At 34.8% G+C, this 144,179-nt stretch overlaps 13 protein-coding genes, 1 long non-coding RNA gene, 1 other non-coding gene and 1 pseudogene across 19 annotated transcripts; 5 read left to right on the top strand and 11 right to left on the bottom strand.

Moving 5' to 3' along the window:
- The first annotated feature begins 5,370 nt into the window (after positions 1–5,370).
- Positions 5,371–5,476, top strand: LOC116144089. Its single transcript, XR_004130208.1, has one exon. It is a non-coding gene; the product is annotated as a small nucleolar RNA R71 (small nucleolar RNA).
- An 18,234-nt stretch (positions 5,477–23,710) lies between these two features.
- LOC116144060 (diacylglycerol kinase 5-like) lies at positions 23,711–37,674 on the bottom strand. Its single transcript, XM_031429517.1, is given in 13 exon segments — positions 23,711–24,165; positions 24,323–24,439; positions 24,535–24,622; positions 32,668–32,742; positions 33,198–33,268; positions 33,706–33,788; positions 33,941–33,989; positions 34,099–34,222; positions 34,440–34,525; positions 34,661–34,787; positions 34,894–35,018; positions 35,099–35,410; positions 37,456–37,674. Coding segments are annotated over 13 exon segments (1,800 nt in total). The 3' UTR covers positions 23,711–23,841.
- Positions 37,675–38,417: 743 nt separating this feature from the next.
- LOC116144028 lies at positions 38,418–39,395 on the bottom strand. Its single transcript, XR_004130203.1, has 3 exons — positions 39,138–39,395; positions 38,978–39,061; positions 38,418–38,698 (listed from the first exon to the last, which is right to left on the bottom strand). It is a non-coding gene; the product is annotated as an uncharacterized LOC116144028 (long non-coding RNA).
- A 1-nt stretch (position 39,396) lies between these two features.
- LOC116144059 (receptor kinase-like protein Xa21) lies at positions 39,397–40,270 on the bottom strand (the record flags this gene model as incomplete). Its single annotated transcript, XM_031429515.1, has 2 exons — positions 39,625–40,270; positions 39,397–39,494 (listed from the first exon to the last, which is right to left on the bottom strand). Coding segments are annotated over exons 1-2 (744 nt in total), but the record flags the coding sequence as incomplete, so codon positions are not given.
- A 186-nt stretch (positions 40,271–40,456) lies between these two features.
- On the bottom strand, positions 40,457–44,333 carry LOC116144058 (LRR receptor-like serine/threonine-protein kinase EFR). Its single transcript, XM_031429514.1, has 6 exons — positions 44,236–44,333; positions 43,067–43,551; positions 42,353–42,427; positions 41,993–42,064; positions 41,803–41,871; positions 40,457–41,487 (listed from the first exon to the last, which is right to left on the bottom strand). The coding sequence occupies exons 1-6, from the start codon at positions 44,331–44,333 to the stop codon at positions 40,457–40,459; spliced, it is 1,830 nt and encodes a 609-aa protein (XP_031285374.1).
- A 5,376-nt stretch (positions 44,334–49,709) lies between these two features.
- On the bottom strand, positions 49,710–64,315 carry LOC116144057 (annotated as a pseudogene).
- A 625-nt stretch (positions 64,316–64,940) lies between these two features.
- LOC116144055 (LRR receptor-like serine/threonine-protein kinase EFR) lies at positions 64,941–66,152 on the top strand. Its single transcript, XM_031429513.1, has 3 exons — positions 64,941–65,568; positions 65,666–66,029; positions 66,128–66,152. Exons 1-3 carry the CDS (start codon positions 64,941–64,943, stop codon positions 66,150–66,152), a joined length of 1,017 nt encoding a protein of 338 aa, XP_031285373.1.
- On the top strand, positions 65,649–68,746 carry LOC116144086 (receptor kinase-like protein Xa21). Of its 2 annotated transcripts, XM_031429541.1 has the most exons (4): positions 65,649–66,029; positions 66,128–66,433; positions 67,547–68,107; positions 68,239–68,746. In XM_031429541.1, exons 2-4 carry the CDS (start codon positions 66,235–66,237, stop codon positions 68,610–68,612), a joined length of 1,134 nt encoding a protein of 377 aa, XP_031285401.1. In that variant the 5' UTR covers positions 65,649–66,029; positions 66,128–66,234; the 3' UTR covers positions 68,613–68,746. The 2 variants fall into 2 exon arrangements, with proteins under 2 accessions (XP_031285401.1, XP_031285400.1); XM_031429540.1 differs by lacking the exon at positions 68,239–68,746 and having other exon boundaries at positions 66,128–67,648.
- A 453-nt stretch (positions 68,747–69,199) lies between these two features.
- LOC116144049 (trichohyalin-like) lies at positions 69,200–73,356 on the bottom strand. The gene is made up of 7 exons (XM_031429506.1): positions 71,911–73,356; positions 71,686–71,804; positions 70,728–71,486; positions 70,088–70,646; positions 69,865–70,003; positions 69,693–69,786; positions 69,200–69,536 (listed from the first exon to the last, which is right to left on the bottom strand). The coding sequence occupies exons 1-7, from the start codon at positions 73,057–73,059 to the stop codon at positions 69,419–69,421; spliced, it is 2,937 nt and encodes a 978-aa protein (XP_031285366.1). The 5' UTR covers positions 73,060–73,356; the 3' UTR covers positions 69,200–69,418.
- Positions 73,357–75,819: 2,463 nt separating this feature from the next.
- On the top strand, positions 75,820–78,798 carry LOC116144043. Of its 2 annotated transcripts, XM_031429500.1 has the most exons (3): positions 75,820–75,983; positions 76,103–76,240; positions 78,500–78,798. In XM_031429500.1, the coding sequence occupies exons 1-3, from the start codon at positions 75,893–75,895 to the stop codon at positions 78,514–78,516; spliced, it is 246 nt and encodes an 81-aa protein (XP_031285360.1). In that variant the 5' UTR covers positions 75,820–75,892; the 3' UTR covers positions 78,517–78,798. The 2 variants fall into 2 exon arrangements, 1 of the variants encoding a protein (XP_031285360.1); XR_004130207.1 differs by lacking the exons at positions 75,820–75,983; positions 76,103–76,240 and adding an exon at positions 76,340–76,478.
- Positions 78,799–78,923: 125 nt separating this feature from the next.
- On the bottom strand, positions 78,924–83,497 carry LOC116144042 (LRR receptor-like serine/threonine-protein kinase GSO1). Its single transcript, XM_031429499.1, has 2 exons — positions 79,622–83,497; positions 78,924–79,525 (listed from the first exon to the last, which is right to left on the bottom strand). The coding sequence occupies exons 1-2, from the start codon at positions 83,022–83,024 to the stop codon at positions 79,170–79,172; spliced, it is 3,759 nt and encodes a 1,252-aa protein (XP_031285359.1). The 5' UTR covers positions 83,025–83,497; the 3' UTR covers positions 78,924–79,169.
- A 256-nt stretch (positions 83,498–83,753) lies between these two features.
- LOC116144019 (LRR receptor-like serine/threonine-protein kinase GSO1) lies at positions 83,754–88,214 on the bottom strand. The gene is made up of 2 exons (XM_031429467.1): positions 84,419–88,214; positions 83,754–84,322 (listed from the first exon to the last, which is right to left on the bottom strand). Exons 1-2 carry the CDS (start codon positions 87,819–87,821, stop codon positions 83,967–83,969), a joined length of 3,759 nt encoding a protein of 1,252 aa, XP_031285327.1. The 5' UTR covers positions 87,822–88,214; the 3' UTR covers positions 83,754–83,966.
- Positions 88,215–94,533: 6,319 nt separating this feature from the next.
- LOC116144054 (peroxidase 7-like) lies at positions 94,534–95,956 on the top strand. The gene is given in 3 exon segments (XM_031429512.1): positions 94,534–94,842; positions 95,094–95,442; positions 95,541–95,956. Coding segments are annotated over 3 exon segments (1,074 nt in total).
- Positions 95,957–96,500: 544 nt separating this feature from the next.
- On the bottom strand, positions 96,501–109,044 carry LOC116144083 (phenylalanine--tRNA ligase beta subunit, cytoplasmic). 2 transcript variants are annotated; one of them, XM_031429537.1, is made up of 21 exons: positions 108,905–109,044; positions 108,572–108,657; positions 108,357–108,412; positions 108,102–108,205; positions 107,723–107,852; positions 107,530–107,645; positions 106,724–106,790; positions 105,967–106,008; positions 105,718–105,759; positions 105,218–105,294; positions 104,720–104,846; positions 104,456–104,623; positions 103,591–103,719; positions 102,317–102,418; positions 102,085–102,216; positions 101,376–101,450; positions 100,926–101,033; positions 97,549–97,641; positions 97,386–97,469; positions 97,012–97,093; positions 96,501–96,792 (listed from the first exon to the last, which is right to left on the bottom strand). In XM_031429537.1, exons 2-20 carry the CDS (start codon positions 108,627–108,629, stop codon positions 97,025–97,027), a joined length of 1,779 nt encoding a protein of 592 aa, XP_031285397.1. In that variant the 5' UTR covers positions 108,630–108,657; positions 108,905–109,044; the 3' UTR covers positions 96,501–96,792; positions 97,012–97,024. The 2 variants fall into 2 exon arrangements, with proteins under 2 accessions (XP_031285397.1, XP_031285396.1); XM_031429536.1 differs by having other exon boundaries at positions 96,503–96,851.
- A 14,086-nt stretch (positions 109,045–123,130) lies between these two features.
- Positions 123,131–131,155, bottom strand: LOC116144088 (DDB1- and CUL4-associated factor 4). Of its 2 annotated transcripts, XM_031429542.1 has the most exons (13): positions 131,011–131,155; positions 130,788–130,915; positions 129,272–129,412; positions 128,806–128,936; positions 127,664–127,897; positions 126,986–127,164; positions 126,468–126,568; positions 125,902–126,057; positions 125,288–125,343; positions 125,159–125,216; positions 124,190–124,310; positions 123,997–124,107; positions 123,131–123,653 (listed from the first exon to the last, which is right to left on the bottom strand). In XM_031429542.1, exons 1-13 carry the CDS (start codon positions 131,018–131,020, stop codon positions 123,535–123,537), a joined length of 1,545 nt encoding a protein of 514 aa, XP_031285402.1. In that variant the 5' UTR covers positions 131,021–131,155; the 3' UTR covers positions 123,131–123,534. The 2 variants fall into 2 exon arrangements, with proteins under 2 accessions (XP_031285402.1, XP_031285403.1); XM_031429543.1 differs by lacking the exon at positions 129,272–129,412.
- Positions 131,156–135,678: 4,523 nt separating this feature from the next.
- Positions 135,679–136,397, bottom strand: LOC116144053 (transcription factor MYB86-like). Its single transcript, XM_031429511.1, has 2 exons — positions 136,268–136,397; positions 135,679–136,031 (listed from the first exon to the last, which is right to left on the bottom strand). Exons 1-2 carry the CDS (start codon positions 136,395–136,397, stop codon positions 135,679–135,681), a joined length of 483 nt encoding a protein of 160 aa, XP_031285371.1.
- Positions 136,398–144,179: the final 7,782 nt, after the last annotated feature.

Below are 144,179 nucleotides of genomic sequence, written 5' to 3'. Positions count from 1 at the left end.
AAAAGCCACATCTCTTAAAAGATGTTTTTAGTTTAATGAATGGTTTATGTGTTTTGTTAAAAGGTTTTTCATTTGAAAACATGTTATAGCCCAAACCTTCTTTGTTAAATGTAATGACTGCTTTCTACTCGTATTCTCATAAAATATGCATAGTAAAATACATGTAAAATAGCATAAAAATTGGGCCCAAAATTTTCTTTTATTAAATATATACATTCTTTGTACAAAACTCATGTCATATACAAAACTATGAACAATAAGGTGGACAGTGTAGCCATTTCCCCTTGCTTGCCGACATCCATCCGACTGTGTCCTCACCTAGATCCTGCAAAAACATAGGAAACAACGGGGTGAGCACAAAATAATGCTCAGTAAGTAAACCCTCTACTCATCTATCCCCGTAACTCTTTCTCCTCAATTCTTTCCTTACAATTCTCATTACTCTCTTTGCTTTCTCTTTCGGTTTCTCTCCCTTTGTTTCTCTTTCTTTTCTATTAACTCTCTCTCTAGCAAGTCACGGCCCCATTTGACCGGAGGCACGGCTGGGACTCACTCCCACTCTCTGTGACTTTTACCCATTCTAGCCGATCGGACTCGGTTATGCATGAATTCGGAACCCTTGGCCATGTGAGTGCATAATCTCTCTCTCGGGTAAACTCGGGTATAGCCCTCATCCGCATGCACTCTCACGGGCTATACCACTTCTCTCTCTGTTACTCATGCCGCTCTCTCAATGCGGCGTACATGCAGGAATACTCTACCCATACTCACAGGTTCCCCATCGCATAACCTACTCTATTCTCTTGTCTAGCACTACTTTCTCTTTATTCTCTAGTACTCATTCTCTCTTTCTCTCTACTCTTAGAGTAGTTTAAACTCAATTTCTCTACTCTCTTTTTCTAATGCATGATTAATGCACATATGAAATGCAATTATGCTATGTAGCAAAAATTAAGGCTTTCTACTCTTACTCATGCTTCTCTTGAGCATTTCATCATACAAGTCATGTGCATATTGGTGTGCTGTCGTAGGCACCCAGAATTAAAACCTTCCGAACCTAACTACTGAACTGTAAATAGGGTAAGCAAGGGTCGATCCCACGAAGAGTGTCTACCCGAATTTTCTTTGATGTGAAAAACGCTGGGGGGTTTGTGTAAAAACAGAAAACAATTTCAGTAAAAGCAAAAACAATTTAATTCGAATTCAATCAAAAGGACGAACTTGGTCTCTGTCAACATCCACCATCGGAATCTTATAACTGATCATTGATGCAAAGAAAATCAATTCACATATTGAATATTCACCGTTGAAAATAATTTCCTATCTCTCCTTAATTGTAATTAATCAGGAAACAAGGCGATCCTAATTATCTTACCCCTAAACAACCCTAGACAAAGCGCTCAAGATTTAATCTTGTGGCAGCCTAATATTAGAGAGATCGACGAAGCTAAACACACAAAACACAAGCAGTTGTATTTAATTTAGTTGAATGTTCTTCGTAAGGTTACTAATTCCTGACGCAGCAAATTACTTACCCCATGTGCTTCACAAGTTGGAGGGATCAAACAATACGGATTTGATATCAAACTTAGCAGTAGATTTCAACAAATAATACACTAGTTAGGCCTCCTAGTAATTAAATGCATCATCATAAAAATATGCCCAGAATACACATTCAATACTCAAACATGAATTTAACACTAAAAACGAAAGATCTCACAGTTTTTGATTCCGAGGTTTCCGTTTCCTTCGACCAAGTTACAAGTTTTAGCCGCTCATGGCCATCAACCAAAACTCAAAAAGAAAGAAAATCCGAGAAGAGAAGAGAGACGTGGTCCCTCCAAACCTAATCTGATCTCCCTTTTAAATACAATTTAAGTGTTTGAATCCCACTCAATCTCCTAAAGAAATATTCTCCTATCCTAAAATAACATTAATCCTAATTTAATTCTAATTGGAACTAAAATAAATAGAGTCCTAATAAAATAGAAAGTGTTGTTTCCAGCTGTAATTTTCGTGCAGCATGTATGTCTTCAAAACGTGCAATAATAGACTGACTTGCATACACAGATCAGAACGCTCCAGGACGTCGGCAATGCAGGTGCGTCACACTTCAAGCTCGATTACAACCTTTATTCAGCCAGTATCTCTAAAACTCAAACATAAGTTGTAGATCTCTTTCTTAGCGTTCCACAGCATTTTGAATCATCTCAATCGGATCGGATGAGAAATTATGCCCAGAATACGAAGCAGTGGCGAAACTGTCCGAATTCCCCTAATTAATTCCGTTTTTCAATTAACACCTCCATTTGCTTCCTAAACCAAATAAAGTAATAATGAGTACATTGGAACAAATACAATAAAACTAACATTAAGGGGGTTAAATATGACATTTTGCATTCCATCAAATTCCCCCACACTTAGCTTTGCACGTCCTCGGGCAAACTAATTCAAACAACCCTACACCAAGTCATATCAGGAACACCATCATCTCAAGTCATCTCAAGAACATCAGCATGATGCATAAGCAACAATATAATCCATGCATATTCATACCTAACTTAGAGCAGCAAAATAAAATAAACAGAGTTAATGACATTCATCTCTCTTTATCATCTCCACAATTACTCTTAATCACGTCTTGCAAACAGGAACTCATCAAACCAATTCATGTACAACTCCCCTCTCACTTTTCTTTTACTGTTTCTCTTTACTACTACAAACTGGTAGCAAACTAAGGATACATTTTTTTTCTCTTTTTTTTTTTTTTTTTTTTTGAAAAAGAATGAGTGCATTTTATGCTCCTCTCATTTCTATGGTTGTGTTATGAGTAGTGCGTTTTTACCTCCATCTCGACTCACCACATACCTTTCTTTTCTTTTCCTATTTGCTTAAACCCAAATTTAGGACATGCTTAAGAGACACAATTTTTTTTTTCTTTAAGGTTGTTATACACTCCTCAATCATGCTTCGTTACCAAGTCTTCACACACTCTCAAGACATATTATTTCAAAACTGCAAGATTCAATATGATTAACCCTATTTTATGAAAGATTGCTAACTCCTAAGTCAAGGAATATGCTCACACAAAGTCAAGTTACTATTTCATGCTCACTAGACGTTCAAACACATGACTTAAAGCATAAACCTTCCTAAAAACAAATGCGGATTTCGTTTAAGGTGTACGTACGTTGTTATACCCAGGTTGCCAAGTACTGCTAGAGTTTTTAAGGCGGGTTCTGGTTCCCAGCCGATATACCCTTAAACTAGCATTTTTTTTTTTTTAACACAAAAAACAGACCTAAACAAAACCTAAATCCCCTCCCCCCAACTTAAAACTGTACATTTTCCCCAATGGAAGTAATGCAGAAGGGCAAAATACCCAAATTAAAATGCAGAAAAAAAAACAAACTCCCCTTGGGTTGCCTCCCAAGTAGCGCCTTTGTTTATTGTCGTTGGCTCGACTCAAAGCTTTTTTTCTTGCGATGCACTAAGTAACATTCTACCATCTCCCAGAACACGTTCTTGAGGTAACTAGGGAGAGGCTTCAAATCTGGAACGGGGGCCTGCAAAAAGGTAAAGGCCTCTCGTTAGAAATTGGTAATGCAATACAAGGAAAGTTACCTGACTGCTACTGTAACTTTGGAATCATTCCATGCTGCAAACCGTTTCCTGCAATCAGTACTAAAAGCTACTCCTCATTCTCTTTCCTCAGATGCTACTAATGGAAACTCCCAATCCATCTTTTCCATTGAGTTCAAAACTCCCTGTGCTAAAATCAACCAAATCAATAGAATAAACATGATCATCATCATCATCATCAGTATTTCATGGCATCATAAATATTAAATTTGACAAGTTCACCATCAAACTCCATGGTAAGTATGCCACTATAAACATCTATCTTAGTCTTGGATGTTTTTTAAGAAAGGTCTTCCTAACAAAATAGGAGCAGTTTGATCACCATTTTCCATATCAAGTACATAAAATCAGTAGGGAAAATTAAGCCATTAACTTGTACCAAAACATCCTCAACTACATCCTTAGATAGGCATTAGATCCATCAGCTAATTGAATTACACACCAGTTTTATTCAAAGGTCCAAGTTTCAAAGAAGATAATTGAATATGCATGACATTAATAGAAGCTCCTAAGTCTATCATGGCCTTCTCAAACCTAGTGTTACCTATCGTACAAGGATAGTAAACATACTTGGATCCTTGCACTTCGCTGGAATTTTTCTCTAAATCACTGCAGAAACATTCCTCCCCACTCTCACCTTTTCACACCCCCTTAAGTTTCTGTTTCCTCTTAAGTGTGCACAATTCTTTCAAGAATTTAGCATAACGAGGTACTTGTTTAATAGCATCAAAAGTGGAATATTACCTCGCATCTACGAAAAGTCTCATACATATCTCTGTTTTGCTCATCTCTTCTAGATTCTGCTAAAGCTTGAGGAAAAGGTGGTATCGATTTAAGTCGGACAGAGCGGAAACTACGCTTGGAACACCATCGTCATTGGGAATGTTGCTGTCTACAACTACATCTTTCTCCTTTTCTTCCTTCGACGATGCAGGGGCTGCCTTCATTGGAATCTCAACCTCTTTACCACTTCTCAAGACGATCGCACTTACTTTTCTTTGATTTCCACCGTTTGAGAGGTAATTTCCCCGAACTTTGTGCCTCCAGCCTATTGATCGCGGTTGCCATTTGACATCATTTGATTCTCCAAACTTTGAACACTGCTCTCTCGTCTCCTGTTGAAATTTCAAGTATTAGTTTGCAAGAGACTTAACAATATCTTCTAAAGACATACCAGAATTAGAATGTTGCTCGGTTTTTGTCTAGGAGGGTTGGCTGCTTGTACTGCTGGTAATTTAGGTTGTTTTGAGGTAGGGTGATTCATTTGTTGATTCCCATAGCAAGATTAGGGTGATCCCCCTCCATCCAGGGTATATGTGCTCGAATAAGGATCATATTTCCTTTGCGGTTGTCCAGGAAACCACCTGCCTGCATTCACTTGCTCACAGGCTCCTCTTGAAGAGTTGGGCACATGTCAGTTGGATGCCCTACTACCGAACAAATCCCGCAAGCCTTCACTGTTTGCATGTTACCTATAGCCATTTGACGAACAAGAGAAGTTAGACTAGAGATTTGTTGTTCTAGGAAGAAATATTTACCTCATTATCACCCTAGATGAAGGTCAAGCCTACTGCCAAACTGTTGAGAATTGGCCGCCATATTTGCAATCAGTTCCTCGCGCGCCTCAGGGGTCTTATCCACCAAAGCTCCTCCACTTGCAGCATCAATCATGCTCCTATCAGTGATGTGAGGCCCTCGTAGAAGTACTGGATCAGTAACTGCTCACTAATCTGATGATGGGGGCAGCTTGCACACATTTCTTAAAACGCTCCCAGTATTCATGTAAGGACTCTCCGTTGTGCTGCCTTATACCACAAATTTCTTTCCGAATGTTTGCTGCCCTCGAAGCTGGGAAGTATTTCTCCAAAAAAATCTCTTCATCTCGTTCCATGTGGTTATAGTTCCGGAGGGTAGATAATAAGCCAATCCTTAGCCGCATCCTTCAAAAACGGAAGGCTCTTAATTTGATTTGCTCCTCGGTCACCCCCGTAGGTTTTCATACTCTGCAACCACATGAAGCTCCTTTAGATGCTTGTGAGGGTCTTCACCTGCAAGACCATGAAAAGTGGGCAGAGATGTATTATCCAGTTTCAATTCAAAAGTAGTAGCACATCTAAAACAGAAAGTTATGCATAAAGTGCTTGATTCAAATCAGGGGCAGCAAGCTTTCAAAGTTTGATTTCCAGCCCGACGTCCTCCTCTTCTATATCAGTTGCTAGTCAAATGGGAATCAAAGCCAAATTGCTTTCCTCAGAATTTCTCCGAACTTCCTTCCTTAACCTACGCAAAGTGCTTTCAATTTCTGATCGAATTTAATTCAAAGGTTAGGACCTGGTCATACAACAAAAAACCTAATAAAAGAATTAGAATGAATGACAAATTGAAAACTAACTAGAAAATTAAAAAAAAAAAAAAATTAAGTTAAATTGGCCAGAAACACTAAAACGGCAAAAACTGTATCAAAACATTCGAATTGGCCTCAAGAGGGTGGGGCTAGAAAAATTTCTAGTTTTGCTCAAACGTCGTTTTCTTCGAAACAAACTCGCAGCTCTCCTAATTCAACCAAAATTCCTGCCATGAACAGTACTACCAAAATATATTTTTTTTTTCTGGAAAATAAAAAAAATAACAAGCAAAATAAAAATCACAACAAACACAAAAAAAATCGACTAGAATCACTCCCCGGCAACGCGCCAAAATCTGGTGTGCTGTCGTAGGCACCCAGAATTAAACCTTCTGAACCTAACTACTGAACTGTAATATGGGTAAGCAAGGTCGACCCCACGAGAGAGTGTCTACCCGAATTTTCTTTGATGTGAAAAACGCTGGGGTGTTTGTGTAAAAACAGAAAACATTTCAGTAAAAGCAAAAACAATTTAATTCGAATTCAATCAAAAGGACGAACTTGCTCTGTCAACATCCACCATCGAAATCTTATAACTGATCATTGATGCAAAGAAAATCAATTCACATATTGAATATTCACCGTTGAAAATAATTTCCTATCTCTCCTTAATTGTAATTAATCAGGAACAACGCTCCTATAATCTTACCCCTAAACAACCCTAGACAAGCGCTCAAGATTTAATCTAGTGCAGCTTAAAATTAGAGAGATCGACGAAGCTAACACACAAACACAAGCAGTTGTATTTAATTTAGTTGAATGTTCTTCGTAAGGTTACTAATTCCTGACCAGCACAATTACTTCCCCAGTTGCTTCACAAGTTGGAGGATCAAACAATTACGGATTTGATATCAAACTTAGCATAGATTTCAACAAATAATACACTAGTGGCCTCCTATTAATTAAATGCATCATCTAAAATATGCACAGAATAACATTCAATACTCAACATGAATTTAACACTAAAACAAAAACAGAAAGATCTCACAGTTTATTTGATTCCGAGGTTTCCGTTTCCTTCGACCAAGTTACAAAAGTTTTAGCCGCTCATGGCCATCAACCAAAAACTCAAAAAGAAAGAAAAATTCCAGAGAAGAAGAAGAGGCGTGGTCCCTCCAAACCTAACTGATCTCCCTTTTAAAATACCATTTAGTTGTTTGAATCCCACTCAATCTCCTAAAAGAAATATTCTCCTATCCTAAAATACATTAATCCTAATTTAATTCTAATTGGAACTAAATAAAAAGAGTCCTATAAATAGGAAAGTGGTGTTTCCCAGCTGTAATTTTCGTGCAGCATGTATGTCTTCAAAACGTGCAATAATAGCTGACTTGCATAACAAGTCAGAACGCTCCAGGACGTCGGCAATGCAGGTGCGTCAACTTCAAGCTCGATTACAACCTTTATTCAGCCAGTATCTCTAAAAACTCAAAACATAAATTGTAGATCTCTTTTCTAGCGTTCCACAGCATTTTGAATCATCTCAATCGGAGCTCGGATGAGAGAATTATGCCAATAACGAAAGCAGTGGCGAAACTGTCCGAATTCCCCTAATTAATTCCGTTTTTCAATTACACCTCCATTTGCTTCCTAAACCAAATAAAGTAATAATGAGTACAATTAGAAACAAATACATAAAAAGACTAAACATTAAGGGGGTTAAATATGACATTTTGCATTCCTCATATAAACTCTACTTAACTATACTTTTGTCTTTTTTCTTATAATCACCAAAATGGGAAGAGGCTCCTTATACTCTCTAATCCTTCAAAGAAAACACTTCTATAGTTTGCTCAAACTTTCCACTCAATCAAACTCAACCCAACATCAATCACTCAACCTTCTCATATTTAAGTACTACAACAACAAGTAATAAATACATCTCATCTCATCTCATCTCTCTCAACAACATATTACACATACATAAATCTCCACTCAAGGAGTTCTTAATCTCAACTTGGTGATTTACTTACCTTGAGAGAAAATAGCTTCTCTAACACACCTCCTTTCCTTTGGTAGCTTGATCTTTCTCTACAACCTTAAATAACAACCACAACATAAGACTTTAACTAAAACATAATAAAACTCTCATCTAAAGCAAGAATCCTTACCTTAGGATGCTTTAGATTAAAACTTCACTAAAAACTACTCAAAAAGCCCTTAGAAATCCTTGGAAGATTGAAGGAACTTTGAGAGGAAAAGAGAATGGAAGAGGTGGTGGAAATGGATGAAATGAAGGGGTTCTCTACATTTACCCCTTTTTAACTCAACTTATACACAAGCATTCCCATTTTGCCCTTACTCTTTCTTGGAAATTCCATCCATATCCTTTGATTCCTTACAATCACACCCCCATACCAACATATTCTCCCTGAAATTTTCTTACATTTTACTCCCCACTTTTCCTGCTAACTAGGGGTAGAATGGTCAAATTGCCCTTAGGGGAAAAAATATCTAAAACTTAACAAATTTTTCAGCCAACCCATCGCCGTGGCGAAGACAATTCCATCGCCACGGTGAAACACTCCAGCAGCTCCGTGGGCTGCAGAACCTCTTCGCCGCGGCAAAGCTTCTTCTTCACCCCGGCAAAGCCTATAACACAAAGTTTCGCCAAGTCTCAAAATTTTCAGGGCAATCACTCAAGCAACCCAATACATCCATCCAATCAAGGGCCAACCAAACAAAAATAAAAACATATAAGCTTAATTGAAGTTGAAACAATAAACATTTAAGTAGTACAGCAACTCTTAACTGCGTACCTCAAATGGGGCGTTACATTAGAAAAGGGCCTGTAACACAACAACAAATTGGAAATCAAATGATATAGATTTAAATATCTGAAAGAATATAAGAAAAGGCTAAATAACTTAGACCAATACAAAGTGAAACAGAGCAAGAGAAAGAACTATCTCCTTAGAAAAGGAAACAAAAATTAGCCTTAATTTGAAACCCTTCTGCCTCTTGACGTTGTCCAATTTGCAAATTTGACTTTGATTTTTTAAGAGTCTTGGTACCACTTTTTTGATGTTGATCCTCTCCTGCAGGGATTCTCTTGTACACTCCATAGCCAAACTTAAGATAGATGAAACATGTTCCTACTTGCTAGAAAAATGTTCATCATCCCTTCTTAGCAAATTTGTGTCTACAACTTTCATCACTATACTATTTAATGATTCCCCAACCCAGATTCTTGTGCTCATTTCTTCAATAAATATTTCATCCGCTGGCTTCTTCCTCATAGACGTTTCCATAAGCATAAATTTCATAACTGTACAAATCTCCTTTTCTAGATATTCTTCCTTCCCTTCCATATTCTGATAGTGATATATAAATCATTAAGTTTTTTTTCCTGGCTAGGAGAACAGAAAAAGAGTCAATAACAAAGAAAATTAATGAAAAATAAAATATTGAATTAGAAACAATTACCTGGAGCCATATAACCAATGGTGGCAAGGGTTTGTGTTTGTGTCATTGAGTCTTCTCCACCTAAAAGCTTCACGATGCCAAAATCAGCCAAATGTGTGATCATATTTTCGTCTAGCAAGACATTGTTGGGCTTTAAGTCACAATGAATGATTAGGGTTGAATAACCAAAATGGAGATATTCCAAAGTTGATGCAACATCGATCATTATGTTCGACCTTTGTGAAATGTCCATAACACTATTCTCATAATAAAAGCATTTCCCAAGGCTCCCATTGGGCATATACTCTAGTATCAAAGATTTAAAATCATAGTTTGAACAATTGCTGATGATTTTTGTTGAGATAAAGAGAGTTTTGAGGAATTATATGATTGTATATTTCTGTGTGTCTTAATTATACAAAGGAGACCTCTATATATAGTGGAGAAGGCCAAAGTTAATAAAAAAATGCACTATACAGAAAGACTCTAACCTAGCATAATTACAAGAAAGTATAGCTTAATTACAGGAATAATCATATATTCTAGGAATATTATAAGATACTAATATATATACTAACAATATTCTAGGGATATTATAAGATACTAATATATATAGTAACATTCCCTCTCAAACTCTTGCTGGCGAAGTCAATTAGAGTTTGGAAACAAGATCACCAAGTCGAACAGGTGGATGGGATTTCGTAAAAATATCAGCAAGATTATCTTCAGAAGAAACTAAATGTAATTGGAGGACACCTTGCTGAAGATGATAGCGGATGAAGTGACAATCAATCTCAATATGTTTAGTACGTTCATGAAACACATCATTATGCGCAATCTGGATGGCACTATGATTATCACAGTGAAGAGGAGAACTTATTGATTGAGGAACACCCATATCTTTCAAAAGCCAGCGTAACCACAAAAGTTCAGATGTTGTATCAGCAAGAGCGTAACACTCAGCCTCAGTGCTAGAACGGGCAACAACAGACTGTTTCTTACTATGCCATGAAATCAAAGAAGTACCAAGTAAGAAACAATAACCAGTGGTGGAGCGATGATCAGTAGGATCACCAGCCTAATTTGCATTAGAATAGGCCTATAGCTCCAGAAAGGAGTGGGATGAGAAGTGCAGACCATGAAACAGAGTACCCTTGATGTAGCGTAGAATTCGAAGAATCGTGGCAAAATGGGTAGATCGAGATGCACTCATAAACCGACTGACCAAATGAACAACATATGAAATGTCAGGCCTAGTGACTGTAAGATAAATGAGACAGCCAACTAACTGTCGATAAAGAGTTGCATATGTAAGTGAAGAACCGTCAGTGGCCAGAAGCTTAGTATTATACTCAAGTGGACTAATGGCTATTTTGTTGTCTGTCAACACAGCTTTGGAAAGTAAATCAGAGGCATATTTTGCTTGAATGAGATAATATCCATCCTGATTTGAAGTGACTTCAAGGCCAAGGAAGTAGTTAAGATGTCCCAAATCCTACATCTCAAAATTCTGACTAAGAAAAGTTTGAAGATCTCGAATACCAGCAATATCATCACCAGTAATAATCATATCGTCTATATAGAGAAGAAGAAGGATAGTACCTGCCCTAGTAGTGCGAAGAAAGAGTGCAGAATTATATGGGCTAGAAAGAAAGCCTTATTGAGAAACCACTGACTGAAATTTCTCAAACCAAGCTCGAGGAGCCTGTTTGAGCCCATAAATTGTGCGACGAAGACGACAAACTTTATGTGGAGGATGCTTATAGCCTGGTGGAGGCTGCATGTAAACTTCTTCAATAAGATCACCATTAAGGAAGACGTTTCTAACATCCATTTGAAAAAGTTCCCAACACCAGACAGCAGCAACTGCAAGTAAAGATCTGGCAGAGGAAAGTCTAGCAACAGGAGCAAAAGTCTCCTCATAGTCAATCCCATACTCCTGGGTGAACCCCTTAGCAAGAATTCGAGCCTTGTAGCATTCAACTGATCCATTTGCTCGAGTCTTGATTTTATAAATCCACTTGCATCCTACTACAGCTTTACCATGAGGCAAGTCCACCAGATCCCAAGTATGTGTTTTGACAAGATCATTCAATTCATCAGACATGGCTTGCTGCCAAAGAGGGTCAATACGAGCCTCATGATAATTGTGAGGTTTGTGGAGGGTGGCAAGGATAGAGAAACAATGATAATCACGAAGATGAGTAGGAGGAACACTTACCCAACTGGAACAACGAGGTCTAGGGAGTGGAGAAGACTAAGGAATGGGTGTTGTGGCAGGTGGTCCATCAAACGCATCAATTAGATCGAGTGTAGTAGTGGAAAAACTGTCTGAGGAGCTCAGAATCTTTGCAGAAGAGTAAGAAAATAAAGCAATAGAGGGATCAATGAATATGACTGAGTGGTTAGAGGAGGAAGGGGAGAACGTGGGTATGCTAGTAAATTGTTTGTGTTCCCAAAACTCCACATGACAAGAGACTTGAAGACGTTTAGAGATAGGATCATAACAACGGTAACCTTTTTTAGTTAAGTCATAACCAAGAAAACAGCATAACCGAGAACGGGGTTCAAGTTTGGTCCATTCATAAGGAGGAAGAGTAACAAAACAGGCACAACCAAAGACACAAAGTATGGAATAGTTAGGAACCATACCATAGAGAAGCTCATAAGGAGATTTGTTGTGAACTATAGGTGAGGGTACTCGATTAATTGTGTACACAGCAGTAAGAGCAGCTTCACCCCAAAACTTTTCAGGTAAAGAAGCAGAAAGTAAAAGAGCTCTTACAGTATCAAGGATATGACGATGTTTTCATTCAGCACAACCATTTTGTTAAGAGGTATAGTGACAAGAACGATGTAACAGTGTGCCTTGTTGATTCGGGAGCTCAATGAGAGTTTTGTCATTGTATTCCATGGCATTATTTGAACAAAAAACTTTAATGGTACAAGAAAATTGAGTTTGTACTATTTTGTGAAAAGTTTGGTAAACACGAACAAGCTCAGATCAATGTTGTAACAAGTATAGCCATCTATAACGAGAATAGTCATCAACAAAGATAACAAAATAACGAGATCCCCCCTCAGTAGGAGTGGGGGTAGGACCTTAAATATCATAGTGAATCAAATCAAAAGGTGCAATCGAAAAAGATCACTTATATTAAAAGATAAATGAGTTTGTTTGCCAAGTTGACAGGAAACACAATCAAAAGACTCAAAAACCATAGAACCTAGGTGACCTTGGGAGGCCAAAAGATGAACACGAGGTATAGAGGCATGACCCAACCGAGAATGCCATAATTGGGAAGAGACGGTAGGAGCAACAATGGAGCGAGACAAATTGGATGGAAGCTACAAAGAAGTGAGCTCGAACAGACGTCCAATCTTATGGCCTGTCCCAATAAGTTGACCCATCTGTGGATCCTGCACATCAACACCAGCATTATAAAAGGTAAGCTGAAGACCTAATTCACAAAGTTGACCAACTAAAAGGAGATTTAAGGATAACTTGGGAACAAGATAGGTGTTGTCAACAGATAAGGTAGGGGAAGAAATAGACCTAATTTGACTAATAGATAAATGAGAACCATCAGCAGTATATATGATAGGATTGGGTGACAAAGTAGATTTTTTGTGAAAAAATGGTGGAATCAAAGGTCATGTGATTACAACATGTAGAATAAAAAAAACAAGGAGATGTACCTAAGGTGACAGACAAAGCACTAGAAAACTGAGATAAAACCTGATGAATTAATGCCTCAATGTCAGTGGCAGTGACAGTAGTGGCACTAAAGAAGGCTCAGCAGCAGACTCAAGAGCAGAAGGGGTAGTTAGAGCCACGACACCAGCTTGCAACAGGATGGCCCGAGACTGATTTTTGTTTTGCAATTTTCAACATTCTGTAACAAAGTGACCTGGACATTTGCAGTATTTGCAGAAGACAGACTTTGAGGACTGAGAACGGAAATGGCCTGAAGCTGGAGAAGATCCAAAGGTAGTATGAGGGATGGCAGCAACAACTAAATCTGGAGTTTGCATCTTAATGGTTGAATGACGATTTTCTTCAGAAATAAGTTCAATAACTGCAGTCTTAAGAGTGGGAAGAGGTGTGTGATGCAAAAGAGAGGCCCGAGTAGATTGAAAATCCTTATGAAGTGCCATCATAAAATGCATAAACTTACGACGATCACGGTAGGTTGCAGACAATGCAACGTCATCAGAACATTTGAGGTGAGAATCTATAGTAGACAACTGTTCCCAAAGATCATCAACTTGAGAATACAAATCAGCAATGGACTGACCTAATTCCTGACGCATCTGATAAAGCTTGGTCACAAGCTGGAACTGTAACAAAGCATAATAAGTGCAGTTGTATTATTTAGCAAGAAAATCCCAAGTAGCTTGAGCATTACCAAGCTTACGAAGCAGGCTATGGATGGATGGAACAAAAGTATTAATAAACCAAGACAATATTTTATAATGAATACTATTCCAATCTTCAAGCTGACATGCAAACTTATCAAGACTCTCACCATCTTGTTGCTTAGGGGCAATAATATCACCATAAACATAACTCCACAATTTTCGTCCTCTAAGAAATACTTCCATATTTTGAGCCCACATATTATAATTTGAGCCATCTAAAATGTTATCAACAGGATGAACAACGGTATCAAGATTAGGAGAGCAGTGAGACATACCATTTTTTTTTTTTTTTTTTTGGTCAACGGTCAATGAGTCAAGGGGTGGACCTGGGCTGGACTTTGAACCGAATGAGCTGATTCATAGAAGAAAGAAAAATGAGCTGGGAAGGCTTACCTGGATTGGGCTTGAAGTTGGCTGTAATAGGCTTGATATTTCCATTGGAGATATGTGGCACGTGGTCAGACATGCAGAATATTCAAGAGGTGCATGGGGGCGCGTACGGAAGCGTGTCGGGAAAATCTTGACACAGAAACATCGATAAAATTCTCAAGACTCTGTTTATGATCAGATTTGATTAAAAAAAAAAAGGGAGCAAAAATCGAATGTAAAACCACGAAAATCCCACTGTTAGTGTAGGGAAAGCCAAGGTTGGTGCGGAAGGAAACATCAATGAAACGGCTTGCACGGATAGGAAGATCAGAGTAGTGGCTCTGATACCATGTTGAAATAAAGAGAGTTTTGAGTAATCATATGATTGTACATTTCTATCTCAACTATACAAAGGAGACCTTTATATATAGTGGAGAAGGCCAAAGTTAATAAGGAAATACACTATATGGAAAGATTCTAACCTACATAATTACAGGAAAATACAGCATAATTATAGGAATATTCATATAGTCTAGGGATATTATAAGATATTAATATATATACTAACAACATTCTAGGGATATTATAAGATACTAATATATATACTAACAATTTTGACAAGATTTCGATGACAAATATTGCTCTTTACTTCAAATTCAATCTCAAAACTTGAAAGAGCTCCTTCAAAATGCAGGTGGAATACCTTTACTGCAAGCTCCATCCCGTCGTCTAATCTTCCTATGTAAACTGAGCCATAACTTCCTCTGTCAATCAGGTTGGTTTCACTGAATCCATTTGTTGCTCTTGAAAGTTCATGGTAAGAAATTCTTCTCCATGTTGTCAACATTAGGCAGTGGCCTTGTTTTCTTTCTCCGGCATTTGATAAACACAAATATAAGAACAAAGACAACTAATGTAAATGTAATGCTTAATGGAAAAACAATCGATATGACAACCTTATCTACCCTTGACTTTCCATATGTGCTAGTTTTGCATAGCAGAACCTATAGTTTTTGAGAACTACATAATGCTAGGTTCCCCATAAATGATTCAGCAGAAATTTTTTCCGAAAGATCCTCCTCTAGGAATTTCACCACTTGGTTGAATGATAATTTTAGATATTTGAGGTACTAGAGTGACTCTAATGACTTGGGAATCAATCCAGAAAGATTGCCACTAGACAAATCCAAATATTCCAAACTTCTTAATTGACCAAATGTTTTGGGAATTGACCTTGGAATCTATTGTATGCTAAAAAGAGATTTTGTAGATTTTCTAGGCTACCAATAACGATTGGAATATTTCCTGAAAAAAGATTCCTTGACAAATCTATATATATCACAACCTTAAGATTTCCAATGTCTAATGAAAGATATCCATTTAGAGAATTTGACGAAAAATCAATGAGCAAGATATCTTGAAGGTTCTACAAAGTTGAGGGTACATATTGAAGAAGTTAACCTATTGAAAGCTTAAGACATTTTCTGAGTGTAGTGAGATTCCCTAAGCATCCAGACATGGATCCATTTTTCGTGTTACCATCCAATCACAACTCAACCAATTTATTCAAATAACAAAGATCATTTGGGATAAGTCCTTCTAGTTTATTATCTCAAATATACAAACCTTGGAGTTTCTCTAGTCCACAAAGTGTAATTGGAATTGATCTAGTCAATTCATTACCTTCTAAGTGTATTTCTATCAAGTTGATTAATGCAATCTTTCAAGTGAACATATTCCAAGGAAATAGAAAGATTACCTATGGCACTTGGAAGGATGCTATTTTCTAGATTCGCGGCTAAGTCTAGATGTCTTAAATTCTTGCAATTTGTAAAAATGGGAAGAAACCTCGGAGTAGAATATGTTAAGTATTTATTGTAAAACTAGCTTAGGGTTTGCAAACAAAACAGAAAAATAGAGAGAAATGTGTTTGATTTTCGTTTACTTAATGATTCAATTCATCAAGCTATAGTAAAGAAAAACTTTACTCTTTTATACAAAGACAAGGACGAAGAGTAAAGTAGTCAAGTAAAGTGCATTGTACAACTGACTTTACTAAAATAAAAAACGACACCGTCTTGCAGATTTACAATTTCCTCCTGCTACTTGAATTTTTTGCATTTTCGTCCTTTGACCAACATCCCCTCTGAAACTGGACATTCTCCTTCTGCTGCTCCAGTAATCCTTCTTCCACCAGCATTTCAAATTCATTGGCTCTTTTACCAATATCCCCTCTGAAACTAAAGTCTCTGTGTAATACCTCTGTGCTCATATAACCCCTTTAGGTAACACATACTCAACTTCTTCAATTTCAGCTACTCAGCTACTCAGGATAAGCAGCTCAATTTCAGTTCTACATATTCATTGTTAGTTTTGAGATAAGCAGCTTTTCAGTAGAATCAAAAAAACAACAAGAAGAACATAAACCAGCTCAAAGCAACTCTGCAATTTCAGTTTCACCAGTTTCAACTTCAACTGATCAACTCTACGGCAGCACATTTTCAGTGGAACTCAGCATATTAAGCTGGCCAAATCATAACAACCAATGCAAAAATAACTCTGCAATTTTAGTTTCACCAATTTCAATTTTCAACTGATCAACTCTGCATCAGCGCATATTTAGTAAAACTCAGCACATTTTCAGTTCTACTTTTGCAGTTTCAACTAACCAACTTCAAATAATCAAACACCAAGAACATAACAACCAGCTCAAAACAACATCTCAACGTAACAACTCTTATCTCAATCATATAGTGACAGTCTGCATTACTCAGCACAACTAACTAAAAATTCAACCACAAACCTCTAGTTTAACAACTCTACACTATAAATTCATGAGCACAATTCTACAACTTCTTCAACCCTTCACAGTTCTGTAAACTGTCTCAAAATCATCTCAAAAATCACAGATCAATACTGTAACACATACATCTGCCACTACTACAAAACACCCATCTGTCACAACTGCCACAACTCTACAATTTGCCACAACTTCCTCAACACTTCATTAGTAAAAAAAATTCACACATCTGTCACCTTCTATACTACAAAAATAGTAGCACAGAAATCAATAAATAGCAGTTAAGAATCAGTACAGAGTGCATATTTCAACCATTTTTCAACAGCAGATTTCAACCATTTTTCAACAGTAGATTTCAACCATTTTCCAGGTGCATTCTGATCTTTTTCTGCATTACAAAAACAGGTAAGAATCAGTACGTATTACAAGGAACTGCAACCATATTTATTTTCTGCCTCAGCTCAATAAATTGAACAACAGATAATGCCTTTGTCAACACATCTGCAATCTGCAATTTCGATTATACATATTGAACTGTCAGATTCTTGCCAAGAACTTGCTCCCTAATGTCGTGAGCATCTATTTCTATATGCTTTGTTCTTGCATGAAAGACTGGATTTGAAGCTAAGGCTCCAGCACTTGTATTGTCACACCAAATTACAGGTTTCGAGGGCAAGTGAAGGCTGAGTTCAGTAAATGTACTTTGAAGCCATGCAACCTCTATAGCAGTTTGTGCTACTGCCCTGTATTCAGCTTCAGTGGATGATAACGCAACAAATTTTTGTTTCCTAGAGCTCCACTGAATTAGATTAGGTCCAAGGTAGACACAATATCCACTAGTAGATCTCATATCTTCAACATTACTACCCTAATCCGCATCAGCATAGCACTCAATGTTTAGAGAACTTGCTGGTTTAAACTGCAGCCCATAGTGTATTGTCCCTTTAACATATCGCAGAACTCGATTGCACGCTTGCCATTGTAACTCAGTTGGGGCTTGTAAAAACTGACTTAGACGATTAACTGTGAAGCTAATATCTAGTCTAGTCAGTGTTAGGTACTGCAAGGCTCCTATTGTGCTGCGATATAATGTAGGGCTCTCAAACAAATCACTATTATCAGTACTCAGTCTAGTACCAACAGCCATTGGTGTAGAGCATGGGTAAGCATCCATCATTCTGGTTTTGACAAGCAAATCTGAGGCATATTTGGACTGCCTGAGATGTAAACCAGCTGCTGTCCTAACTGCTTCTAGGCCTAAAAAGTATATGAGTGATTCTAGAGTTTTCAAGGAAAACTGCTCATTTAAATCTTCAAACAACTGAGTTATATAGTTTGCATCAGAACCAGTGATTAAAATATCATCTACATAAACAAGAACATAGATTAGTCCTGATAATTTTTTAAGAACAAATAAACTCGAATCTGAAACTGAGTTTTGAAAGCCTTTGGCTTAGAGAGCAGCCTTGAGTTTATCAAACCATGCCCTAGGGGCCTGTTTAAGGCCATATAAAGCCTTGTTTAATTTGCACACATATGAAGGGTGAGTAGCTTATTCGAATCCACTTGGTTGCTGCATAAACACTAGCTCACTTAGTGTACCATTAAGAAACGCATTGTTGACATCAATTTGTTGAACATCCCATGCATTGGTTACCGCTAGAGTGAGAACTATTCTGATGGTGGATGGTTTTATAACTGGACTAAATGTCTCAAAATAGTCCAAACTAGAAGTTTGTTGAAACCCCTTAGCTACTAGTCTGGCTTTGTACTTCTGCAAAGTACCATCAGCATTCAATTTTGTTCTGAAAACCCATTTATTAGCCACAATATTCATGTCTGCAGTAGGAGAAACAAGGGTCCAGGTGTTGTTCCTAATTAGAGCATCAAATTCTGCCTGCATAGCCTCTTTCCAAACTCCAGTTTTTAATGCTTCAGCAACTGACACAGGTTCTAATTCTATAATGGGCTGACTAGCTGTAAGATAAACAGCATGATCCAAAGACTCACAGGTTGAATTAACATGACCAACAACAGCTTTGGCCCTTGTAATCATAGGGTGAGAATTAATTTTGATAGGAAGTTGATCATTAGGGAACTGTGAAGCAGTAAGGTCAACCTCAAGCTGACAATTTGGTAAAGTACCTAATGATGGATGGTAGGTAATAGAGATGGAGAAGAACAAGATAGAATAGACTAAGATTGAACAGTCTGCAAATTTGTATTAGAACTGCCAGAGTGTGCCTTTAGAGGTAGACTGGAATTAGAAATCTTACAACTAGATGCAGGATCACAGGCTGGTATTGGAGTATCTAGGTCAACTTCAATATGACATGTTGGCAAATTGTAGGAGGAAGAAATAACAGGTAGTTAAGACACTGGATTAAGACTGTTTGAGTTAGATGGGAAAAATTCTGATTGAATGGTATGTAATGGAAAACTAGATTGTTCTGCAACTTTAGAGATACTAGGTAAGGATGAATCAAGCAAGTGTGAAGAGGATGTACCTGCTGCTAAAGAGTAAGTGCCAACTACTGGATTGTTAGGAACAGTCTGAGAGCCAGTTACCACTTGGGGATCAGAGGCTACTGAAGATGGACTATGCTGGAAAATTGTATATGGCAGGGGATATATATTATTGGAACAAGTATTAGGGGAATTGGCTGAAGGATCAATATTAGGTTGAACAGAAAGCTTATTAAACTCTTGAGAATATGGAAACTCATTTTCATTAAACTTAACACTAGGAGTAATAAAGATCTTCCCATCAGCCCTTAGACATTTATAACCTTTGTGAAGTAAACTATACCCGACAAATGCACATTTTGAGGAATGAAAATCAAACTTGTGACTATGAAAATTTCGAAGAAAAGGGAAACAAGCACAGCCAAAAACTTTAAGACTATCATACACAGGATATTTTTTAAAAAGCAGATAATAGGTAGTGTTATTATTTAAGATAGTAGTGGGCTGTCGGTTGATGAGAAAAGCTGCTGTTTCAAAGGCCAGCCACCAATAGTTTAAGGGCATAGATGCATGAGCTAATAAGGTAAGTCCTGTTTCAATAATGTGCCTATGTTTCATCTCACTACGGCCATTTTGCTGGTGGACATAGGCACATGAGTACCTAGGTTGAATACCATTTTCAATCAGATAAAGAAGTAAGGCTTTGTACTCACCTCCTTGATCTGACTGAAGACACTTCAGCTTAGTTCCAAACTGCCTCCCAGTAAGGTGATGAAACTTGATAAAGGTAGATTTAACTTCAGCTTTAGTCCTAAAAGGAAACAGCCAGGTGAACCAACTAAAATCGTCTAGAAACTATACATAATACTTAAATCTTTCTACTGAAGTGACTGGGGCAAGACCCCACACATCACTGTGAACAAGAGCTAAGGGTTCTGTGGCATGAGATTGGGACAAGGGAAAACTGTTTTGATGTAACTTTCCTAGCTGACACGCATCACAGAAACTAGACACTTTGGTAGGCAGAATCTGATTTTCAGTGAGAGAGATAGATTTGGGAAGTGTAGACAAGACTTTATGTAATTTAGTAGAGTTGGGATGACCCAATCTTTTATGCCAAATCATGTGTTGGTATGAGTGTTTGTCAACAGTCAAGCAATTTGGTGTGGACAATTGTTCATTAACAGGACATTTAACCTTGTTTTCAACCACTGAGGCAATAGACTTAAATAGTAATTCATCATCATGTATTTCATTAGTATGAACAGTAGAACAAGCATTATCAGGGTGATTAACACAATTGTCAACCCTTGATGCAGGAGACTCAAATGTGAACTCATCAGCATGTATTTCATTAGTATTAACAGTAGAACAAGCATAAGATTCAACAGAATTACATTTTGACTCATTTTTGGAACAAGAAACACTACACTGTGTTGTAAAAATAGCATCTTTATTATAGCTAACATTCGAAACTACATCAGAATTTTTATTGACATTTTCAACTAACTCTAGATGTTGATTGGACAATTGAGGATTGGTCACAAGTTTATTGAAAGGCTGAGAGGAGTCTTTGATGGAAGGGCTCATAAAATGTGCAGTGGCTGCCAAGTTTTGGGACAGATAGGCTGTATTTGCTGTATTCAGACCAGGTTGATGATAAGAGACACATGGTTTTGACAGATCAGTTGTGTTTGATGGAATTTCCAGCTGATAAAGTCCTTCTTTAAGACCCCCTTGTTGTAACATGGCCTTGGTTGACTTGTCCTTGACAACACAAGAGTTAGCATCAAACTCAACAACAACATTATTATCCCTAGTAAACCTAGAAATACTCAGTAGATTTTTTTGTGATTTTAGGAACACAAAATATGTTTTTAAGATAAAGACACTTAGAATGAAGACTACTAGGAATAAAAGAATACCCAGTATGGGAAATGTGAAGGTACTCACCATTGCCAACCTGAAGTTTATCCTCACCTTCATAGTTCTTGGTTAGCTGAGATAGGTTGGAAGTGACATGATCAGTTGCCCGGGAGTCCATATACCATGCTGGATCAACTGGAGTAGTGGCAAAAGCCTGTGGATTGTTGTATAGTGATGTGCAACTATGGTCTGAAAAAGCATTACTTCCAGGATACACCATTGAGTTACTACCAGTATGAACCAGATTTGCTTGACTATTGGCTCCCATCTGGTGACTAGGAACTCCAAAAGTTACTGGAGTACTAAAATTACTCTTAGAAGTTCCAGTGTACTATGACTAATGTGGGATAAAATGTTGTTGCTGTGACTAATTGAACTGTGATTGCTATGGATTATAGTGTGGTTGCTGTGTTTGAAAAATACTATCAGGATATTGCTGGGAGGTACCAATAGGAGGGTACTGTATTGGTTCAGTAGGATAAGTGTTGAAATGTTGTTGTGGTACTAGATTAGTAAACATGTGACTGGGAAAACTTCCATTGCCAGCTTGAAAAGTGCCATTATAAGTTGAGTTATATCTATGATAACACTGTATGGCTGAGTGTCCAACTTTATTGCAAACTTGACAAATAATTCTCCCTCTACTTATACCTCTACCTTTGCCTCTTCCATATGTGTTAAAAAACAGAGGATCTAGGGTTAAAGGGCATAGTGTTGTAAGGTAAATGAGAGTTAGCAATAGGGCCAGGAGAAAAAGGTTGAGTTGTGGTGTTGTAGGTAGAGAATGAAGTCTGAACAGATGGAACAGGGGGCTGAACAGGTGAGTTTACATAGGAGGGTAAGGTGACATAGTTTTGTGAGGTGTGTGGGTTCCCAAGAGACATTAGAGAGGGTATGGTACTGCTCAGATTGTCTGCAGTTTTGACAGGAGGATTGACTGGTATACTAGTACCAGACACATTATAGCAACCATGATTCGTTATGGAGGCTATATTTGCTGAAGTGTTGTAAAGATCTGTGGAATTAAACTTCTCAAAACAGATTTCATATTTCTACAACAGAAACTGTGCCTCTTGAAGAGTTACAGTATCCACTTTCGATTCAAGTCTAGAGATGAGTGTCATTACTGTTGGAACATATTTAGGCCCTAGACCATCTAACACATACTGTAATAAGTCTCCATCAGAGATAATCAATCCACTTGCAGCTAAACTTTCTGCAGTTTCTTTTATTTTCTTCACATAGTCACTAATACTCAATCCTCCTTTATGAGTTGTTTTAAGCAATTTTTTCAAATGTAAAGCTCTAGCTTTTGAGTCTGTAACAAACTCACTTTCTAAGGCTAACCAAATTTCAATGGAAAACCTACACTTAGACACAACACAGAACATGCTTTCACTAATTGAAGCTAGTAACCAACTCACTAAGCATTTATCAGTCTTTTTCTACAGTATATAAGCTGGATTTAAACTTTCTCCAACAGTATTACAACTCAGTTCAACTTCAGAATCATTAATTAGAATAGGTGAAGGACAAGGCACTCTACCTAATAGATGATCTTTTAGCTCATGTGAGCCAACAACAAAGAGAATCTGAGAGCTCCAAAACCAATAATTGTTCCTCGTCAGCTTGGGATTAATTACTTGCAAGCTCGAGGCAAGAACCGAGGTAGTCCGATTTTGCATTTCAGACATCATCTTCCTGGTGCTGTTAAGCGACTGAGAGATAGCAGGATCTGAGGCCATTGACGTTAGTCAGTGCTCTGATACCATGTAAAACTAGCTTAGGGTTTGCAAACAAAAAAGAAAAATAGAGAGAAATGTGTTTGATTTTTGTTTACTTAATGATTCAATTCATCAAGCTACAGTAAAGAACAACTTTACTCTTTTGTACAAAGACAAGGACGAAGAGTAAAGTAGTTAAGTAAAGTACATTGTACAACTGACTTTACTGAAATAAAAAACAACACCTTCTTGCAGAATTACAATTTCCTCCTGCTACTTGAATTTTTTGCATTTTCGTCCTTTGACCAACATTTACCACATAAGGCTAGCCACTCAAGATATTTTAAATTACCAATTGCACTAGGAATGAAGCCTGAGAATGAGTTCCATCCCATCTCTAGTTCAGAGAGCTTAGAAGACTTTGTAATGAAATTGAGAAATGTCCCACTGAAATTATTATGCCCCAAGTAAAGTTCCTTAAGATTTGGAAGCTATGCACTAGGTGGAAGTAGTTTTATTGTAGAGATGTTGAAGATAGCATAAGTTATTCTGCTTTAAGGAATCATACTTCACATTTTTGAATCCTGAGTATCAGTATCATCAATGCAACATAGACATTCAACTCTGTTCAGAATGACAGAAAATAAATCTTAGTCCTTTCTGCATATTTTGTTAGTGAACATTCAACTGAGATGAGCTATATCAACCTCGTCTGGAATTTTAAATGTGTCAGCAGCACCAAACTTCCTCTGTTCTTCCCTATCTTCATCATATTTATCTTCAACACTATCGGTTTCTTCATCTAGGAAACTGGTAAGTGAGAGGTCATTTATGCTTCTGGACCGGCAACTTGGGATGGCAAGCATGCTCACGTGGCCTAGGTGAGAAATTTCCACAACTACAGTGTCATCATCCTCTAGGAGAGGTTGTTTTCATGGCTCACCATCTATTCTCATGAATGTATGGTCAGTAACACCCTTTTGAAAGTCAAGAAAGATTCTGTTTGCCTACATACAACAATGAAAAATAAAAATTAAAGCCAAGATAGAAACAAGCTAATTAAAATTTCTGCACATCACATATTGTGTAGCATAGAACTAGTAAAAATTCAAGGAAAAGTTTAAGCATTATGAGTTGAAAACAAAAATATGATTTATCTCCTACCTGAGCAAGACGAGTCCCATGTCCATTTGGAGCAAGCAAAACAAGTCCATGCCAAGCATCTCTAAAACCGACAATCTCAATAAGGCCATCATCTACATATGGAGGAGTCAAGCCGCTCTAGAAATCAAAATTGTAGAGAGTTAGTAACTAATTGGTGAAAATGTGTTTTCACTTCATAACCCGAAGAAGTTATATTAAAAGTCAAAACTAACCTCCCGTATTTTCTTCCTTAATAATTTTCCCTAAGGATCAAGTCCACTAGAAAAACTGGGCAAGTTTAGGCAAACAATAGACCTAATGCTGTATGTCAGAAGACAAAGTGTTGGTGAACTGGGGAGTGAAAATTGACACAAATGAGAAATCATATGTAAATGTACTAGATTGAGGTCAATGCAGTTTTAGTTACAAGAAACAACATAAGACATTCAACACTTTAATGCTTTCCTCCTGTTCTTTATTGTTATTGTTCTTGCTTATGCCAGATGTGCAAAGAAAAGGAGAACTAATCTAATTTCATTATCAAAACAAGGACTGCATATAACATGCTTTTGCTTACTGTTACAACCACTGTCAATGAGACTTTTACACAATCCCCACCAACCACATTACATATTATAATGCAGAAAGCTAATTGTGTTAGTAAAATGCAAAAAAACTGAAGTGTTAGAAAAATGCAGAAAGTTGATTGTGTTAGTAAAATGCAAAAAAGCTGAAGTGTTAGAAAAAATGCAGAAAGTTGAATGGGATAGTAAAATGCAGAAAAGCTGAAGTGTTAGAAAAAGGCAGAAAGTTGAATGGGATAGTAGAATGAATATTTTAGTGGTATTTTTTTTTAGAGACCAATGCAGCGGCTGGATGTGTTAGTTGACTGATATTGCAGAAAATGCAGCTGTAACAGAAGGCAGAAAATGAGCGTGTGCATGTGCTAGGAAAAGAAAATGGCTGAGAAAACAATGCTGAAGCTGAATGAAGTAGAAACACTGCAGAAACTGAATGCAGTAGCAGACCAAGAAAAAAAAAAAAAAAAGGAAAACAGAATGGAATTGAAGTTGTGTTTAAGAGGGAATATTAGATGAAGTGGAGAAACGTTGTCCTGAATGTTTGAAGAGAAGTCCTGTTCGAGAGGGAATATTAGATAAAGTGTAGAAGAATTGTCCTGTATGTTTTGGAACGAGGTGAATTTGTAATAGTGTAAAGAAAGGGGGTTTACTGAATAGTCCAAGGAAAAATCAAACGCAGCGTTTTGTTTAATTCTGTATGTTCAAAACGCTGCGTTTCTTCATTGTTTTTTCACCAACTATAAAAGAGTTGGTCTTCGTCTTCTTCAAGAGAGAAATACAGTCACACATTTTCAACAGTTTTTTTTTTCAGTTTTTTGTTCAGTTACAGATTTATCAACAACGTCTTTCATACCCGAACCTATGTGTTAATGAGTTTTTTTTAGTGACATATATGCTAAAATTATTAATAACTTTTTTTTAAATGACATATATGTTATTGCTAAAAACTTGAGAGGAATGACAAATAGTTGTACACATATTAATTATGTTCTTTTAGCAAATTTTTGTCACAAAATATTACATTTAACTTGACTCAAATATTTTGTTATTAATACCTTGATTTTAATATATATATATATATGTATATATATATAATGATAAATAATTCTTTTGTGACAAATTAGTTTGTAATTATAGCATGTATTACTAAATATAGTAACTAAAGTTTTTGATGACAAATATGGTTTGCCATGTAAACAATTTATCTCGGCGCTTAAATTTTGACTCAAACATTTTGTTATTAATACCTCCATTTCAGCATATATTATAACAATTTATTTTTATAGCAATAAATAAATTCTTTTGTGACCAAATAATTTGTAGTTATAGCATGTATAACCAAATATAGTGACTAAAATGTTTTATGACAAAATATGTTTGTCACAATAAACAATTTACCTAGGTGCCAAAATTTGGCGCCAAAAATTTGTGATAAAATATTATGATAAAATTGTTTTTCTTCAATATATTTCTTATGGATTTCTTTATTGTGATAAAATATTATGACAATATTTGTTTTAGTCACTATATATTCATTTTGTCATACTTAATGTGATATTTTTTTATTTTGTCATAATACCTATATTACTTGTGATAAAATAGTTTTTGATAAAATTAATTTTGTCACAATATAATATATTTCTTGTAGTAATTAGAGACACAAAGCCTCAAAATAAGCTGAGTTTCTTGAGTCAAATTATAACACACAAGTTGACAAATTAAGCCTAAACTACTACACTCAAAACAGCACCATGCACGTCACTTTGGTTGCATCAAACCAACTTCAAACTTTTAGTTCCAGCAAAATATACTTCCAGCACAGCATCAACCTTCAACACTCCTCCTTGATGCTTTGGCTAGAAACACCAAGTTCTAGTCTTAGGGCTTCAAACTTGGATTTGCACAAAGCCTTTGTCATAATGTCAGCAACTTGCTCTTCTTCTCTACAGTGCATTAAGCTCACTTCACCACATTGTTCAGCTTCCCTTACTGCATGATATTTAATCTTGATGTGCTTAGTTCTGCCGTGGAGCACAGGGTTCTTTGCCATGGCCACTGCTGACTGGTTATCACACAAGATTATTGTAGGACCACCCTGCACTTGGTGCAAATCATCCAGCATCTTCCTAAGCCATATTGCCTGGTTCACTATTGCTGTAGTAGAGACATATTCAGCTTCAGTAGTAGACTGTGCCATAGTCTCCTGCTTCCTTGACAGCCAGCAAATTGCACCCTGATTCAAATAAAAAACATAACCAAAGGTGCTTATAGCATCATCCAAGGATCCACCCCAATCACAATCAATATACCCCAACAATTTCAGACTTTCAGCTTTCCTAAAACAGATGCCTAACATGATGGTTCTTTTTACATACCTCAGCACACGTTTAGCAACCTTGAAATGCAGTTCACTTGGGTTGTTCATGAACCTTGAAAGGTAACTTGCGATGAACATAAGATCAGGTCTGGTGGCTGTGTAATATAGCAAACTTCCCACCAAGCTCCTGTATTTCCCTTCATCCACCCTTTCTACACCATCAGTTTTGCTCAGTTTCAGGTTGGGAACCAGTGGGGTATCCACTGGTTTACAATTCTCTATTCCAAACTTCATGAGAATCTCGGTTGCATATCTCTGTTGGCACACAAAAATCTCACCTGCAGTCTGCCTTATCTCCATGGCTAGGAAATATTTGATCAATCCTAAGTTAGTCATTTCAAAATAAGTTTGCATGACTGACTTAAACTGGTCCAACTATTCAGGATTGCTTCCAGTCACCAATAAGTCATCAACATAAAGAGAGACCATAGCCAAACCCCTTCCAGTTTTACTTATGTAGAGAGTGTGTTCATTTGGACTTCTAGTGTAACCAAGGCTACACAAATGGTCATTTATTCGGATGTACCAGGCTCTAGGGGCCTGCTTCAAGCCATACAAGGCTTTCCTTAGCAAATACACATGATCCTCTTTGCCATCAACCTTGTAGCCTTCCAGTTGCTCCACAAAAATCTCCTTTGAAATCCACCCATTTAGGAATGCTGATTTGACATCTAGCTGGAAAATTTTCCAGTTAAACTGAGCTGCAAGTGCTAACAACAGCCTTATTGTGTCTTGTCTAGCTACCAAGGCAAAGGTTTCTGAAAAGTCAATACCTAGTTGTTGTGAAAAGCCCTTGACTACCAGCCTTGCCTTGTGCTTGTAAATTGAGCCATCAGGATTGATTTTCAGTTTGAAAATCCATTTCACCTGAATTACTTTCCTTTTTTCAGGTCTTGGTACCAATTTCCAGGTTTGGTTTTTATCAATCATGCTGAGCTCCTCCTACATCGCAGCCTTCCATAATTCAGACTTGGCAACTTCAAGATAACATCTTGGTTCCACCACTGCCACATTGCACCTTTCGTATACATCAGCCAGTGATCTTGTCCCTCTAACAACATGTTCTTCTTCCTCATCTAAATTAGTCTCTCGGATCAGGTCCTCATTCATCTCTTCCTGTCTTGATTCGGCCTGCACATCAACTCTCTTTTCTTCCCAGTTCTAGACTACACCTTCATCAACCTTTATATCTCTTATGATTACAATCTTCCTAGATTCAGGGATATAAACTCTATAGGCTTTAGAGTTGCTACTGTAGCCTATAAGTATCCCAATTTCAGCCTTATCATCCAATTTGGATCTTTTGCTTGCTGGGATCATTACATAGGCTATACTTCCAAATATTTTCAAGCTCCCTACAGCTGGTTTGACTCCACTCCATGCGTCAATTGGTGTTTGATGTTTGACTGCCAGGCAGCCTATTCAAAAGGAAGACTGTTGTATTAACAGCTTCAGCCCAGAACACTTTAGGAAGGTTTTTTTCAGTCATCATGCACCTAGCCATTTCCATAATGGTTCGGTTTCTTCTCTCACAAACACCATTCTGCTGAGAGGTGTATGGAGCTGTGAACTGATGTTAAATTCCAGCTTCACTGCAAATTGTGCCGAATTCATTTGAGGTGTATTCTGTCCCATTGTCACTCCTTATGGTTTTGATCAAAGTTCTAGCTTCATTCTCCACCAATAACTTGTATTTCTTGAACACAACANCTATTCCAAACTTCATGAGAATCTCGGTTGCATATCTCTGTTGGCACACAAAAATCTCACCTGCAGTCTGCCTTATCTCCATGGCTAGGAAATATTTGATCAATCCTAAGTTAGTCATTTCAAAATCAGTTTGCATGACTGACTTAAACTGGTCCAACTCTTCAGGATTGCTTCCAGTCACCAATAAGTCATCAACATAAAGAGAGACCATAGCCAAACCCCTTCCAGTTTTACTTATGTAGAGAGTGTGTTCATTTGGACTTCTAGTGTAACCAAGGCTTCACAAATGGTCATTTATTCGGATGTACCAGGCTCTAGGGGCCTGCTTCAAGCCATACAAGGCTTTCCTTAGCAAATACACATGATCCTCTTTGCCATCAACCTTGTAGCCTTCCAGTTGCTCCACAAAAATCTCCTTTGAAATCCACCCATTTAGGAATGCTGATTTGACATCTAGCTGGAAAATTTTCCAGTTAAACTGAGCTGCAAGTGCTAACAACAGCCTTATTGTGTCTTGTCTAGCTACCAAGGCAAAGGTTTCTGAAAAGTCAATACCTAGTTGTTGTGAAAAGCCCTTGACTACCAGCCTTGCCTTGTGCTTGTAAATTGAGCCATCAGGATTGATTTTCAGTTTGAAAATCCATTTCACCTGAATTACTTTCCTTTTTTCAGGTCTTGGTACCAATTTCCAGGTTTGGTTTTTATCAATCATGCTGAGCTCCTCCTACATCGCAGCCTTCCATAATTCAGACTTGGCAACTTCAAGATAACATCTTGGTTCCACCACTGCCACATTGCACCTTTCGTATACATCAGCCAGTGATCTTGTCCCTCTAACAACATGTTCTTCTTCCTCATCTAAATTAGTCTCTCGGATCAGGTCCTCATTCATCTCTTCCTGTCTTGATTCGGCCTGCACATCAACTCTCTTTTCTTCCCAGTTCTAGACTACACCTTCATCAACCTTTATATCTCTTATGATTACAATCTTCCTAGATTCAGGGATATAAACTCTATAGGCTTTAGAGTTGCTACTGTAGCCTATAAGTATCCCAATTTCAGCCTTATCATCCAATTTGGATCTTTTGCTTGCTGGGATCATTACATAGGCTATACTTCCAAATATTTTCAAGCTCCCTACAGCTGGTTTGACTCCACTCCATGCGTCAATTGGTGTTTGATGTTTGACTGCCAGGCAGCCTATTCAGAAGGAAGACTGTTGTATTAACAGCTTCAGCCCAGAACACTTTAGGAAGGTTTTTTTCAGTCATCATGCACCTAGCCATTTCCATAATGGTTCGGTTTCTTCTCTCACAAACACCATTCTGCTGAGAGGTGTATGGAGCTGTGAACTGATGTTAAATTCCAGCTTCACTGCAAATTGTGCCGAATTCATTTGAGGTGTATTCTGTCCCATTGTCACTCCTTATGGTTTTGATCAAAGTTCTAGCTTCATTCTCCACCAATAACTTGTATTTCTTGAACACAACAGCCACCTCATTTTTAGCTTCAGAAAATACACCCAAGCCACCCTTGAGTAATCATCAATAAAGAGTGCAAAGTACCTGCTGCCATTTAAGGATTCAGTCTTCATAGGACCACACACATCAGTGTGGATCAATTGCAGCTTGTGACTTGCTCTCCAGGCTTGATCCGAAGGGAATGATGGCCTGCTAAGTTTGCCAAGTTGGCAGGCTGTGCATAAGGTTTTTTTCTCCTCTATTTCAGGTAGCTCCAACACCATGTCTCTTGCCTTAAGTTTTGTGATTCCCAAGTAATGAAAGTGGCCAAACCTTTTATGCCACAAATCAGACTCATCAACCCTGCTGGTTAGTGCTAAGCTTACTAGTTTTTTCCACTCTACCGGGAAGCTTTTTCCCAGCACCCTAACACTCATTAATTCATTTCCCTCACAATCCATTATTACGCAAGCATGGTTTTGAAAATGTAAAGTGTAATTCTTCTCTAACATTTGACCTACACTTAACAAATTTTGTGCAATTTCAGGGACAAATAAAACACTTGAAATGATGTTGGTACCTGTTTGAGTTTGGACAGCCACATCTCCAATCCCTTTTGCCTCCACATAGTCACCATTTCTAACCTTGACCTTGGAGCTGTAGGTTCTGTCCATCCTAACAAAATTCTCCAATTTTGCTGCCATGTGGTTAGTACAACCACTGTCTATTAGCCAAACATCACCGCTGGTCTGCATAGAGTAGCATGAAGCTACAAATAATTACTCAGGTTCTCTGCCCTGCTGTTGGTCCTCTGCACTTTGTGCTTGCTGTGATGGTTGTGCACCTTTGTTCTTGCACACTTTTTCAATGTGCCCGAACTATTTGCACCCCCTGCATCGGATCCCAGGTCTAAACCAACACCTACTGTCTGGATGTCCCTTCTTTTTGCAGTGGGAACATGGTGGATAATTCCTTCCTCCACTCGGTTTTCCCCATTGTCCACTAGTTCTCTCTTTTCCTCTCTTATCTCCAACATACTTCCTATTGCTTCCCTGCACATTCAATCCCTTTTGAGCAGCCATCATTGCACCTTCATTGGAGTCCTCTTGTCTCATCAGCCTTCTCTGTTCTTGAGCCTGCAGGGCATGGACCAATTCGGTGAGGCTGATTTGGGAAAGGTCCTTTGAATCTTCTAAGGAAGATATCTTGGACTCAAACCTTTCGGATAGGCTGACTAACACTTTCTCAACTATCATCTTGTCACTCATCTCAACTCCTAACAATCTAATTTTGTTCACCACACTCACAAGCTCTTCTACATACTCTTTTACTTTCTCTACCTCTGCATTCTTAGCATTCTGAACTCTCTCCGCAGGTTCATAACTTGCATATTTTGGGTTGTATCACTTTCCATGAACTCCTCCCTCAGTCTATCCCAAACTTCCTTTGCAGTTTCACACGCCATTATCCTTGTAAATACAAGGTCTGATACTGCAGAGTGTATATGGGAGAGGGCTCTTGGAGCTTTTGACATCTCTTCCTCATACATCCTCATTTGATTTAGGGTGGGGTTTGGACCAAGCTGCGGTGGCTATTTTTCTTCTTCCACTCTCATTCTAACAGCCCAAATATGATATTGATCCCCATTGAACACTGGAGGTGAGAGAGAAGCCGACTGAGTTGCCATGGAAACCAGGTTGCAGTTGCTATTCTTCGGAAGGTTGAAGTTTGATGATGATTCAAGATGTTTTTTTTTGAGTGAATTTGTTAGATGATAGTTTGTTAATCCAACTCTGATACCATGTTGTTGTTCTTGCTTATGCCGGATGTGCAAAGAAAAGGAGAACTAATCTAATTTCATTATCAAAACACGGACTGCATATAACATGCTTTTGCTTACTGTTGCAGCCACTGTCAATAAGACTTTTACACAATCCCAGCTAATCCACACAAATCCACCAACTACATTACATATTAGAGACACAAAGCCTCAAAATAAGTTGAGTTTCTTAAGTCAAATTATAACATACAGGTTGACAAATTAAGCCTAAACTACTGCACTCAAAACAGCACCATGCACGTCACTTTGGTTGCATCAAACCAGCTTCAAACTTTCAGTTCCAGCAAAATATACTTCCAGCACAGCATCAACCTTCAACATTTATCACTCTACTCGGCATATCCAATCTGACTCAGTTGGATCAGTAAAAACTGAAATATCGGAACATATAACCTCACCTGCGAGGTATGTCATGGCCCTCCCATACGCCTTGCTTTTTCATGATTTTAACTTTTGCTAGCTGTGCTATGTTCCTGTATTGAAATCAAGCCACTCTTAGAAACATTGAAAACCAAACAGAAGTCCAGTAACTTGAATAATAAATAAAACCATTAGCCTCCAGAAGTTTAAGCAAATGAAAAACATATGAAAAGAAACCAGAAAAACCAAAAATATATATTTTATCTTCAATTGATAGTGTAGTGTGACAAATATATACAGAAAACAGAATGTCACCAGAAACACTTTGCCAGAAACTGAGCCAACAAATTTCAATGTGCTCAGAAGTTAAAAGCTGCTCAGCGTTATAATGTTATATGGTATCACCAATTTTATCTATTCCAAATAATCATGATCAACATACTTAAGCCGAGAGGGCATCGATCACCATATCAAGCTGCCATCAGGCATGTTCTTCTCAATAGACTCGACTACTAAACACTTAATATATCTTATAAGAAGTAATGAACTCATTAATTGATTGACTCACCGTGATTGTGAAGAAGGCTGCGAAAGAGAAGCAAAAGATCCTTGAGTACCAGCAAGCTTCAAATAAGTGCTCTGCTCCACAGAAAAGAAAGGTCAGCAGTTGGAAAAATTATCACAAGGTTTTAATTAAAGAGACAAGTGAAGCACAGCTCATAAAAATCTGAAATTCTGACTTTGTATGAAATGATTCAGAACACAAGTATAACATTAAAATTCAAATTAGTGTAGTGATCCATAAGTTAATTTGAAAGCAAGTAAAGCTATACTACTCAATTTTAATTAACAGGGAGCAGAGCCAAACTCAAAGAGAAAATACAATAAAAATGAACAAAAGAGAGATCCTTGTTATAGAAAGATGTGATAACATGTATTCGCACAACTTAACAACTTAACTTACTCTTCAGATGGACCTATGAAAGAAATATTTTGAACTAACATAGTAGTGTAATTTAAGATCAAGCAACTTTTTACTATTCTTTCTGAAGTCTAAATAGTAAAGATGTTGATACCTGATTAACTAACTGGTTTTGGAATTTTTCTGGGTGTAATTTCTTCTCAGAATGAAATGCATATGACACTTGAGCATCCATTCCTGTATAAGAAAAACTTATAGGTCGACAAACTGAGCAGCTACACCTATGTAATAAGAACTGGTTGCCACCAAACACAATTAAACTTTCCTTTCAAACATCATCAATGGATCACCTTCATATGATTATAGAAATTAAATTTCGTATTTCTTACCCATGCTGAAGTAGTTCCAAAATCCCCCACGAAATGTGTGGCAACCCTCCTGAGAACATTCAACAAAACATTTAACAGTAAGCCAGCAATGTCAGATTCGCATAAACCATGTAAAAACACACAAAATAATAATAGTAAAAAGAAAAGAAAAGACTTACCACATTCTGAGTATCTTTTTCGGAGACGCGATCAAATGCATGCAAAGAATGGGGTAATTCAAGAGGTGCAATGGGATCACAAGGTCCTTGTTTAGGAATCCTCGTTCTCATTAGAATATGCCAGCTAAAATTTGATTGAAAAAAATATATGATTGGTAAACGGAAAATAAAGTAAAATTCGGACAGAGAAAAATATAGATTTCCCAATTTAACCACAAAGAGGGAAAATATAACTATATATGAATACAGAGAAATGTCTAGTCCCACTGGATTGCTTAGTGGTGATGCCATGAATAAGTATCTTTAGTGGTATATAGTATAAGCCATCATGGATGCATTGCCTGTCGATTTTCATTTCTTTTGCATTCTTTACTTGTCCCATGAATGACAGCACAGACTGACGGTCTGTGCTTGGATTTTTCTTTCCCTGAGAATTATCCAAATATATGGTATAAGAATCGTGCTAAACTGGTAATAAGATATTAATATCAAGACAGAAATCCGTTATAAGATTGGCATTCTCTAAGTTCAGCTACAAGAGACAGGTAAACATATAACCTACCCAACCAAATGCGAACGGGAGGTTGTTTCCTGTTCCTAATGGCACTGTAGCAATTGGAGGTGGATGAGATAGTTTAAGATCAGAAACAACTCCAAGAAGCCAGCCAGCTGTGCCATCTCCCCCGGCATCAAAGATATCGAGGTCAAATCCAGGACATATGGAAAGGAAAATATGTAAGAATCATTATTGATATCCGTAGGCAGAATATTATATATTTCTGGACAAGCGTACTCGCAATTATTCTCAATTTCTTCAGAATTTCAGCAGCCAAAACGTCTCCAGCATGCCTTAACTTTTCTAAATTGGCATAACGTTCATGTAGCACTTTATCAGGGGCCTTTTCTCCCAAATCAAAAACCTGAAATTTGCTAACTCTACCATCAGTTCCACTGAAAACAAACATAATCGTAATCACACATGTACAAATCCTTCAATTACCTGGTTTTCATTAAGAAGAGAACGATAACTGACAAGAAGTTCCCCACCCAATTGACCACCACGTCTGGAGTTAAGGAACACTATCACCGGACAAGCAGGTATGTGGGAAGCATTTGTGGCCTCAGATCCAGCCACAAGAATGTAATTTGGAACATAATAATAGAAACAAATTTGTAAGTTCACAATATGATGCAAATAGTGAATCCCCATTTTGTTCGGTGATACACACATTTTTCTAATGCAGTTTAGAACTCGAAGCAGAGCCTTAAACATTTTAGGGAAGCTAAGAGTCATCACGATGTACAAACGTTTCTGAAAAGAATCAAAATCAAAAGGGGTAAAAAGCCAAAGATATAAAAGCCCACCATGAAAATTCTTCCTCTGTTTTCTCGAATTAACTCAAATTCATCAAAGGGAGTAAAACTGGAATCATATTCCTTGTACTAGGCCTATAACAGAGGAAAAAAATAATAGAAAAAATAAATATTCACAAACCCAGAAAGAATATGTCAAATGCCAATTCAATTCTCAAAAACAGTAAGAATTTAATAAAATTCCATATTCGCATTTATTTAGATCATAACTATTTGTCACATTCTCCAAGCACAAACCTAGAGTAATCCTCATTATTCACCGAAAAAAAAAAAGAAGAAGAAGAAGAAAGCACTAATTCGATAGCCTCATACTCATCTAATCTCACCTTTTTGATAGAAGATGAGATTAGATGTGGACGGCTCTACATTAAGTTATTTTTTTGATGGTCAAATGGAAATTGTTTTTATTTGATCATTTGGTTTCTTTAATTAAAGGAGTAGTCATCTTGTTTGTGATTATCGGAATAGAATATTTTAACAAGTTTTGTACAATTTGGACTGTCACATTAGGGGAAGTGGAAACTAAACTAGGTTATGTGGGGGTAGGTTTTTGTTAAATAATGTTTTTGTTTAAATTAAAATTTGAAGAGTTTATTTGTTGGGATGTAACTGCAGTCTACTGCTTATGTTGATGAACATTTATGCCACTGATATTTCTAGTCCCATTCTGAATACTCGTATACTTGGCTGTGGGGTTGAGGACATTTTGGTGATTTTTGGGAAGTTCCTGTTGCATGTCCATGGAAGCAGGGGATACTTGCAGTTGCAGAAGCTTGTACTAATGGAATGCCCATTGGATTGGAAGTAGAGAAGGAGGAGGTGAGATTACATAAATACCCACGGATATTACTTTAGATACGGTAAAAATAGAGGGCAGTTTTGTAGTTGGGGCATGATGTATTATCCGTATTTGCAGGTAGTTTGGTGTGAAACACGTGGGTATTCGCAGGACATTGTGAAATGGTGATGTTGGTGCGTATCAATGTCATTTCAAACAAAGTTAAGACTTTTTCCCACGCAAATAATACTTTAATGACATTTTCCAATCCAAAACTTTTAAAATACTATTTTATTATCCAAATTTATATTTCAACAACAAACATAAAGCAAACTCGATTCAGCCTATTGGGATTTTTAAAGAGAGAAGGTTGATGAGTTTTTTGGTAGTAAAATATTAGATTTTGATGATTGAAATTGATCAGAATTTGATTTCAAAAGGACAGATATATAAACCCCAATCACTTAATTGCCAGTAATTGGCATGATCTACGAAAGTAGAGTTTGAAGGGTTTTGATGAATGATGATCGGGGACGAGAATGATAGTGGTGTGGGTCACAATGATGCTAGAATCAGAAACGGAATATAAATTTGGATAATAAAGTGGTATTTTAAAAGTCTGTGGGTGGAAAAGTATTATTAAACCACTATTTGGGTGGGAAAAAGTCATTTACTCTTTTAAACAAGTAACATTTAAAAGAGTAATAATGTTTTGCTTACAATAAGTCATACAATCAGACAAAAATTAGACAAATTTTATGTAAAATCATACTCTATCTTTTGTTTTTTCTTTGATTATATGACTTAGTTATAAGCATAAATTTACTCTTAAAAAAGGTAAGGAAATGCTATTGCTACGTCAACCCAACTGTTAATAATGTACCTTTGAAATAAAATAAAATATATAATATGGGAAACATTGAGTTAAAGAGGTTAGATGTATAATTGAGGTTTTGTAATTCGGTAGCTATATTAAAATGCCATAAGATGCTTTATCTGTGATGGATACCAAATATTAGGTCATCAATGAATAATGGTGTAGCTGTAACATTTTATTTCTGATGGTTATTATCAACTGCGAAGGGTTGTCTCTAAAGTCTTATTTGATTAAGTTTGAAGTCATTTTCAATGAACAAGTTTAAAGAAAAAGAATGTATTCCTGTCTGTGTAGAATGATGCATTTTTTCTGTATTCATGTGGACAACTTCTGGACATTTGTCATCGCGCGTCGTTTTCCTTGCCATGGCAGCAAACTTCTGGACAACTTCAATCTTCAATCGTGCCGTGGCGAAACCTTTTCCTTGTCGTTGTGAAGCCATCTTTGGAATTTTTCCAGAATTCTTCAGCCTTTGCTTCTTCTTGCTTGCCTTTTCTTCTTCACCAATATATTCATCAATTACCAAAAAGTGTTCATATTGCAACATGATCTTCTCATGTAAAGTTGTATTCAACAAAGAAAGAGTTTGTATTTTCTAATCATTATTGAAAAATCTCAAAACCCTGTAAAATATAATAGTGGGCAATTTTTGTAGTCTGATATTGGATAGTTAACAAAGGATTTTAACCTTTTGTGAGCTACGTAAGGAGAGACTTGTATTTTTATATTATCTCTTCTTTCTATATTGTCCGTGTATTATCTCTTCTTTGTACATTAAGTAGTATAACAGTAATATTCATCCAAAAAAAAAAAAAAAAAAACGGCACAATAAATAAAATATTTAAATAATTAAAAGAAATGATTGATCTCTTCAAGTCTTTTTATATTATTTAATGCACTAACTTAATATTTACATAATTAAAAGAGATGATTATCACTAAAACACGACTTTCTACCACTTCCTCTGGCGTCTTCGTCGATTATGTTACAAATCTCTTACCTTTATCACCTTAAGGAATTCTCTCACCTTAAGAAGACAAAATGAAAGGACAAAAAATTGTGCTGGTCGTTGTTCTCTACAGCTACACCTTTGGTCACAATTCCAAGAGAATCTGAACTTGAATACAAGGCTAATAGATTCTACTGCTTGTTGAAGTGAGCATAATATTCATCGCAACGTAAGATAAAACTTTTATCCACATATCCTATATTCCATGACATAGATAGAGTACCCCTGAAAAGCATTGGTATAATTATGGAATTAAAAAAAAAATGAAAACTATGCATGTCTTGGAAAACCTTGGGCCAATAGGTTTGATCATTCCAGAAGGGAAAAGAGAACTACAACTCTTGAACATTACTTCTTTTAAAATAAATAAATAAAAAACTTAATATAATAGATATGTTCATCTCCATAAATATAATACTGGAATCTTCAAAAACCCGTAAAGTTTATCTTCACTACACAAAGGTCCAACAGGTTTCAAAGGTTATCAAAATCAAATTTAAATCACTGAAACTCCGGTCCTTCTATCCATGGGTTGTTGGCTAGTAACCTAATCCACTTGTCCCTGCAAATTAAAGGCAGTTATTGTCAGCCACTTTTTCGCTAAACAAAAAACAGAAGCTTATGGCTCAGTTACAAGTTTACTAATTCATTTGATAGGACTGTTCTACTTCAATTCCAGGTAAACTGCCACTAGTCATTATAATATTACTTGCAACTGGTTCGATCAATGAAATATTAATAATTAATTCATCTTCATAAATATGATATGGGAAATTCAAACCCCTGAAGTTTATCTTCAGTATATTAAGGTCTAACAAAACTATAAGATAATTACAGGTACCTTTATTAAGTTTACCCATATTCTGCTGAAGCTGAGCCCTTCAATCAATGGGTTGTTGTCTAGCAAGCACATTTTTGTTCCTCTCTGCAAAATTGAAAGCAATCCATATGTAATTAAAAGGAAAAGGAAATTAACTCAAATTTGATATATAGCATTCTACCTCTTGTGGTTGCCATACTGGTAAGATAATTGACTCTAATTTTCAAGAGTTTAGATACCACTTCTCTAATGTTGATCCTCTCCCCAGGTGATTCTCTTGTACACTCCATTGCCAAACTCAAGATTGATGATAAACATTCCTCCTTTCTAGAGAAACTTTCATCATCCCTACTTACCAAATTGCTATCCACAACTTTCATCACTGCACTACATAATGATTCACCAACCCAACTCCTTAAGCTCATTTCCTCACTAAATATTTCATCTGTTGATTTCTTTCTTGTAAATGTTTCCATTAGCATAATACCAAAGCTGTAAACATCTCCCTTTCGCGATACTTTTCCTTCTCTTCCATACTCTGTTTATCATGATCGCATGTCGGATCATTGTTAGATAAATTAATGTGTCTTTTTACAAGAAAAATAATAATGAATAACGAAGTAAATTTAGCAAGAAAAACAAATATAGAGTCTGAAAAAACTAATTACCTGGTGCCATATAACCAATGGTAGCAAGGGTTTGTGTTTGCATCATAGAGTCTTCTTCACGTAAGAGCTTTGAAATTCCAAAATCGCTCAAATGTGCAACCATATTTTCATCTAGCAAGATGTTGTTGGGCTTTAAGTCACAATGTACAATGGGGGCTGAATGACCGAAATGGAGATATTCCAAAGCAGATGCAACATCTATCATTATGTTCAACCGATGTGAAACATCCAAAATGCAGTTGTCAGAATACAAACATTTCGCCAAGCTCCCATTGGGCATGTACTCGAGTATCAAAGATTTAAAATCATCATTTGAGCAACTACTAATGATTTTAACAAGATTTCGATGTCGAGTACTAGCCAGAACTTCACATTCTGCTTCAAAACTGATGAGTGCGCCTTCAAAATGTAGGTGGAATACCTTTACTGCAAGCTCCATCCCATCATCTAATCTTCCTCTGTAAACTGAACCATAGCTTCCTCTGCCAAGTAGGTTGTTCTCACTAAATCCATCTGTAGCTCTAACTAGTTCTTGGTAGGAAATTCTTCTCCATGCATGTTGTGGATACTCTTCAACATTAGTAGGTGGCTTTCTGCTCTTCTTTCGGCCTTTGGTCAACACAAATGTAAGAACCAGGATAACCATTGTGACTGCAATGCTTAGTGGCAAAACAATCAATAGCAGAACCTTTTTTGTCCTTGATTTTCGATGAGTGCTTGTTTGGCATTGTGGAAGTTGCAATTGTGGAGATCCACACAATGCAAGATTCCCCTTAAATGATTCAACCGAGAAGTTTCTAAAAGTTCCACCAGTAGGAATTTCACCACTTAGTTAGTTGAAAGACAAATTTAGATATATGAGGTATGAGAGTTTCTCTAAAGACTTAGGAATAACTCCAAAGAGATTGTTATTAGACAGATCCAAGAACTCCAAGCTTGTCATGTCACCAATTGATTTAGGAATCAAGCCCTCAAATCTATTATATCCTAAGGAGAGATTCTGTAGATTTTTTAGGCTTCCAATATCAGTTGGAATATTGCCTGACAAATGATTCCTTGACAAATCTATAGCTACTACAACTTCTAGACTTTGAATTTCTAATGGGAGAGATCCATTTAGAAAATTTGATGACAGATTAAAGTACAAGATGTCCTTAAGCTGCCACAAAGTTGAGGGTATGACAAAAGTTAACCTATTGGAGGCCAATGATAGTTTTCTTAGTGTAGTGAGATTGCCTAAGCATGCAGGTATAGATCCATAAATGTTGTTACCATCTAGCTGCAACTTATCTAATTTAATCAAAAGACAAAGATGATCTGGTATGGATCCTTCCAATTTGTCATCTCTAAGATTCAAACCTTGGAGTGTTTGTAGTCCACCTAGTGTAGCTGGAATAGGTCCAGTCAATTCATTGCTTTGTAATTGGATTTCTATCAGGTGGTTTAAGTTTTCTATCTCTTTCGGAATGTTGCCACTAATATTGCAATCATTCATGTAAACATTTTCCAAGGAAATAGAAAGATTTCCTATGGAACTTGGAAGGATGCTATTGAATGGAATTGATGATAACTCTAAGAGTTTTAAATTCTTGCAATTTGCCAAAGAAGAAAAAATGCCCAAATTTGGAGTGGGTGATGTGAAGTAATTGTCCGCTAAGACAAGCCACTCAAGGTTTCTTAAATTACCAATTGTACTAGGAATGAAGCCTGTGAATGAATTACTTGAAATATCTAGCATTGAAAGCTTGGAAGCATTGATGATGAAGCTTGGAAATGGCCCACTAAAATCATTAGATCCCACTGTAAAACCCCTAAGATTTGAAAGTTTAGTATTAGTTGGAAGAATTCCTGAGAGTTTATTTCCTGCAATTCCAATTATTTTGATTGTTGAGATGTTGAAGATGGTAGTTGGAATAGGTCCAACTAGATTGTTCTATGAGAGTCCCAACTCCTCTAGATTATGAAGACCACCGATTTCATGTGGCATCTCACCTGAAAATATGAGAGCTCATCAACTGTATAATGAGATTACTAGAAAAAGAAGATGCATCATAATAAGACTAACTTTTCTTCGTTTAATCATAAAACAACTTTAATTGTGAGACTTGAAAAAAGTTTTAAAAGTAATGGTCAAATCATATCAAACAGCTACAGTAATCAAGGTTGAATAAATCATACCTTGTAGTTGATTGTAGCCAAAATGCATCTTAAGCTGAGTCAAATTTCCGATTTCTTTTGGTATGGCTCCTTTAAAATAATTGAAAGATGTCATTTCATTTAACAAAACATGATATATACATGAAGTTGCAATTTTGTGCAACAAAGATTTAAAATTTTATATGTAGCCTCACGCTTGCATATATCATACCTTGGATTTTATTTTGGTATAGAGAAAACATCTGAAGCCGAGTCCAGTTTAGAATATTTTTTGGTATGACTCCTGTGAAATAACAAAACAAAAAGGATATACTTTTTAACTCTATTAGATTTGTAGTAAATTGTGAAGTTCGTGTTAATTACTAGTAAAATGATCACGAGAATATCTATAGTACCACAAGGGTAACATATCACCCATACCACCAACCAATATATTGCTGCACAAAGATTTTTAAATTGATAACTTCCAATCACTTTAATGATAAAGATTCAGGAGAAAAAAAAATTCATAGGTGGTTTTAAAGTTAATTAACGATTAAGAACAGAGTGGTTGTATGCTAACAAGATGTACCAGTGATCAGATGATTAGATACAAGTGAAAAACTCCTCAGTTGTGCAAGATTTCCCAACTCCTGTGGAATGTTTCCTACAAAATCACAATGGTAAGATTGGAGCAAATAAAGGTTAAAAATATGAATTTTGAGATACAAGCTAATGCTGACAAAATCTATATCTGGGAAGATCGGAACACTGATGATGAAGAATATTCTACTTAATTACTCACATATTTTTATTTCATTATTCTATTAAATTCCTATATTGTTAGTTTCATATTAAAAATATTTGAAACGGATTTAGTAGCCGTATATATTGCAGTTATATTTTATAAAGAAGAATTTTTAGAAAGAAGTATCTATATGTACCTTGGAGACTATTGAGGCCAAGAAATAACGACTTAAGTTGTGTCAAATTTCCGATTTCTTTTGGTATGGCTCCTGTTAAATGATTGTTTGCCAAGGATAAATGTTGCAAATGTCTGCATTTTGATAAAGTGGATGGTATTTCACCAACAAACGTGTTATCATATAAATAAAGCACTTCGAAATTAGGAAGATATTCAAAAATGGTTGGAGAGAGTCCACCAGATAATCCATTATGACTTAAGTCAGTAGATATCAACGAAGGCATGGTGAAAATGATGGAAGGGAAGGAACCTGAGAGTTGGTTACCATATATACTAAGTGTTTGCAGTGAAGATATGTTGAAGATGGAGGTGGAATGGAACCTGAAAGCTCATTATAATCAAGCATAAGTTCTTGCAATGAAGACAAACTGCCTAAGGATTGAGGGATAGTCCCTGAAAATGTTATTTCATTCAAACTCAAGATTCGAAGTTTGGTTAAGGACCCAAACCATGATGGGATCTCTAAATTGATGAAGTTATTGAAACTGAAATCAAAGTATTCGAGTCGACGTAACTGAGCCAACTCATCAGGGAGAGTGCCATGAAAGCTATTGTTTCTGATGGAGAGAAATGAAAGGAAAGGTAGATTTCCTAGTTGAGGAGGAATGGTGCCAGTAAGATTCAAGTAAGAAATATCCAAAGCTCTGACTCTATGGTGACGGGCACCACAAGTGATGCCACTCCATTCACAAATAGAGGTGCTTGCGGACCAATTACTGTCCAAAAAATTGGTAGGATCATGGGTTATATGAGCTTTAAGTGCAAGAAGAGCTTGTTGGTCTGTGAAAATGTTGGTTCGTTTTGCACTGACATAGGAAAATGTCGAAAATTGAACAGTGGAGCAATGAATAAAATGCACAGAGAACGATATTTCTCCATGAGAGGCCAAGATAATTGGTATATAGCCGTAGGACAAGCACTCACAAGTTGATATATAGAGCTGGGTGGACAGCCTTACCTATGCTCATGGTGCTAGAAATATCTAAAATTTAGAAATTTTTCCATTAGATTGGACAGCGTCATCGCATTTAATATGGATGGTTCCCATAAGAGACAAGTGCGGGCAGGCCCGGCTCAAGGGGTAGGCAGGTGATGCCCCCTGCTAGGCCCCCAAAAATAGGGACCAAATTTTTATAATTTTTTTATATATTCAAAATAAAAATGTGTATGATTTTTTATCCAAGCAAGGAGAAAAAAAAAGCCAAAAGACTCAAATTTATTATAAATTTTTTACATATATCCCACCCAAAGTTTGATAAAATAGTAAGTTTGTACGTCTAGTTTCAATATTCAATTTACACCCTTAAATAACAAATTAAATTTCTTTAACAATAAAAGACTAAAATAGTTATTTACATGTCTCAATTACTTAACCTCAATTCCATCCCAAATTTTGACATTCATATAAATTATCTCCACTCCTCTTTCGCCACCAGCCGTTTGGAGTTGATTCCCATCAATTTTCTTATAAAATTGACTGGAATCATCACTTTATCATTTTCTCAAGTGTTTTTCCAGCCTTGATAGCTCTCGATTTGACCGATTTTTTACGAATCTCATAACCCAACTCATCGTGCACAACAGCCATTTTCGATCTTTTCAGCATGTACCCGACGTTTGTTGCCTCCAACACCACCATCTTCCTCCCCTCAACCCTTTCACCAAAATCCCTATCATACCCTCATATGTTTACTCCGTCAAATCGCCGGCCACCGAAACCTTTTGGGTTGCGACTTCTCTAGTCTTTTCTGCCAATCCGACATTAGAAATTACTTATTTCATCACCCATCATTTCTCCAATCTGCTCTCTAAACCCCCCCCAACCTAACCCAGTTGCCTTCGATCGGCGTCCACCTCTCCTAGTGATTTTGCATCTCAAAGCAAGAAAATAAATTTGAAATATTTTTTTTAATATATGCTTATATTATTAGAAGGCCCCAAAGTTTCTTGTCTGGTCATAAATTTCTTGAGACGGCCCTGAGAGGGGTACAGTGACCCCATTCAATTATTTATTTATTTTTCATAAATCCTCTAATTATTTGTCTTACTTTTATCCATCAGATAAGTGAAGATATATAATCAGTGGCGTGCAAGAGACTTATAAGTGGTGGTTGAACTGAAGACCATCGGTAGTGCATACTTGCATATCTTACACAAAATCTTAATTTAATTTAAAATCACGAAACTCAGCCCTACCGTTTCTAATCATATACACGTGTCACCATATGCATAAACAACTACCCTAATGTTTACTTATTCAGTGCTCGTGCAATGTATTAAAATGTCATAAAATAAAATTTTACCATAAGAGAAAAAAATCGGATTTTTAATTTGGGATTTGACCGAAAAGGACAGAACATGTGGAAGTAATATTGTGAAGATAAATTTATCTTACAAAGAAGTTTACAAAGTAGCTCAAAGTGAAAAAAAAACAAAGAAAACGAAAAGAGAAAGAGAGAGATGAGAAAATGATGAGATGAAGGTGAGATAATGTATGCTGTAGGCTCTTGAAGATGAATCCTATTGGAAATTATGATTGGTGGGAGGAAGGTTGGATTAGATTAAAAGTTGTTAAAGTTTAGTGTGAAAGTTTGAAAAATGTTACGGACACTGACGTTTCATGAATTTTTACATCGAACGACGTGTCTATTGAATCAAACGAGTCATATATCATCTTAATAAATATTCCGCGAATGAACGGTTGTCATCAAATATGACAAGGGTCCATTGTTATTGGATGTCACCCACCTAGAATGGACGTTTGTTCATAGTTTAAACTAAAAAGATTGGTTTAAATTGTTTGACATCCGTCCTTTTATGAGGACAACTCCATAGTTATGGACGATCGTCTTCATAAGAGAACAGGCGTCCACCTTTTAATATAACAAATTTTAAATTTTAAATTTATTGAATGCATTATTGTGAATCCTAATTGAGTTAGAATATGACACTTGTCCAATTACTTTGAATATAGACAAAAATTTAATGAAGTTTGTTCAATTACTTTGAATATTGACAAAAATTGAATGAAGATAGCGACATTTATTTTTGGATTGAGACAAAATTGAATGTAAATTTTTTAAATTAAACAATGGATAGGCTCAACTCAAAGGGATGTCTATGAATGTAAATTTTTTTTAAATTTTTTGGACGAGCGTCCATCTTTTTTGGACGTCATCCTAGTAAATAGACATCGTCCATATAAGATGGATGGCGTCCATTATTTTTCTTTTAAATTTTTTGGACGGATGTCCATCTAGTAATAGACGACCGTCCAATAAATGAAAAGAAGTCTATTAAATATGGGCGGGCGTCTATAAATTTGAGGTCATTCATTAACGAAAGACTCAGCATGGTCGCGTCTGACTGGTTTCATGTCCTTCGATACAAAAATTTGGTATGAAATTTCGATGTCCGTAACATTACTCGTGAAAGTTTAGGTAATATTGTGTGGATTTTGTGGGAGGAAGGTTCCATAGATTACGAAGTTGTTAAAGTCCCCCTCACTTCTATAACATAATGTTATTTGATCTTTTCAGTAAATGTCACATCAAACTTGTTAGAAATTGGTGGAACAAAAAAACAAAAATAAAACAATAACTTGCATAAAATTCACACTAACTACGACATTATATGGTTCGACATAAATCATCAATTCAGATAAGTATGATATTTACGTAGTTCGACATAAATCACCTACATTCACAGATGAGAGTTTCGCTATAATTTAAGAACATTCTCACATTTCTCTCTTCTCTTATTAGTTGTAACTTTGAATTGATTCTACCAATATATTTATAGGTAGAATAAGACATTTTTTTTTTTTTTTTTATACTAGGATTCATACTTTAAATCCTATAGAATCCTCTAATTTAATTCATTCTTCATTTTAACTCAAAATAAAGTTATAAATCAATTCTTACAATTCTAGTAAAAGAAAAAACAATATTCTCTATTATAAATTCCTAATTGAAATTTGCCTAAACTGAAATTCATTTTTCTTCTTATTTGCCTCTTCTTCTTCAACAAGATTTTCTCCCATAACCAAAAAGTGTTCACATTTCAATAAAACTCTTATTTATTTAATTTTAATCAATAATCAGTTAAACACTTCAAATTCTAGGCCAACCCTGACAAAACCAAAGTCTATCACTATCGCTTTGGCTACAATGTTGTGAAAGCACCATTTTTTTTTTTTTTATATAAAATCAAAGCTAGTAACATTTACTACAAATTATAACATATAGCTACAAAAATTAGCTATAAAAAGGAAAACTGTAGCAAATACATTTTACACTACATAAGTCAATATTTATAGCTATTGAAATAATTTTAATGATAAGATTTCCTCTCTCGAACTAAAATTCATCTCTTGCTTTAATTTAGTGTTTTAAATTGATTTCCTCCCTCGAAGCTATTAGTAATAAATGGGGCCATTAGAGGAGAATAATTGATTAAAAGGAATATTGCTTAGAAAAGGGCCTGTAACACACAACAACCTGGAAATCAAATGATATAGATTTATATCTGAAAGAATATAAGAAAAGGCTAAATACTTAGGCCAATACAGTGAAACAGAGCAAGAGAAAGAACTATCTCCTTAGAAAAGGAAATGGAAATTAGCCTTAATTTGAAACCCTTCTGCCTCTTGACGTTGTCCCTTTGCAAATTTGACTCTGATTTTTCAAGAGTCTTGGTCCACTTCTTTGTGTTGAGATTCTCTTGTACACTCCATAGCCAAACTCAAGATAGATGAAACACTTCCTCCTTGCTAGAAAAATGTTCATCACCCATTCTTATCAAATTTGTGTATACAACTTTCATCACTGTACTATTAATGATTCCCCAACCCAATCCTTTAGCTCATTTCTTTAGTAAATATTTCATCTGTTGCTTCTTCCCGTAAATGTTTCCATAAGCATAAATCCCATAACTGTACAAATCTCTTTTCTAGATATTCTTCCTTCCCTTCCATATTCTATATGGATATATATCATTAAGTTTTTTTTTGGCTAAGAGAACAGAAAAGAATCAGTAACAAAGAAAATTAATGAAAAATAAATATTGAATTAGAAACAATCACCAGAGCCATATAACCAATGGTGGCAAGGGTTTGTGTTTGTGTCATTGAGTCTTCTTCACCTAAAAGCTTCGCGATGCCAAAATCGCAATGTGGATCATATTATCATCTAGCAAGACATTGTTGCTTTAAGTCACAATGAACGATTGGGGTTGAATAACCAAAATGGAGATTTCCAAGTTGATGCAACTCATCATTATGTTCGACCTTTGTGAAATGTCATAACATATTTTCATAATAAAACTTTTCCTAATGCTCCTGTTGGGCATATACCTAGATCAAAGATTTAAAATCATAGTTTGAACAATTGCTGATGATTTTGACAAGATTTTGATGACAAATATTGCTTATTTTCACATTCAGCTTCAAAACCGAAAGAGCTCCTTCAAAATGCAGGTGGAAACCTTTACTGCAAGCTCCATCCCGTCATCTAATCTTCCTATGTAAACTGAGCCATAACTCTCTCCCAAGCAGGTTGGTTTCACTGAATCCATTTGTTGCTCTTGAAAGTTCATGGTAAGAAATTCTTCTCCATGTTGCTCACATTAGGCGGTGCCTCGTTTCTTTCTCCGGCATTTGATAACAAATATATAACAAAGACAACTAATGAATGTAGTGCTAGTGGCAAAACAATCGATATGACAACCTTATCTACACTTGACTTTCCAATGTGCTAGTTTTGCATAGCGACCTATAGTTTTTGAACTATAATGCTAGGTTCCCCTAAATGATTCAGCTAAAAATTTCCAAAAGATCCTCCTCTAGGAATTGCACCACTTGGTTGAATGATAATTTTAGTATTGAGGAACAATAGTGACTCTATGACTTGGATCAATCCAGAAAGATTGGTACTAGACAAATCCAAATATTCCAAGCTTCTTAACTCACCAAATGTTTTAGGAATTGAGCCTTAAATCTATTGTATGCTAAAGAGAGATTTTGTAGATTTTCTAAGCTACCCATACGATTGGAATATTTCTTGAAAAAAGATTCCTTGACAATTTATATAATCGCAACCTTAAGATTGCCACTGTCTAATGAAAGATATCCCTTTAGAGAATTGACGACAAATCAATGAACAAAGATATCCTGAAGGTCCACAAGTTGAAGGATATAAAGAAGTTAACCTATTGAAACGTAAAGACATTTTTCTCAGTGTAGTGAGATTCCCTAAGCATCCAGGTATGGATCCATTTATCTTGTTACCATCCAATCGCAACTCAACCAATAGTCAAATACAAAGATCATTTGGGGTAAGTCCAGTTTATTATCTCAAAGATAAAAACCCTGGAGATTCTCTAGTCCACCAAGTGCATGTAATTGGAATTGATCCAGTCAATTCATTACCTTCTAAGTGTATTTCTATCAAGTTGATTATGCAATCTTTCAAGTGAACATATTCCAAGGAATAGAACATTACCTATGGCACTTGAGGATGCTATTTTCTGGATTCCCGGCTAGTCTGATGTCTTAAATTCTTGCAATTTGTAAAAATGGGAAAAAAACCTCGGAGTAGAATATGTTTAGTATTTTTCACATAAGGCTAGCCACTCAAGTATTTTAAATTACCAATTGCACTAGGAAGAAGCCTGAGAATGAGTTCCTTCCCATCTCTAGTTCAAGAGCTTGAGAAGATTGTAATGAAACTGAATGTCCCACAGAAATTATCATGCCCCAAGTAAATTCCTCAAGATTTGGAAGCTGTGCATAGATGGAAGTATTTTTATGTAGAGATTTGAGATAGCATAAGTTATTCTGCTTTAAGGAATCATACTTCAATTCTTGAATCCTGAGTATCGGTATCATCAATGCAACACAGACATTCAACTCTGTCAGAATGACAGAAAATATCTTAGTCCTTCTGCATATTTTGTTAGTGAACATTCAACTGAAATGAGCTATATCGACCCCATCCGGAATTTTAAATGTGTCGCAGCACCAAACTTCCTCTGTTCTTCCCCATCTTCGTCATATTCATCTTCAACACTATCGGTTTCTTCATCTGGAAACTGGCAGGTGAAGGTCATTTATGCTTTTGGACCGGCAACCTGGGACTGGCGCAAGCATGCTCACTTGGCCTAGGTGAGAAATTTCCACAACTACAGTGTCATCATCCACTGGGAGAGGTTGTTTCCATGGCTCACCATCGATTCTCATGAATGTATGGTCAGCAGCACCCTTTTGAAATCCAAACAGATTCTGTTTGCCTGCATACAACATGAAAAACAAAATTAAGCCAAGATAAACAAGCTAGTTAAAATTTCTACACATCACATATTGTGTAGCATAGAACTAGTAACAATTTAAGGAATTTTAAGCATTATGAACAAAAATATGATTTACTCCTACCTGACAAGACGAGTCCCATGTCCATTTGGAGCAAGCAAAACAAGTCCATGCCAAGCATCTCTAAAACCGACGATCTCAATAAGCCATCATCTACATAGGGAGGAGTAAAGCCGCTCTAGAAATCAAAATTGTAGAGAGTTAGTAACTAATTGGTGAAATGTGTTTTCACTTCATAACCCGAAGAAGTTATATTAAAAGTCAGAACTAACCTCTCGTATTTTCTTCCTTGATGTTTTCCCCAAGGATCAAGTCCACCAGAAAAACTGGGCAGTTTACGCAAACAATAGACCTATGCTGTATGTCAGACAAGTGTTGGTGAACTGGGGAGTGAAAATTGACAGAAATGGAAATCATAGTAAATGTACTAGATTGAGGTCAATGCAGTTTTAGTGACAAGAAACAACATAAGACATTCAACACTTTAATGCTTTCCTGTTCTTTATCGCTCTACTCAGCATATCCAATCTGACTCAGTTGGATCAGTAAAAACTGAAATATCGGAACATATACCCTCACCTGCGAGTATGTCGAGTTCCTCCCATACGCCTTGCTTTTTCATGATTTTAACTTTTGCTAGCTGTGCTATGTTCCTGTATTGAAATCAAGCCACTCTTAAACATTGAAAACCAAACAGAAGTCCAGTACCTTGATAATAATAAAACCATTAGCCCAAGAAGTTTAGGCAAATGAAAACTATGAAAGAACCAGAAAAACCAAAAATATATATTTTATCTTCACGGATAATGTGTGTGACAAATATATACGAAAACAGAATGTCACCAAACACTTTGCCAGAAACTGAACCAAAATTTCAATGTGCTCAGAAGTTAAAACTCCTCAGTGTTATAATGTTATACGGTATCACCATTTTATCTATTCCAAATAATCGTGATCAACATACTTAAGCCGAGAGGGCATCGATCACCGTATCAAGCTGCCATCCATGTTCTTCTCAATAGACTCGACTACTAAACAATTATATTCTTATAGAAGTAATGAACTCATTAATTGTTGACTCACCGTGACTGAGAGAAGGCTGCGAAAGAGAAGAAAAAGATCCTTGAGTACCAAAGCTTCAAATAATACTCTGCTCCACAGAAAAGAAAGGTCGCAGTTGGAAAAATTATCGCAAGGTTTTAATTAAAGAGAAACAAGTGAAGCACAGCTCATAAAAATCTGAAATTCTGACTTTGTATGAAATGATTCAGAACACAAGTATAACATTAAAATTCAAATTAGTGTAGTGATCCTAGTTAATTTGAAAGCAAGTAAGCTATACTACTCAATTTTAATTAACAGGGAGCAGAGCCAAACTCAAAGAAAAAATACAATAAAAATGAACAAAGAGAGATCCTTGTTATAGAAAGATGTGATAACATGTATTCGCCAACTTAACATTTAACTTACCCTTCAGATGGACCTATGAAAGAAATATTTTGGCATGATAGAAATGTGATAAGTTGATTTTCAATCTTTGGACAACATAGTAGTGTAATTTAAGATCAAGAAACTTTTTCTATTACTTTCTGAAGCTAAATAGTAAAGATATTGATACCTGATTAACTAACTGGTTTTGATTTTTTCTGGGTGTAATTTCCTCTCAGAATGAAATGCATATGACACTTGAGCATCCATTCCTTTATGAAAAACTTATAGGTCAACAAACTGAGCAGCTACACTTATATAATAGAACTGGTTGCCACCAAACACAATTAAACTTTCCTTTCAAACATCATTAATGGATCACCTTCATATGATTATAGAAATTAAATTTCTGTATTTCTTACCCATGCTGAAGTTTTCAAAATCCCCACGAAATGTGTGGCAACCCTCCTGAGAACATTCAACAAAACTTTAACGGTAAGCCGCAATGTCAGATTCGCATAACCATGTAAAAACACAAACAATAAATAATAGTAAAAAGAAAAGAAAGACTTACCACATTCAGAGTATCTTTTTCAGAGACGCGATCAAATGCATGCAAAGAATGTGGTAATCAGAGGTGCAATGGGATCACAACGTCCTTGTTTAGGATCCTCATTCTCATTAGAATATGCCAGCTGAAATTTGATTAAAAAATATATATGATTGGTAACCAGAAAATAAAGTAAAATTCGGACAGAAAAATATAGATTTCCCATTTAACCACAAAGAGGGAAATATAACTATATATGAATACGAGAAATGTCTAGTGCCCTAGATTGCTTAGTGTGATGCATGAATAAGTAATTTTAGTGGTATATAGTATAAGCCATCATGATGCATTGCCTGTCGATTTTCATTTCTTTTGCATTCTTACTTGTTCCATGAATGACAGCACAGACTGACGGTCTGTGCTTGGATTTTTCTTTCCCTTGTTGGTTTTTTGAGCATGATGTGGTCTTCGGGAAGAAAAGGGTGATAAAACAAGAAGGGAAAAGAGCTGTAAATTGCATTATATTGAACTGAAAAATTACAGCAGACATATATACATGACAACACTATTGCACCTAACCATAAAACTATTTTAGTCCAAAATGGCATCCTAACCACACAAACATAGCAACTCTGATTACATCACATTATTTGATACAAAGTTGACAACCTAAATACATGCTGTGAACTCACCAAATACTTCACTTCAGCATGCCTACAGAACAGCTACGTGAACTCTCCAGACCAGATTTTCAAACTTCAGCCTTTTCTTTGCCGCCAGATCAGCTCCAGTTTAATCCAAAATATGCTTCAAGCAAAATATCATTCTTTGAACACTCCTCCTTGATATTTTTGCTTGAGACACCAAGTTTAAGCTTCATGTCTTCAAACTTGGACCTACATAGGGACTTAGTAAATATGTCAGCCAATTGCATTCCCCTCTGCATGTGTCAATCTGATTTCCCGGATGCTCAGCCTCCTCACTGCATGAAACTTGATTTTTGTGGCTTAGTTCGACCATGCATGCTGGATTTTTAGCCATAGACCAGCCGATTGATTATCACAGAAAATTTCAGTAGCTCCAACCGTTTTACCTCCTATCAGCTAGCAAATTTCCAACCAAATAGCTTGATTTACTGCAGCTGCAGCTGATATATATTCAGCCTCTGCATGGATTGTGCCACTACTTCTTGCTTCTTGGAAGACCAACAAAATGCACCTAATTCATTAGAATACACCTGATGTGCTTCGCATATCATCACAGAACCTCCCCAATCACTGTCTGCATATCTATCAGTCTGAAATTTCAGTTCCCTGAACCAGATTCCATGATCTGCGTTCCTCTAATGAATCTCAGCACCCTCTTGGCGCTCTAAGATGCTCCTCACTTGGTTTGCTCATGAATCTTGATAGGAGACTAATTGAAAACATCAGCTCAGGCCTTGTTGCAGTCAAGTACAATAAGCTCCCAATCATTCTCCTATAATCTGTCTCATCTACCGGGGCTGCTCCATCATCTTTGCATAGCCTTTGATTTTGCACAAAGGTGTGGCAACTGACTTGCATTCATCCATTCCAAATTTCTTAAGCATCTCATTTCATATCTCCTTTGACAAATGAAATGCCATCTTGAGATTGATGGATTTCCATTCCAAGGAAGTAAGTCATCATTCCAAATCAGTCATCCAAACTCTTTGTGCATTGCTTTCTTGAACTCTTCAACCTGAATTCCATTGTTTCCAGTCACCAACAAATCATCCACATACAAGGAAACCATAATCACATCTTCATTTCCTTTTTACATATAAAGTATGCTCATTGGGGCTTCTTGCATAACCAAGACTGACTAGTAGTCATTGATTCTGCTGTACCAAGCTCTTGGAGCTTGTTTAGGCATACAAGGCCTTTTTCAGTAAGTACACCTGATCTTCTTTCCCTTGACTTCATATCCATCGGGTTGTTCAACAAGATCTCCTCATCAACCAACCATTCAAGAAAGCTGACTAACATCCATTTGATACACTTTCCACTTGAATTGGGCTGCCAAAGCTAGAACCAATCTGATTGTATCATGTCTTGCAACCGGGGCAAATGTATCTTGAATCCACACCATGTTGTTGTGCAAACCCTTCACAACTAACCTGGCTTGTGCTTCAAAACTGAACCATCAGGATTCATTTTTTTCTGAAGATCCACTTTACTTGGATCACTTTCCTCCCGGTAGGCCTTTCCACAAGTTCCCATGTTCCTTCTTTTCTATCTGGACAACCTCCTCCTGCATAGCAAGTCTCCATTCCTTAACTTAGTTGCCTCAGTGTAAGATGTTGGTTCAGAAAGTCAACATTGCATCTGCCATAATCTCAGCAAGAGTCTGGTTCCCCTGCCTGAAATTTCTTCTTCTGTTTCAGAATCTGCCCCATCAGTTTGTTCAGCGTTTGTTCTCTTTCCTGTGGCTGTAAATCTACTTGAATTTTCTTCTTTCCCAATTCCACACTGACCTCTCATCAACCTTTACATCCCTTGAAACAACAACCTTTCTTGACTCTGGAATGAAGATCCTGTAAGCCTTGGATTGGAGGCTGTAACCTACCAGATTTCCAACCGTTGCTTTGTCATCCAGTTTTGACCTTTTGATGGCTGGTATGAGTACATAGCATATCCTCCCAAATACTCTTAGATGATCCACTTGAGGCTTAACTCCATACCATGCTTCAAATGGAGTTTGATCCTTTAAAGCTTTGGTTGGTAGCCTATTCAGCAAATACACACTTGTATTGACTGATTCAGCCCTAATTCCTTTGGCATCTCCTTTTCATCAGCAAACACCTGGACATCTCCATTACTGTCCTATTCTTTCTCTCACTCACTCCATTTTGTTGGGAGTGTAGGACAACTAACGATGCCATATTCCACTCCCCTGCAAGTTGATTCAAACTCATTAGAGGTGTATCACCTCCATTGTCACTTCTCACGCCTTCTCTTAACTCCAACTTGGTTTTCAACTTCAGCTTTGAACCTTCTAAACCAGCAGCCACTTCCCTTTTTGCTTTAGGAAGTACACCCAAGTCATTCTTGAATGATCATCATGAACAAGACAAGAATCTGATCCATCAGGGATGAGTCTGCATTGGTCCACCACATCAGTGTGCACCAATTGGAGCTTTCCAGTCTCTCCAGGCCTGATTTAGAAAGGCTGGTCTGCTAAGTTCCCTATTGGCATACTCTACATAGGCTCTCTTTCTCTTCTATTTCGGTAAGGTTTGTACCATGCCTTTAAGCTTCATTAGCTTAAGTCCAGCATAATGGTAATGACCATATCTTTTATGCCATAGGTTTGTATCATCTAAGTTTACTGACATAGCATGAAACTCTGGTTTTTTAAGTTCAACCGGAAGCTTTTCCCAGCCATTTTCACATGCATCAACTCCTTTCTCTCATCATCTAATATAATGCAGGTTTTTATTTTCAAAATGCAGAATGTAATTTCTTTCAAGCATTTGTCCTACACTAAGCAGATTCTGGTTGATTTCAGGAACAAAATAATCATTATAAATGATCTTGTACCTGTCATGGTTTGCCAGCCACATCTCCCTGCCTTTAACTTTCACAAGTTCTCCATTTCCCACCTTTACACTTGACTGGTATGCTGACCAACTGCACACAAATTCTCTAGATCAGGCGTCATGTGGTTTGTACATCCACTATCAATCAACCAAGTTCCAGCATTGAACTGAACAGCATACAGGATGCCACAAAGAGCTGCTCAGATTCAGAATTCTGCTGTAATCTTCAGCAGTCTGTGCTTGCTGTGCAGGTTGCTTGTTGTTTGTTTTGCAGACCTTTTCAATGTGGCCAAGCTGCTTCATGCCCTGCATTGAACATTTGGTCTGAACCAGCACTTGTACTCACAGTCTTTCTTCTTTTGCAGTGGAACATGGTGCAAAAACCCTGAAACCTGCTGGTTTGTTCCACTGCTTGTTTGCTCTCTCCTTTCCCTTTCTCTCCTCCAAACTTCTTGTTTTCTCCTTGAGTTGGCTTGCTCTTCTGCTGGACAAACAATGCAGCTTCACTACTGTCTTCTTGCCTCAATTTTCTTCTTTGCTCTTGGGCTTGAAGAGCATGAACAAGTTCGGTTAAAGTGATTTGAGACAAGTCTTTGGAATCCTCCAAAGAAGAATCTTTGCTTCAAACCTTTCGGGTAGGCTCACTAACACCTTTCAACAATTCTTTTATCACTTATCTCTTCCCCTAACAACCTTATCTTGTTAACCACATTCATTAATCTATCTACATACTCTTTAACAACTTCAGCCTCTTGCATTTTCAATGTCTCAAACTCTCTCCTTAGGTTCAAGACTTGCATGTTTCTGGTTTGGGTGCTTCCTCCAAATTCTTCCTTAAGCTTGTCCCAAGCTTCCTTTGCTGTCTCACAAGCCATTATCCTTGTAAAAACTTGATCGGTGACTGCAGCATGTAAATGGACAGGCTCTTGGAGCTTTTGCAGTCTCCTCTTCATGGAGTCTATCTTGGTTCAGGGTTGGGTTTGGTCCCAACTGTGGTGGCTGTTTCTCTCATCTACATACTGCCATAAACTCTGACCTCTCAAGTAGGCCTTCATCTTAACAGCCCACATATGGTACTGTTCCCCATTGAAGTTGGAGGCAAGAGTGAGGCTGAACTGGTTGCCATGAAGTCTGTCTTCGGTGAGGTAAGGGCTGACAGAGAGTGTCAAGGATGGAGGTTTTGCAGGCCCCTTAAGATCAAGATGGACCTCTGATACCACTGTTGGTTTTTTGAGCATGAATGTGGTCTTACGGGAGAGAAAGGGTGATAAAACAAGAAGGAAAAGAGCTGTAATTTGCATTAATTGAACTGAAAAATTACAGCAGACATATATACATGACAGACACTATTGCACCTAACCATAAAACATATTTTAGTCCAAATGGCATCCTAACCACACAAACATAGCAACTCTGATTACATCACATTAATTTGATACAAAGTTGACAACCTAAATACATGCTGAACTCACCAAAATACTTCACTTCAGCATGCCTACAGAACAGCTACGTGAACTGCTCCAGACCAGATTTTCAAACTTCAGCCTTTTCTTTTGCCGCCAGATCAGCTCCAGTTTAATCCAAAATAATGCTTCAAGCAAAATATCACTCTTTGAACATCCCTGAGAATTATCCAAATACATGGTATAAGAATTGTGCTAAACTGGTAATAAGATATTAATATCAAGACAGAATCCATTATAAGATTGGCTCTCCAAGTTCAGCTACAAGAGACAGGTAAACATATAACCTACCCACCACCAAATGCGAACGGGAGGTTGTTTCCAGTTCCTAATGGCCCTGTAGCAATTGGAGGTGGATGAGATAGTTTAAGATCAGAAACAACTCCAAGAAGCCAGCCAGCTGTGCCATCTCCCCCGGCAACTGATTTGTGAGCACACATTAAAGACATCAAGATATCAAGTCAAATCAGACATATGGAAGGAAAATATGTAAGAATCATTATTGATATCCGTAGCAGAATATTTATATTTCTGGACAAGCGTACTCACAATTATTCTCAATTTCTTCAGAATTTCAGCAGCCAAAACGTCTCCAGCATGCCTTAACTTTTCTAAATTGGCATAAAGTTCATGCAGCACTTTATCAGGGGCCTTTTCTCCCAAATCAAAACCTGAAATTTGATAACTCGACCATCAATTCCACTGAAAACAAACATAATCGTAATCACACATGTACAAATCCTTCAATTACCTGGTTTTCATTAAGAAAGAACAATAATTGACAAGAAGTTCCCCACCCAATTGACCACCACTCTGGAGTTAATGAACACTATCACTGGACAAGCAGGTATGTGGGAAGCATTTGTGGCCTCAGATCCAGCCACAAGAATGTAATTTGGAATATATAATCCTCTAAAACACTCTCAGATATGGAATCAGCATTGCTTCGTCTGAACTACATATTATATCAAAATAAGACATCAAATTCAAAATCTAGTAAATAGAAACAAATTTGTAAGTTCACAATATGATACAAATAGTGAATCCCCATTTTGTTCGGTGACACACACATTTTTCTAATGCAGTTTAGAACTCTAAGCAGAGCCTTAAACATTTTAGAGAAGCTAAGAGTCATCACGATGCACAAACGTTCTGAAAAGAATCAAAATCAAAAGGGTAAAAAGCCAGATATAAAAGCCCATCATGAAAATTCTTCCTCTGTTGTCTCGAATTAACTCAAATTCATCAAAGGAAGTAAAACTGAAAGCTTTACAAGCCCCTATATTTTAAGCTACTTTATTCCTTATACTAGGCTTATAACAGAAGAAAAAAATAATAGAAAAATAAATATTCACAAACCCAGAAAGAATATGTCAATTCGATATCCTCATACTCATCTAATCTCACCTTTTTGATAGAAATGACGAATGGGTCGCAAGAATTTCCCAGATCCAGAAAAATTGTTAGTCATTTTTTTTCGTATTCCCTGTTTGTTCTCCATTGTTAAACCCTAATGAAGGAGCCTAACCAAATGTAAATATATCGATGCAATAACCTAGCCGAGTTGATATGGCTGCATGCTTCTGAAGAAAGAATAGAGACAGACTGCGAGTTGAAGCAATTCTCCAGAGCTCACTTTCTTAGAATAATCGTTAAGAACACCGCGGTTTTGATCAAATAAAAAGAAACCGAAGAGACCCACAAAGAAACGTGAATGGGAAAGCATGAAATGAGAATCTTCTCTTATTGTTGTTTATTAGAAACACGTTTTGCTTCTTCTTTTTTTAGTATTTTGACCAACCCAAGATTGAGAATCAAGTCACTCAACTGGTTTTTGGTTTTGTTTTTGTATTGTGGTCTTTTGTTTCTGTATGGAATCGGGTTAGGTAATTTGATCAGATTTTGGAGGCAAAAGAGTGGACGTTATTCGGTGTGGACGAGATCACGGGGAGAAAGTTGATTAGTTGTTTGGTCAATGAAACTAGGGGGCGGCTTTTTCTTGGTTGAGATTAAAATTTGAGAGTTTATTTTTTGGGCTGTAACTGCAGATCTACTGCTTATGTTGATGAACATTTATGCCACTGCTATTTCTAGTCTCATTCTGAATACTCATATACTTGGCTGTGGGGTTGAGGACAATTTGGTGATTTTTGGGATGTTCCTGTTGCATGTCCATGGAAGTAGGGGATACTTGCAGAAGCTTGTATTGATGAAATGCCCATTGGATTGGAAGTGGAGAAGGAGGAGGTGAGATTACAGAAATACCCATAGATATTACGTTACATACGGTAAATTAGAGGGCAGTTTGGTAGTTGGCGCATGATGTATTATCCGTATTTGCAGGTAGTTTGGTGTGAAGCACGCGGGTGATTTTGTTAGGGTGGTATGCATTAGTACCAAATCTATGGTGCATGTAAGATAGGACAGGACACAGAGTGGGAGCAATCAAATTGTGGATTTATTATTAAAAAAACAAATGGGACATAGTGAAATGGTGATGTTGGCGCATATCACTGTCATTTTAAACAAAGTTAATGATTTTTTTCCACCCAAATAATGGTTTAATGATAATTCTATATACAAAGATTTTTAAAATACCACTTTATTATCTAAATTTATATTCTGATAACGAACATAAAGCAAATACAGTCCAGTCTGTTGGGATTTTTTAAGAGGGTAGGTCGATGAGTCTTTTAGTGGTAGAATGTTAGATTTTGGTGATTGGAATTAATTAAAATTTGACTTGAGAGGGATGATTACGCAAACCTTAATCGCTTGATTGTCAGTGATCGGCAGGATCTATGAGAATAGGGTTTTAGGGGTTTTGATGAATGATAATCGGAAAAGAGAATGATGGTGGTGTGGGGTCACAACGATACCGGAATCAGAAACGGAATATAAATTTGGGTAATAAAATGGTATTTTAAAAGCCTGTGGGTGAGAAAGTATTATTAAGCCATTATTTGGGTAGGAAAAAGTCATTTACTCTTTTAAACAAGTAACATTTAAAAGAGTAATAACGTTTTGCTTACAATGAGTCATACAATCAAGTAACATTTAAAAGAGTAATAATGTTTTGCTTACAATGAGTCATACAATCAGGCAAAAGTTGCACAAAATTTATGTAAAATCATTACTCTATCTTTTATTTTTTATCTAATTATATGACTCAATTACAAACATAACATTACTCTTAAAAGAGGTAAGGAAATGTTATTGCTTCGTCAACCCAATTGTTAATAATGTACCTTTGAAATAAAATAAAATATATAATATGGGAAACATTGAGTTAAAGAGGTTAGATGTATAATTGAGGTTTTGTAATTCGGCAGCTTTATTAAAATGCCATAAGATGCTTTACCTGTTGGATACCAAATATTAGGTCATCAATGAATAATGGTGTAACTGTAACATTTTATTATGCCACTACATTGCTTCAACTACATATATTATCTCTTCCATCACAATAACATAGTAGTTGATGATATCTTTAGAATAACAATTTAAGTATCGTCATCTAGTGATGAGAATTCAAGCCCATCATATTCTTTAAACATACAAGAGAGTTCATTGAAGATTCAAGGACCCCAAGATAGACAACATTCGGCCCAAACACTCAAGGAAACGCACAAACTTATCCAAGAGATGTTAAGAGTCCAAGACATAGCACAAGCCATTTTTTGTAGCCCAAGTCATGGAGATCAAGTAAGAAGAAGCTTCATTGGTCCAAGCCCAAGTTGTAGATGCTATTTGGTTCAAATGTTGAAGTATAATCAAGAAAATTATAATTGGGGACATAGATCCTTAATTTAAGGAAAAGTTATCTATAGCATTAAATAGGTATGGCTAGCACTTTTGATATTGTATGGTAGGGAATTATCTCTTAATATTTTTTGTGTAATATTTTGTCGTAATATTCATGTAATGTTTGTTAGAGTAATTCCCATGTTTTCTAAAGCCTATTTAAAGGCCACTCTATCATAACATGAAGTAGACATTGAATATTGCATGAATAGTATTTTGCTTTGGAGAATTGTTTTCTCTTGAGTTCCTTTACCCAAGTTCGACCAAACTTGGTGGTGGATTAATCCTTCAACCTAGTGGAGTTCCTTTAGGTTTGATTGATCCATTGGTTAACTATCTTGTAAGTTAATCTCACTTGATTACCATTCATCTCACTTTTCGGGTTGGTTTATTTTGTTGTGTTCCAAGTTTGTGTTGTGCATTTCAAAGTGGAATGAGTTTGTGTTGATTGAGGCTTGATAAAAGGGGTTGTTCTAAGGTGTTATAATGGTTGTGTGTGCTTGTAGAGTGTTAGCCGAATAGTGTTAGGGTGTTTCAAGTGAAGTCTAGCTTAGGTTGAGTTGAAATTGGTTGAAATAGGGTGATATATGAATTGAGGTTGCAAGAATTCATATCACCTAGGGGTGTGTAAAAGAATGGTGGGCCTAGGGTTCCAGTTCCAGTTCCTACCCAGAGCTGACCCTCACAAGGGGAAATTATTGGGGGTTTATCTGTAATTTTTTTAGAGTTTATTTGTTATTTTTTTAAATGGGATAATTGAAATTAACCCGAGTATCCAAAACCGGAACTAGAATCGATTTGTCAGGTTTCGATTTCTTTAAGTTATTAATTCCTTATTGAGTTTGGGCTTAGGAATAGGAATCCTTGTAAAACTAGGTTTAGTCTCTTAAATCTAGTATTTAAACACATTTTTTCTCTTGCAATGAGTGATAGGAAACTTCATTATAAAATGAGAGAGGTGAGACAGTATTGAAATATTATTGACTCTGTTGGATATAGTCAACATTGGGTGAACCAGGAAAAATTGCGCATATTACTTTTTCTCTTTACTGTTTGTGTTTGTTTGTTTACTTTATTTTGTTGTCGTGTTACTCTTTATTTCGTTCAATTGGGACATCAATTCTTGAATATGACTCGCTTTGTTATTGTCACAAAAACAAAGACTTGATGTTTGAATAGTTCTGGGATTTGCATTAAGTTTTTGGTTAGGTAATGGGTTGTCTCTGAAGTTTTATTTGATTAAGTTTGAAGTCATTTTCAATGAACAAGTTTAAAGAAAAAGAATGTATTCCTGTCTGTGTAGAATGATGCAATTTTTCTGTATTCATGTGGACACCTAATCCTGTTGAAGTAATAGCATTGCAATATTAGGGTTGCACTATTTATATAAAAAATTAGTTTCATTTTGAAGATTGTTTCCCTTTGAAGGTTGTATTCATGTCAAGGGGACACCTATTGAAGTAATAGCATTTCAAGTTTGCTACTGCAATTTGCAAACTGCAGGCAAACTCCCCAACTCTTATTTATTTATTATCTTTCACGAGTAAACGATTTTTTCCCTCTCAAATAATGGCTTAGTGACACTTTTAATTAGCAGTATGTGTTATTATATTCTAATACCTTTTTTTTTTTCTCTTTTTTCACATAAGCAGTATGTGTTATTATATTCTATTAGTTGAGGGTATATTTCAACATTCAAAATATAGAACGTTGTTCATGCATACTTACCAAAAATAAAAAATAAAAGTTGTTCATGCATCCATGAAAATATGCAAATCCAAAATTAAAATTACTGCATATAGACAGCGTCAGTGGTATTAAAGTTAAACATTGCATCCATATCTTATGCAGTCAATATCCTGCATAGTTTATGAACTTATGTACATTGGTTTAATTGGTGAAAGATGGAAGAATTGTTAGTTTAGTACAGAGCTAGCGTTTTAATGTGGTGTATACTGATACTATAATCACGGAATATGTTTGGGTGTTCCGTGGAGGGATGGTGGTCTAAGCTACTTTATGTAGAGCTAAAGCGTTGTGGAGACTGGAGAGTTAGTGATAGCCTGAGGATCTTTGATGAAATTGTGCTGTCGTTAAAAGAGAAAAAAGAGGTCTGGCTTTTGAGCTTGCAGTTTGCAGTTTAGATGTACTGTATTTGTTATAGTGTATTTTTTATTTCAGATTTTATTTTGCGGATTAATTTTTTTTCAATTTTTTATGTTGGATGATGTTATCATACTGACATCACTAGTTTGACCTGCCAGGCAGACTGGTTCAACCGGTCAACCCGAGACTCGGTCACTTACTCGAGTTTCACCTTGGGCTGGTTATTAAAACATTGATTATTATTCACAAATTTCATGTAAATTAAAGAAAAAGGTTGAAGATGTTGGATATGGTTTATATTTCTCTTAACCTTGAGAATTATTGGCTTACACCGACTCATATGATAAGCTCAATTAGTAATTGGGTATTAATTTGCTAATATTTGCACTTGGGTCGGGTTAGATTGGGTAAGCCTAAATGAGATTAGGTTTTCTATTATATGCATTTTGTGATAGTAAGAAACCTAGTGTGAAGAAAAATAGAGAGCAAGAGTAAACTATATTGTATTTATTGCAGCTTTTTGGTACTCAATAAAAATACTGTATTTGAATGTTGGATGTAATTCTTTTATTGGAACGAACCAAGGTAAATCATGTCTTCTTTACTTTTCTGCTTTTATTATTGTGTGTTTTTCGGATGTCGTTCCAACGAAAGATAAGTGAAGGAATAGTTCCTGGTAAGGAATTATTTCCTAACGATAGTAGCTCCAATTCAGAAAGATTGCCCAGCTGTTTCGAAATTTCTCCTACAAAATCAATATAATTAAACAGATGTATTGTTCATAAATTTCTAAAAAGAAAATTTGTAAAAACCACCAATAAAAATGGTCGCATATATATCATGCCTTGGAATTTATTGTAGCAAACATATAATCTCTTAAGCTGAGTCAAGTTTCCAATTTCTTTGGGAATATCTCCTTTGAAATATTTGAATGAGAAGAGTTTTGTCCAACGTTAGGAAACGCGGGGGAGCGACTGTTGGCATTGGGTGAGGGACGCCAACCTGTACTGTTGTTACTAGTGTGTGTTGATGGACACCAATTATTGTTGGTGTTACCAGAGTTGAAAGACGGGCGCCAACTTGTAGTGTTATGATTTGCAGGATTTCCTGAGGCTGGAAAATGAGAGGGTTCAGATTTTGCACCTTGAAGAGGTGCTTCAAAATTTAGAAGCTTTTCGTGGAGCTCATCAAACATGATCATGGTATCGCGGGCTTGAATTGCACGTATAAGCTCTTTATAGTCATCCCCAAGACCATCAAGAATTTTGTCTGTGAGGTCATCTTCATCCATTGGTGCCCCAAGAATAGCAAGTTCATCAGCCCGACACTTCACCAATTGAAGAAACTCTATAACAGTTTGCCAGGATCAACCAAGCTTCTTCTGATGTTTTGGCTCTAGCAATGAACGGGACAATTGTGGGAGAAAGAGATCCAACTAAAGCATTAAGGATTAGTTGGTCTTGGCTAATCCAGGTATTGTGAGCAGGATTTGGTACATGTTAAGAAATATAGGGTTATTTTGTTTTATTGTTTATTAAGGGTAGAATAATCTTTTCAGTTTCCTTTGTTTAGTCTATATATAGTCTTTTTGTATTTAGGTTAAATCATTCTTTTGTATTCGATTACATTGTGTAGTATCAATGAAACCCAACCTCTCTTTTTTTTTCTTTGGATTGTTTAACAGTAAAGTGGTGTTGTTTTGAGTGATAGTGGAGGGTGGACAAGGTTTGGACCCATCTATATATCCTGAGAGGTCATAGCCGGCAAAGAGAGTGTGGAATTGAAGCCGGCAAATAGATGTAATTGGTTGTGGTGAGTTTTTTAATCATCTCGTAGTTTATTAATTATAAGGCTGATTTTCGGATACTTGTACATGTGACTAAGACCACACTAAAACAAAACAACATTCTAATTTCATGGAGAAACTCCATTCTCTTTGCGTTTTCTTGGCTCTCTTAGTTCATTGTTTGACACTTTCCTTTGTTGAGGCAGGAGTCACTAAAATTTCCACAGACAAACAAGCTCTTCTTGCCCTGAAAGCTCGTATAAGCCATGATCCGAGCAAGTTATTGGGCATTAATTGGTCCACAAGTAGCTCTGTTTGTGAATGGATTGGCATCAGGTGTGGTTTCCGTCACCATAGAGTCACAGCTTTGAATATTTCTCACTTGGGTCTTACAGGCACCCTTCCTTCTCAACTCGGAAATCTATCTTTTCTTGCTACGATAGACATAAAAAACAACAGCTTTTATGGCTCTCTTCCTGAAGAGTTGACTCAGTTACGTCGACTGAAATACCTTAGTTTCAGTTATAATAGATTATCCGGTGAACTCCCTGCAAGCATTTTTGATAATCTTCCCAATTTGCAGTCGGTTAATCTACATGAAAACATGTTCCAGGGCAAAATCCCATCCACTTTATCAAAATGCCAAATTTTGCAGTATTTATACTTGTCATTCAATTATTTCACTAGAGCGATTCCAAAAGAAATTGGAAACTTGACTCAGCTTAAGTGGGTATATCTTGGCAGCAATAAACTCCAAGGTATTATGCAACCTTGTTTATTACTGTTATTACAAATTTACTTTTCACAAATTTTCTGAACAAAGCGATTGCTTTTATATAAATATTGATTTTGTAGGAGAAATTCCGAAAGAGCTTGGCAATCTTGCAGAAGTGGAGATATTATCATTCTCAAATAATTCCTTGATAGGAACTATTCCTTCGCTTCTCTTCAACCTATCTTCTTTAATTTACACGGACTTCTCGAATAATAGCTTGATCGGTAGCCTTCCAGACAACATGTGTCAATATCTTCCTAATCTTGAAGGTCTTTACGTGTCTCATAATCAGCTCACTGGTCCAATTCCAAACAGTTTGGGGCAATGTACAATGCTTCGTTTTGTTTCGTTGGAGATGAAACAAATTCAGAGAACATATTCCAAGAGAAATTGGGAACTTGACATTAATCAATTATCTATTTCTTGGCTCGAACAAATTGAAAGGTACATGACCAACCTCTCTCAAAATTTTATGTTATTAATTATGAAAGAATTATCTATTTGTTGTCATTAGTTCGCTAATTGGGTGCTCATATTTTTAGGTGGGATACCATACGAAATTGGTAATCTTCGTAATCTAGAGATTTTGCAACTTGAATTTAACAGCCTAGTTGGCCCTGTCCCTGCAACTGTCTTCAACATCTCAACAATGACAATACTTTCAGTTATGGAAAATGAACTCACGGGAAGTCTTCCATCAACTACAGAGCTTCCAAATCTTGAGATGCTTTACTTGGCGGATAATAATTTCAGCGGGCCATTTCCCAGTTTCATCACCAATGCTTCCAAGCTCTCTGTTCTAAATTTGGGACTGAACTCATTCTCAGGCATCATTCCCAGTGCAATTGGTAATTTAAGATATCTTGAGTGGCTTGTCTTATATTATAATTATTTCACATCTTCTACTCAAGATCTGAGCTTTCTTTCATCTCTGACAAATTGCACGAATATGAAACATCTAGAATTAACAGGAAATCCATTGAATAGCATCCTTCCAAGTTCCATAGGAAATCTTCCTCGTTCTTTGGAAAGTTTATACATGAATGAATGCAACATTAGTGGCAACATTCCCAAAGAAATAAACAACTTAAACAACTTGATAGATTTACACTTGGAAGACAATGAACTGATTGGATCAGTTCCTATTATGATCAATGCATTGCACAAACTCCAAGGTTTGTATCTTCAAAATAATAAATTAGAAGGATCCATCCCTGATAATCTTTGTCATTTGAACTCACTGGTTGAGTTGCAATTGGATGGTAACAAGCTTTCCGGTTCAATACCTCCATGCTTGGGTAATCTCTCTACACTGAGAAGACTATCATTAGGCTTCAACATGTTAACTTCTGTTATACCCTCAACTTTGGGGAAGCTTAAGGATATCTTGTACCTGAATTTGTCATCAAATTCCCTAAATGCTTCTCTTCCCTCAGACATTGGAAATCTAAAGGTTGCAATAAATATAGATTTATCAAGGAATCTTTTGTTAGGTGATATTCCTCCTACTGTTGGAAGCCTAAGAAATCTACAATATCTTTCCTTGGGCTATAATAAATTACAAGGCTCCGTTCCCGAATCATTTGGTTACTCGATAAGCTTAGAATTTTTGGATTTGTCTAGTAACAATCTCTCAGGAGTTATCCCAAAGTCTTTGGAGGCCCTCTTGTACCTCAAATATCTAAACTTGTCTTTCAACCAATTAAGAGGAGAAATTCCTACAAGAGGATGTTTTGCAAACTTCTCAGCTGAATCATTTATGGGGAATTTTGCATTGTGTGGTTCCCCCCAACTAAAAGTTCCACCATGCAAAAGGACAACCCATCAAAAAACAAAAGTTCTCCTAATTGTCTTGCCACTAAGCACTGTGCTCACATTAGTTGTCCTAGTTCTTTTATTTGTATTGTTGAAATGACGAAAAAAGGGCACAAAGTTACCTAGTATTGTCAACACGTCACCAGGAAAGTCATGGAGAAGAATTTCTTACCATGAACTTGTGAGAGCAACAGATAGATTCAGTGAGAACAACTTACTTGGCAAGGGGAGTTTCGGTTCAGTTTACAAAGGAAGATTAGATGATGGGATGGAGCTTGCAGTAAAAGTATTCCACCTGGATTTTGAAGAAGCTGTAACGAGTTTTGAAGCTGAATGTGAAGTAATGAGTAGCATTCGTCACCGAAACCTTGTCAAAATCATCAGTTGTTGTTCAAATGATGATTTTAAAGCACTGATACTGGAGTACATGCCCAATGGGAGCCTGGAGCAGTGTTTGTATTCTGACAACAATGTTCTGGATATTTCACATAGGCTGAACATAATGATTGATGTTGCATCAGCTTTGGAATATCTCCATTTTGGTTATTTAACCCTGATTGTTCATTGCGACTTAAAACCAAGCAACGTCTTACTAGATGAGAATATGGTTGCACATTTGACCGATTTTGGCATTTCAAAGCTCTTAGGTGAAGAAAAGTCTATGACACAAACACAGACCCTTGCCACTATTGGCTATATGGCGCCAGGTAATTCATTATCTAATATTCAATATTGTTGTTGTAGCCTGTAGATATGCATAATACCTCATTGATTTTTCATTTTCTTGCAAACAATATTATAATTTATCTTACAACAGAAGTGTCATCATGATGAACAGAGTATGGGAGAGAAGGAAGAGTATCTAAAAATGGAGATGTGTACAGCTTTGGTATAATGGTAATGGAAACATTTACAAGGAAAAAGCCAATTGATGAAATATTTACCGAAGAAATGAGCTTAAGGAGCTGGGTTGGTGACTCTTTATGTGAAACAGTGATGAAAGTAGTGGACACCAATTTGCTAATGGATGATGAACAATTCTCTAAAAAGGAGGAATGTGTTTCATCTATCTTGAGTTTGGCTATGGAGTGTACAAGAGAATCACCTGAGGAAAGGATCAACATTAAAGAAGCAGTAAACAGACTCTTGAAAATTAGAGTTAACTTTCTTGCCAATGAGGCAATGGCAAGACGTAGAAGGCAGCCGAATTAAGATTAATTTGCAATGTGATATGAACACAGCCTTTAACCATAAGTGTAAACTTTCAACTTCAAATTTTTTTCATGGGAGATAGATAGTTCTTTGTAAGTTTCTTTGTTTTCCACTGTTTTGGCCAAATACCAAAAGAGAAATCTGAATAATGTTACAGTATTTCAATATTAGACCATATATACACTTAATGTCACACATTTTAAATAATCCAAAAACCATATTGAAAAACAAATATCCGTAGGGAAAACCCAGAATTTATATTATAACAAACAAAGAACACTTCCAAAAGGAAAAAAGTTTTGGAACTTAGTTTGTAGGGAAGAGATTGTTGTTATTTATATATATGGATAGAGTCAATAGTCTCTCTTCAAAAAACATACAAAAGGTTATATGTGCAAAGACGAAAACCAAGGTTTCGAGGTCAGATCACAAGTTGGAATANTTGAAAAACAAATATCCGTAGGGAAAACCCAGAATTTATATTATAACAAACAAAGAACACTTCCAAAAGGAAAAAAGTTTTGGAACTTAGTTTGTAGGGAAGAGATTGTTGTTATTTATATATATGAATAGAGTCAATAGTCTCTCTTCAAAAAACATACAAAAGGTTATATGTGCAAAGACGAAAACCAAGGTTTCGAGGTCAGATCACAAGTTGGAATATACAAGGGTTAATTAGGTAGTAAGTAGATAAAACAAAGAAAGCAAAGAAGAAGAACTTCCATGTGTTATCCAATTCATGCTTCATGTATTAAGTTTTTGGCGATGACGGTCCTCTGGAGCAAGAACTCGTTCATGGGGTCGTCTTATGAATCCATATATGCGCGCACAACATCTTCTATTGGCGCGCGACATATCGGACACTTTCCACTACTCCACTGCAACTCGTAGGCGCATTTCAGACAGGTGCACATATGCCCGCATCTGTTCAACATTATAAATTTTTATCTTCGAAAAAACGAAGGGTTACTCATTGTATGATACTGATACAGTTAATTAGCATGGTTAAAGGGTGTTATTTATATAATCTGGTATCATAAATTTATCGAAATGGAGATCGGAATTCGATGAAGGACGTACCTATAAAGAAGTGAGTCGACCTGCATTTCATAGCAAATACAACAACAGCGTTTCTTTGGCGCCCCATCAGGTTGATTGTTTCCCATTCCTCCTACTGTAACAATTTCATAATTCATTTATTAAGAACCGCCATTTATAGAATGAGAAATAGAGAAATTGATAAGAACATCACCTGAATGAACTTCCTGTGGATTGGAATGTTGCAATTTCACTTGCATGTTCATGCAACTGTTTATAGATTTTCTCAGCTCACGCATCTCTCGGTGGAGTTGTTCCAGTTGTCCTCTTAAACCATATATAAGTTCCATTTCCTGTAAGTAACAAGAATTTAAGTTTTGACTTTCAGAATTGAGCAGACGTTCATAGGGGAGAATTATGAGTGAAGTAAAACTCACAAATGAAAGATGATTTGTCGAGGAAGACGACAGCTGACCATCAAGATAGTAAGCTTGAGATGGCAAAGGTCGGCGAGTTGATTGGGATTCAGTCTGATCCGATTCGTCAACAACTTCTTGACCTTGATAACTCCATGATGGAGTTGCTGAGGGAGAAGTAATTTGCATTGTTTGTGAGGACTGATCAAAATAATCACTTGTTTCATGCTCCTCATGACTTATTGGACTTTCTTCTTCTTCTTCTTCTTCTTCTTCTTCTTCCTCTTCTTCTTCTTCCTCCTCCTCCTCCTCCTCCTCCTCCTCTTCTTGCTCTTCTTCATCTACTTGTTCTGCCTCATTCCCTTCTTCTTCTTCTACTTGTTCTTCTTCTTGAGAAACTGCTGAATGCATGTTCCTCTGTAAGTGATCCAACAACAATTCGCTTATTCGCTCACGACTCAACTCTTCATGTTGTTCTTCTTCATAAGCCTCTAGCTCGATCTGTCTTTCGACACGAGTACTCATCAATTGATCCATTGTTTCTCGGAAGTCACTGGAAAGATAACTTGATACCCTCCTTCTGCATACATAAATTGGAAACTTTCAAGTTGTGGCAACCATAGAATTGATAAAATTTCCATTCAAGTTACATTCATTATACCTTTCAAGGAGTTGGCGTATCTCATTATTTTCTGATCTGCTACTTAGCATCTCTTGGTACCATTCTTTCCTGCGATCTTCCCAATAACTTCGAGGGCGTGATATTTCACTTATCCAATCAGAATTGGTATCTATAAATTGGCCCTGCTCATAGGTCTCTTCTTCTTCCACTTCTTCTTCTACTAGCTCATTGCCATCCCAATGGTTCGAGGATTCTGCTCTTTCGGAAGTTTCTTGCGAGTCAAGGCACCTGTCATCGACCTCTTGATGATCTGCAATCTCATTCTCATCCCGAACATTCAATGATGTTATCCTTTCTGAATTTTCTTGTGAGTTAAGATGAACATCCTCCCGGCTAGAAGCCTCTTGATTGTCAGCTATTTCACGTCCATTCTGATCATTCAAGGAGTGAAAATGAATAGGCTGCCAGCGAGTAGCCTCTTGACCTTCAGCTATTTCACTTCTATTCTGACCATTCAAGGCTTTTGTTAGTTCACCAGTCTCCACATTTTTTCTTGGACTGGACTCTTTCTGCTGATCCTGATGGCTTGTTTGCGGTTCTGAGTGCTCAATTTTGGCTGTACTTTGTTTCCCAACAGTGGCAGCTTCCTGATTCTGACTGTTTTCACCTAGCCGATTGGCCAGAGAAGAATTGTTCATATTTTCCATGTTGCCTGCCATCTCTGATTGAGAGCTTTTCGAATTACTTGCATCACTTTGGGATGTGACTCTATTCTCAACACCTGAGTTAAATTTCTTCCTGCATTTGATTCAAATTTAATGTCAGTGAAATTTGAAAATTAAGCCACAATCTAAAGCTTCCAAATAATAAAGAGAACTGATTGATTCTATCATTATAAATCATTAAAACTAAAGCTTTTATGAACATTTGAATTCCAAAGTAGCTATCCAATAAAGGCCCTCTGAAGAACAAAAATGGAAAAGGATTAATTATGTACCTGAGATGCATTATTGAAGACCCTTGCGATAACCGGTTCACTGGAGGTTCAGCTGATTTTGGACGCTGTTGATCTTGAATTGCCAGGCCCCGTTGCAGAAATCTAATCCGAAGCATCGACTGCACATTAATCAATCCATAGAATATCAGTCACTGTGAATCAAAAAGGTAAGAATTATAAGGAGTATATAACAAGCAATTGCTGATGAAAAGAATGAAGTATTACTTGAATGCGTCCACGATGTGTAAATTTTGAGACTGCATGACGTTCCACCAGTAAATCAAGCTCCCGAAGCCTGTCGCGCTCTATCTGCAAAAGCAAATCATTAAAAGCCTGTCGCCCTCTAATTTTTGGCGAATTCACCGCCATTGAAAGGCATTTTTTATCTCTTTGCTCTGCCTGATCCGGCATAGGAGTATTTCTTCGCTCTTTGGATGACGATTCGCTTGCATTCAAAACCATTTCGCCATCATTTTCATCCGTACCACTCGTCAACTTCTTTATAATATCAGCAACTCGAAGCCTTTCCCTCTCTCCAGCATCCGAAGCCGTTCCAGCAGGCGGTTCACTCACCGCTGTTCTATCAGATTGCTGCTCCCAATCAGTTGAAGAATCACCAGTTTCAGATTCATCAACACCAGAAGATGCATTCTCCACATTACTCTCAACATTATTCTCAACATTTTCAGGATTTTCACCATTTTCACTGTTGCAAAGTCCTGAACTTGCTCTACTAGGGTTTGATTCCCAGCTGTGGTTTATTTTCATACTGTTGGATCGATTAAGCCTCGCCTCCCACATCTGGACAAGCGAAGAAGCACCAGGTTTTCCAATACTTGGAGACTTCTGAACCAAAGAAGGATCTCCAGGATTTCCAATATTTGGAGACTTCTCTGAGCTTTCTCCATTAAAAGTTGGTGTTCCTGATGAACCCAAAAGCTCTGCCTCTTGACTCTGTTTCTCAATATTTGACACCATATCTCGAGCCTGTTTCGCAGCCCACTGATCATGAATCCGCCACTGCTTGGAGGAATAATTTATGTTAGAATCATCATTACTCCTCTTATGCCTGTTACTCCTGCTATAATTACTACTCAGAAACCGTAAATTTCGATGGTGGTGATGGTTCTGATTACCATTCCCCTGGTCATTAGCACCACAGGAATCAATTTTACCCAGTGAATTCTGGGAATTTTCATCAGCGGAGACGCTAATACAATTCTGAAAATGATCCAGGACCAGCTCTTTAAGATTCTTCTTAAACGCGGCGGCTCTGTCATTGCTATCTCTGCATCTATCTCCCCTGCTATTATGGTCTCTCAAAACACAATCAAGCGGCGAAGACGAAGTGAATTCAACTTGAGAAGAAGCCATTAAAAAAAGAGTGATTTGCAAACAAATTTCGAAAACTCTACCATTTAACTAAATATCAAAATTAAAAAAAAAAAAACTCGACAAAAACAAGAACAACCCATGTTCGAAAAAACAAACCGGGTGGGGAGAGGGAAAACAAACCCAACCTCACAAAGGAAAATAACAATCACTAAAACCAATCTCTTTTTCTACGATCGAAACCCGTTGAGTTTTTGCAAAATAAATTCTCAACCACAACTAAAACTCGGACCCCATTTGCACTGTCATTTGCTAAACATAGGCAGCTAATTTTTCCTCCCAAAATAGGCGCAAACTTAGCTTAAAAAAGGACCAAAAACGGAAACCGAAACGGAAGAAAAGATTGATAAAGAGAAAGAGGAAAAGGTTGATGGAGCGAAAGGGGAGAGTGTGGGCGATGGTTTGAGAGCGTTAAGATTGCCCGTTGAGAAGGTAGGGTCCATGATAAGAAGAGGAGAGAAAGTGAGAGAGATGACAGAGAGAAGAGCGCCGTCGCAGGGTGTGGATACTAAATATAGAGCTCTTTTTAATGCTTTTGACTTTGACTGTTTTTCAGGATGTTAATTTAGTTATACACATACTGTATGGCTTGATTCATCTTTATTGATTATTATTATTATATTATAGTGTAAAATATAACAAACATATTTTTAGGACAAAGTATATGGTAACAATGGTCTTTTTGGCCAAATAGGAAAGGCTTGAGGCCAAGTTTTTGCTTACCATGTGATCTTAGGTCGAATCACAAAAAACGTTTATTATATTATTACTATAGATGGTAGAGTTTGTCTTGTTTCAGAAGTCTTATTCAAGTCATGACTAATTGGTACGCATAAATTAGCCTGAACACCCCCGTAACCAAAAAAAAAAAAAACATGGTCTTTTTGAAGTGATCACCTACATCTATATAACAACTAATTATACAATTATTCTTAGAAACTAATGCGCACATCACCCAATCACATTAAAACACTCAGTTTATATATATGTATTATTCTTAAAGTTTTAAATATCAGACATACAAACAAATTTTACAAAGATTTTTATATAAACTGAATATGACAAAAAATGAATAAGATAGTGAATACAAAAAGTTAACTCATTTTCATTCATTTTCTCTCTATATTTCTATATCATTGTATAGTACTTATTACATAATTATAACTCAAATATGACAATTGATTTTTTTTTCCCTATATTGTATAGTAGTTGGATGAAATGAACAAATATTTTTTTTTTTTTAAAGCAATAGAAGCATTTTCAATGCTTCATAAATTAGTACTTGATAAGTGCCTCCTTCTTATATTGTTTAATTAAAAGAAATTTTTTTAATATAAATTACTTATAAATAGTTATCAAAGAAACATAAAGTACTTTTATTAAAAAAAAAAACCACTTATTTCTTCATCTTAATAATAAATCATAAAGTGTTGTAATTGTTTTACAAAAAAAAAAATAAAAAAAAAATTAATGCAAGAGAAAATGATATAGTAAGTTGTGTCAAAGTAGAAATGGATTCTTCTAATTTAGTCATCAATTTAGAGAAAAATTTGGCGCAATTAAAGGATATGGATGGGAGTGTTGATTTTGAAAGATAATATTTTCATGTGATGCTACCAAATAATTCAAAGTGTTTTTGGCCAAAGAAATAGCTGTTTCCAAATTTGGCTTGATTATGCCAATGTTGAATACAGCCAAACTTTGGTAACACTGAAAACGAAAATGGAAACTTCTTAAAGCATTTTTGCTGTCATTTTGTATCATTTAATGCACAAATGCCATTATAATTACTGTTTGACACTGTAATTTGCATCAACGAGATGTATGCGTGATGAAATCTATGTAGGTGTTTGTAACTCATGATTTCGATACTGGATTAATAGATGAATAAAAAATCAGACAATAACAAAGATAAAATATTTTTAAAGTGGTTCAAATGTTAGGTACAAATCATACGTCTATTGTTCTTTTATTACTTTTTGTGTTTTCTCCGTACACAGATACGGCTTACAAAGTATTAATCAAAATTATATCCTTAATTTGAGTAAAAAATATACTTATATACTGTTACAATGACACATTTGTAAATAAAGTTAACTTAAAAAGAATGACAAATGACGGTTAATCTATGCTTCAAAGATTGATTGCACAACACTCACCATTCATCTTTATTGCTCCATCGATATATTGATGCTATTTATATAAACTATATATATGAAATCTTATATATAAAAACTAATTTAATATAATTCTTTTGTTGCCAGATCATTCATCTAATTTACTGAATATTTGTTTATTCATTTTATGTTAGATCATTTTATATGCAGATTTTATATATAGAGTATTATATTATGTTTCGAATTATTCATACAAACTCATTAGAATTATTATAAGAAGTAAATTTATTAAAAGTTACCTAACGTTGATTTCAAAGATAGAATCATAGAAACGTCCATATGGTTCCAAAATTTATCAAAAATGAAGTCTTAGAGATGGTTTCATGATGTCATCTGACAAATACTGAGCATTATTCACAATATTTTAAGTTTTTATGGAAGAATTTTTAAACAAATAATCTTGCGAAATAAAACGCAGATCGGAGTCTTTTGGGCCTACTGCAAGGCCCGATTCTGGTCTGGGTAATACCCCAGCCCATAATTACTAATTTGGGCCTTGAGCCGGCCCGGATATATCTCCTATTGGTCGGGTCGTTTTGCCCGAGAGTTGATTTGATGATAAACATTAAGCAGGACTCGCTGCCAGAACCAGTCTCTCTCAACAGCGGTAAGTAAAAACAAAAACAAAGAAAGCAAAAATGGCGTGGAGTGCGACGATGATCGGAGCACTACTGGGATTGGGGACCCAGATGTACTCCAATGCACTTCGTAAACTGCCTTATATGAGGCGTATGTTACTCGTTGAATCTCTCTCTTTCAACAAACCCTAGTTTTAATTGTATGTATGTTTGTTTCATTTAACTAATTGATTGATTGACGTTTTCTTTTCTTTTTTTTGTTATTTGTAGATCCTTGGGAACACGTGTTGGGTATGGGATTGGGAGCTGTGTTTGTGAACCAGTTGGTGAAATGGGATGCTCAGCTTCAGCAAGACCTCGATAAGATGCTCGAAAAGGCCAAGGCTGCCAATGAGCGGCGTTACTTCGGTAAGTTTTTTTTTTTTTTTNTAGTTTTAATTGTATGTATGTTTGTTTAATTTAACTAATTGATTGATTGAGGTTTTTTTTTTATTTTTTTAAATTGTAGATCCTTGGGAACACGTGTTGGGTATGGGATTGGGAGCTGTGTTTGTGAACCAGTTGGTGAAATGGGATGCTCAGCTTCAGCAAGACCTCGATAAGATGCTCGAAAAGGCCAAGGCTGCCAATGAGCGGCGTTACTTCGGTAAGTTTTTTTTTTTTTTTCTCTTTCTTTTGGGTGTTTGAATTTCAATGTGTTGTAGAATCATGAAACTTTTGAATGGTCATGTGAGGAATTTTAGTGTCTGGTCTGAAACTGTGGTTAAACATGATTCTTTTTTATGTTTGATTAATAATAATGCAATTCAAATGTTCATATTTTTTATTTGGATGGTGATTGAGTCTTTGTATTTGAAATGTTCAGTGGAAATTTTTTAATATTAGTTACTTTGGTAAATGAGTTATTTCTTTCTTTTGGGTGTTTGAAGTTGATTCGGGTTTATTAGAATTTTGAAATATTTGAATGTCTATGTGATTATTTTCATTGTATGGTTTGAGAATGTGGTTAGCAATGTTTGTTTTTAGTGTTAGATTGAGGTTTTGATAGTGTATGGAGTGTTGTTGTATTGAAATGATTGTGAAATTGGGATCCATAATATTCAGAGTATTCTCACAAGGTTTCCTACAAGATCTGTTGCTTTGGTAAACTAACAGGATTTTGAAGTTCTTTTTGATATAATAGAATCTTGAAAATTTTTATGCCCTTGTGAGAATTTTTGGTTTATGTTTTGAAATTGTGATTAGAAATGCTTGGATTTTATGTTTGATTTCTACTGATGCAATTGATATGTTGAAACTGTTCTGTGGATTGTGAAATTCGGAGTCTTTACATTGGAAGTAGTATGGGTATTTCTAGCAATAAGTATGTTTATACTGTGTATTACTCAAGGAATAAGTTGTTTTGGATTTGGTGTACTGGGGTACATACTATTAGTAGCTTTCTTATGTTTGGTTTGCTCCTGTACAGAAATTAGTTGCTGGTGAAAATTATGAAGAGTGATTGCCTTGGTGTTAATTAACATTTTATGTACCAGCATTGTGATGAATCATATAACACTATGTGTTTGATTCATTTTTCACAACTGTATGTTGGGCTCAATGTTTGCATTGTTTGGACGGTCATAGTTAAATGAGGTACTAGAAAGGTGATATAAGAATTCTGGGAATAATTGTGGGGTTTGCAACTAGGATGTATGAACCTGACCAAAATCTAGCCTGACTTGAGCTTTCAGTGAACTGGCGTGTGAGTTTAAGTTAGGTTAGAGTTGAACTATTGTGATCTGGCCACAACTTGTATTAGGCTTCTACAAAGGCCTTTGCAGCCTGAGACCATCCATTGTACTATAGAATTGATATATATAAGAGAAAGCTATCAGAATTACTTGAAATAATAATGGAATTTAATTACTAACCAAGATGACCATAGCCTATGATGATTGTAGAAATAACAAGTTTTCTTTCTCTTTGTACCATAAATCCTCTCTATATTTCTTTGGACCTTTCTGTGTGTATTTGGCCCTTTTACCTCTTCATCTAACATGATGCTCGTCCTTCAACTTGCATTACTGAACAAATTGAATTAAGGATATCAAAATTGCTCCCTAGAAAAGTGAGGATTGTCCATTATAATGGAATACTTGTAGCCACACAAGTATCATGCTGTTTGCCGTGGCATTCCTAAATGATTGGATTTTTTCTCGAAGATCCTAACTAGTCCAATCGAAGAACGGCACCACTTTGTGGTCCAAGTTACCAGCCTGACTGGCAGTTTGAACCTAGTCTCAGTATTATGCTTGCATGTATTCTCGAGCCACCTGTTTGCTCATATATGTGCACACATTCTCATGTTTAGCTTATCACAAACATCATAATATTGGTGTTTTAAAGATTATATTATAACCGTTATTTTCATAGTTCTTTGGTTCATTTCATGGCTTTATTTAAAAAATATGAGCAAGTTCCTTTCATTGCCATCAAAGCATCGAATATTTTTCAAATTCAGTTGCAAAAGCATTCATTATTATGCTGCTTCATTGCTTTGTCTAAATTCTTCCTTTTCGTGTGAGCTGACTCATATGATATACTGAATTCTGTTACTGATTACCTAGCATAACTTTGATGGCTTACTTCTTTTTTCATTTGCTTGCCTTTTAATTTGATTTGCAGATGAAGATGACGAATAGTTTTCTTGCACACATGGATTGTGGCATCTTTAGAAAAGATTTCCGTATTGCAGAACATGTGACCTTCAAAGTGTTAATTCATGGCTTTTTACACACTTGTTTGCATATTTTCTCTGTTTCTTTGTAAGGCTGTTGAAATTTTTAGCTTCTGCAAGTCATAAGCTTTGTGCTACTTCTGGTGTCAACAGACTGATGTACCTTCCCTAATAAGTGAGGCTATGGCGAAATTTTCTCATCTGTAATTTTTCATTGAATATGAATATATTAAGGTCTTTAAAACTCTATAGCAGTGCATCTGGATGGTTATCAAAGATACACAAGAAGGTTTCTTAAAATGTTTAGGTATGTGTAAACTGAAGAAATGCCGATTTTAGGAAAAAATTAGGAGCTCTTGAAAATACCTTCTGTCATTTTGCAAGCAATTCCAATTTACATTTTATATCCTGAAGACGTCTAATGTTACATCTGGGCTAAGATATGCTTTGTAAGCATCAGAACATCATCGTTGCAACGAAGGTTACTACTCCAAAAATCTACTAAATCAAAGATTGCTCTAAATTTTTTTTTTTTTTTTTTTTTTTTTTCCCACTCTCCTTATTTGACATCAAACCTTGACATTCATCAATCAAACTCCATTAGCAATGTAAAAGAATCTATGTCATCTTGCCGAAGTCCAACATCCTATTGTTAAATACATGCACAAGGTTATCACACACTTGCCGGGACGATGGTCTCTCTTGTGGTGCAGTTTTTGTGCATTGCAGTGCTATTTCTAGCACCTGATACGCTGCGCATTCTTCACCAGGTAAAAGTGGCTTCATTTGAGCATCGAGCAGGTACTCACGTTCAGAGCTTGACATCTCGAAATGCTTCTCCACCCATCTCACCATGTCCATTTCCTCCCCAAAGGTTGCATCAGTTGGCATTTTCCCGCTAACAAGCTCCATTAGCACAATTCCCAGACTGTAAACATCACTTTTCTCTGTCGCCTTTAGTGAATAAGCGTACTCTGAAAACACAACCAAAATATTCGTTAGGATTTATGACATGACAAACTCGAAAGCACTAGCATTAGTTTATAGCAAAGCTAAAACAGATTCATTACCTGGAGCAATGTAACCATAGGACCCAGCGAACCATAAATTTGATTCTGTTTTGGAGTCGTAGTTCTCAACAAGAGCTTTTGCCAGTCCAAAATCCCCCAGATGTGCCTCCATGTTTGAATCTAACAACACATTGCTAGATTTGATGTCCCTGTGAACAATCTTTGGTACACAGTCATGATGAAGGTACTCAACTCCCTGAGCCAATCCCACTGCTATCCTCAACCTCGCCTCCCAATCAAGGCTCTTCTTCTTCTTGGCATTCTCCGCTTGTTTGTGCAGCCAATCCCACACACTTCCATTCTCCATGAACTCGTATATCAACAGATTTGAACCTGCTGCTTTGTTGCAGCAATAACCCATCAGTTTCACTAGATGCCGGTGCCTTATCCTTCCGAGTGTCTGAATTTCTCTTGTGAAGCTTTTGTTCAGTAGAAGATCATCTTTACAGGCAATTCTTTTAACTGCCACCGTTTCTCCATTAGACAGTTCAGCTCTGTAGATTGTTCCGGACCCTCCTGAACCGATAATGAAATCATTGCTTAAATTGTTTGTGGCTTTCATGATGTCTTCCCATTTGAAATCGCGCTTTGCAGCTTGGAAGAGTAGTCTTCGCTGTGCTTGTGAAAAACTGGAAGAGTAAGTGCAGTTCACTTCACTTCCCTTGCCAAAAAATTCTCGCTTGCGTTTCAAGAAAAGAGCAACTACAACTATCAGCAGAGCAATTGCAGCTAATGTTGAAATTACTGAGATCACTGCAACCAATGACTCACTTATGGTGGGCTGCTGGTTGTGCACACGGCTATTGCAGCGATCAAGAGGGCTACCACAAAGACGAAGATTTCCTGCAAATGCCGCAGCTGGCCAGTGGGAGAATTGTTTGCCCAATTTGCCTTGAAGATTGTTATAAGCCAGATTGAGTTTGCCCAAACTAATCATCTCACCAACCTGTGGAGGGACCTCTCCATCTAGTTGATTGTGAGAAAGATCGAGCGCTTCAAGCTTCGACAAAGTTGCAATAGAAGGCGGGATTTTGCCAGTGAGGTTGTTGTGACTGAGGTCTAAAATGCTCTGAAGATTCTTAAGTTGTCCAAGCTCAGAAGAAATTTCACCATTGAAGCTGTTATTCGAGAGCCTAAGCTCATAAAGCATGCTAAGTTTGCCTAAGGCGGGAGGGATTCGCCCAGAAAATAGATTGTCATTCAGGTTTAAAACATTAAGCGATTCCAGGTTACCAACCTCATCAGGCAGGCTCTCATTAAGCAAATTGCCATCAAGAGAAAGCACAAGCAGGTTCGAACAATTGAAAAGTTCCCTAGGAATAGACCCAACAAACTGATTCAAGGAGAGCTTCAGCTCACCCAACTGAGGCAAACTTCCAAGCCACGAAGGAATAGGCCCCGATAAATGATTATTATTGAGATCAATATGTGCCAATTTCTTGCACAACAAAAGCTGTTCCGGTATAGGACCAGTGAGTGAATTGCCTGAGAAGTCTAACAACGACAAGTCACGAATTTTCCCCAGAGTCCATGGGATTTTCCCACTAAATTTGTTGTTCCCCAATCTCAACCTATCGAGAGACGGTGAATTCCCCAACTCAGGAGGAATCTCATGATCAAATGCATTGTTTGTGACATCGAAAGATAGAAAAGAATGCGAGCTACACAACACAGCTATGCTACCATTCAATCTATTCCTGGAGAAATTTATCCTGGTCAAGTTTCTTAAATTGATCAGAGAATCAGGAAGATTACCTTCAAGTGAATTGTTGTAAAGCATGAGCTGATTCAGAGCCTGCAAACGCCCAAAAGTTTCAGGAACGCCACCAGTGAGACCATTGTCGGCCAAGTCCAGGGTTTGCAGTTGCTGACAGTTACCCAAACTGGCGGGAATTGGACCAAGAAGTTCATTTTCCCTCAAGTGAAGAAAATTCAGCTCTTTTAACCTCCCAAGAGTGCCTGGAATCTCCCCACTGAAACGGTTTCCAAAAAAATCAATCATTTGTAAGCTTGAACAATTGCCAATCTCTTCAGGAATCTCTCCAGATAACTGATTATCATATAGATACAAAACTTGCAGCTTTCCAAGCATCCCAATCTCTCCAGGCAGCTTCCCTTGCAAATTGTTATGAAACAGTATAAGTTCTTGCAGGTTGCTGAGATTAGCGACGAATGGAGAAATTGAACCCACCAAGCTATTGTTGTGGAGATATAGGTAATTCAATTCAGCCAACTGAAAAATCTCAATTGGGATTGATCCATTGAGAGTATTGTTGGACAAATCCAGAAGTTTTAGCGATTGACACCGGCTCAATTCCACATGAATTTCACCAGAAAGTTGAATTTCTGACAACGCCAAGTTCTCCAAATTGGTATTGTTTGAACATAAACTTCTTGGAATCGTACCGGATATATTGTTAGTTGATAAAACCAAATAAACAAGCTGACCCATTTTGCCGAACTCTTCCGGAACGCCTCCGCTGAGCCTGTTAAACGATAAGTCGAGATTATAAAGATTACCCAGATTGGCTAACGACTTCGGGATTGGACCTTCAAGCTGGTTACCCATGAAATTCAAGTAGGTGAGTAGACTCAGCTCACCGAGTTGGCTCGGTATCTCCCCGGAAAGACTGTTGTTACACAAGTTGAGAAGCTCGAGATTCTTGAGACGACCCAATTCAGCTGGGATTGAGCCATTGAGATTGTTATTAGCTGACGCGAATCTAAACAGACTCGAACAGTTTCCCAACTCAGCAGGAATCGGCCCCTGGAATTGATTCTCCTGCAAGTTTAAATTCTCAAGCTGAGTCAGCTGACCCAGTTCTGGCGGTATCGGTCCACTGAGACTGCATGACGCTAATGCAAGAGTTTCCAAATTGACAAGACCACCAAAAGAGGAAGGAATGGGACCACTAAGCTCATTGTCACCGAGTCTCAATACTCGGAGGTTCGTGAGCGAGCCGAGTTGAGTCGGAATTGTTCCACTGAGTTGGTTGGAGAAAAGAAGCAAAGATTCCAACGAAGAAAGGTTTGCAAGAGCAGTTGGAATGGGACCCGTGAGGCTGTTGGAAGAAAGATCAAGGTGGAGCAGGTTTTGCAAACGACCGAGCGAGGGAGAAACGGAACCACCGAGTGACAAGCCAGAAAGGTTTAGACTCACAACATGAACCGAGCCGTCAACCGAGTTGATCAGCCCGCAGGTTACGCCACTCCATGTACAGAAATTTCGGTTGCTTTCATTCCAATCCTGTAGAACATTTCCATCCTCTGAAAACGCTTTCTTTATCTCCACAAGAACTGAAAACTCTGAACCCTGGACATTCCCATGTAAAAAACACATAGAAACAACGATAAAAAGAGAAAAAATGAATTGTACTTTTAACGTCGCCATAGCCATAGCCATTTTTGCGAATGCAAGAAACTCTCAAAACTTTTGCATGGTGAGCATTAAAGAGGTTTGATGATAAACAGAAAAAGTCCTCAAGTGAAACCAATCGTATTGAACGTATATTGTATCAGTAACAGCGTCAATATCACGTTATTTACATGTCTGGTTGAGGATTTGATTGAGTAGGAAGTAGGCACTTGCAGGTCGATTTAAGACGTCTTGAAAAGGATGAAGAAGAGAAGAGATAAGAGAGTGATGAATGAGAAAACGGCTTTGTCAGGTTTGAAGATGAAGAAAAGCCATAAATGACCGCCCAAGCTGCAGCTGCAACTGTGCTATTGAACACAGTGTTCTTAAATGAAGGATGGGAATGGGGATTAAAGAGAGTTGGTGGATTGAGAAGGTCAAACTGGGTCAGACCAGAAAATAAATATAAGGTCAAACTTCAATGTGAATCTGTGAACCAATACAAAAAGAAATTCTGAAACCATAACATTGTCATAGAAATATGTGTAAACAACGCAGGGATAAGCTTCATTTATCTCCAAGCTCAGGTTTTGTACTTTGGGAAGTAAAAAATATATAATATAAGGTCTTTGATATTTGATAGCTTTAATAATTTTATGATATCTACAAGCTTATGCATATTAATGCCGTATTATTATTAAATTTTTTTTTATAATCATACTGTTTATCAAATTAATTTTATTATATTTATTTGACATCCATAAACTCTTATAGGTGATCCTGAAGACGTCTAATGTTACATCTGGGCTAAGATATGCTTTGTAAGCATCAGAACATCATCGTTGCAACGAAGGTTACTACTCCAAAAATCTACTAAATCAAAGATTGCTCTAAATTTTTTTTTTTTTTTTTTTTTTTTTTCCCACTCTCCTTATTTGACATCAAACCTTGACATTCATCAATCAAACTCCATTAGCAATGTAAAAGAATCTATGTCATCTTGCCGAAGTCCAACATCCTATTGTTAAATACATGCACAAGGTTATCACACACTTGCCGGGACGATGGTCTCTCTTGTGGTGCAGTTTTTGTGCATTGCAGTGCTATTTCTAGCACCTGATACGCTGCGCATTCTTCACCAGGTAAAAGTGGCTTCATTTGAGCATCGAGCAGGTACTCACGTTCAGAGCTTGACATCTCGAAATGCTTCTCCACCCATCTCACCATGTCCATTTCCTCCCCAAAGGTTGCATCAGTTGGCATTTTCCCGCTAACAAGCTCCATTAGCACAATTCCCAGACTGTAAACATCACTTTTCTCTGTCGCCTTTAGTGAATAAGCGTACTCTGAAAACACAACCAAAATATTCGTTAGGATTTATGACATGACAAACTCGAAAGCACTAGCATTAGTTTATAGCAAAGCTAAAACAGATTCATTACCTGGAGCAATGTAACCATAGGACCCAGCGAACCATAAATTTGATTCTGTTTTGGAGTCGTAGTTCTCAACAAGAGCTTTTGCCAGTCCAAAATCCCCCAGATGTGCCTCCATGTTTGAATCTAACAACACATTGCTAGATTTGATGTCCCTGTGAACAATCTTTGGTACACAGTCATGATGAAGGTACTCAACTCCCTGAGCCAATCCCACTGCTATCCTCAACCTCGCCTCCCAATCAAGGCTCTTCTTCTTCTTGGCATTCTCCGCTTGTTTGTGCAGCCAATCCCACACACTTCCATTCTCCATGAACTCGTATATCAACAGATTTGAACCTGCTGCTTTGTTGCAGCAATAACCCATCAGTTTCACTAGATGCCGGTGCCTTATCCTTCCGAGTGTCTGAATTTCTCTTGTGAAGCTTTTGTTCAGTAGAAGATCATCTTTACAGGCAATTCTTTTAACTGCCACCGTTTCTCCATTAGACAGTTCAGCTCTGTAGATTGTTCCGGACCCTCCTGAACCGATAATGAAATCATTGCTTAAATTGTTTGTGGCTTTCATGATGTCTTCCCATTTGAAATCGCGCTTTGCAGCTTGGAAGAGTAGTCTTCGCTGTGCTTGTGAAAAACTGGAAGAGTAAGTGCAGTTCACTTCACTTCCCTTGCCAAAAAATTCTCGCTTGCGTTTCAAGAAAAGAGCAACTACAACTATCAGCAGAGCAATTGCAGCTAATGTTGAAATTACTGAGATCACTGCAACCAATGACTCACTTATGGTGGGCTGCTGGTTGTGCACACGGCTATTGCAGCGATCAAGAGGGCTACCACAAAGACGAAGATTTCCTGCAAATGCCGCAGCTGGCCAGTGGGAGAATTGTTTGCCCAATTTGCCTTGAAGATTGTTATAAGCCAGATTGAGTTTGCCCAAACTAATCATCTCACCAACCTGTGGAGGGACCTCTCCATCTAGTTGATTGTGAGAAAGATCGAGCGCTTCAAGCTTCGACAAAGTTGCAATAGAAGGCGGGATTTTGCCAGTGAGGTTGTTGTGACTGAGGTCTAAAATGCTCTGAAGATTCTTAAGTTGTCCAAGCTCAGAAGAAATTTCACCATTGAAGCTGTTATTCGAGAGCCTAAGCTCATAAAGCATGCTAAGTTTGCCTAAGGCGGGAGGGATTCGCCCAGAAAATAGATTGTCATTCAGGTTTAAAACATTAAGCGATTCCAGGTTACCAACCTCATCAGGCAGGCTCTCATTAAGCAAATTGCCATCAAGAGAAAGCACAAGCAGGTTCGAACAATTGAAAAGTTCCCTAGGAATAGACCCAACAAACTGATTCAAGGAGAGCTTCAGCTCACCCAACTGAGGCAAACTTCCAAGCCACGAAGGAATAGGCCCCGATAAATGATTATTATTGAGATCAATATGTGCCAATTTCTTGCACAACAAAAGCTGTTCCGGTATAGGACCAGTGAGTGAATTGCCTGAGAGGTCTAACAACGACAATTCACGAATTTTCCCCAGAGTCCATGGGATTTTCCCACTAAATTTGTTGTTCCCCAATCTTAACCTATCAAGAGACGGTGAATTCCCCAACTCAGGAGGAATCTCATGATCAAATGCATTGTTTGTGACATCAAAAGATAGAAAAGAATGCGAGCTACACAACACAGCTATGCTACCATTCAATCTATTCCTGGAGAAATTTATCCTGGTCAAGTTTCTTAAATTGATCAGAGAATCAGGAAGATTACCTTCAAGTGAATTGTTGTAAAGCATGAGCTGATTCAGAGCCTGCAAACGCCCAAAAGTTTCAGGAACGCCACCAGTGAGACCATTGTCGGCCAAGTCCAGGGTTTGCAGTTGCTGACAGTTACCCAAACTGGCGGGAATTGGACCAAGAAGTTCATTTTCCCTCAAGTGAAGAAAATTCAGCTCTTTTAACCTCCCAAGAGTGCCTGGAATCTCCCCACTGAAACGGTTTCCAAAAAAATCAATCATTTGTAAGCTTGAACAATTGCCAATCTCTTCAGGAATCTCTCCAGATAACTGATTATCATATAGATACAAAACTTGCAGCTTTCCAAGCATCCCAATCTCTCCAGGCAGCTTCCCTTGCAAATTGTTATGAAACAGTATAAGTTCTTGCAGGTTGCTGAGATTAGCGACGAATGGAGAAATTGAACCCACCAAGCTATTGTTGTGGAGATATAGGTAATTCAATTCAGCCAACTGAAAAATCTCAATTGGGATTGATCCATTGAGAGTATTGTTGGACAAATCCAGAAGTTTTAGCGATTGACACCGGCTCAATTCCACATGAATTTCACCAGAAAGTTGAATTTCTGACAACGCCAAGTTCTCCAAATTGGTATTGTTTGAACATAAACTTCTTGGAATCGTACCGGATATATTGTTAGTTGATAAAACCAAATAAACAAGCTGACCCATTTTGCCGAACTCTTCCGGAACGCCTCCGCTGAGCCTGTTAAACGATAAGTCGAGATTATAAAGATTACCCAGATTGGCTAACGACTTCGGGATTGGACCTTCAAGCTGGTTACCCATGAAATTCAAGTAGGTGAGTAGACTCAGCTCACCGAGTTGGCTCGGTATCTCCCCGGAAAGACTGTTGTTACACAAGTTGAGAAGCTCGAGATTCTTGAGACGACCCAATTCAGCTGGGATTGAGCCATTGAGATTGTTATTAGCTGACGCGAATCTAAACAGACTCGAACAGTTTCCCAACTCAGCAGGAATCGGCCCCTGGAATTGATTCTCCTGCAAGTTTAAATTCTCAAGCTGAGTCAGCTGACCCAGTTCTGGCGGTATCGGTCCACTGAGACTGCATGACGCTAATGCAAGAGTTTCCAAATTGACAAGACCACCAAAAGAGGAAGGAATGGGACCACTAAGCTCATTGTCACCGAGTCTCAATACTCGGAGGTTCGTGAGCGAGCCGAGTTGAGTCGGAATTGTTCCACTGAGTTGGTTGGAGAAAAGAAGCAAAGATTCCAACGAAGAAAGGTTTGCAAGAGCAGTTGGAATGGGACCCGTGAGGCTGTTGGAAGAAAGATCAAGGTGGAGCAGGTTTTGCAAACGACCGAGCGAGGGAGAAACGGAACCACCGAGTGACAAGCCAGAAAGGTTTAGACTCACAACATGAACCGAGCCGTCAACCGAGTTGATCAGCCCGCAGGTTACGCCACTCCATGTACAGAAATTTCGGTTGCTTTCATTCCAATCCTGTAGAACATTTCCATCCTCTGAAAACGCTTTCTTTATCTCCACAAGAACTGAAAACTCTGAACCCTGGACATTCCCATGTAAAAAACACATAGAAACAACGATAAAAAGAGAAAAAATGAATTGTACTTTTAACGTCGCCATAGCCATAGCCATTTTTGCGAATGCAAGAAACTCTCAAAACTTTTGCATGGTGAGCATTAAAGAGGTTTGATGATAAACAGAAAAAGTCCTCAAGTGAAACCAATCGTATTGAACGTATATTGTATCAGTAACAGCGTCAATATCACGTTATTTACATGTCTGGTTGAGGATTTGATTGAGTAGGAAGTAGGCACTTGCAGGTCGATTTAAGACGTCTTGAAAAGGATGAAGAAGAGAAGAGATAAGAGAGTGATGAATGAGAAAACGGCTTTGTCAGGTTTGAAGATGAAGAAAAGCCATAAATGACCGCCCAAGCTGCAGCTGCAACTGTGCTATTGAACACAGTGTTCTTAAATGAAGGATGGGAATGGGGATTAAAGAGAGTTGGTGGATTGAGAAGGTCAAACTGGGTCAGACCAGAAAATAAATATAAGGTCAAACTTCAATGTGAATCTGTGAACCAATACAAAAAGAAATTCTGAAACCACAACATTGTCATAGAAATATGTGTAAACAACGCAGGGATAAACTTCATTTATCTCCAAGCTCAGGTTTTGTACTTTGGGAAGTAAAATATATATAATATAAGGTCTTTGATATTTGATAGCTTTAATAATTTTATGATGTCTACAAACTTGCCGTATTATTATTAATTTTTTTTTTTATAATCATACTGTTTATCAAATTAATTTTATTATATTTATTTGACATCCATAAACTCTTATAGAATAAACATTTGTATGAAATACTAAAATATATTGTTTTATAGTTCAAAATGAGTATTATATGCTTAATTTAGCCAATCACTTATGCAGATGTTGCATTTTTTTAAATGACGAATGATTACATTTTAATTACGTTTGTATTTTTTTTTTTTTTAAGAATAATATTACACATATTAAATGTGTACACAAATTTTTTTTTATAGAAAATGATATGAGATTGCTCTTCTATCTACACGTTAATTTGACTTTTATGTTAATTCACCTGTTCATATTGTACTATATTATTTTGTATGAAAAACTTTTTGCATTCATATTGTAATATGATGGCAATACAAAGAAAATTTACTTGGAATTTTCTACAAAAAGTTAAACAAAAAAGAGTGGGAGAGAAAGAGAGAGGGGATATGGGTTACATAGAGAAGATACAGTGGTTGGGGGGTTGATGGTTGTGGGTTTGCTTGAAATAGTGTGTTAGCTCAGTATGACTTAAACCTTATAAGAAAGTGAATGGTTGAATTTCTTTATATAAACATTTTTATTATTCCTTTCTTTTAATTATTAATAAAATAAATGTACTTTTTTAATTCTTTTTTGAAGCTTTCTAAAGTCAATCAAGTCCCCACAAGCTATTGTCATTTCCCACGTACGTGTGCAACAAACTACCAAACCTCAAAACTTACTCCAGTACAATATAATTAATAATTTAATTAATTAATTAATTAATGGCTTAAATATTACTCAATTAATTAATTAATTTATGGTATTGTTCTTAATTGTGTTGGTATTGGGTTGTGCATGTTTACCAAATCCCGATGTCTTTTTGTGGCTTTTCATTTTTGTTTAGTTATCCTGTTGCCTACTCCAAATTCCAGCAGGCCCTTTTTCTTCTCTTTTCAATTAATTATGTAATTAATTCTGGTTGTCAATTTAGTTTTCTTATAGTCTTAGTTTCTTGCAGGCAATTAAATCACACCTACTTCACGAAAATGAAACATACAAGACATTGTTACTTCATTTGTTCTAATAATTCTACTTAATTAATTACATATTGTTTATACTTTCTTGTATTCCAATCACTCTCATGGATACCTCTATGACTAAAAGTCATATTATTTCCCATTTTTCAAATATTACATACTCTGATGAGGACACCAGTTTCAAACTCAAGTTGACGAAACAAGTGCGAAACGAAATCGTACCCAACCCCTGGGTGGTCGAGTGGTTTAATAGGAACTCTTGGGTGTATTATTTAAGAGATTATGAGTTTGAATACCTCCCCGATTACTAATAGGGGTGGTCACTAAAGCTCTTATCTGGTTAATAGTTTCAAAGTTCCGAGAGATTAGTTGAGATACGCGTAAACTAACCCGGACACCTCTAATCATAAAAATAAAAAACAAAAAAAAAAAAAAAAGATTGTTAGATCGTCAAAACAAAATTAGTTACAAGAACAAACCTCGAAAAGCTATTATGAAATAGATTTAAGTACTTAAATTCTGCCACCATCTTATCTTAAAAAGAACTTGTTTGTAAGATTAATACATGTATCTAATTAAAGATTATTTCATTGTCACAATAGATAGATATAGTTGATTCCAAAGTTCGTATCTAAATGTTACACAAGTTTAGATTAAAAATTAAAGTGGTTGTTAATTTTCTGACTTCTAGAAACTGAGAGCAAGCTATACTAATTAATTAAATTATCTTATCATTGTTGCAAATAATTTGCTCTCTAGTTTGCATAAAAATGATTCATAGGATAATTAATAACATGAGTTTAATTTTTGTTATCAATCTGTCTATCTATATATCTAAAATGATATCGTCTTACGTATTATCAAAAGACTGTGGTGATAGGTTCCTGCAGTACTCCTCAAAGATTAGGCCGGTTCAGCTTGCAAGCGGATTGGGATGTCTCGGTTATAAAATAAAAAAATGATATTGCCAGAATAAATGAAAAAGTGAGAGGATTTCCCACAAAGTTTATGAGACACTAATATTAGTGACTAAATTACAATTCTAAACCATATCCCAATCAAATAAAGTTTCCTAGAATTCCAAGGCATGGATTATTTTCAAAATGTAAGTAAGAATCTATGAAAAGTTTATAGGTAAATATTGGGTGCATAAAAGATGACTTAATTTATGAGATAACTTCATTAACCATCACAAAAAAGCTAACCATTGAGTTTCTTATGAAAACAATGAATATGAGCCAAAGCTAATTAGTCTGTTTTGCTTGTTGGCTGTTGGCAACAATAATTGACTCGTTTTTTGTCTCATTTTATGGTATGTTTCTCTGTCAAAATCTATCGATTAAATTAAAATATTTTGTAACTTGTAGATGGCAGCTAATCCTGCGGACAACCAGCTAATCTTTGCATGCATGATATTAGTTTTACGACTGTGACAACCAGCTTTTGTCTATGACTCATGTGAACATTTCTTCTTAATTTAATGCTGAAATAAAATTTTAATAATATCATTCCATCTTGGAATTGAAATCCTGAATGTTATATGCGAGAGAGAGTGTTAAATTTTTACTTTAATGGTGAGCTTAACTCTTTAGATTTTTTAAATGGTTTCTTAACAAAAACATTCAATTATTCATCACAGGACATTCGATGTATTCTTGACATTATCAAACCTAAAATCCCAACTTTAATATTCGATTGGCAACAAGATGTTAATTCTTATACGTCAAAATTGATTAAAATTCGTAAAATTTTGTCTTTCTTTTGTTATTGAAATATAAAATTCTATGAATTCTTGCATATAACAGTTAACTCTTGTTAATAGCACTGAGTTTAATTCTGTACTTTAAATAGACCGGACTTCCAAAAGGGGAAAAAAAAAAAACACTATTTATAATATAGTTAAACCTTGATAAATTAATATATTTGAGACAATAAAAATTTATAATTAATTGATAGATTATTTTATCGTCTAAATTAGTAAATTATTAATTTATTAAGACATTCTTTATTTTTTGTTTTCAAAACATTGAAATTAATGTGTATAATTAATGTGATATGGAGAATAGCGGTTAGAAATAACATTATTAGCCTAACATATAGCTATGAGTTAATGTGGTATAGGGATGAGGTCTAAGAAGATGAGGTTCAAAAGATATCAATTTCAAGAGGAAACAAATAATATTGGAGTCATATTTTACAAAAGCTTCTTAATTGAGTAGTGTATATATATATAAATAAAATTTTGAAGTATAAAGCGATTATTAATTTATATATCAAGTAATACCTATATGTTTTTTTTTTTTTAAATGTATTATCTTATAAATTTAACGAATTATTAATTTATCACATTGGTCTCAAATCGGGACGATCAAACATAATATTTAATTAAGATTATTAAGTTATCAAGGTTTAACTATAGTTTGTTAAAAAAAAAAAAAATCCTATAAAATTAATGTGCTAGGCCTAGCTAGCATATTTGTATAATAAAGAACATGCATGGTGATAAAAGATTCTTCCAGTGACAACGAAAGGAATATAGTTTAATGACTTCTTAAATTGTATGTGATAATTAAAACAATATTATCATATCATTCAATTTTGTTCATATTGCTTTAAATATAACAATTTACCAACCGTATATTCACCATTAATTCCAACACTGATTAATTTATTTATGGAATAATTTTGTTAAAAGATCATCTTATTCGTGGTCTTAGAAAATTATATAGTGGACTGGATACTATGTCCAAATGAATATGACAAGAACAATATAATTAATTAGTTCAAACTTCAATTATGATCACTCTATTCACAATACTATCTTCCACAATCAATTGTACTTTTATTTTAAGATTTTCAGTACATTATCCGATATAATATTATTATTTTAGAGTAAATCATGATTCACGAGAGTCTAACTAGATGATCAAATCTTTTTTTTTTTTTTTTTTTTCTGATAACTGAAATATTTTAGTCAATTTGCGCGTATTTTGACTAATCCTCAAAGAAAGTTAGCACATAATAATCACTCTCATGACCTCTAGATAAATCATAGACAAAATATTATTTTTGCGTTTAGTGAAAAAATAAACATAAGACTGTAGATTTATCTATATAGCCCCTTAAATCGCCCTTATTGCTGGACTATCATAGGTTTTACTCATATAAAGTCTAGGAGTTAAAATGATTTCAGTTTTGAACTGGAACTTGGGTCGCTACCTAAATTGAATGAACAATCGTTAGATTAGTAGGTCAATTAATTATTAATGAAGTGTAAAATCGTATCCTCTTTCAATGATAAAGTGATTAAAGAGTTCAATCACATAGGAAAGTGACATTTGAGTTTTTGGTTTATATAAAACTATCATGTAAAAGTTTGATGGGATATGAAATGCATGCAATAATTGGTTAAAAAATATATCAAAACTTAAATCAATTTCAAACCCTAATGTCTCTATCAATAATATATATATAAAATTTCTACCTATACATTTATATTGCTGCCTATAAATCTTTGAAGAGGGGAAAGCCTAGAGCTAGCAACTTTGTTCAATAATTGTAGTGATAATTAATTCTTTTTCTTTTTTAATTAAAAAAAAAAGGTTGAAATTACTTCTCTGACCTTATCACCAGCCCTTCGTTGACCAAAATAATAAATAAAAACAAACAAACACCTTAGACCCAGTCATTGATAGAGACAAATATCTATATATAGATTTTATGTATCGTTCTTTGAAAAAATAATAAATAAATTGTATATAAAGGAAAAAGTAATGTTACAATTTTCAAAACAATATATCCAAAACTTTCATCTCAAATTATAATAGTCACGTATAATTTATTACGTACACTTTTTAGAGCAATTATCATTTACTTGAATACTTGAATTAAACTTAATAGTATTAATTTCTCTGAGATATTATATGATAACCAAAATCCTTTGAGATTTTTGAAATAACAAAAATTTGGCTGCTGTTTACAAGCTGTTAACTTTTACCTTATTATGAGTTAGGAATATTATTAAATTACCCTCTGACCGTTTATTTTAATATTTAAAAGTTAACGGTGGGAGATTCCTGATATTTCCGAAACCTTAGGGAGATATTTGTTACTTTATCGTACCTTGGGGATAAATTATTAATATACATTTTAGAAATATGGAGTTTAGGTTCATATTGTCGAGCGAGGATAAGTATGGACCGGCTGGTTTATTAATAATGGGCTACTGTAGGCTGGGCCTTTGCAGTCCAAAGTCATTATTACCGATCATTTAGATTGGGTAGGACCATACGCCCAGCCCAAAATTTAAGCTCCAACTTATTATTATTTATTAATAGATTTCTTTTCTAAACAATTCCTAACTTAAGAATTAAAGATAACATGTTAATTATATTCATTTTTACAGAACACATAATTTCAACTCTTGGGCAGAATTTGTCTCTGAAAATATCATTATTTTTGTGATTAAAAAAAAAAAAAAAAAAAAATTATACGAGCTCCCATCAATTATCATATAGACAAAAATCAACTTTTGCAAAATTAATTTTTGTTAACAAAAATTTAAGTCCAACGAGTAAAATTATGGAGACATCCCATATAATAAAGTTTGTGATAATCCATAAATCTTCTATACTTACTTCGCAAGTTTGACTTTGAAATTGAAGTTTCTATCAAACCTTAAGATCTTTTTAAACAGAATCTATTAATTTTTAGATATACAGATTAAGTATATATAACTAAATACATTAAACCTTTTTAATCAAAGCGGAGTATATAAACTTTCAGTTGAGATTATGGGTCAACTCTGCAATATTTTATATGTCGATAAATAAAAAGGAATTATGCAAATCTTCAACGCTTAATACTACATGGTGGCAAGTCATATTTTTGCCTGCGGGTTGTGCTTCTCACGTAGCTCTTCTGTACCTAACAAAATAAATTAGTTAATTTCTAAACTATACTTATATATACATGTATACACATTAGATAATAAAAATCATTTCAAACAAATTTATCAGAACCATGAGTTCATCGATTTCCTTCCCGGTTTCTATCATTCTTCTTCTTCTCCATTTGGCCATTTCAGCCTCTGCAGCCTATCCTGGCAACAGTTACAAGCATGAAGAAGTAACCTTAGAAGTTGAAGATGATTTGCCCACATTGCCGGATATTCAATGGCGGTCGAACGATTACTTATCGCGATATTATTATCGCAACACGTGTCCAGACGTCGAGAAAATTATATATGGAAAGGTTAAAGAATGGTATGATAAGGATAAGTCCATTGCTGCTAGTCTCCTCAGGTTGCACTTCCATGACTGAGCTGTTAGGGTAAGTTATTTTTACTTTTATCTTTTCATTACTATATTTGTTTGGTTTAAATAAAAGTATATTTGATAAAATATTATGAAACTTTATAAAGACATATAGATAATTTTTCTAAAATTTTAGGAATATTGTGATTTTAAAAGAGATTTTTATTAATTTTTTAGAAAATGAAATAATGAACTGTTTATTACTGTCATACTGTCATCTGAACATAAGTTTTCTTATATAATTTATTATGTCAATTTTGTATGTAGGGTTGTGATGCCTCAATTCTTTTGAACCATGAGAGAAGTGAAAGGATGGCAAATGTGAGCAAACCATTGAGAGGATTTGAAGTTATTGATGATATTAAGAAGGAGATTGAGAAGAAGTGCCCAAGAACTGTGTCTTGTGCCGACATTCTGACGGCAGCCGCGAGGGACGCCACCGGAATGGTTGATGGTGGTAGATACTGGACGGTTGAGTATGGAAGAAAAGATGGTTTCTATTCTTATGACACAGAAGCTGATGAGTTGGTACCAAAGGGTCATGAAAGCATCACTTCACTTCTTGAGCTTTTCCAATCCATGGGATTAGATGTCTCCGATTTAGTCATCCTCTCAGGTAAATCTTCTTATTAGATATGTCAAATGGGTCGAATCAGTTTACATTTCATTCCAGATTATCGAAGTCTTAACTATTAAACTTCTATTGTTTTCCAGGAGCACATACGATTGGAAGATCATCCTGTGGAGCAATTCAGGACAGGATCTACAATTTCAATGCATATGGAAAACCAGATGAACCCATTGACAAAAAATACTTGAACTATTTGCAAAGAAAATGCAGATGGGCTTCAGAATATGTTGATTTAGATGCAACAACTCCCAACACTTTTGATACCAATTACTACCAAAATCTTGAGAAAAAAATGGGATTATTATCCACAGATCAACTTCTATATTCTGACTCTAGAACCAAATGTATTGCCACTGCATTGGCTGATATGAAATCTCATACCTACACTCAATTATTTGGAGCTGCAATGACAAAGCTTGGGAAAGTTAACGTTCTAACCAGTAACGATGAAGGCGAAATTCGAAGAGAATGCAGTGTTGTTAATTCTCACAAGTACTAGCTTTGATCTTAATTTCCTCGATCTGTAATATGTTGATCGTCACTTGGTCATTTAACTTCCCATGTTTTGAAAATTTCTTTTTTGGCTTATCGATATGCTGAGAAATCACATTTTTCTCCTTGTGAAACTCTCTCTATATATGTTTGAACATTCTTGTTGAACCTTTATTTCTACTTCAGAATCCATTACTACAAGATGTAACTTTCACATCCACGTTATTACTTATTAGGGGATGAGAATCTTAAGAAAAATGCTAATCTTACAAAAACTACTTGTAGGAGGCTTTGTACAAAGTGGCAAGCCACATCAACTGCCATGTCACCACTTTCCACATGCATTTTCTTAAATGTTTAATTAATTAATTATATTAATTAAAAACTAAATAAACGCATTTTGGGCAAAACATACGAGAAAATGATGGATATAAAGTGTTGGTTAAACACATTATTGGAATGGAAACTGGGATTGTTTATGCTCTCTATAATGGTATTTCCTCTCATCTATGAATGTTGATGTGTCAAGAAATACACTAGCCAATACTTTAAAAACTATTTTTCCTCAAACTAAAAACATATTTTTCTTTATTAAATAACCACTTGATACAGTTCAAGCCACAAAACAAATACAAAAAGTGATCATAAAGTTTTTGGTATAAAAGGGTTGTTCATATTGAACAATTTCTACATTTAAAACCAAAACAAACAAATGTATCAATTGAAGTACTTCAAAATTTTCATTTCTATATTTTCTTAGCCCGGCCAATCAAATTTCCCTTTCAAGAGGTTATGTTACCAGCATACAATCACTCTTCGGAACGTAGAGTAATGCCAATGAACCTGGAGATCCTCCAAGAGGGCAACAAAATATCATCAGCTACACTAGGATAATTTCCTGTCTGGGAATTGAGGAAGGAGAGAAGAAATCAGAAACTAGGGTAGCGTTTTTCTTTTTTTTTTTCCTTAATAGTTTTTTATACTTTAGTTTAAAAAAATTAATTTAGAAATAAAAATAAGCTCAAATTTTGTACTTTTAGAAAAAGGATTAAAGCAACTTACATTTGTTATGGCCCTACAACAAACTCTGAATTTCAATTTCCATGAAGGAGCATGGATCAGGAATGTCGAAGTTGTTCAAAACCTGAAACAAAAACCCACATTTAACAAACAAAAGCCCATCTTCTATCAACTTCAAAAAAAAAAAAAAAAAAAAAAAAATCTAATAAGAAATGATTTTCCTTTTTCCACTTGCAGCGAGAGATTATAAACAAAATAAATGAAAAAAATATCAATAATCTTAACTAAATTACATCCAGAACAGTTGTCAGCTCATAGCGTGATATAGTAAAAGCACGAGGATTAATGTTTATAGATGGCAACAATTAACCGAAATCATAATGCAATTCCTAGAATGAGGAAGTGATTGTAAATACCTCAGGGTGTACAATACCGAAAAAGCCAATGTGTTTCCCTTTGTAAATAATGCTGGCCTGCCTACCCGGAAGAAACTCGGGCTCCTTCAGAACATTAAGACAGTGAATACATCATTAACATGCTTATAGGCAAGCATGAAAACGACATGGAGAAAATACTTACATCTGATTGTTTTATATAGTATGCTGTATCATTACCCACTTCAAACTTAGTCCCTACAACCTCCATTATTCTGTCAAGTAGGCAATGAATCAACTGCAACAATAAGGTTAAAGAAGTCAAATCATTTCAATCCATTAAGAGCAACTCAAATAATTTAAATCCGTTGTACAGGAAAAAAGATTTCCTAGCTTGAACATCTGATTTGTATTTAGAAAGTATCAATTTGCTTCAGTCTGCAGATCTCATAGCTCTAAAGTAATTTCCTTTCTACAAATAAACTTTTAGAGATGATGCTACTTTCAGTTTATTTGTTGACACTTCACAACATAAAATAAATTGTTGCTAATATTCGTAGAACTTGAAAATGAAAAATCATTGCCTATCTATGGCCGCAATGATTTCCATTTTCCAAAGGTAAACACAAGTCTACTCGCGACTTACTAAACACAGCACAAAATATTTTACTTTCGTGAATTATATTTCTTTTAGACCTAGACACATTAGATTGGTGAGCCAACCAGTAACTGTGTTGGCTTGGGCACGGCGATTAACAACAGTTATAACAACATAACATTCACATCAAACTTGGAACAGTTTGCACAAAGGTAAAAATTTATCATATTCAATGAATCACAAACATGGAAGCAAACAACATAAACCAAAAGGCACGTTCAACCTTAAATTGGATAATTTAAAGCAAATCAAGTTAAAGTTGAGCAGACTGCAAGCCAAAGTTTGTCATGGTCTAGCACAAGGAGACCATAAGTATGTTCAAAGGTAATTATATATATATAGGAAACTAGTATGTTGGAACTAAGAATTAAAGTTTACATTAGTAGGCAAGGTGTCCGCTGCAAGAGTGTCAGATCTTCATTAAAAAAAGTGAACAACCATGTGTAATCTGTGCAATATGAACACCAAAACAAGAGCGAAAAAGATGTACAAAGGTTCAGACAAAGACTGGTGACACATTAACGATGGAGAAATTAACTCCTTAACATCATAAAAAATCCTAGTAAGCAGTTATGGACAACTCAACCTACCTATATAAGGTTGATCCTTCCTATTTTAGATTTCAGAATGTACATACCTAAGGCATAGTAATAATAATAATAATTTACAACTGTAGCCTGCAATGGAAACATTTAAATTTCAATGACTTACACCGTCTTACTAATTTAAGGAAAAACTTGGTGATACATATTACAAGTAGAATGAATTTAACACTCTTTCATCAAACAACATGAAATATCATGCCGACCTAGGGATGTCAAAAATTTTATATAGATAGACAAATTGTTCGAAGACAATCATTTTCATACCAATATTGATTCTTGAACATGCCGAAAATTTTCCAGTCACAGGGATTCCAATGCCTAGCAACTGGATTTTGGAGACCGATTCACCAAATTCAAGGTAAAATATTTAAACAATTTAATTATACAATAGTCAATTATAATTTAATAATGTAATTAGTATAAAGATATACTTTTTGTTTTAATAGTTTTAAGTAATGGATTGGATATTGGATATTTATAACCCAATCCAACCCGTTTGAATAACTATTTATAGGATCCATATCCTATCCATTCTAGATTTGGATTGGATATTACCTAATCCATTTGCATAAAAATCCATAGTATCCAACCCATTGAATTTTTTTGCCATCCATATTAAGGATATTGGCTCTTACATTTATCCTTAATAAGGATGGCAAAAAAATCCATTTATCTTTAATAGGGATAAAAATCCAATGGATTGGATATACATGGATTTGTATCCAAATGGATTAAATAGTGTCCAACCCAAATATGATAGATATGGATTCTACCATAATTATCCAAAAGAGTTGGATTGGATTATGGATATCCAATATCCCACCCATTATCCAAAAGTCAAAACCATTAAAACAAAAAGTATATAATATAAATTACATCAAAATCCGACCAATGAAATCCGATGACAGAAAATTTTTCAATGAGTTTAGGAATCAATATTGGTATACAAATGATCTTCAAATGATCTATCTATATATATAAAATTTAAAGACAATAAAGGTTGATTTTCGAGATCTGGCAAAGAAAGTTTTGTGAGATCCCGAACAAACAATGCATCTATTGCTATAAAAAAATTACAAAGTTAGATAGATTGTTCAAAGACAATCATTTTGATACCAATATTATTAACATAGCATGCTAAAAGTTTCTCCAGTCATTGGATTATGGCGGCCAGAGACCTATTTCCAACAACTGGCTACTCATTCCGACCATTGTGCTGATCAACATATGGTCAAAGTATTTAATTTTTTTTAAATAAATAAAATTTAGAAGTTATTTAATAATTTTATATAAATTCATATTTATTATGAATAAGGGCATTTTAGGTAATCTAATTTATGTGTTTTTTAAAATTATAAGTGTCTCGATATAAGTTATAGAATTTAACTTTTTATGGATTAGATAACCCATAACCCAATCCATTATCTGCAAAAATCAAATCCAACCTAATGCATTCTCAAAATTTTAAGAATGGATTGGCTGAAACTTCATGTGGATTGGATTTGTAGCGTACAAATTCCTTAAGTAGGGTTTTGATTAAGGAGGGATGGGAAAAAATTGGATTTGGAAATTTAAAAAGCTTGCAGCATACAAATTCCTTAAGTAGCATATTGTTTGATTAAGGATTAAAGGTGAGAAAAAATTTAGATTTGGATTAATTGCACCATAATCCAAATCCAAATTTTTGTCACTCTTAATTCTTAATCAAACAATATGCTACTTAAAGAATTTGTATGCTACAAACTTTTTAAATCATTTGAAGTAATCTATTTTTAAATTTTTCCGATTTGACAATATTATTCATGACTTTTTTAATTTTTCCTTAGTCCCACCATTATCAAAAGAATTAAAATGAAACTTCATTATTGTAAGACATTTGTCTATTAAAATAGAATATGTTTTCTGCCCATCACACCATATCCTTTAGACCTCTGACATCACAGGCTTGGCAAACTTTTTTTGTTTTTTTCCTATCAGACTTAGGTGGACCAACTACACTGCACATCTAAACATGTTTATCATAGGTTTAGCAACATAATACCTAAAAATCTCTAAATCTAAAAGTTAAAAATAATTTTCTTTTAATAAGCCAGATATCCTTGGGTACGTGCAGCAGATTCAAAATTGGGGACTATTGCCTGACCATAATAGTTAATAATACTTCTGATTAAAGAACACAACAATTTCAGATATTTGCCATAATAAAATTTATAGTCACACGTCACTGCCAGAAAATGAAATTAATAAACAACAATCAGAAAACTGCAACTTAACTTCCAGAAGGTGAAAGTCTCAGTAAGCTTAGTGAGAAGATATTACCTCAAATCCTGAGTTAGCACCACAGTATAGCGCTGCAAGACGACGACTGTTTGATGCTCCAACATCTTTCTTCTCATCCACAAGTGCTACATCACCCACTTCAAAAATCTAAAACGAAAATCGAAATATCAGGAAAGCTTTCTTGTGCTGAAAAATGACAGATGAAAAGCAGGCACCCTTATCCAATAAGTAATGAAAAAGCACACAATATAAACCCAGACTGCAAAATAATCCAACCATAAATATCATTCTAAAAACTGTTTAAAGAGTACACTAAAATGTCTCTGTATGATATTCATAAGAGAAAGAATACTGGATATATTTCTATCGTAAAAGCTATGCATGCTACTTAGCAACAGAAATTCCCTAGTCAAATCGACAACCTCGTCCTTCCATCACAAAATTCCAACAATGAAAGAACAAATGTAGCCCATGAAAACTGATTTTTACCTTTATAGGCTTTGCATGGTCTTTGTTGTGCCCAACAGTTTTCAATATACCAGGCATCAGAGTGGTCCTGACAACCTACAAAATTGGATTAAGCAATCAAACTCCGAATAAGTATTAAAGAGTGAATCTACCACTAACAAGTACAAAAAGAACTGAAACTGATGGACAAAGTGAGACAAATATAACTCCAAAGTTTGAAGTGATTGAGTTGCTACAGAAAAGAAACAAAAGTGAAAAACATAAGAGGGACCAAGTGACAAGGAGAGAAAGCAAAATCAAATGAAGAAAAGGATTTGAAGAAACTTGAGTTGGAAGAAACCACTAATAGGTATATAAAGGGTTGAAAAAAAGTGAAAGGAAACATCAAAAAAAGCTCCTGCAAACTAGTATCAAGTATGGCATATCTTATAGGATGGACAAGATTCTGTTTAGGTTTGCCTTAATTAGTACTGGTATATACCAAATAGATAAGTTACATCAATTAATTATTTGTGGTACTGCTATAATGGATCCCAATGTATCTATGTAATATCTGCCGATGCATATTCACTGTTTTACTAAAAAATTCCATTTGAAAAAATGAATGGCGGAAAAAACCCAAGCAGTTAAGATGATCAAATATGAAAATGATATCCTTTTATCATTACACGAATTATGATACACATACTAGTTGAGTACAGAACAAGACAGGACAACAGATTATACAAACCTCAAAATCAGATGAACGAGGATTTCCAATAATAACTGTTCTTTTGTCACTTTTTCGGTTTAACATAGAGGAAAGCTCTTTTGCAGAGCACAAAATCCATGTCAACACCTCTGTAAATCCATTCATCGCAATCTATAAGGGAAATACAACAGAAAAATTAATCAAGAAAAACTACTGGTGCCAAGAAAAGATACAGCCTTACTATGAACTTAAAGCATTCTCATTTCTGTACCTCCAATCTTATTAGATCACTGAACTCATTCAAGGAGAGTGGCTTCACAGATTCATACTTTGCTGCTGGAATGTTATCGTACCCATAAGCAATTGCAACATCCTAGAAAAGGAAAAATATGCCTTATCATAAACCCCACTAGCTAAATCACTTTTGATATGAAAAATAACTATATCTATCATTTTAATAAAGAGAAATCTAGCATTTCTAGGAGTCATTGTGGAGATCTTTGGAGAGAATCCTTTTTGGCATTAGGTTCATAGAAAGATCTTACTCTCTCTCTCTCTCCTTTTTATTTTTTTTATTATTTATTTTGGCTGGTGGACTGGTGGAGATAGATGGGTTTATAGGAAGTATCAATGGGATTCATGAAAATGGATAGGATATAAACATGCAAAGCTGTATCAAAAAATCTACCACATTTTCTAAACCATTTGGAGAATGGTGTAGGTCAAGTATATAGCATTTGAGTCTTCTGGGATTGATGGTTGAGAGATTCTCTGCCCAGAGCTCACAAGGTGTCCTATTCAGAGTAGAATGATTTTCTCTTATAATTCATTTGAGTGGAATTTTGAATTTGCCAGATTTTGAAGGATGGGAAAGTTAATAAGTTAGCATCTCCTCTATCTTGAATTGGAAGTTGAATGTCACTCTAAAGTTCAATTGTCTTAATTGATAGCTCATGGAAAAATCAATACAATCAATAAGATTTAGTTTTGGTGGCCTGAAATTTCAGTCTCCAAATGATGTGTTGTGTACAGAGGAGGCAGAAAGCACTAGCCATTTGTTCATTCACTGCACTATAGCTTTAAAGCTATGGTTCAAGATTATTAGGGAGGCTGATACACATTGGGTTACAACTAAAGTCTGTGTCTCAATGTTCATCAAATACCATTGATCATTAGGAGGTAAGGAATACCATGTCATATGGAGACGCTATATATTGATTTGGATTAGCCGGATTGAAAGAAATAAAAGAATCTCGAAAAAGCTGAAGATGAGGATGTGGAGCTGATATGGAAAGATCTTTTGATTCTTTGTAGGCTTCAGTTAAACGCAACTTAAGGGAATTTCTTTTCTTTTTTTTTTTAATTCAAAAGGATTGGACTAGTCTTAATTTTCTCAATTCCAAAGTCCTGATTGAGGAAATTATAGATGCGGAGCTGTTCTTGTTTTTTTGTCAACTATTTAGTAGATTACTGGTCCACCCTTTGTAAATCAATTTTATTTCAATAAATTTTTTCATGTCTTAACCAAAAAAAAATAAAAAATACCTCCATAACATCACATGGGTGCAGAACATCACTTCTTGTTGGAGGCACAAGGACATTAATATTGCATTCATTATCACATGATACAACCTTTTCGGCATGTAATTGCATTCTGTTCAACAAGCTAGTTACCTGAAGAAAAGGAAAAAACAATTTAATAGTTGCAAAAAATATGTTGCAATAATTTGATAACTTGATCAGATTAGATTCAGAGTATTTCTACATTGCATGACAATAATACATAAAACTAATTACCTAAGGATCAGTAAAGAAAGCTAGGTTCAACTAACAGGTATGATAATAATATGTAAAACTACTTATCTAAGGATAATAATACATAAAACTAATTACCTAAGGATCAGTAAAGAAAGCTAGGTTCAACTAACAGGTATGATAATAATATGTAAAACTACTTATCTAAGGATTGGTAGACAATGAGTGACGGAATCTCCATAGAATACCATGTTAAGCTACCTTTTCCATTTCAAAAGAATCCAATGCCAAGCCACCTCAAAGCATATGAAGCTTGCTTAGGAACTCTAAATACATTGTTCTTAAATATAGTAAAAGTCAGTGATTCAGATCCACAACTCTTGATAATTAGGCCCTTATGTTGTAAATGAATACTCTAATTGAAAGGAAAAAAAAAATTGCTTAGGAGAGGATCAGTCATGCAAGCAGTGAAGATCACACAATCAGATATCATTCGATTTTTCCATACTTGTGAAAATCAGACAAAAGAGACAATCACAAAATAAGTATTTCCAGTATATCATGCAGTGAAAGACAACAACAGCCCCTGAACAGGAAATTTAGCAACTCGTGAAACAACAACTTAAGTGTAAGAAATGAAAAAACAGGAACTAACCTCTTCTGCCCCCAAAGAGATTCCAATTGTACCATTGATATAAGATACTGGAACGTCCATACTAAAGACTGACAAATCAGGATAAACATATGACTTCCCATCAGCATATATCACTTCAACTGGTTCCACCTCATACTTTCTTTCACAGTATGCAGAAAACATCGTTACCTAGGAGAACAAAGAAAAATCAACCAATTATCACCTACCACTTGCTAAGAAAGTCAAATTGGTAAGCTAATGAAACTCGAACTTGGCAACACATACCATTGTGTTCAAAACAATCTTGGCCTTTGTCAAATCAGTGGCTGTACATTCAATGAACACATTCTTGGTCTTTAGAGTGATCGCCGAATGAGCACCATTAATAATTGGTGGTAAAGACAGTACAGTTCTATTGAGGCAAAAAGAATTATAGAGGTAATATTATTTTTATTTATAAAAACTGTGAAATTTGTTCTGATAAAATGGAGCTGTGCAGGAAAAAAAAAAAAAAAATAAACTGTCCACAGAAGAAGGACAAGCATAAGAGATGAATCTGTTAAAAGAAAACAATAATCAACACATCAAAACCATGTATTACAATGCATCCTCATTAAAAGCAATCATATGAACTCAAAATCTTTTTAGTAAACAACCTAAAATTATATTCAGAAAAATAAGATCAATCAGCAAAAGAATCAACAGATATAACAAAATGATTGATTGGCAAGTTAAAAACCTCAGAATGATAATCAAACTATCATTATCAAGAAAACATCGTACCTTTTCCGGTCATATAAGACAGGGTATACTGGTGAGTTCTCGATTATGTGCAAATACTTTTTCAGTTTCAAATCTGACTGCCAAATGTTGTCATGGTAGAACACATCAAGATTAGAAAATATAGCTATCTCTAAGATATAAATTCTCAAAAAAAAGAAAACAGAAAAAAAGCTGCAATTCATGCACAAGGATGTGCATAAAACCTGAGGAAACTTGACAATTGCATCAACTGATGTGACTGGTAATTAGCAAAGATGCATAAGTTCTATATACCCCAGTGCTACACTAACTATTAGCCACAAGACTGAGTGTTGGCTAAAATAGAGCCATTTTTATTAATAGATGGCTGAAGTCATAAACAAAAGGATGAGGCTCAGTGTGCCAGACACAAGTATAGGTGGTCATGGGTTGATGCACTGCAAGTGTATAGAAATTTATACACCAATCCCATCTTTCAGATGCAACATAGAAAATAAAAACAGATACAAATTAGGACTAACTTTGTAATATTCCATCAGCTTGTCAGCTCTGAAGTCCCTCGTCTACATTACATAACAAAAAATACAAAAGTCAGTGATAATATAACATATAATATAACATATTATGCAAACCAATTAAAAAAAAAAAAAGAAATACAATAAAATTTCGATTTCATGAGGCAGCACCCACTGCAGATTCAAACATATAATGCAGACTCAAATTAAATAGCAATAGAATCAAAGAACCATATTCCAAATAAAATCAATTACCTGTTTCAGAGGCACAAAGCTTATTTCAGAAGGTGGCAAAGCCTGAAAACAGAGAAATCTATGATGATCACACTCTTGTATGTTCAGTGACATTTTTTGATAACTTATTGCATTAAGAAAATTAGAAATCCAAAATCTTTGGAAAACAAAAAACTATAAGTATAATGAAACAAACAAGATAATTAATGCTCAAATGGAAATTCAAGTTCGCACAAAAGATGAATTAGCAGAACAAAGGCCGTCCATTATTTGCTTAAGTAAAAGCATCATCTGCCCACAGAAGAAAGTCCAAAAGATTAATTGGCTAAGAAAAATGATCCATTAATTGAGTGATGCAAACAGAAGCACCACTATCCATACCAGAACTTAAATGGGAACATATGGTTTGATGACCATGTCATCAACTACTCCAAAACAAAGCCAAAATATGATGACTAGACCCAAAATCCATGACTCCTGTAGAACAAGGTAGATGCCTTTAGTTGCTAAATCCTACATCACCTAGTGAGAAAATCATTAGGCCATAAATGTGCACTTCATCTCTTCCTCGTAATAACATAGCATCAAGCGCTGACCCCTTGGGATAATGACCAATATCTTTTATTAATTTTTGGGCAAAGGTGTCACAATAACAAGCACTACAGTCCATGGAGACTTCAAGAAAGGAGAAAGCTTTTGTACATACCCAATAACATCATTATAACTTTTCATTTCTCATAAAAAGAAAAATTAGCATGCATTGCAGAAGCAAGCCCACCTCATATGTGAAAGGGCCTTCTAAAGTGTCCAAGTCATGAGTGCCAATCGCAACAAGCGTTCTTCGCCTAAATATAAAAAAATATATATGTAAGTATTTCCTCAGAATAAATATGAAATCTTGTAAGGAAAATTTAAATAAGTGAAGAAATGATGAAACACCATCCAACAAAGCATTTTGTTGCCAATATAAAGCAAATAAAGCTTTAACAACATAGAATTAAGTGATAAGAAAATGGCAAATAATATTATCATAACAAGAAAACAAATATGTAGCAAATCAGAAACTTCATGCAAGGATACATTATGAAGCTAGTTAGCAAAAGGTTCAAAGTCACAAAAAGCATTACAGGGGGGTGCCCATCAAGAATATAAGTTCTAATTCAATCTCCAACGCCCGGGGGCAAAAAAAAAAAAAAAAAAACAACACACAGAGGGAATACCAACATTTTCCTAACCACCCAGCCTAAACAGGTTATCACAGAAGGCAACCTTACCACACTAAAAATTTAACATCATAGGTTCAACATGCCAGTAAAGGAGTCGGTATATCCTTTTCTTGAGTGTCAAAATCAATACAAAGTAAGACTATATGATTATTTATGCTAGCAGTTAAGGCACGTAGAAAAATTCGCCACCTTCTCTACAAACTAACACCTATCTATCATAATATAAAATTTCATTACAAATGCTTCAAATCATGATAATTCATAAAATTATCAATGCAACTGTCCATAACCAGTTACATGCCAGAAAACAAAGAGCTCAAGAAGCCAGAATATGCAAAACAATGGCCACAATACATACCGGCAAATATTTTGATGAAGCTTATCTTGGAGATCAATGAAGCTGTTATAACTCACTTCATCAAAGGACATGTTTCTTAAAACAGCACAGACAACAAAAGGTCGAATCATAGATGTCTGCAAGGATCAAAAAAGGTTAAATTATAAGAAACAAATACCAATGCATCCAAAAAGAGTAAACAATTCATACATACCTCTGGTTTAACATGCATTTGAAGCATTGCCTTTTTGTCAATGTTAGCGACCTTGTATGTGGGCATTTCCTGCTGCTCATTGAAAATGCGGAGAGATAGAGCAATCCCTTCAAGGCAGAGCAAATCATATCTGTGCATAAATCATATATAAACAAACCATTGATGACCTCACTACTGTAAGGGATGGGATTTTTGCAGGATGGGACTCAAGACTTTCTAATACTCAATGTTATACTTTTTAACAAAAAAGATAATAAGGGCTATGCATTGTTAAAATTGTGTTTATATAGTAAAAAAGCAAATTCCAATTTGTAAAATGAAGGTCTCCATTGATGCAAAACTTATTTTTCTTTGAAAATTATATTGAATTGATGGATACCTGTTGGCTGGGACTTCAATTTTGTAAATAACTTCTTCATCACCTTCTTCCTCTTCTTCTTTATCCAAGTGCTTTTCCTTTCTAATTATTGCTTTTTCAGTCGTCTAACAAACAATTACAAGTCTAGGTCAACAATTCATATAACCATATCAAAAATTCCACCAAAACTGACTGCCTTAACTGCAATTAACCCAAAAACATAATATGTGTGTGTGTGTGTGTGTGTGTGAGTGAAATATATTCAGTAAAACTCACCACATCATCAAGCTCAATGCCAAAACGAAAGCACAGATCCTCAAACTCTTTCTGGGCTGTGAATCACATTGACAACCAAAAAGAGAATCAGATTGAGAATCAAATTCAGTACAAAAAACTGAAGAATAAGATTAATTAAGAAAAAAAAAACAAAGAAAAAGATGCATTATAGGTTGCTAATTCAAGTGAGAATGTAGGTAAAAACTAGAGCTTACTGTATTCTTTGCCTAGGGCTGCGTACAGACGATCCCTGCCCACACTCACGGTCGGCATTGCAGCTTCTCTAAGCCTCTAATTCTCTCTGAAGATAAACAACAACCAAAAATGTATCTTCAAAAAACCCTAAAGACTGAATTCACTGAATGCAGAGTTCGACAATTAACATTTTCACTTAATACAAGGCTCCGGATAATGTATAAAATCATTTTCATGCTTTTGGATTTTGAATTTAACACTGTTAACCATTTAACTACTTATCATCAAAGATTAACAAAAATAAATATATCTATTATAATTGATTTAAAAAAAAAAAAGTGACAAGTTCTTACTGGTGACCGAAGACGGCGACGAGAAGGTGGCAGCTAGGCGGCCGGAGCAGCAATAACTGTCGACTCCAGCCAAAGACGAGTGCTTCAACTAAAACTATTCAATTTTGCGTTTGGCGTAAGTTTTATGAATTAGGGTTTGTTGTGTTTAGACTTTAGAGCCATTGGATTTGAAACGAGTTTAAATATTTTCATCCATGAGGGTTTGGTAAAATTAATGAGTTTTAAAAGTGACAATTTCATCCATTTTTTACTTAAAAGACCAAAAATACTCTAGTTATCATTTTTAAGTTTCTTATTTAAATTTGATGTATAATTCTACGGATTCGAATTCCCTGTGTTATGCCTGAAAAAGTAAAGCTGACGCAAGACTCAGTTAGTATAAAAAGTTAGAACTTAGGTAGGCCTGCAACAGTCAGAGGCAGCCACATCATACAATGACAAGGACGGCATGCTCCTATCAGGGTAGTGGATGCGCGTCAGACCAGCCAGGAGCTATAGCGATTCCACATGTCTAATCCCTACACCAAATCGCGTAAATCACTCTGGAAGCTGGGCAATGAGACATAAATAAGGATTTGCACGGATAATCTCACAAACTCACAGATTTAGTAATCATAACCTTAATCTATCCCAATATAAATTGAGAGCTCCTCTCTCATTTGGGGTATTAGCTAATCTCTCTAAAGAAAAATAACATTCACTTTCTTGTAATCATTTGTAAGTCAGTCCGCTGAACGTGACCTTACCACTATTATTAATACAAAATCAGTGGACGTAAGATTTGCTTCCTTAAGCATCCGAACCACTTTAAAAATTGTTCTCCATTACTTTCACTCTCATTTTTTCATCCAAGTGTATCTTCTGGGCCAGCTTAGTATTTCACACGTGCGTTTGATTGGTATCAAAATCACGCACCAATACTTTGTTAATTTAATTTTACCTAACCTGTAAAGAATCTCTGAAGTTGAACTACGCTTCTTGGATTTTGATTTTTATTAAAATATAAAAGTTGTTATTCTATGTTTATTAATTCCAAGTATGTTTCTTGAAATTTGACTTTTATTGGAATATAAATTGGTCAAAAAAAAATTCTTTAATTCAGATTAGTATATGAAAATCAACGTGTGCAATAGAAGAGAAAAAATTGGCATCCATATAAATCTTATGCGTAGAAACAATATTATCTCTAAATGATTGATTAGTTCGATAAAGACTCTTAGATATATTATTTAAAAAGTTATAAGTTCAAATCTCTTGTTAGCGGATTCAAATCCAATTCAGATTATCCAAATTTAATTACTATCACATATATATATATATATTAGATGAATCAAATGGGTCTGAGTCAAGTTTACATTGGATTTTAGATCATTGAGGTTAGTTATGGGCTGTACCATACCAAGTAGGCCCATATCCCTTACATCATAATCAAACTTCTATTGTTTTGCCGGAGCACATACAACTGGAAGATCATCCTGTGGAGCATTTCAAGACAGGATCTACAACTTCAATGGCTATGGCAAGCCGGATGAATCCATTGATGCAAAATAAATTGAGCTATCTTCCAAAAAAAAAAAAAAAAAAAAAGGGCTTCAGAATATATTCCTTTAGATGGAATAACTGCTAATACTTTTCATGCAATTGCCAACTACTACCAAAATCTTGAGAACAACATGAAACTTAGATGGCGAAACACCAACATAGTGACATCGGAGTTGTATTTTACATGATCACCGGCATTGGACATGTTGGAATCGGATGTTATCTCCAATGAGTCCAATGACGTCGATGATTTTTAAGTCGAAAATAATCAATTTTCTAGTGGTGCTATTGCCATGGCTAATATTACATCCCATATCTACACTCCAAATCTAACTCAAACTCAAATTGAGATACACTGTTTTCCTACACAATTGCAATAATTAAATTAAGACAAGTTTGGAAATAAGTCAACAAACACTTTGATGGCATATATATATATATGAATCAAAGACTGACAAAATTTTGGCGCAGAAAGTAGAATGATTTGCCACAACAAAGCTCATAATGAGCCACATTTATCTCATTTTAGAATACATTTATCACGTTTTAATTCTACATTGAAATTAAAAGATCAAAAGTCTTCTCAAGTTAGGGGCCGATTACAAAGAACAAATTTGCGTCGGACACCGGAAAACAACAAATTTACGTCGGAGAAAATCTTTTACGACGCGAAAGAAAGGTAGAACATATGATCTTTTATAGATTAATGGAGTACAATAGACAAGAGTCTCTTGTTATCGAATCCTTTTAGCTAAATATAGAATTTTTTTCTGGGCTCTCATGCTCATTCCTATAAATATTTCTGATTATTCTTTGTTGTTCGATGAATTTCCTTCAGAATTCCATGAATTGTCCCCTCTTGGCTACCCTTCTTTGGCTCTGATTTATACTAGGTGTGGAAAATATTTTTTATTTGTTAAGTCGTATTCATATTTCTTGTATTAATTGTATTCTTCCAAAACAGATTCCATCAAATAGATATGCAAATCTCCAAGGAAAACTCTTAAATAGATATATCCCAATTATCGTGTATATATATATATATACACTCAAAAATTTCACTATAATATAGATTACAACGTCCAATAAACATAAAATGCTTTAATACAGTTGGAAAATAATATAATTTAGATTTAATCTTGATCATTCAAATGCTTCAATTTAACGACCAAAAAATTGTGTCAAAACTTGTGTAAAGAAAAATGAGGTCCAGATCCTAATATAATATATTGTAAGAATTTATTAACATGAGAAAGAAAGGAAATTTTATGTCTATAAAATAATAATTTTTTTTTTTTAATAAATTTTTTATGTTTTAACTATATTTCAAAAACCATTAATGAAATTTAAAAGTTATATAAAAAAAATGGCAAAGACAAGACAAGACAAGAGTATCAAATTTCTTTGAAATTTCAAATGATGTGGTAAATCTAATTAGTCAAATGTATCCATCATGTTCGAAAAAATGTTTAAAATGATAAGATTCACTAAAAACAATAAAATCAATTTTTTGAAAACAAAATTCAATTACTTCTTAATATAAACCCTACAATTCTACAAACCATTTTACATTCTTAGAAAACAAACAAAACTTCAAACATCCACAAAGTCAAATTAGCTTCATGTTGTTAGATATATCTAATGCCTTGTAATAAGATTTTCAAATTATCTTTTTAGCTTTCTAGATTTTACATTTTCGTGAAATGATATATAAGTACATATTTTAACTGTGTTTGATCATTTGCTATCTAATAAGTTGTAAATACATAATTTAACTATATTATCTTTGAGGGTAATAGCCTAACGAGTTGTAAGCACAAAATTTCATGCTAAAAAAGGTCTACCCCAATGCAAAAATTGTGTTTTTAATGTCAAGTTTGTGTCAATATAGATCGTAATTTCATAAACGTAATTGATAGTTAATAAAACTGATAATAAGACTATTTATGACGAACAAAAAATATTAAAAATTCATGTATGTAAGTAGCTAGATCAATGAAAAATCCTATTCATGATCTTTTCACTTGTGGTTTCTCAATACTTCTAACCGCTTAATCCAAAAGAACTCATATACATAAATGTATACATACATACATCTTTGGCTTTTGGCAAGAAGCCAAACCTTTGTTTGACTCCTTGTGTATGTGTCTTCTACTCCCCAATCTCTTTGTGGGCTACCTTTGGTCCTCCTCCCAGGAGACTATAAACAAAATCCCCCTCTCTCTTTCATGCACACTTTCTCATAACACTAACACCTTTTATTTTTATCTATTACTTTGTGTATTTTCACCGCCATAGCCACAGTTTCACATTCATAAAGCCACCTCGATTCATTACTAAAGTATCTCTTCTCACTCCTTCCTTTCTCTTTCCTCTCTCTCTCTCTCTCTCTCTCTCTCTCGTTTGAATGCCCTTTTCATAGAACCCTAAAAAATATTATTGTGTTTTGAATGAACTCTCAACCGTCTCTCAACCTTTAGAGCTTCATGTTGATGAAGATCACTTAAAATTTATACATATTTTGCATGGCTACCATGACCTCCTTCTTCTTCTTCTTCTTCTTCCTCCTTCTATTCTTTCACTTCAATAATATCTCAAACGCTTCAACACCAGAAGAAATAGCTTTAAGGAGAAGAAGCTTACCATTATTTCCCACAAGAAAACATGGCATGGAGAAGGAGACGTTCAATACAAAGACTAACCCTTCATCATCGTCGTCTTCGTCGTTGTCCTCTTCGCCATGGCCAAAGCAAGAAAGGATCTTCAATGCGAGTGCCCATGAAGTTCCCAGTGGTCCAAATCCAATTTCAAATAGGTAAATTACAATATTTTGTAGCTTGTGTTTACTTTTATTGTTCAGGATCTTCTTGTTATTATATATAAAATTATATATATGAATTATTATACAAATTAATGTAGCTAGTTTGGTGAGTTTCTGCTACTATAAAAGCAATATTATTATTGTAAGATCACTACAGTTAATTCATATTATTATTTTTCGAAAGAGAAGAAATCTACCATCCAATCATTCAATTATTGGGGATGTTTATGAGATTCTAGTAATCAATCTTTCTTTCTTTTTATGAATATATTCTCATGATTAACCCACATGTATTTTTTATTTTATTTAACTTTCTCTTTTGAAAGTTCATGAGCTATTAATTAATTTCTTGGATTTCATAAATATGATTCCAAAAAGAGATTATCCAAAGGATAATCACTTTGTTTAATTATTCATAAAATTATTGATTTGTGCCTTCACATATCATGACAAAACAAGATAGGGTTGTGATAATTAATTAGTACTTTAATGGAAGAAATTAAACAATTAAAAGTATATACCCAAATAAAGGAAATGGGATTTGATCTCAAGTACTTGTTATTTAATTAATCTTCTTTAGTTTAATTAAATATTTATTATATGTTGTGATGAAATTAAAACCAGGTTTCCTGTTTGGGAAATACCAGTTAGTAGATTGAACTTCATTTTAATTCTATGTTTCATGAATCATATTTTCATTATTTTCCATTAACTTGAAAATCTATTCTCAAATTGCTATCAAAAGATCTTGAATAAACCCCAAATTAGAATGATAACTTGTACCCTTAAAGAACTAAATAATTTTTTTTTTTTTTTACTTTTTCAGCGCACCATAAAAATGTAATTTTAGTTTTTTATTAAAATTATTTATAAAAATGTAATTTTTCATGGGTTCAAACTTTTAATTTATCATATTCCTCAAAAAATAATGTACATTACCATAAGCAACCATTAAATTGTTTTCTTAAGAAATAACGGGGAAACATTTGATATTCACATAACATACTATTGCCCTTCTCTCGAGTGAGCATTAAATTATGTACATTCTTAAGACATTACAAATTTAAAATCTAATGTTCACGAGAGCATAAAAGGTTACCCAAATAACATTGTTATATTCAAATTCTTTTTAACTTTGTTACTGATATTAGTCATAGACAGATAAAAAGAAAAGAGTAAAAGAGAGAGAGGAAGGAGAAAAGAGACATAATGATGCAAAATTGTATGTGGGTTTGGGCCTTTTGTTGAAGACGAGACTGAAATGCAATAATGAAAGGGGTAAAGAGGTCCATAGAATTTCGTGTAAAGTTATATTGACTCTCTCTGGCATCCAAAGTAGTAGTGAAGGGTCCCTTTCTTTCCAATAAATTTCCCAAAACAACCCTTGTTTTCTTATGAATCATATCCTCATTCTGTCTCTTGCTTTTAAAAGCTCAATCACCCCTTTAAAAGGCTCCTTCATGTCTTCTTGTGCCTTTGGTGCTCAATCTCTTGTTTTCTTATGTGTGGATTTACATGCCATTCTTGTTGTATTGTTCTTTCTTCTCCAATGTCTTTCATTTTAACTTCTAATAATTTTGGGAAAAAGCTTCACATGGTTTCAAGTGGTACCTCTTGTGTTCATTAATACCATTGCAGGCTTTTGTTTGATTACTATTTTTAAAACCATTAACAATTTCACTTCAAATTATTAAAATTATCAGAAAAATCCCGTTTTAGACAATAACCTAACCATTGAAAGGAAAGATCTCAAATTGTGAACGGTAAATTTGAATAGTAAATTGTTGTGGAGTAAATAATAACTGTATAGTTAAACGAAGAGATCTTGTTTAGTATTGTGTTGGTGCTTTGTTTTGCTTTTGGTTTTAATTGTCTAGTTTAACATTTTGTTAGTAATCTTAGTGATATTTGATTTTTTTTTAGCCTAACCTAGGGCTTGGGTTGACCCTTTTTATATGTGGCCTCTTGTATATTATTTCATTTTCTTATGAATACTTACTTAAACTCGCATACCGTCGCATCTTAACCTAAGTAACTATTTAGTTTATATTCTTGAAATAATGTATTTAAAAACATTGGTTTATGAAATAATTAGATTGAATTGTATTCAACAAGCTGATAACAATTGGATAACACTCTAAAAAAGTAAGCTATGTCAATTATATGATAGTAAAGGGTAAATAATTGGCATAATGGATTTGGTAATGTGTGACACTCGTTTGTTTATAAAGAAGTAATTATTAATAGATTGTACCTTCACTAATCACTACCACTTAAGTGATATTAAATAATCCATTCTTTTTCTTCTTCAACTATAACTCAATCCACAAATTTGTGCTTTAAAGGGAGACATATAATCATTCCATTGATTAATTACAATAAAGCTAACAATAATATAATATATTAATCAAATTTCCTTTCAAGGATTGATTGAATATTCTCTTAGCAACCAATTAAATACGAGTCATATTACATTACAAGAATAATGTTATTTAGAGTCATCAGTTAATATCAGTCGTTCATATTACAATATAAGAGTAATTTTATTTGGAGTTACCTGCAAATATCAGTTACACATACTATAATATAAGGAGACGTTTGGATCATATAATATTTTTTTTATCTTAGTAATAAGATTACTTGAAAGAAAGATTACATTGTAGATTACCGAGTTTTAATTATTATTGTACTTTGTTCAATTGGCAAGTATTAATAATTAATATGTTTGGTTGATAGTAATAACAGATGTCCTGAAATACCCTTGTACTAGAATGCCCTTTAGATGATTACTAGATATAAATAATTAGGGGCTAGTTTGTTTTATTATTTCAAACCCTATTCTCTATCCTGTTCCCAAAATACTTGTTTGTTTAATTATTTGGGAAATACTATTCTATTTTTTTAATTACTTTTAGACCCCTTAAGTTTATTAATTTAATTAAACAACCCTAGAAAAAAATATTAAAAATTAACAAAAACAACCCCACCCACCCATAGTTTCCAGATTCCGGCAACCACCGTCAGTGGAATCTGTCACAACGGCCTAAAAACGACCGGAAATGGTCGTTTATTCACCGATCTGGCCGGAAAAAGCCAGATCGACACACCACCGGCCAAATTCGACCAGTCTGAGTCGTAACAGCAGATTCCGACCAAATTCTGACGGTGGTGGCCAAAATCTGGCACAGTAGTGGTGGGGGTGTTTTTATCATTTTACAAATTAGGTGTTTTGTAATTATTAACAAAGCCAAGGATATTTTCGTCCACATTGTCCACTGTTTTGGGGCAAAATTGGACAGAAATTTAGATTACAGAAGTAACATTTTAATACCACCCTCCCCCCAGGTAATATTATTTTCGGTGATTTACCCCCTTTTTAGCACTGTTTGTCATCTTATTTTCCGATAATGTTTTTGTACAAAAATGCCAAACACAGTAATCTACTCAATTAAACAAATATTACCCTTGTTAAAAAATTTCAACCTGATCCAAACGGGCCCTAAAGAGTAATGTTATTTAAAGTTACATGCAAATAACAATTTTTGAATCAATGCGTGATAGTATCATGGTTACTCTAGCTTTGATCCGAAAAATTGCAATTAGACTGTAAAAAATTATTACAATTACAAGAGTCATTACCCCAATTAGCGGTTTTTGTATCAAGGTTAATTGTACAAGGGTAATTCTATCTTTGATCCAAGGGTTACAGTTAAGCTATAAGTCTTCTTATACAATAAAAAAAACGTTAACGTCAGAAGGCAACACCTTCAGTTAAAATGCAACTTTGAAAAGACTGCCCTTACTTCAATCAATATAAGATTACAGTAAACGGTAATGTCACCGTTTACAAATAACATTGTGTGTGTGTGTTTAAATCATTTTGAACATGTAATAGTAACAAGATATTTGTAAAGTATATTATTCCATTACTTTTCATCATTCTAATAACTTTGCATAAAGTTAAGTTTAAGTCAAGACAAAGACCCAAATTAGACAACATATATGAATTTTAATATATTTGATTTGTCTTGGAGTTGAAGATCGACGAACTTATCAATTTACGTGACTTGCTTTTGGCAATCAAATTAAAGCATGATTTTGCTTCACTTTTGATTCTTTGAAAGAGTTGTATACATCACTTTAAATTAAGAGACTTTTGTACCAATCACTCAACGAAGCTTGGTCCCATAAATGAAAAGACAGTACCAGAAAACTTAGGGTTTTGTGATGATACATTTTCCTATAATAGTATGTGTTGACAACATGAGACTTGTAATCATCTTGCTTTTATGTTATAAATATGCTACAAGTTATAAGGTGATATTGACATTACAAATATATATACGACTTTTTTTTCCATGTCACATGTATATGATACTCGACATATTATAAGATATGGGCGGTAAAGAAAATTTAATTATAGAAGGTTTGAAAAATATAAAAAGGATAAAAACAATAATAATATTATTATTATATTAAATTAAAAAAAAAAAAAAAGCATTTGATACACCGTGCAACTTGTTGCAATATAATCAGTCAAAAAGAATATATTACATTTGTACAAGTAGAACATATTTACTTTCTTATTGACGAGTTTATTGCAACATAACGTACATAAGATTTTCTCCTAACTGATGATGTAACCGGTGTTTTAGTATTACATTAATTATAGGTTGATGTGATAAAATGTATACTTTTGCATAATTAGTGTAATATTAGCACATCAACCACCACATTAGTTGAGATCCAAATTGGAATTACCCAGAAAAGATCTCCTCTACAAGAGAGATCTTGATAAATTTTAGCAACATTTTGGGATTGTAATCTTAAATCACCCTTATATAGCTTTATTTCCATAGTTTCTTTTTCTAAATTCACATAAACTTATGAACATGAAATATAAGCAAATATCAAATATAATGAGCGAAGTTAACCTTTCTTTATATTTAATCAAATACATGTTGTATGCATACAAATAACCCTGATGTTATAAAAATGTGAACACTTTTTAGTAGTTGATGAAGATATAGAGTTTGAGTTAAATTCATGTTTTAGGAGTTCGAGTTTTGGAATTATTGTTTTCTTTTTACTGTGAGTTGAATTAGGGAAGAATAATTGGTTTAAGACTTTACTTTGAGTTAAAGTAGGAATTGAAGATTAAATATGGGAGTTCTATTAGGATTAGAAATATGAATCCTATTAGAATTTAGATATCTTATATACTATCTGTAAATATAAGGGTTAGAGCCAATTCATAATTATAAGAGAAACTATGTGAAAGAGGGAATGAGAAGATGAGAGAAGGGGTATTAAACACTATAGGAATGGAATGTCCGTCTATGTAATGAGTTGATGGTGTTATGCTTATAAAACACCAAACGGTAGAGCTCCCGCCTTATAGGTTGATGGTGTTATACACTCTTGTATCATGTTTATAAATTTATAGTAGATTTCTCTGATCTATGCATGTAAGCAAGTTATACCGAACCACATAAATATCGTATTTATATGTGTGTGATATTCTTGCGCATATTACTGTTCTTTATTTTATTTTTTACTCCTCCAAATTCCAACAGATGTAAACATTATTTATTAAATTGACTTTTTTATTAAATTTTTTACTCTTTGTCTATTTTTTTTTTATCCATAAATTTATATGAAAGGATGGAGAGGACAGAACCCATAACTTGAAAAGTTTACAACACTATTGAGTCTTGACTAGAGCAACATAGTCAAGGCATTGAGAAAGAGAAAGAAGTAGCTAGTAGTGGTAGTTGTCTCTTTTGATAAAAGTGCTTTCAGAATAAGCTTTTTATCTTTACTAAAAGTGAAGTTGTAATGAGCAATGTTTTCTTGGATTAAATAAAAATTAATTCAATACTTTTGGGTTGATTTGATAGATTACATTTTTGACATTTGTCATCCATGCTCACCATGTAATTTCTTTCTTTTGAGATTCAAGTGATGAGAAATTTATTCTGTGCTTAAAAATAGTAAACATAAAAATAGAAGAAATTAAAATAAAATAAATCATATGATTATGGAACTCAATTTGGAATTATAACTTTTCTAGTCATTTTTAGGGTACATCATATTTTTCCTAAGTGATGCTAAATGTCCCTTGTATAATTCCATTCCTTAATAGCCTCCCTTTTTTTTTTTTTTTTTTTTTTAATTTAACAAGGACAAATATGTAATTTCAAAATTGTATTTTAACAAAAAATGGGACATCTTTTTAAGGATGAGGTTGTACTACCCTTGAATAGGGATGATAATTTGGTCTATGAATTCTTGTTAAAAAATTTCAACCTGATCCAAACGGGCCCTAAAGAGTAATGTTATTTAAAGTTACATGCAAATAACAATTTTTGAATCAATGCGTGATAGTATCATGGTTACTCTAGCTTTGATCCGAAAAATTGCAATTAGACTGTAAAAAATTATTACAATTACAAGAGTCAATACCCCAATTAGCGGTTTTTGTATCAAGGTTAATTGTACAAGGGTAATTCTATCTTTGATCCAAGGGTTACAGTTAAGCTATAAGTCTTCTTATACAATAAAAAAAACGTTAACGTCAGAAGGCAACACCTTCAGTTAAAATGCAACTTTGAAAAGACTGCCCTTACTTCAATCAATATAAGATTACAGTAAACGGTAATGTCACCGTTTACAAATAACATTGTGTGTGTGTGTTTAAATCATTTTGAACATGTAATAGTAACAAGATATTTGTAAAGTATATTATTCCATTACTTTTCATCATTCTAATAACTTTACATAAAGTTAAGTTTAAGTCAAGACAAAGACCCAAATTAGACAACATATATGAATTTTAATATATTTGATTTGTCTTGGAGTTGAAGATCGACGAACTTATCAATTTACGTGACTTGCTTTTGGCAATCAAATTAAAGCATGATTTTGCTTCACTTTTGATTCTTTGAAAGAGTTGTATACATCACTTTAAATTAAGAGACTTTTGTACCAATCACTCAACGAAGCTTGGTCCCATGCATGAAAAGACAGTACCAGAAAACTTAGGGTTTTGTGATGATACATTTTCCTATAATAGTATGTGTTGACAACATGAGACTTGTAATCATCTTGCTTTTATGTTATAAATATGCTACAAGTTATAAGGTGATATTGACATTACAAATATATATACGACTTTTATTTCCATGTCACATGTATATGATACTCGACATATTATAAGATATGGGCGGTAAAGAAAATTTAATTATAGAAGGTTTGAAAAATATAAAAAGGATAAAAACAATAATAATATTATTATTATATTAAATTAAAAAAAAAAAAAAAGCATTTGATACACCGTGCAACTTGTTGCAATATAATCAGTCAAAAAGAATATATTACATTTGTACAAGTAGAACATACTTACTTTCTTATTGACGAGTTTATTGCAACATAACGTACATAAGATTTTCTCCTAACTGATGATGTAACCGGTGTTTTAGTATTACATTAATTATAGGTTGATGTGATAAAATGTATACTTTTGCATAATTAGTGTAATATTAGCACATCAACAACCACATTAGTTGAGATCCAAATTGGAATTACCCAGAAAAGATCTCCTCTACAAGAGAGATCTTGATAAATTTTGGCAACATTTTGGGATTGTAATGTTATATCACCCTTATATAGCTTTATTTCCATAGTTTCTTTTTCTAAATTCACATAAACTTATGAACATGAAATATAAGCAAATATCAAATATAATGAGCGAAGTTAACCTTTCTTTATATTTAATCAAATACATGTTGTATGCATACAAATAACCCTGATGTTATAAAAATGTGAACACTTTTTAGTAGTTGATGAAGATATAGAGTTTGAGTTAAATTCATGTTTTAGGAGTTCGAGTTTTGGAATTATTGTTTTCTTTTTACTGTGAGTTGAATTAGGGAAGAATAATTGGTTTAAGACTTTACTTTGAGTTAAAGTAGGAATTGAAGATTAAATATGGGAGTTCTATTAGGATTAGAAATATGAATCCTATTAGAATTTAGATATCTTATATACTATCTGTAAATATAAGGGTTAGAGCCAATTCATAATTATAAGAGAAACTATGTGAAAGAGGGAATGAGAAGATGAGAGAAGGGGTATTAAACACTATAGGAATGGAATGTCCGTCTATGTAATGAGTTGATGGTGTTATGCTTATAAAACACCAAACGGTAGAGCTCCCGCCTTATAGGTTGATGGTGTTATACACTCTTGTATCATGTTTATAAATTTATAGTAGATTTCTCTGATCTATGCATGTAAGCAAGTTATACCGAACCACATAAATATCGTATTTATATGTGTGTGATATTCTTGCGCATATTACTGTTCTTTATTTTATTTTTTACTCCTCCAAATTCCAACAGATGTAAACATTATTTATTAAATTGACTTTTTTATTAAATTTTTTACTCTTTGTCTATGTTTTTTTATCCATAAATTTATATGAAAGGATGGAGAGGACAGAACCCATAACTTGAAAAGTTTACAACACTATTGAGTCTTGACTAGAGCAACATAGTCAAGGCATTGAGAAAGAGAAAGAAGTAGCTAGTAGTGGTAGTTGTCTCTTTTGATAAAAGTGCTTTCAGAATAAGCTTTTTATCTTTACTAAAAGTGAAGTTGTAATGAGCAATGTTTTCTTGGATTAAATAAAAATTAATTCAATACTTTTGGGTTGATTTGATAGATTACATTTTTGACATTTGTCATCCATGCTCACCATGTAATTTCTTTCTTTTGAGATTCAAGTGATGAGAAATTTATTCTGTGCTTAAAAATAGTAAACATAAAAATAGAAGAAATTAAAATAAAATAAATCATATGATTATGGAACTCAATTTGGAATTATAACTTTTCTAGTCATTTTTAGGGTACATCATATTTTTCCTAAGTGATGCTAAATGTCCCTTGTATAATTCCATTCCTTAATAGCCTCCCTTTTTTTTTTTTTTTTTTTTTAATTTAACAAGGACAAATATGTAATTTCAAAATTGTATTTTAACAAAAAATGGGACATCTTTTTAAGGATGAGGTTGTACTACCCTTGAATAGGGATGATAATTTGGTCTATGAATTCGGAGATACATAACTCTAATAAGATGAAAAAAAAAATCAACTCTACCCTTGAAACTATTTGAAACAAAATATTTCTTAATTAAAAATTATATCACAATTATCGTATCATAACTTATGTAAAAAAAAAAGGGTAGCACCTTTTAGTCTCCCTTTATAATAGAATTCATTTAAAAAATATATAATTACAAACAAATAGCTTAATTATATAAAATAAAAATATTCTCTTCATCCACTTTTTTTTTTTTTTGGTAACCAAATTATTCGAGCCAACTTACATGTATCTCAACTGATCTTCGGAGGAAGACTAACGCAACAATTCACCATCTCAATCCCTCACTTAAATCGCAAATACTCCTCTTCACCCACTCCATTACATATAAACATATGAACTCAAAACTATTTCTTGCTAAACTACAATAATACATAAAGGATATACTTAGATATCTCTTTGAATGCAATTTGTTTGTAATTATCTGAAGGCAAATATTTATATCATGTATTGAAACAAAACAAGAACCAAGTCAAATATATGTCAAATCAAACATCCATTCCAAGAGCTATGAAGATTGAGATGAATCCACATTTTGTCCCTCATAAATTCATAATAATGATTGTCTTGTTACCCTACCAAATGTTTATTCCAATTTTTAATTTTTGTTAGTCAATTTCAATGTTAGATATCAGTAATTATCCATATAAAACTATAAAAGTATATACAAATACCTATGGTACAAAATAAAACTGATACATTAACGTAAAACTTGTAAAATCGTATATATGTAATATAAAACTTGTGAATAATATTAACACAGTCTACAATATTACATCAAACATATTTTCAAATATTAAAAATAGAAATCAAAAGTTTCACCTTATGCATAGCCTAATTTTTCAGCCTATAAACACTTTCTACAGAATGAGAATCCAGGCAACGACATAACCAAAAATCTCTTATTTTATACAAAGTGAGAATCTATTGTTTCCTACTTCCCATAGATTTTGGGGTTCAGTGGGAGCTTCAGTATGATCAGCGGATTTTAGGATTATCGAAAAAGTTAAAAAAAATAAATTTAATTTCTTGCTTTGCAACACCAGTTGAAGACTAACTGCACGCTTTTTAGTTTATAATTGTTACTTGAAGATAATGGAAGAATCAAGGCCAACCCATGTGGTACAGTCCATCCACTGATCCAAACCAAGCTTCCCATCTAAGGCTCTCCGCAAACTGAAGCTCATTTTGGCTTTGCTTTTCGTCTGGATTTCCAAGAGGCCCTGCAGGGAAGATGAACATGAAATTATTATGAAGGTAAGAAAAAGCAAGTCAAATAGTATCCGGACATTGTTGAAATACAGATATACTTTATCATTACAAATTTCGTTATAAATCTTCCCAGAAATTATGATAGTCTCCTTGTTTTTGATAAGAAACATAAATACAAAGATGCAATCAAGCTGTCCACTGTGCATATATAATTTATGAGTTGACTTTAAAATCATTGTACCGAAGTTTCATAGATTTATCAAAATCCTTTCCCTCCATGGAATCAGGCAGAACACTAAAAAATAAATAACGAAAAAGATGACACATAATAAATGAGAGGCTGAGTAAATTTACTTTCGACTAGTCGCCAGCTCACAGTAGATGGGGCTGAATCAGAAACCTTTTCTTGAAAGAGCAGTTCTCCAGATTTGATACTCCAAATACGTAAGTTGCAGTCCTCTCCACCTACGACATCATATTTGAGAGTTCTAATTTTTGTGACTGGTTAAAACAAAACAAAAAATATGTGATTTAACATGTTTCAAACCTGCCATAACAAATCTCTCAGATTGGTCTACTGCAAGCTGTAACAGAGTGTGAGAATTAGCATGCCCTTCATATGATTGTATGGGCCCTCTCTTACTTAGGCGATGATCATAAAGCATAACCTGTGAAAAGAACATTAAAGCCCACTTATGAAGGGTGCTTTACATAATTTCTCCTATCGTATCAGTCTTCGTTAATTACACAGGTTAATAAAGCAAGATTCCTCAATGATCCACAAGAAAAGTTCAGACAGTTCATTAAGCATTACACGGTTACAGGCAAAAGAATAAATTTCTCCTCGACTATGGGAAGAAAGATTTCGGAAAAATTAGTTGATTGAACGATTAAATAAACTAAATTTAGATACATCTAGAGGTATTATAGTAACAGAGAGGATGTCCCCTTAAGTTCTATCAACATGATAATTTTAATCTGAAACTAACAAATCCATGACAGATAATATTTAACAATTTAAAGTTCAAAGAGACCAATGAAGCTAATTGACAGGCCATATTCTTTTATGTTATAGCAGATATCAATTTCAAGTCTGCTACAACATAATACCTTTTTAAAAGTATCATCAAGAAAACAATGGCAAATTAACCAACAAAACATCTTGCTATTCAATTAAAGCTTATGCCTCATCTAAATGGCCAAGTCTTGAGGTTCTATACCGAAGACCTAGTATCAATTTGTTTTATAGAGGGGAAGAAAAGAAAAGAGAGAGACAGTGAAATAAGAAAATTAGAAATAAAGAGAAGATACAAAGATACGTCCTAGATTAGGACTGGTTTAAAGTGTAGTTCATTGGAAAAAGAATTTCTATCAGAAAAATACTTTGATGGGAATGGAGCCACAACATTAAAAATCTAATTAATGTCATGTAATGTGACTTTGTTAAATACAATGGAGGAATATGCAGAGTCAGCAAGTATCCAAAAAGGAGCGCAAATGAAGAATGAACACTAACCGATCCATCCATTGCACTTGCCAAGAAGTATTGATCGTAGAAACGTAATGATACCAAACTACAATTTCAAAAACAAAGAAATTAAAATTGAAAGTCACAAGTTAATTAAATGTTGTAAAAGTCAACTACCTGGTAATAGACGAAGGCATAAAAGCAGTGCGTGAAGGACAAATGTTTCCACTCAGCTGCAAAACAAGAGTTTTGGATCTATTATTCTAGGTTTGACCAAAAATTGCAGCTCCAGGCAGATGTTCATGTTAAAAAATTATCGCATTAATGATCCAAATAGGTTACATAAAATCAGACAAACAAAATCAAAGGAAAAATAATAGAAAACAGCAAAAACTTTGGCAGACCTTACCCTGCAACTACATGCTTGAATTAAGAGGAGTTTCTATATAAAAGTAAAGAAGAGAAATCACTTTTCCAGAAATCAGTAATAGTGGATGACCACAAAAGGTGTCCATGCATAAGGGTGGTCACCCAAATGAAGCCAATTACCAGAGAAGCCCTTTGATTCAGAGCAATGAAAGAGACCCAAGTAGGCAAGGCCATTCGATTCAAAAGAACAATCCAAGGGACCACATGCTATAGTGACTCAATTACTCAACATGCCAGACAAACAGGGGTAGGACCACCACTGTGACTTGCCAACAGCACAGTATACTCTTGGAATGATGGCAAGGGTGGTCACTCTGTAAAAATAATGGGTAAAATTCATCACATTAAACGATCATTCATACCTCAAACCATTGTTTATTAGAATTTTGAACAGTTTTTCTCAAAGGTGAGTAAGGTATCCGGTGTCTAATAAGTCTTCTAGCAGACCCTTGTGGTCTCTCACGAACATCAACTGTCACAATTGCTCCATTTCTAAGTCCGCATAAAATGACCTTGCCCTGCAACAAGAAATAATTAACTCAATTTCAAGAACTACTAGAAGATGGTCAGCTTAATTAAAAGAAAATAAAAATAACTCAAGAACCATATCCATGTAATTAAGATTGCCAAACAATTGGAGCACTTTGAAATGCAAAAACATATTAACCATACACAACACTGAAAACTAGCACAGAATATATGGATATCTTCATGTTGGCATGATAAATTTCCATACACGAATGATATAATGTCTACAATTAGAAACAGAAAAGTAAAAAATAAAATACAGGCAAAACTAAAAAACACATGCTAGCTAATATAGACCTAAAGAATCCAAGTATAGATAGATCTGGGATGATCAAGCAAACTACACGAGTCTAGAGAACCTTGAATGATTTAAGAGATCCTTAAATGATGTAAAAGTTACCGACTCATTAAGTTGTTGTGCAAAAACATCACTTTTACCACAGCACACCCATGATGTTGACCCTGTTTCCAAATTGACCATAGCAGCACCACGATTGGTTCCTACAGCAAACAAAAGATCAAAGAAAACATATAAATCTCTGAACATTAAATATACCTGAAAAAAATTCAAGGGCAAGATAACCATCATTGTCTTTTCTTTTACACTCTGCAACTTTTATAAATTGTAATTATTCCCAACAAATTAAAACCTTACTGAACTTCAAGATCCTAACTCACTCAAAGAAAAGTCTGTCTACTTCCTGAATTTACATTAATAAAGCTTAAGATACAAGTCAGAGTCTATATATCGAAATCTAAGTAGGCTAACTTAAATACATGAATTCAACTATTAAAATCAGAAGACTGAAAAAGCAGTAGTAAATAGAAGAGAATATCAAAGTAAATTCAGGAAGTAAAATAGTACAATGAAACAAAAACAGAAAACAAAAAATAATATTGAAAAAAAAAAAAACTTGCCAACAACTGCTTCGCTCGCACTAGAGTTGCAATCTGCAGTCCATATGGTACAATTGAAAGAAGCAACTGAAGTCATCCTCTGCCTAATGGAAAAAAGCCCAGGGGGAAATTCAAATGGATCATCAAGACTAAGAACATATATAGCTCCACCAGGTGTCCCCGATCCCAAAGTAGTTACCCTGTTTCCTTATGTTAAGGCAAAGAAAGAAATTATTTATGAGACAACTAACGAAGACCACATTAAAATTGGTGGCTGTGTCACAATGCATAACTAAACTTCTAAAGACCAAAAGGTTGTAAAAGAGAAAATATAAATGCCACCAATCCAAGGAAGGCTTCTGCACCATCTATCGCATAAACAATCAGACACTGGTTTCGTCTTCCTAATAAATCCAATGAAGACAAGCTCCAGGATCACTACCAGGAAAGTAGGGCCCACATTCTACTCAAACCAATAATAGATCCGCAAGCATAAAGACACTGACCAAGAGATCCCTAACTGGTTCAGGAACCTGGACAAATGACACAAGATAAAGTTTAACAGTACCGAGAAACATTTTTTATTTCCATCAAGTGCAAAGAAAAGCTATTAATTACTAAAAAAAACAAGCTGAAATTTGTTATATATGAAGAAATATACAGAAGAGTTAATGAAAATCTGAAGTTGCAAAAGGATACACTGTACGCCGGCAGTTAAAACCATCATCCAGTTCACAAGAAGAGTACTTTCTAGGCAATTTTATAGAAGATACACGAGATGACATTAGTATTGAAGCTCCTTCAGGTATCCAAATATGCTCAGCTTCTTTATAACTTTCTGCTTTGTTTTCTTTAACACGAGGCCCCACACGATCTGGAAGGAAATTTATTCCAGTATCAAAATGTTGTCCAACTTTTCCAACTCCAAACAAACTGCGAGAGCACCAAACTTCAAAAGCAATAGGTTGTGATGAACAGTTAAAGGCAGTGTAAATATCTCAAAGAACCATATCAACAATAAAAACTTAAAGTAAGGGATGAGAAGTCAGATGCAAACATCATTTCATAGTGCTATTATGAACAATAACAATGTTATAGCAACAACAAGAAGCTTACTAAATATCCGTGTTATATAAAAAGAGGTAGTTTAGGTCAAACACTTTCAACCCAAAATTTACTGGAATTCAGACATGATTTTCCTTTTAGGAAACAAAGTATATTATTAAAAACAGAGATTGTAGATTATACACATATGGGCACTAGCTATCCACTAAAGGCCTAACTAAAGACTTGAAAATTAATCACAAAGAAAAGTATAAGGTTAGGAGATCATCACTTCCCAATTAAAAAGGAAGGAAAAGGAAATATCTCTTAACTTTTTAAGAAAGAGAGGCCCACAAGAAGGCCCAAAATTTAACATTGTCCACAAGAGAGGAAGATCATCCCTCTATTATCTTCATATATTCTTTTGTTTCTCTCAATCTCCCAAGAACTTGGCCTTCATCAATCACTCAATTCTCACCTATATATTTGTGAGCCTTAGAGGTACATGGCCTATTAAAAAATAACAAGTTCAGTTATTCTTGGTTATTTGAAAAGAAAGATGCGCACACACGGAGAGACATGGAGAAAGACAATAGAGGGAGTCTGTCCAATCACCAATTAATGAACTCATGGAGAGCAAATTATCCAATCCCTTACACATTATATTCCAACTCAAATAATGATTACAGGAAACTATGTGACAATAAAATTATCAACCATTAAGAACATTTTGAAGGTCTTGCATTTATTTCAGAGGAGGCAATAACAAATTCATCAGATTACAACTTTATATATACCTCAAAGTGCCATTTATACTGCCTGCTAATACAGCGTCAATTTCCCTTTGACCCGTAGATGTGTTTAATTTAACATGTATCGGCTGTAAAGCAGCATCAGCTCTATGTCTTGTTCCTTGATACTTGAGAACCTAAATTGCATGAAATTTAATAAAAACAATAAGATGATTTTGATAGAGAAAGGTTACCACAATATTCACCAAAAATGTTGAAAAAGAAAAATTCCCATTCCCAGTAAGACCTTAAAAATTATAAATACTCAAAAGTCGTGTATTTACATCATTCCACTCAAAATATGTGAACACACAATACATATTTGTCACAAAAAATTTTCCCATAGTCCGACAAAATAACTTCATCACAACCAACCCCTTAGATTTGAATGTGAGAACTATACGGGACTTAAGTCAATCAAAAAGAAAAGCAGTAACTTACAAAATCACAAGATCAAAGTCAATAAACTTACCACAGGTTGTGAAACTAGTTTCTTTTGAAATTCCTCCTTAAACTTACGCTTCCCTTTAGTGAGAGACAGAACATTACCATTCAACTCCCTGACCTGAAGCAATTTCGAAGTTCTTTCACCAGTCCGAAGTGACTTGGCTGGCTGCAGTGAACGAAGAAACTAAATCTAGGACTTTGTAACAGAAATCGATGACTGAACCTAAAGAAAAGAACTAATAACATAGCCATAGTAACATATTCAAAAGCAAGAACTTTTTTTAAAAGCAAAATGAACATAATTTTTAACAGCTTAAGTAACTTTTTTAAAACCAACAGACAAGATTAAACAAACAAATTAAAGCATCTTCCTGTCTTTCTCAAGGAAAAATCAAATATCCAAGTACATCTCCAAAACAAAATCAAATTTTTGCTCTATTGAAAGATCAAGTGCTTATACAAGGCACCAAATTATGGTAACAATTAGTATGTGGTCAGCATGTAGATGCATAACCCTCAACTTAGTATAGTTAAAAAAAAGAGACCATTGAGTTCCCACAACTTGAAATTCACCTCTATCTAACAATTCACTAATTCACCTAACATAGTCATATCTTCTAATCTAAAAAACATCAGTGATCACCTTTCCCTTGGTCATGATCACATAAAATGAGACCCATTAACTGAAACAGTTAAACTCACAAATGAATTTAGAGCATTTTTTTATGATAATAGCAAATATTCCCCAACAAAGCTACCAAACGCATTTGAAACATAATTTAAACAACCAGTAACATATACCAAAAGAGTAAAAGCATATGTAATCGACAACATATGATCACACATGCAAAGCCTAACTTGAAAAAAAGACGGAATTGTTAACTGACTTCTCATCATCTTCATAAACTTTTCAACATGCATCTGAAGTTATTTCTTTATCACAAAAAGGAATTCTCTGTTTATTACCCACTTCAGCTGTACACAAGTAATCAGCTCCAAATTTGACCTAATTACATGAAAATCCTAACTCGAAAAATAGACAATAACACTTCTCTGGATTCTCAAAATCTTGATAAACCCTTCAACACTCATCTAAAGTTTCAAACTTAATCAGTAATGTGTGGTCACTGCCTCTTACCCACTTCAATTAAGCTTGTAAACAGCTCAAACTCTCAATGAAACTTTAAAATCAAGTAACTGTCTATGGTTTGAATACCCTGAATGCTGACCTAATTATTTGCAAACAATAACTTGAAATGCAGACCTCAGAATTTTCAGAATCTTCATAAACTAAACACCCATCTAAAGTTTAAAATTTTACCTTATAATCAGCTAAAATACCACTGAATTTTTAAACCCCCTAAATTTTAACCTAAATATCTGCAAACTCAAATTTGAGAAACAGGCAAAAAACCCTCCTCAGATTTCGAAATCTTCCAAATCTCGTAAACACCCATCTAAAACCTCATAAAATTTATCAAAAATGTGAAGTCACTGCTTCACAATCAACCCAAAATCTCAAAAAGGAAAAAAAAAAGTACCTGGGTAGAGTTTGAAAGTGGGTTCTGAGATGAAGCAGAAGGAATTCGAGGACGAGAAGTGCCGGGAATGGGACCTTTGATGGGGAAGTACCGGTTCTTCTCGGCATCATAATAGAACCCAGGAAGGTCTGCAACAAATAATTGAATAAATAATACTACAAAGCAAATTAGGGAAAAAAAAAAAAGGGAAACAAATGGAATTGGAGAGAGATTGAGAGAGAACCTTGAGGCATTGTCGCTTGTTGTTGAGTTGAAAGAGAAGAAGTGTTGGTGGGAGTGAAGTGGAGTGTTTGAGTTGTTTAAGTTTTGTGGAGAGCGGTGGAGCATTAAAGTACGCCTGGTAATTGGCGGCGGAACCCCCTTTCAATCAAAACGGGCGTTTCGTCACAGGTTTGTCTGTTACTAACATTTTAAAAGAGTTGTATTTTCCCCTAAGGTTTCTAAATTAAAATTTTCCCTTTCAAGTTTCTCAAATAACAATTTACGCATCCGTCAAGTGTTGATAGAAGTACCGTAACTAATAGTGTTGTATGTAGAGATGGCAATGGGTCCGACATTTGGGTACCCGGCCCGGCCCGGCCCGAAAGAGCGGGTTTACCTGAGGTTGGCGGGCTGGGCTTGATTTTGAGGCCCGACCTCGGGTACGGGCCGGGCATGGGTATATCTTTAGGCCCGGCCCGGCCCGGCCCCCCCCCGCAAATTTAGTATTATTTTACTAATTTACCCTTATACTATATTTAATTACAATATTATCCTATATAATATTATATATATATAATATATATATATTAATAATATATATATATATATATATATATATAATATATATATATATATATCCATTTTTCCCAACCCTAACCTCAATTTTCATCCATATTAAAGGTTTAACATGTTAAATTGCCTTAAATGAGTTAGATGGTTTAGTTCAACTTATTAAAGTGGATTTCACCATAACATATTATGCACAGCTGAAAAGTTAGTATAATCAACTATTATGGAGTTTTAATTGCTCGCTTATTGCTTAAATTATTTGTGGAAATAGCTTCAATTAATATTTAAAAACTATTTCTAAAATTAAAAATATAAAAAAATTTGAAATTTATTAATATTTAAAAATAAACATTATTAAAAAAGGCAGGCTTGGGCCGGGCCTGCGGTTATAAAAAACCCGTCGGGCCGGGCTTGGGCTTTGCCTATCATACCCGTAGCGGGCTCAGGCCGGGCTTGGGCCTGTGTCATGAGGTCGGGCTTGGGCCTGGGCTAAGGGGTACCCGGTCTCGGCCCGGCCCATTGCCATCAGTAGTTGTATGTTTGTTTTATTATTTTGAGTAGTATTTTTAAAATTAATAATATTATACTTACAAAGAAATCTTATAAGGATTTTCATATCAAGTGAGGTGATAAAAAATAAATAGAAAAGTCAAATAAAAAGTCAAACTCATTATATTCACTCTTCCATTCATTTTTTGCTACATCACTTTGTATGAAGATTTTTGTAAGATTTCTTTGTAAGTGTAGCATAATTCTTTTGAAATATTATTACTAGGTAGAGTTGGGTGATTATTGCGAGGTTGAATTTAAAAAATTAACCAAAAAACCCTCTAGGTTTGCTAATTTAACTAAACACCCCAATATATAAAATTTTTATAAAATGACAAAAACACCCCCATCACGCACAGTTGCCAGGAATCTGGTCGGAATCTGATGTTTCGGCGCACGATTGGTTGGATATGGCCAGTTGTGCGGCGAGATGGCCTTTTCTAACTAGATCCACCGTGGATCTGGCTGGAAAATGTCAGATCTGGCCATGTTGGTTGTCAATAATGGCCAAAGAGATGGTTATCGTTGATGGTCAATGACGACCATATCCCATCAACAACGGCCATCTCTTGGCCGTCATTGAAGACAACGACCAGATCTTTAGCCCTATATCTAGCATTTTCTGACCAAATCCACGGTGGATTTGGCGGTAAATGATAGATCGATACACTACCGGCCAGATCCAATCGGTAGTGCGCCATTATACCAAATTCCGACCACCTTCCAACGGTGGTGGCCAGAATCTGACAAATGTGGGTGGGTGACGGTGTTTTTATCAATTTCTAAATTTTTTTTTCGATAAGTGTTTAGTTAAATTAATAAACTTAGGGGTTTAAAATAGTTAAATAAAATATAATAGTATTTTCATAATAGGGAAACAAAACGTGTATTTTGGAAATAATATTAACAGGATAGGGAAAAATAATTAAACAAACGGATACTTTTTTTTTTTTAAATCACTTGTAATATCTATATAATGCAATTATATGGTTTAAGAATTTTAATATATTAGTAGTCTTGAAAAATAATAAAAAATAATAATGTTTTTGGAATAATATATTACTTATCTTAAAATTTATTTTATACTTAATGTTCCGTGTTGACATGTAAATATGTTGATGCATATATGATGACAAATCATTGGAGAAGTGAAATTTTGGAATGAATATTATTGCTCTTTTTGGAAATTGAGTTATAAAAGAAAGGGTTTTTAATTTAAAGAATGGGTTTTGGTTAATTTTTGTAGGCTCCTTAAATTTTTGTTCTTTTTAAAAAACCCTAGTTAGATCTTGGGTCAATCCATGACGATGTTAAGGTTGTATCTTTTGGGTTCGGCCTAAATAGTTATTTGTAAGGCCCAATTGTTTATTAAATGTCGATAATGACCAGCTTCTAATGTTAATATTGTAAGTATCTAAGTTTAACGAGCTTTTTTCTTTTTTCTTTTTTTAATAAAAGGATAAAAAACACAAAACAAAAACTTCCCAAAATTCCTGTACATGTATCCAAATTTTAAATTGAACTAAAAAATTCAACCTCCATATAATAAAACCTCACTTCATTTCTTAAATAATTATTTAAAAAAGTTTTGATCAATTATTAATGTAATTAAATAATTATATTAAAAAATTTGAAATTTTTTAAATTCATATAAATTAATGGATTGTTATGTAAACTACGTAATTGCAACCGAACCCAACTTTAATGTAAATGGTTGGAATTAGGGGTGTTAAAAAAAATGCAAAAACCGAACTGAACCAATAACTGAACCGAATTTTCAGTTAACCGAAAAATCAGTTCGGTTTCGGTTTATAGAAATTGAAAAACCGCATTTTTGATTCGATTACCGGTTTGGGAGAAAATGCAAACCGGTTTTACTAACCAATTTACTATATTATAATATATATATATATATAATTAAAATATAAAAAAAATTCCCTAAACCTAAATTCCCTTTACATATATATGAATATTTAATTTTTATTTGGATATGTATTGTTGATATTTACAATTTAAATCAAGAAAAATTAAAAAAAATATATATATTAATTTAAGCCTTAAGGGGGAAACCGGTTGAAAACCAGTTTGGTTCAAGAAAACGGTCAACCAGTTTTGAACACCCCTAGTTGGAAATGGTTTTTCACTGATTCTCTAGTTTGTCCCTTTATGGGTTAAGTAGCAATGCTTATCTTAATGTAAGTATAATTAACCATACACAAGCAAATGACATTTCTTTTAAATACAAGGATAAATCTCCTCAACACATGACTTTTGGTATTGAGTACCTAATGTGGGTAATTGAAGTAATATAACAAAGAGACAAATACCGAACAAATGTCCGACCTAAGACTCATGCATACCATTTAAATTTAAGACTAATTTTACAATGACGAACAATGAAACCCACATACATGTAAATAAGTATAACAAAGAGGGTAACACTCATTTGCAATGGACTTTTATGGGTTTGGTACTACTTTTTTATGTAGGTAAACCGTGCACACTTAAGTAAAAGCACTTTTTTTTTTGTGTTGTTGTGAAGAATGTTTTCTTGACGTTAAAATTGATTTATCAATATCGTTAATTGAAATATGATAAAGAGACAACGATTGAACAAATGTTTAATCCCACCACACATGTATAATAATTTAAATATAAGACTTATACATCGACGTCGGACAATCAAACTATATAAAATGTACACAAATTTTACAATTTACACATTAATCAATCTCCCCCTTACCATGGGTCATCAACCCCAGGGGAAAGCAAATGGGTTATTTCTTTGTGACCCTTATTAATATTAAGAGTTTTATAAAAGTGAGTGTGAAAGTTTGACCCTTCTCTAAAGAACCCTTCACATGTGGCTATTTCCGTAAACCCCCACAATTTAAAGTGCTTCTTGTTTTTACTTTCTCCATCATTAAGTAACAAAAGTAATTAACTAACAAGAAACCAATCAAATAAGCAAGAGAAAAACTATACAAGACATCACAAAACTGTTTATAACATTTAAAAAGGTGTCGAGATGGCCACGTACGGACAACAAAGCTTCAAAAATAAAAAATAAAAAAAAAAAATTGAAGCCCCTATTAATTAACAATCCGTGCAAATTGGTGTATGGCACTAAGGTTACTATACCTTCCACAAGGCATTGCTGTTTGACTCCACAAAATCAAAATCAAAATCGAAATAAGATCTATCAAATGAGTGCTCATCTTGTGTTTTGCCATTAGGTTTCTCAATTTCAACTTATAGATCTCATTCTGAGGCTGGCAGGCTGAATCTCCATTGTTGTTTCATTATTCCACATGCAATTCTCATCAAGAGGCCAAACCCACTTAGGTTTAATGGAGAAAAGAGAGACAGCAGGGACATTTTGGGGATGATTTCGCTTCTGTTGCCCAAAATATATTAGGGTTTTGGAACTCATGAGAGGTAGTCATAACATTTGGTAGGTTTGAGATTTCATGCAATGATAAAGAATGGGGGAAATGTTATTATCAACGAGAATGGTGATTTCAAGTTCATGGCCTCCACAAAGGATTATTATTATCTTTCATTTGTGAATTTAGGAGGAACATTGGAGGAAGAAGCTGCTGCTTCTTGTTGTTGTGTTGCATGCTACAATATTGTTGGAAGTATTGTTATGAAAAAATTGAGAAGGAGAGAGGAGATTGTGAGTGTTGGGATCAATCCCTTGAGCAAGAAGTTTCTTTTTAATGCATGAGTTCCAAAAATTCTTGACCTCATTGTCAGTTCTTCCAGGCAAATGCTTCGCTATTTGCGCCCATCTGTTGCCATGAATTCTATGAACATCGATGATAGTCCTCTCTTCTTGCTCTGTAAATGAACCCCTTTTCAGATCTGGTCTCAAGTAGTTTATCCATCTCAATCTGCAACTCTTCCCACATCTCTGTAACCCTACAAATTATTCATAACAACAAATTAAAGTAACCAAATTAAGAAACCAAGAACTTAACTACAGGAATTCTGGCCTATTCTGACGCAACAATTTTGTAGCTATGATGAAAACCTCCGTCACAATAGTCCCATGCCAACGCCTGAGAGACACTATAGGAATTCTGGCTTATCTCGACGCAACAATTTCGCAGCTACAATGAAAACCTGAGTCACAATAGTCCCATGCAGATTTTTACCTGCGAGTTTGGCAACAGAACTCCAAGAGTCCTGGCCATGAGCGGTGAAATATTTGATAAGCTTCTCATCTTCTTCAGGAGACCACAGGCCTCTCTTGACTTTCTGTTTGCTGCAGCAGTGATGCGCCATTTTAACGTTCCTTCTCATCCTCTAGCTTGAAGATGATCAATGATATTATCAAATAAAGCTCACCGTTTAGTGAGTGGGGTACTTTAGACATATAAATTCCTTCAAATTTGGAATTATAAACATCTCTTAATTTGGCTGCATTATACATGTATGATAGGGAAACGTGGAGAGAGATCGAGAGAGAAAAGAAGAAGAAGAAGAAGAAAAATACATGTACTCATGAAAGGACCATTTGTTTCAATGAGTGGTTTTTTTTTTTTTTTGGTAGCTTCCAGAGTTCCAGTTCAACCTTTTGTTTCAAACTCGATTGTTACTTTTTTTTGTTTAATCTTGATTAATTAATTGAAATTAAGTCAATATTGATTAGTATATAATACAAAAACTACTGTATAACCTTTAAGAAGCAACAAGAGCTTAACCAATATAGTGGTGAAACTACTTCAATAATTAATTTTCTTGATTAAAACTGGGGTGATACCCGCCCAAATCCCATGGAATCGGAACCGGAATAGACTGATTCTTGGATTTGGAATCGGAATCAGAATCAAAACCGACTAATTTCGGTTCCTAAAAACCTGCAGTGGTGAAACCGAAATTGGAATCGAAACCGCATAGTATTGGTTTATGATTTTTTAGAACCAGAACCAACCATGTGAGGGCCGATTTCAGGTAGGAACTAAAACTAAAACCAAAACCCTGAGTACCTCCCGGTTCCTGTTCTACCTTATTTTTTTGCCCACCCCTAGTTAAAACTTATAAGGTCTTAAGTAGGTCAAGTATGAATATTTTTTCACTCTAATTAATAGTAATTAACACCCTAATTGTTAATATTTTTAACAGAGATTTAAAGATGACTGTGGTGTCTACCGCGAGTTGCACATTTTCATAACATAAAATTACAAGCATACTTAAACAAGTAACCAATAATTAATGATAACTTCTTAAACCTTATTTTTTACATACTTGAGCTGATTGTTAGTTCATTATTTAATTAGATCTAGTTAAAGTTTTCTTGTCTATATACCAATTGAAATTGATGTTTATATTATTTTATCAAACTAACTACATAATTATATAGTTTCAAGTTTATTTTATTCTTGCATAATTTTGGATGAAAGAGGTCGCATTCTTATATTCGAGAATCTAATAATGTGTCTAAAATAATACTGAATTAACCACTCTAACTATTGGCAATTAGCCGTATAATTAATTTGAGAAATGTTTCAGACACAAATTGGATTTATACAAATTAACACCACATTACTTTTTATTTTTATATATCAACCATTTATAATTTATTTTATTTTCATTCTTTCATTAATTTTGTGTGTATACAAAGTTTATATGTATAATATTAATTATTTTTATTCTCTCTCTCTATATAAAAACATATATGAAAAGTTTAAGATGAAGACATTTCAATATTTTTTAAAATCCAACCACCGTTGGTTGACAACATCNAAAGAGTTGATATTTTCCCCTAAGGTTTCTTAAATTAAAATTTTCCCTTTCAAGTTTCTCAAATAACAATTTATGCATCCATCAAGTGTTGATAGAAGTAACGCAACTAATAGGGTTATGTGTTTGTTTTATTATTCTAAGTAGTATTTTTAAAATCAATAATACTATACTTACAAAGATTTTCATATTAAGTGAGGTGGTAAAAAATAAATAGAAAAGTCAAACTCATTATATTCATTCTTCCATTCATTTTTTGCTACATCACTTTGTATGAAGATCTTTGTAAGATTTTTTTGTAAGTGTAGCATTACTCTTTTGAAATATTATTGCTAGATAGAGTTGGGTGATTATTGCGAGGTTGAATTTAAAAAATTAACAAAAAAAACCCCTTAGGTTTGCTAATTTACTAAACACCCCAATATATAAAAATTTTATAAAATGACAAAAACACCCCCATCACACACAGTTGCCAGGAATCTGGCTGGAATCTGATGTTACAGCACACGATTGGTTGGATATGGCCAGTCGTGTGGCGAGATGGCCTTTTCCAACTAGATCCACTGTGGATCTGGCCGAAAAATGCCAGATCTGGCCATGTTTGGTTGTCAACGATGGCCAAAGAGATGGTTATCGTTGATGGTCAATGACGACCATGTCCCATCAACGACGACCATCTCTTGGCCGTCATTGAAGACCAGTTATGGCCAAAGATCTAGCCATCAATGACCAGATCTTTAGCCGTAGATCTAGCTTTTTCTGACCAAATCCACGGTGGATTTGGTCGGTAAATGATAGATCGATACACTACTGGCCAGATCCAATCGGTAGTGTGCCATTATACTAGATTCCGGCCACCTTCCAGCGGTGATGGCCAGAATCTGACAAATGTGGGTGGGTGGCGGTGTTTTTGTCAATTTCTAAACTTTTTTTTCGAGGAGTGTTTAGTTAAATTAATAAACTTAGGGGTTTAAAATAGTTAAATAAAATATAATAGTATTTTCAGAATAGGGAAACAAAACGTGTATTTTAGAAATAATATTAATAGGATAGGGAAAAATAATTAAACAAACGGATACTTTTTTTTTTTTAAATCACTTGTAATATCTATATAATGCAATTATATGGTTTAAGAATTTTAATATATTAGTAGTCTTGAAAAATAATAAAAAATAATAATGTTTTTGGAATAATATATTACTTATCTTAAAATTTATTTTATACTTAATGTTCCGTGTTATCATGTGTGGCATTGACATGTAAATATGTTGATGCATATATGATGACAAATCATTGGAGAAGTGAAATTTTGGAATGAATATTATTGCTCTTTTTGGAAATTGAGTTGTAAAAGAAAGGGTTTTTAATTTAAAGAATGGGTTTGGTTAATTTTGTAGGCTCCTTAAATTTTTGTTCTTTTTAAAAACCCTAAGAGTTAGATCTTGGGTCAATCCATGACGATGTTAAGGTTGTATCTTTTGGGTTCGGCCGAAACAGTTATTGTAAGGCCCAATTGTTTATAATGTCGATAATGACCCGCTTTTAATGTTAAAATTGTAATATCTAAGTTTAACGAGCTTTTCTTTTTTCTTTTTTAATAAAAGGATAAAAAACACAAAACAAAAACTTCCCAAAATTCCTGTACAGTATCCAAATTTTAAATTGAACTAAAAAATCAAATCCTATAATAAAACCTCACTTCATTTCTTAAATAATTATTTAAAAAAGTTTTGATCAATTATTAAGTAATTAAATAATTATATTAAAAAATTTGAATTTTTTAAATTCATATAAATTAATGGATTGTTATGAACTACGTAATTGCAACCGAACCCAACTTTAATGTAAATGGTTGGATTAGGGGTGTTAAAAAAAATACAAAAACCGAACTGAACCAATACTGAACCGAAGTTTCAGTTAACCGAAAAATCAGTTTGGTTTCGGGTATAGAAATTGAAAAACCGCATTTTTGGTTCGATTACCGGTTTGGGAGAAAATGCAAACCGGTTTTACTAACCAATTTACTATATTATAATATAATATATATATATATATTATATAAATTCCCTAAACCTAAATTCCCTTTACATATATATAAATATAATTTTTATTTGGATATGTATGTGATATTTACAATTTAAATTAGAAAAATTTAAAAAAATATATATAATTAATTTAAGCCTTAGGGGGAAACCGGTTGAAACCAATTGTTTAAGAAAACGGTCAACAGTTTTGAACACCCCTAGTTGGGAATGGTTTTTCACTGATTCTCTATTTGTCCCTTATGGGTTAAGTAGCAATGCTTTCTTAATGTAAGTATAATTAACATACACAAGCAATGACATTTCTTTTAAATACAAGGATAAATCTCCTCAACACCTGACTTTTGGTATTGAGTACCTAATGTGGGTAATTGAAGTAATATAACAAAGAGACAAATACCGAACAAAGTGACCTAAGACTCATGCATACCATTTAAATTTAAGATAATTTTACAATGACGAACAATGAAACCCACAATAATGTAAATAAGTATAACAAAGAGGTAACACTCATTCTGCAATGGACTCTTTATGGTTTGGTACTACTTTTTTGTGTAGCACACTTAAGTAAAAGCACTTTTTTTTTTTTTTTTTGTTGGGAAGATTGTATCTAATATCGTTAATTGAAATTGATAAAGAGACAACGATTGAACAAATGTTAATCCCACCACACATGTATATAAATTTAAATATAAGACTTATACATCGACATGGACAATCAAACTCATACTAAAATGTACACAAATTTTACCATTTACACATTAATCAATCCCCCTTACCATGGGTCATCAACCCAGGGGAAAGCAAATGGGTTAATTTTCCTTGTGGACCCTTATTAAATTAAGAGTTTTATAAAGTGGATGTGAAAGTTTGACACTTCTCTAAAGAACCCTTTCACATGTGGCTATTTCCGTAAAACCCCAACAATTTAAAGTGCTTCTTGTTTTTTACTTCTCCACATTAAGTAACAAAGTAATTAACTAACAAGAACCAATCAAATAAGCAGAGAAAAACAATATAAGACAACACAACGTTATAACATTTAACAAGGTGGCGAGATGGCCAAGTACGGACAACAAAGCTTAAAAAAAAAAAAAAAAAAAAATTGAAGCCCTATTAATTAACAACCGTGCAAATTAGTGTATGGCACTAAGGTTACTATACATTCACAAGGCATTGCTGTTTGACTCCACAAATCAAAATCAAATCGAAATAAGATCTATCAAATGATGTGCTCATGTTGTTGTTTGCCCTAGGTTTCTCAATTCAACTCATAGATCTCATTCTGAGGCTGGGGCTGAATCTCCATTGTTGTTTCATTATTCCACATGCAATTCTCATCAATGAGGCCAAACCCACTTAGGTTTAATGGGGAAGAAGACACAGCAGGGACATTTGGGGATGATTTTGCCTTCTGTTGCCAAAATATTAGGGTTTGGAACTCATGGAGGTAGTCACATTTGGTAGGTTTGAGATTTCATGCAATGAAAGAATTGGGGAAAATGTTTATCACGAGAATGGTGATTTCAAGTTCATGGCCCACAAGGATTATTATATCTTTCATTTGTGAATTTAGGAGGACATGGAGGAAGAAGCTGCTTTTCTTCTTTTTGTTGCATGCTACTAATTGTTGGAGATGTTATGAAAAAATTGAGAAGGAGGAGGAGATTGTGAGTGTTGGGATAATCCCTTGAGCAAGAAGGTCTTTTTAATGCATGAGTTCCAAAAATTCTTACCTCATTGTCAGTTCTTCCAGGCAAATGCTTCGATTTGCGCCCATCTGTTGCCATGAATTCTATGAACATCGATGATAGTCCTCTTCTTGCTCGTAAATGAACCCCTTTCAGATCTGGTCTCAAGTAGTTTATCCATCTCAACTGCAACTCTTCCACATCTCTGTAACCCTACAAATTATTCATACAACAAATTAAAGTAACCAAATTAAGAAACCAAGAACTTAACTACAGAATCTGGCCTATTCTGACGCAACAATTTTGTAGCTATGATGAAAACCTCCGTCACAATAGTCCCATGCCAACGCTGAGAGACACTAAGGAATTCTGGCTTATCTCTGACGCAACAATTGTAGCTACAATGAAAACCTGAGGTCAAAATGTCCCATGCAATTTTTACCTGCGAGTTTGGCAACAGAAATCCAAGAGTCCGGCCATGAGCGGTGAAATATTGATAAGCTTCTCATCTCTTCAGGAGACCACAGGCTCTCTTGACTTTCTTTGCTGCCGCAGTGATGCGCCATTTTAACGTTCCTCTCACTCTAGCTTGAAGATGATCAATGATATATCAAATAAAGCTCACCGTTAGTGAGTGGGGGTACTTAGACATATAAATTCCTTCAAATTGGAATTATAAACATCTCTTAATTTGGCTGCATTATACATGTATGATAGGGAACGTGGAGAGAGATCGAGAGAGAAAAGAGAAAGAAGAAGAAGAAAAATACATGTACTCATGAAAGGACCATTTGTTCATGAGTGGTTTTTTTTTTTTGGTAGCTTCCAGAGTTCCAGTTCAACCTTTGTTTCAAACTCGATTGTTACTTTTTTTTGTTTAATCTTGATTAATTAATTGAAATTAAGTCATATGATTAGTATATAATACAAAAAATACTGTATAACCTTTAAGAGCAACAAGAGCTTAAACTATGTGGTGAAACTACTTCAATAATTAATTTTCTTGATTAAAACTGGGGTGATATCCGCCCAAATCCATGGAACGGAACCGGAAAGAATGATTCTGGGTATTGAATCGGAACGAATCAAACCGACAATTCGGTTCCTAAAAACCTGCAATGGTGAAACCAATTGGAATCGAAACGCATAGTATTGGTTATGATTTTTTAGAACCAGAACCAACCATGTGAGGGCCGATTTCAGGTAGAACTAAAAAAAAACCAAAACCCTGAGTCATCCGGTTCTGTTCTACCTTATTTTTTTGCCCACCCTAGTTAAAAATAAGGTCTTAAGTAGGTCAAGTATGATATTTTTTCACTCTAATTTAGTATTAACACCCTAATTGTTAATATTTTTAACAGAGATTAAGATGACTGTGGTGTCTACCGCGAGTTGCACTTTTCATAAATAAAAATACAAGCAACTTAACAAGAACCAATAATTAATGAAACTTCTTAAACCTTATTTTTTACATACTTGAGCTGATTGTTAGTTATTATTTAATTAGACTAGTTAAAGTTTTCTGTCTATATACCAATTGAAATTGATGTTTATTATTTTATCAAACTAACTACATAATATATAGTTTCAAGTTTATTTTATTTCTTGCATAATTTGGATGAAAGAGGTCGCATTCTTATATTCGAGAATCTAATAATGTGTCTAAAATAATACTGATAACCACTCTAACTATGAGCAATTCGGATAATTAATTTGAGAAATGTTTCAGAACAAATTGGATTTATACAATTAACACCACATTACTTTTTATTTTTATATATCAACCATTTATAATATTATTTATTTTCATTCTTCATTATTTTGTAGTTACAAATGTTTAAAGTAATATTATTATTTTTATTTCTCTCTATATAAAAAACATATATGAAAAGTTTAAGATGAAGAATTTCAATATTTTTTAAAATCAACCAACGGTGATCAAATAAACCAACTTATGAGTACAAAAATTATATTTCCACCAAACATTTCCTGTTAAGACTATGTTAGGATCTTACAAATGACTAAGTATGGATTTAGTTGGTATTAACTTTTAGTACCTTTTCCGTATAAGTTAATTTTAGGGTCCGTTAGTATAATTCTTTAGTGAGCTTATGGAAGAAGAATTGTTTAGAATAGAACTTATAAGAGCAGAGTTTTTGTGAAAATTTGATAGTTGTTTGATAGGAAAATGTAAAAGAACTATAATTAATTTATTAATGGCTTTCTATATGAGTAGAGCTTTTGTGACACTTAAGCTTCTACTATAAAGCATAAAGTAAATTTTTAAATTATATAAGCACTAATGAAATGCAATACAACCTATTTTTTTTTTTTTTTTTTTTTTTTTTTTTAAGTGCTTATGGCATAAAGCTCTTTGGGCCAAAAGATAAGCCCAACCAAATAGGATCTGAGCTTTCCACACAGCTATTGTTTATTTAAAATTTCTCTTGATCTAATATATATAAAACATTTTTTTTTTTTTGGTTAATAAATACTAGAAAATTCTTTATCATTTTTCTAGCCAAAAAGCAAATAAAGTTTCATAAAGCTCTGCTTTCCTAATTAGTTCTTCTTTTATGAGTTTGCATCGA

Source organism: Pistacia vera, unplaced genomic scaffold (assembly GCF_008641045.1).
Source record: "Pistacia vera cultivar Batoury unplaced genomic scaffold, PisVer_v2 Contig437, whole genome shotgun sequence".
Classification (NCBI taxonomy): domain Eukaryota; kingdom Viridiplantae; phylum Streptophyta; class Magnoliopsida; order Sapindales; family Anacardiaceae; genus Pistacia; species Pistacia vera.
The sequence above is the reverse complement of the archived record's forward strand: the minus strand, read 5'-3'. Positions and strand labels throughout refer to the sequence as shown.

What these genes read in the sequence shown, in the direction of transcription:
- LOC116144058 (XM_031429514.1), bottom strand. Translation starts at nt 44,333, where the DNA reads ATGGCTGTTGTGCACGATGAGTTGGGTTATGAGATTCGTAAAAAATCG. An exon ending in TGATTATAATGAGCTTTCAG is followed by an intron (nt 42,428 to 43,066) that starts GTTCCATTCCAC and finishes GTGATTTTGTAG; the next exon opens with GAAACATTCCACAGGAGTTG. An exon ending in ATCTAATCATCTGATCACTG is followed by an intron (nt 42,065 to 42,352) that starts GTACATCTTGTT and finishes GTTATTTCACAG; the next exon opens with GAGTCATACCAAAAAATATT.
- LOC116144055 (XM_031429513.1), top strand. Translation starts at nt 64,941, where the DNA reads ATGGAGAAACTCCATTCTCTTTGCGTTTTCTTGGCTCTCTTAGTTCAT. An exon ending in TGGCAGCAATAAACTCCAAG is followed by an intron (nt 65,569 to 65,665) that starts GTATTATGCAAC and finishes TTGATTTTGTAG; the next exon opens with GAGAAATTCCGAAAGAGCTT. An exon ending in TGGCTCGAACAAATTGAAAG is followed by an intron (nt 66,030 to 66,127) that starts GTACATGACCAA and finishes TCATATTTTTAG; the next exon opens with GTGGGATACCATACGAAATT.
- LOC116144086 (XM_031429540.1), top strand. Translation starts at nt 66,235, where the DNA reads ATGACAATACTTTCAGTTATGGAAAATGAACTCACGGGAAGTCTTCCA.
- LOC116144049 (XM_031429506.1), bottom strand. Translation starts at nt 73,059, where the DNA reads ATGGCTTCTTCTCAAGTTGAATTCACTTCGTCTTCGCCGCTTGATTGT. An exon ending in CACATCGTGGACGCATTCAA is followed by an intron (nt 71,805 to 71,910) that starts GTAATACTTCAT and finishes ATTAATGTGCAG; the next exon opens with TCGATGCTTCGGATTAGATT. An exon ending in GTCGACTCACTTCTTTATAG is followed by an intron (nt 69,537 to 69,692) that starts GTACGTCCTTCA and finishes AATGTTGAACAG; the next exon opens with ATGCGGGCATATGTGCACCT.
- LOC116144043 (XM_031429500.1), top strand. Translation starts at nt 75,893, where the DNA reads ATGGCGTGGAGTGCGACGATGATCGGAGCACTACTGGGATTGGGGACC. An exon ending in TAAACTGCCTTATATGAGGC is followed by an intron (nt 75,984 to 76,102) that starts GTATGTTACTCG and finishes TGTTATTTGTAG; the next exon opens with ATCCTTGGGAACACGTGTTG.
- LOC116144042 (XM_031429499.1), bottom strand. Translation starts at nt 83,024, where the DNA reads ATGGCTATGGCTATGGCGACGTTAAAAGTACAATTCATTTTTTCTCTT. An exon ending in CTATGGTTACATTGCTCCAG is followed by an intron (nt 79,526 to 79,621) that starts GTAATGAATCTG and finishes TTGTGTTTTCAG; the next exon opens with AGTACGCTTATTCACTAAAG.
- LOC116144019 (XM_031429467.1), bottom strand. Translation starts at nt 87,821, where the DNA reads ATGGCTATGGCTATGGCGACGTTAAAAGTACAATTCATTTTTTCTCTT. An exon ending in CTATGGTTACATTGCTCCAG is followed by an intron (nt 84,323 to 84,418) that starts GTAATGAATCTG and finishes TTGTGTTTTCAG; the next exon opens with AGTACGCTTATTCACTAAAG.
- LOC116144083 (XM_031429537.1), bottom strand. Translation starts at nt 108,629, where the DNA reads ATGCCGACCGTGAGTGTGGGCAGGGATCGTCTGTACGCAGCCCTAGGC. An exon ending in AAGGCCCTTTCACATATGAG is followed by an intron (nt 106,009 to 106,723) that starts GTGGGCTTGCTT and finishes CTCTGTTTTCAG; the next exon opens with GCTTTGCCACCTTCTGAAAT. An exon ending in TCGGTATTGTACACCCTGAG is followed by an intron (nt 97,094 to 97,385) that starts GTATTTACAATC and finishes TTTTTGTTTCAG; the next exon opens with GTTTTGAACAACTTCGACAT.
- LOC116144088 (XM_031429542.1), bottom strand. An exon ending in CACTTTCAAACTCTACCCAG is followed by an intron (nt 129,413 to 130,787) that starts GTACTTTTTTTT and finishes CGTTCACTGCAG; the next exon opens with CCAGCCAAGTCACTTCGGAC. An exon ending in TTTAACTGCCGGCGTACAGT is followed by an intron (nt 127,165 to 127,663) that starts GTATCCTTTTGC and finishes ATAAGGAAACAG; the next exon opens with GGTAACTACTTTGGGATCGG.
- LOC116144053 (XM_031429511.1), bottom strand. Translation starts at nt 136,397, where the DNA reads ATGGCGCATCACTGCTGCAGCAAACAGAAAGTCAAGAGAGGCCTGTGG. An exon ending in TTCTGTTGCCAAACTCGCAG is followed by an intron (nt 136,032 to 136,267) that starts GTAAAAATCTGC and finishes AATAATTTGTAG; the next exon opens with GGTTACAGAGATGTGGGAAG.